This window comes from Phaseolus vulgaris, chromosome 3, assembly GCF_000499845.2.
Source record: "Phaseolus vulgaris cultivar G19833 chromosome 3, P. vulgaris v2.0, whole genome shotgun sequence".
Lineage (NCBI taxonomy): Eukaryota > Viridiplantae > Streptophyta > Magnoliopsida > Fabales > Fabaceae > Phaseolus > Phaseolus vulgaris.
The window spans coordinates 32,989,261-33,102,608 of NC_023757.2; the positions used below are offsets into that span (position 1 = coordinate 32,989,261).

The following is a 113,348-nucleotide window of genomic DNA, read 5'->3' on the forward strand; positions in this document are numbered from 1 at the left end:
TAGATATAAAATCTTTGGCTTTAGATTCACATAAAAGTGGAGTCAATATATTAGCTTCAACTACTAATATCTATTGGTCTAAGGTTCTATTTTCATAAACACTTACAGGATAACAAAATAAGAAGGTAAAATTACTCACAAAATGCAGTCTACTTTTGTACTTAACTTTCATAAAAGCTTTCTCATTTAACTTTTTCAAAAATTGATATCTTTAACCTGATTTTAGTTCATGGGAGAAGTTCTATATATTCTGTCTTATTTTGTTCTTTTATTAGTACTTAAGCAGAAATTTCCAAATAGGAAACAGTAAGTACTGGGTTTCCCCCCTGAAACAGGACTTGTCTTGATTTGCATTAGTTGCGAGTCCAATGTGACTTTCTGATAAGTAGAGTCTAAGATCAAAAAAATATTATGGTGTTTACACTTGTTTTCTGTGTTTACAGTTATCTAAGGAACCTTTTTCTGTTGCCATTTTTATGGCCAGATTCATCCTCACATCTATACTTCGGTACTCGATAGAATCCTATCTGCTTCAACTATTATGCTCTAAGACGGGGCTGGTGGTATGAGCACTGGAGTTGATATACCAGTGGCAGTGACAACTGCAGCTTGCTTACTGGGATTTTATCTATAGAATTTTGTCGGATTGGGAGAGTGTTGAATCTGTTTACAATCGCCATCTCCCCAAAAAAGTAGTACCAACCTCTTATTTAGGTACACTATTCATGCTTGACGAGAATTTTGTTTATTTCATTCATTGATTTGATGATTGTCAAGTAATAGTGTTATTCTGCTCCCGTTTTCAGTCTACTAATGTTTTGTACGCTGCACGGACTACTTTGTGTTGTCGGTAACAAAATTGAAAAGATTAACAGCCCGAGCCTAGGTGTACGGTATAACAGTGACGTAATAGTAGTAGCTACCAAGACTCGACTATCAAAAAAATATTTTAACAATATAATTAATTAAAGTAGTTAATTGATCAAAATAGTTCCAGTAAAATAATGACTGAATCTGAATATTTCTCCACTCACACAATAGATATCTTTTTTTTACCATTCTAATTAACATCTATTTCATGCTTCCAACCAATGTTTGAACTATTATATTTTATTTTTTTGACATTCTCATTAACATTTATTTCATATTTTCATCCAATGTTTGATCTATTTTTTTAAGTATTGCCACTTTTACTTTTAACTTTTAATAGATGAAGATTCACTATGATAGTCTTGAATTTAATCCACTCCCAGACATTTCTTAAAAGACCATAATTTATAAAATGAAATATTTTTAAATTAAAAACAAAATTCAATTGAAAAAAAAAATGTTCACTTGCAGTATGCCAAATTAAAAAAAAAACAATTATAGTTTATAACTTTCTCCCAATCTGCCTAATTTAAATTTTTTATTAAAAAAATCTCAATTATCCCAATCTTTGTAGATGCATCCAATTAAAATTTCTTTTATAGTGTGTTTGGATTGGGGGTGACACTGTAGTTGAGGACAGATGAGAGGGTTACACTGTAATTGAAGACGGATGAGAGGGTGTCATCCTGTTTGGATTAGGACAAAGATAAGGGTGAGGGAGCGGGGGGAAAGAAAGTTTAGTGAGTGAGTGATCTTCTGAAGCTTAAAGAGAAAAAATAGATGAGTGAAGAGAAAGTCATGTCATAGTATGTGAAATACCATTCTGTCCTCCCTTTTCTTCACTCTTTTGAAAGTAAATTGATTTTACATTGCACCAGTGCCATGCTCCACTACCATGCAGGACACCGCAGTTATTCCATTTCAGAGATTACTGACTTTGGCATAAGGAATCTCTTTGACCACCATGAACATGATGAATGCACTGTCTCAGAGTTGTTAGGTCTTAAATAATATTTTTCATTCACGACTTATATAAAATCATGGTTATGGGAAACACACACTGCATTTGAAACAAACATTTCATTTAAACAAACTTCTGCATTGCTTGAGTGGTCTTGGAGAGCTTCGTGAGTTAGTAGAGTGCAAATGCAGTGAGTTTCTTATTGCATTTTCGATCTTAGGTTAGCCATCGTGTGAGTTTTCTACTGATTGATTATATCATTGGAAATAGTTGATAATCGATTAGGTTGACTACATAATCGATTATGTGTTATTTTTTGGGAGCTTAATCGATTATGCTACAACATAATCGTTTATGTTTGTTTTGTAACTGAAGACATAGTCGTTTGTGCTTTTGAAACCTTTGACTAGTCAATTAGGTTGATTTTTTTAAGACATAGGGTAATTGATTATGTTGATACTTTTTTCCTGATTTTTCAATTTGTGTTTTGCGTCATTTTCGCTTTATTTTTTTTAATAAAACATGGATTGTTTTCATGTATAGTTTCTTTTTCCTCCCAATGGTGTTCTTGTTTTGCTCTTGTCCTGATATGTCTTTTTTTTTAAAAAATTATATTTTTGTTTATGTTTTAAATTTGTGGTTAATTTTATATTCTATTTGGATATTTTTGTTATAAATTTAATTTGTTTAATTTATTTTACTGTATTTGTTTATGTGAATAAGTTTGTAATTGACTTAGTTTAAGTTAAATGTGTTTTTAATTGAGATATTTTAGAAATTACTTCATATGTATTTCAATTTTAGATGTAAATATTTTATTTAAAATTTAATAATTATATTAATAAATTAATTATCCCTATGTTCTGTTAAGTTGTTTATGTAATTTATTATTGTATTTTTGGAAAAAATATGATGAAATATAAATTTTTATTTTGTTTGACATTATTTTAAATTACAGATCTGAAATATGTTTTTTAAAATTACTATTATTAATATAAATTAATTGTCTTATTAATCAAAATAAATTAAATACATTAGAAATCAAATTTATGTTATATTATTGATAATTGAATTCATAAATTAAATATATTTATTATTGAGAATTCTTTTGAATAAGTTTTGATACTGTTAATTAAAATCTATTTTAAATATACAGTAAAATTAACATAATTATTGTTTTTTTTATTGATTAGTAAGAATTCATTTTAATATTAATATTAGTAAGACATTTAATTTTCTTTTCTTTTTAACATTTGTTTTTAGATTATTCCTTTATTTTTTAGATTATTTTTTTTTACATAAGTAATTTTTGTTACATTTTATTGTTTAGGAAAGAAAATATTTATTTTATTTAAAAATAATATTTTTGTATAGAATGGAAATATAAATTGCATTTTCCTCTTACCAGTAATGGGGATTCAAGATGTTTTTTATTATTTAAGGTACTTTAGTACAAAATATCATATGGTGGTGTATAAAAAAATGTTTCACGGGCCCCGATGTTATTACCAAAAGTGATGATTTTTATTGCAAATGCACCACGTTGTCAGAAGTAATAATGTGTTTCTAAGAACAGAATCCACAAGGAACGATTGAATATTCATGTAAAAGATTTGTCACAAAGTTGTTGTTTCAATTAGAAAAATAGGAAATGAGTTTCATCTTTCTCACTCTTTTGTATTTTGATTAGCATGGTAAATATTGTGCTCTTTGATTAATATTGATGTCCATATAAAAATCATTTATATCAATTCTTTGCTTATAAAATTCTTAAGGTGTTTCCTAAATATCGATTTCTCGCATATTTATAAGAACAACATAGCTTTATGATTAGACGTTGATAGCAATTAACATTTTAAGTCTATTCCTAACACTCAAATATGTTAAGTATTATTATTTAGGTCAAAGCCATAAAAATACTTTCCAATCAGATTTAAGATTATCAAGAATTAGAAGCAAAACAATAATATCAATAATCAATCAAGAACAAAAGATTATATTCAGATATCACCTCAATACATAAGAGAGTGAACATATTACTCCCAAATCCACAGGGTAGAGTTAGCCACACATCTTCTAACACTTTTTGTTCTTCCAATTGGGTTACAAGTCACCCAATGATGTTTTCCTCTCAATCTTGCCCACTAGGGTTGTGCCTAAAGCCTCCTATTTAACCTAATTTTCTTGGGCTTAAGTGACTTCTCGCTTTGGCGCTAATGGGCTTGCTTGGGCGAATAAAACGTAAAAAGGCCAAACGTTATTGGCGTTATCTCGCTCAAGTAAGATTCTACTCGCTTGAGCGAGATCTACTTGTGGCATCTTGGCTTTTTACAAATTTGGATAACTTTGGTGAGTGTTTATGCATTCCAACTTTCTTTTTTTAGCTTTGTATATTTTCCTTTTACCCAATTATCTCTATTATTGATGGAAGAAGGCCAAGCTCATGCCCAAGTTCAGGCCCAACTACTAGGTCCATGGCAAGGAAGATACAAGAAGACTGAGACTCTGCTATTGATGGCAGAGAAACATTTCTATACATGTTCAAAAATGCCATAAACCTAGTGTAGAATTGTAGAGTAGAATTTAATTTCTTGTCAAAAGTATAATAGGAATTTTACCTGTATTTTTTCTTAATTGTAATTAGGGTTGGATTTAGGCATCTAAAAACCAACCTAGGGTTAAATTAGGGTTTTTAGAAAACTCCTAATTAACCTAGGTCGGTCATTTAGACCTAAATGAGTCACATGGAGCACACCTTGTCATGCTTGCCTTGTGAACTCATTTTAGGCGCCTAATTCAAACATTTTCCATTTGAATTTTCCCACCAATTCTATTGTACAATGGTCGGACCTCTAAGCTATATAAAAGGGGTTCTTGGTTCTTGAATTTTAGAGATTAATGAATGAGTGAATTGCTGCCAAGATTGCATGCTTTCTTACTCTTTTGTCTTGTCTCTCTAGGATAAACACCTTAATCTTTTTTTCACCTTCTCCAAGTGATATGACCCAACCAATCACTCTCCCTACCTATCATGCACCTTCAAGGAAACCATAACTTCATTGGAACCATCCTTGTTCGCCACTTCCATTAAGCTTCCACAATTCACCACAAAAATTCAAACGGAATGAAGGCAATGTTATCAATTCTTCCATAGAATCCTGAAATTAACACAAATTTGGGAATAAATCGTTCTTATTCAAATTAAAATCATAAAATATGTAAAAAGGTATAAATTCATAAATTAGGGGTTATTTTATACTTATTTTAGCAATTAATACTCATACCTGCCTATATTTTAATATGAAATATTACTGAAATTTGGCACTTATCATTCTTCCCAACTTAGAATCTTGTTTGTCCTCAAGCAAAGTAAATGAATATATTTGAATTTAAATATCAAAACAGCTTAATTCACTAAACAAAAGATTAAATTATAAACTTATGATGCTTCCAAATTCAAATATAGAAAAAATAGATACAATCAACTTCTAGGATCAAATCAAAACAATAAAATGACAATTCATTAAGGAATTTATTCTCATATGTTCACAAGTAAGTGTTTCTCTCTATTTTCACTTAATCATAACAAATCACAGTGGCTTTTCATTTCATCTTCCTATCACAAATATATTAGAAACATGAATCTTGAGGTCTTTTCCAAGGTTATAATAAGGTTGGGCTTCCAAAAAGGTATTGATTTTCCAGATAACAAAATGCATGCACATGTTAACGAAGAAGAACACACCTACAATCCAATTATAACACATATGTGTTATGTAATCACCATTTTCTTTTGACTTCACACTTTTCCTCATTTGCTTCCTACTATTCATGATTTTCAAGATGATTTTTTTTCCTTTTTTTTTCATCAATAGGAATAAATTCTTCCTATTTTCCACTTTTTTTGAACTTCCAACTTTTAAAACCAATCATTCACTTTTCTATATTTATTGCATCTATGTTCTCCTTCCTTAAACATGTCAAAGGGTAGGAAAATATATCATTAAAGGTTTAGGGTGCAATAATAACAAATATTTTTGGCTCAAAAGGGATATATATATATATATATATAATGAATTCTAATAAGATAAATGTTGACTATTTGGCCCTGGGTTCCTAATTAACACAAATGCCTCAATCATCTTGATGCTCTTTTATGATGTAACAAAAAATTAAAAATTAAGCAACCACAACTGTCAATTCATCATTAAAACCATGAAAATTGTTTAAGGTTCACACACTCACTTGGTTTAATTGGCCTCATTCCTTTTTATTTTGTCATTCTTTATCCTAATCAATCATCCTATTAAATTTTCATGTATCACAATTTCAACTACATTTGAATAAAGATTCAATCAAATTTTTTTTTCTAACTTGTGTCTAATTAATCTCACTATTTAATATTTAAACACAAAATCTTTTTTTCCACAAATCAAAATTAATATTCTAGTTTTTTTTTATTTGAGAAAAATAAAACTAGAAAACAAATTAAAGTTAAAACTAAAAATAAATCAAGCATATAATTCAAGAATAGCAATTCAAACCAAAATAAAAAAATAAATAAAAACAAAACAAAATAAGAAAATAAACATAAAACAAAACAACCGAATAATAATAATAAGAAAATAAAAAGAAAATTCAAATAACTGAAAAAGAAAAGAAAATTAGAAATATAAAACTATATTTTTGCTCAATCCTTGCTTCCTAAGAAGTTATCCAAGTCCGTGTTAAAATCTTCATTTATAGTTATAGATGACCCTGCTTCATTTGCTGGATCTGTCCCCAGGCCAAAATACATAAGCTCCAAACTGATCTGGAGGTAAATAAGGATTGGGTTGCCTTTGAGGATTTTATTTTTTTTTGCAAAAATTGCTCGCTTGAACAAGAATCCCAGTAGGAAACTCAATTTTTTTGTCGTAGAATTCGCTTGAGCGTGATCTGTCTCGCTTGAGCGAGATTCGTCTCGCTTGAGCGAGATTCGTCTCGCTTGAGCGAGATTCCCTGCAGGAAACTCAAATTTTGCATCATCAAACTCGCTTAAGCGACATTTACCTCGCTTAAGCGGGATGACTCTAGAGAGCACCCCTTTTTTCGTTGTCCAACTCGCCTTAATAAAATGCCTTGTTTTCAATAATTTATTTTAATTAAAATGACGATTTCCTACACATATATCTGGCATTAGGGAATTTAGTTAGATTATTTCTCTAAAAATAAAAACTTCAAAAATTGAAGCTAATTGAATTGGTTTAATTACCTTTTTCGTTCCTATATTTATAGTCAATAGTCAATTTGGTACAGTGGTTTTTAAAAAATTCAATTTGGTCCCTAAGTTTTTTAAAATGTATTCAAAATGGTATTTTCTGTTAAATATCACCAAACAGCGTTAAGTGGTGCTTATGTGGCAGACACGTGTAAGTTACGTGGATGGTGCTTACATTACTTTAGTGAATACTTAATTAGGGTTTAGGTTATTCAAATTGGGGATTTTGAATTTCTGATTTAGGATTTCTAATACGAGGATTGCTCCCCTGGTTGGATTTTGTGGTGCGCTTTCCTGCTTCGATTCCATTCGAAGGTGTGCTCCCCTCATTCGATTCTGTGGTGCGATCGTGAGTTACGATGGTGAGTTGCGTTCCTATGGTCGATTTGGAGGAGCGATTATGTGGTGCGGTCCAGAGGTGGTGAAGGGGCAGCGATTGCGATCCAGACCGTGGTGTCGTTTTTGTGATTGCTTATTTATAAGGTTAGAAATTTTTTACTTAGTTTCAGAGTGGTTCTGTTTTTTATTACTTTTAGAGAACATATACAGAGTTGTTTATGATGTAGGGGATCATAGAATCGGGGAGCACACCTCCGAATGGAATCGAAGCAGGGAAGCGCACCAGCAATCCTCGTATCAGAAACCCTAAATCAGAAATTCGAAATCCCCAATTTGAATAACCTAAACCCTAATTCAGTAATGTAAGCACAATCCATGTAACTTACACGTGTCTGCCATATAAACACCACTTAACGCCGTTTGGTGATATTTAACATAAATGACCATTTTGAATACATTTTAAAAAACTTAGGGACCAAATTGAATTTTTTAAAAACCACTGTACCAAATTGACTATTGGCTATAAATATAGGGACAAAAAAGGTAATTAAACCAATTGAATTTTTAAAATATTTATCTTTTATATTTTTAGTTGTTTTAGGATTTATGTACATTAAAAAATACAATCTATTAAAAAAATATAGTTCATTTAAAAAAATACAAAAATGAAAATAACACAATTTTGAAAATTTCTGAAAGTAATATGATTCCCTGCAAGTATAAAAAATTCTTAAAAGTAACCCCTGAAAGTAATCGGGATTTACAAAATCATCGAAAAATAATCGATTTTTCAGAAATTGATCAAAACTACTGATAATCTGATAACAACGCTGAGTGAATAGAAGAAAACAAACCACGAATAATGAGTTAAAATTTTCGAGAATGACAAAAAATAACTATTGTAGTCCATTTTTTCTGAATTCTAAAACTTCATCGTACGTTATAAATTATAAATTATGTAGGATGCGAAACTTTAACAGAAATATTTGTTGTTTGCTTACTAAAAAGGTATAAAATATACATATAAAATTGAATGTTAATGGAAAATTCATCCCAAATTATTTAATTGAAAAATGATTGTTCTTATATTAATAGGAACGCTGAATATGTTTATGTATATAATTGTTACAAGCAAGTGATGAGAATATTTTTTAGCAAATAAAGGAGTAATATAATTTATCTTTATATATATATGAATTAAAGTCTTAGTAAAATTTGATAAGAAGAAAAATATATAAAAAATACTCACAAATATGATTTTGAGTTAGATATTAAATAAAAAAACACTTAACATGTTAATATCTTAATTATATATATATATATATATATATATATATAAATTCACACTGTACATAAATGAAGCATGTGAGACGTGTATTTCCAGAACTAATCTTTTACAGTTTTATCATTCGTTGATAATTGTTATAGATAACTTAAAATCAAATATCAACACAAGGATAAACTACACCCTTTTGATCTTATCAACCACAACTACACGTTTTTACCAATTTTCATTCACGAGGTCATCTCAACCATCATTAAATACATTCCTTATCTGCATATTTAATTCAATACTTCATAAACACCAATTTATAACAAAACTCTGTAATCACAATAGCCTTTTTTTTTCTTACCAAAATAAATAAACAATTTTTTCTTACCCTAATTATTTTATTTTAGCTTAATGTTAGATAAATAATTCTTAGCTATCAAAACCTCTTCTTCATAAGGGTAAACAAATGTCCTTTTTTTTTCGAAGATAAATTAGTGTAATGACACAATTAATTTATAAACTTCACAACTCATAAATTCAGAAAATATATCATATCATACTCCACAAAAAATAATCACAAATTTTCTGAAATCTCTTTCTCCTTTTCCCATCACAGCAATGCTAATCTCTGTCTAATTATGGCTAACCAAGAATCATCTTCCCCTGCCAGATCAAGTAAAAGTATGAATCACTTATCCTCAACGTTTTACTTTCTTATTACATCACTCTTTCTTTATATCTTTGGATCCTCTCGTATTTATCCTTTGTTTTGAAAAAACAAAGTTAACTTTACTTTTGCATTAAGATTTTTTTTTTCTCATATAAGAAACAAGACCACAACGTAATGATTGGGTACATTGTATGATATTTTGGTCGTAGGTTGTTGTTGTGTTTGTGTAAATTATCTAATTCCCTTCTGCCGACATTTCAGCACTTAGTCTATCTTTGTTTCCAAAGAATAGAGAAACTTTAGTATAGATTCTCTTTTAGATTGTGAAACCTTATCCACAACCAATTCAATTTATTTTTTTACAAGATAACTCAATGAGAAGTGAGAGCGTGGAAAAGGTGGCCTTACCAAACATTAATCTTTCATTATTAAAATAATAAATATCGATATAATCCTATGAGGATAGACTTCATCTTCTTAATATAACATTTCTCTGTCCTTTTTAAGATAAGCTTAATCCACCATAGCCATATATTAATAAATTATACCATGTCTTTCAAGTTTCAACAAAAGTTAATAATAAATTACCATGTGACATCCAATAATTATCCCTTTCATCATTAACCAAGAATAACAAAATTAAAAAACTCCAAAATTTCTGTTCTGAACATTTTCAAACTAAAATCAATAACTATATCTATCTATACTGCAATAATATTAATATAGATATACAAAAGTAAAAGCAAATTTATAGCTGAAGTTATACCTTATATATACTTATAATGTATTATGTTAATTAAATTCTATAATAAATGTAATTATTATATTTACATGTGTAGTCCCTTTCATAAAAGAGTGAACTCCTTATGTGAATGCATATTTATTTTTCATGATAGTCTATTTACATATGGTTACAAAATGCACAGGTAGACTTAAATATTTGTTTGATACAATTTAATTTTTAAAAAATAATTTAATGAAATTTTCATGTATAAACGACCGAATTCATTTATTAAGTGAATAGTGAGAAAATATTACATATTTTAAAATCTTATGTTAAAATAGAGCTTAATTATACATTTTATTAATCAACCTACAGTGTATTTTGGGTGAAGAGTAGAAGATAAATATTGAAAAAGAGAAATATAATAGAAAAGTATAACATTAAATTCAATAAATGTGATAAATAAATAAAATTGAATGTTGGATATTATTTGGTGCAATGAATGATTGTTAAGTAGTGTAGTTAAATTAGTGTCAAAGATTAGTAAGAAACTTGGGATATACTTTTTGGAGGTTTGTCCTGGAAGAACGCGCGGAGTAGAGCGTGGACTTAGTTGTTCGTTGGAGTAGGACACGTGGAGCGCGTGAAGGAGGAGGTGGAACAGGAGCGCGTGAGGAAAGGTGTGAGGAACAGTGAAGGGCGGCTGAGAGGTGAGTGCCGAAGAAGAAGGCCCAAGGCCCAAGGGTTGAGGAAGAGTGTGGGTGGGCCCACTGAGGAAGGAAACATGAGAGTGTGTATTTATGGAGTCTGTGTTCTCTATTCTTCTTCAACAAACAACAAAACCAAGAAAGAAGAGAGAATTGGAGGAGTAAGAGAGAGAGAGAGAGAGGAAGAAGGCCTCAACTGTGGAAGGGTTTCCAGAGAGGAGACATGCCCGATTTCAACCGACAGTTCTATTTCTCTTTGCTTCACCTTACCAGATCCCAAAGGTTCTCTCTCTCTCTCTCTCTCTGCAACTGTTTCTTTCTCTTATTTATTCTGCCTTGTCCTGTCTCCACCAGCCACCTTTTTCATTGCTTGTTTCCTTCTAACATTCCTGTTATGGAATTTACTTTTTTTTTTCTGTGGGGTGTTTCAAATTTGCTGTTTTACTTTTGCATGTGGAGTTTGTTGTTATGGTCACTGCTCAGTGGTCACTAGTTTTTGTGAACTTGATCTTGGCCACAGTTTATGCTGTTTTTACTTCTTTTTTAGCGTTGTGTTTACTGAAAGAGTCAACTGACTCAAAAGAGATGAGCTGTGATGCGGTTTTTGTTTTTTTGTTTTAGTATTGGTCTCTCTGTTGTCTGGATTATACTGTGATCCAGCGATTTTGGACTGTCTGTGTGCTACTGTGATAGAAAAATAGTCTGTTTTTTTATTAATGCATTTGCATGATTTAGGTTCTGATGTGGTATTCCGTACATAGCAAAAATGCCCCTTGCCCAGAGTCTATATATATCATTTGCCTCTCTTTTCTGTAGGGTAGGGTCCTAAACGGGTCAGGTTGGGTCCAGTTTGGCTAATTTCATTACCCAAACTGATCAAAAATACCTGGTTTGGGTGGGTTGGGATTGTTCATTTCTTTTCTGTCAAACCCCAATGGACTCAACTATGTGGATATTGGGTTGTGTTGAATCGGTCTATTATATATATATATATATGTGTGTGTACCCAAACTTAAATATTGTTTTGGATTTAAAATAATAAATAAAGGCCAATATATATAATAATGAAAATTAGATCAACTAGTTTGGTCAATGATGGTCATTCATTGGGTTGACGGGTTAAAAATAAAACCTGTTACCCGAACAAGAAAGGCATTGAGTTTTAATGGATCGGGTTGGATTTGACCCTTCACAACTCTCACACCCAAACCATTTTGTTTGGACCCGGTCGGTTTGGGTGTACAGAGATTACCTTGAGCACTCATACTTTTTAAGTTTCAGAAGGGTATATTTCGTATAATGTACATTGTGTGGGAGTAAACCTCTAATTGTTGTATTTCGTTTCCTCTTTGTACAATATCAAGACTAGGATGTGGAGATTGAAAGTTTTTGAAATTGCTTATGCTATACTACTTAATACTTATATATCCGAGTCATTATATTCTATATGCCTCTGTAAATAAGAATGTTTTTTGAGACTTCTAATTCTTTGCTTAATAAGATATATACTCATTTTGTAGGATATGATTGAAGGTTTTGAGAACTAAGGCTGCAATACTGTATACATTTTTCTCAAGAAATGGTAAGCTATATTTCATACTAGACTACTTTTTGTTTAGAATTATCCATTTTTAAATTGTCTGATATACATTGTAAATCACCTACCATAACCGTTACAGTATTATTAATAAATTTTATTTATGTAAATGTAGGAATAATGTAGTTATGGTAATGGTATAATGTGATAATTTATTAGGGAGTCGGTCACTGTGCTTAGAGGTGTCTGTAGTGCAGTGATGGTAAGAAAATATGGGTGCAATTGATATTTTGTTAGAGACTTGGGGATTTGTAAAAATTACCTTGAAATGTGAATAATCCATGGTAGAGATGGGAGTCCCAACTCGCATTTGTCTTGGGAATCAATCAATCCTTCTGGAAATTGTTTTTCAAATAGATAAAATGGGTACCTTAGATTTATTAGCATAATAAGTTCTAGAAAATACTTTGGCAAATAAAAGATCTCCTAAAATTTTATTATAGTTTGTCTTACTTTGGTTGAAGTAGTGAGTTTTCCATTCAAATGAGTAGAAGTTCTACCTGATAATTGAATATGGAAACATCAAGTTCTATGGCATGTAATATAAGGTTCATTTCATTTGTACTCTGATAACTGGGATTTATAAATCATAAACATATGGCAAGTTACTCTTTTTCTGTTCTTTTTTTGGGGAAACTGGCTGATTTGAGATTAAAATATATTCTTTTTTAATTTGCGACCAAGTGCTGTGTTGATATCTTGCTTTAGAAGTGTAAATATGTTGTTTCCCATGCTTTTGTTCCTCTAATGTGCATCATGCATTATACTTGCACATTCTTTTATAGAATTTGATATTCCTTGCCTTAACCTGTAAACCACCCTAACTTGAAACCATTCCTCTGTCAGGTCAAGATATGGGAACGTAGAAGGTTAAATGAAACCATTCCTCTTGTCGAATCGTCCTGATACCATGTACAATTGTTCACAAGTTGATTTCAGTCATTCAATGGTATGTGAAACTACTGTTTAAGATTTGCTGCTTGAAGTTTCAGTTACTAACAAGCTATCGCTCTCCAATTTTTAGGCCCATACTCCTTATCCTTGTGCTGATCCTTATTTTGCCAGTTCATTAGTTGCTTATGCACCACAGGCTATTGTAAGTTTTCTCAAAGTGCATTTTATAATTAATGATCGTCATTTAGATTAGATTTTAGTGAACTTTTGTTTCATAGCATAATAATTTGATATGATGTAACTGTCTTTTGTATTCATTAGAATCAACCCCAAATGATACCCCAGATGCTGGGATTAGCATCCACCAGAATTGCATTACCAGTTGAGCTTGCAGAAGATGGCCCCATTTATGTCAATGCTAAACAATACCATGGTATACTGAGAAGGCGACAGTCTCGAGCAAAGCTTGAGGCTCAAAACAAACTCATCAAAAGTCGTAAGGTATGCTGCATAAGTAGTTCCACCTCTTTGTGTATATTGCCATATCTTTTTGTGGTTTTTGGAGTTTCCTTTGAAAAGAATGTGGCTCTGGAGGAAGAGTTTTTAATTGAACATTGGATTTTTTACCTGTTTACTTGCATACTCTAATGCATCATGATACACGTCAGTACATCATAGCTTCCATATGTTTTGGTTGTAGAAATAAAAACAAAGGTTTTCATTCTGTATATAGATGTAGACTGTGGAGACATTATGGAGTATTCGTTTGGATACGAAATTAGAATAACCTATAAAGATGAGAATTACATAATCAATCTGAATATGGAACATAGAATGAACCGTGAATCATTAAAATTGCAATTGCATGTTGCGTTATTCTGTAAAGTGTTATTATTCCTTTATGGAGAAAGTCAAGTCATATGGCAAAGCTGTAAAACTTTCTTGAATCTCTTTTGGACTAAAAGAAATGGAGTTACTCCACTGATTTCCCTCCTTTGCCAATGGATTGCAGCCATATCTTCACGAGTCTAGGCACCGTCACGCATTGAAGAGGGTTAGGGGCTCTGGTGGACGCTTTCTCAGTGCCAAACAGTTGCAAGAATCTAACTCTGAACATGTTGAGAATACCCATTCAGGCCCGGGCCCTGTCAAGGTTTATCAAAAGAAAGATGCATCAGAGGTGGAAAGTCATCCCTCAAGGACAGTAGAAAATGCATGTATCACATTTACAGCCATCTCTGGCTTGACAAGCATGTCCAGTAACAGTCTCAATTTCAGGCAGCCCGAACACAACTTCTTGGGGAACTCCTCCAACAAGGGTGGATCATCACAGTGCAGTGGGGGACTCAGTTTTGGTGGTGGAACTCGGCAATGTGCTTCTGTTGGCCGGTGAGAGATGGAACTAATAAAAAAAATGAAGTTCACTGGTCTGGCAAATCATCCTTGGCTTATTTACTTTACTTTCCGAGTTTCATGTGCTTCTGGAACACTCTGCATTAGCATTCAGACCTTTGCTACTGCATTTGCCATGTATTTAAAGTTACTACTGCTTCTCTTTGCTTCTGTTGTTGAACTGGGCCTCAAAGTTTCTGCTTTAAAATATAACTTTTTATCTGTCTCCGTTTATTCCCCAAAATCAAATGACAATGTGGAGAAGAAAATTAAAATGTGCACATTTCTTACTGACATAGGAAAGATCATTTAATTGTTTTAAAAAATGCGTCTTTGGAATTATTCAAATAAATCATAGATGAATTAAGAATTGAGTACGAGAAATTTGGATCATTGATATCATTTGGGTCATTATATTCAAGAAATTATGTTTAAATTGGATTATTTGAAATAATGATTGAAAAACATTTGTCGTAAGATAATGATTAGTAAATGACTAACGGAGGTGTGTGTGTATATATATATATAAGAAATTAAGGTGGTTTGAATAGTCTATATTCAAGTGCATTACAAGAAAACTACACCTGAAAGAATGAATGTATAAAAGTTGAGAGGGATTTGATAAAAGTTTAAACTAGCTTTTGAATTAAAAAGAATGAAAACGAAAGTTGTATAATTTAGGGGCCATTAAAAACAATTGTCAACTGAAAAACATAGCCACAAAGTATGTTAGTTTTATATATTAGTTTTATATATCTTAGAGAAAGGAATAGAAAATTGAAAAAAGAAAACAATTGTTAATCAGTTATATGGAAATTAAATTAAAATCAGTTATATGGAAATTAAATTAAATGAATGAGATTTGAAGTTTAGTTGGAATGAAATTACAATCAATTTTAATGTGATTCGTTCTTTTATGAAATGTGTGCTTCTTTCTTATGTATATAGTTGATTATTGTCATTACATAAAATAAAAAATTACATAAAATAAAAGATTTAGAAATATTAGTATACATAAAATAAAAGATTTAGGAATATTAGTATATAAATCATGGCATAAATATTATAACCAATAAAGTTCACAAGTAAAATTAGTGTTCTATATTATGTCTCCAAAAAGATTTGAACATTGTAGGTTGCTTATCAAAGCTCATCAAACTTCAATCCCAATCCTTTAGCAATCTCACTGCGGATCCTTCCCACATCCGGCAAATTCGTCATTAGTACCAATTCTATGCCTATTTACAGTAAGAATCTCAATTCTCAACTCAAATTTGAAATTTGAAAGCTTTCTTTCAAAGTACAACTCCATCCAAATCAATTTTTCAAAATCGAGGTTCTCGTGCTACTTCGTTTTTCACACTTAAACTATGACTTTATATTTTACAAATTTTACATTGATATTTAATGTTCACATTACTCCAGGAGTAGCTCAAAGTGAGAAAAACTGAAGCATAGTGAAAGCTAAAAAATACCTCAAGAGATTTTCTTATCGCCAAAAAGCACTTTCTTCTACCAAGGATTAAGTTGTTTCTAACATGGTAAAAGCTAAAAAATATTTATCTCAAGTGGAACTCCACGAAATTGTCTTAACCTCAGTTTTCACAATAGAACTTCTCAAGCTTCCTCAACCAAACACAATATTAGAGAATTATTCTGAAATCATTAGAGCTACACCTTCAAAAATAAAATAAAAAAAAAGAAATCAGGGCAAAACTTAGGGTTATTTTTTATGGTTCCAGTCGCGTTCTGTCGTTTTCACTGTCGCACGCATTCTGGCATTCTCACAGTTGCACGCGTTCTGGCGTTCTCACACACTTTTCTCACAGCTCGCACTCAAAATAAGTTTTCATGCGAATGTCTCAACGACTCTGTTAAAAGCTTCAAAAAATTTACTCTTTTCTTCACAACAGTTTTCAAATAAATAAAAACTAATTGTTTGCGTAGGCTTAACCTTCACAAATTTCTTATTTATTTAAATTTAATTTTAAAATAGATAACGTAAATTTAGTCTTCAAATTATTAAATTTTTATTTTTATTTATATTTTTAGTAGTAATCGTTTCCTCATTTTTTAAAGTTTAAGAGAATATAACACACGCTTTCCCATTTTTTTTAAATATCGAAGAATTAGTTCACTAAATTTAGAGTTGACATATCACTCTCGCTTTTTTTTCTTCAGCTAATTCAATTTTTTTGCATAGTGATAAGGGATGTCGTAACAATTATTTAAGTATTGATAGGCAGTGTAAAATATTAAAGGAAACTACATACTATTTGAATATACATGTATTTTTACATTTTTAATTAATAAACACAATCAAAATAACTATAAAACTTAAACACGAAACAAAATAGGGAAGGAACTAGACTTGCCATCCTATTTAATGCAATCCATGCATGATAAACAAAAACAAAATTTATTTAACACATGGTAAAAAAACAACTATTCTATAACTATTTTTTGAATAAAATATTATATTATAATAAAATAATTTTTTTAGGTGTTAAAAAAAATAAAATTGGGTGTACAGTTTCAAGTATCATTATCCTAAAGAAAATGGTAAACTATTGAAGATAACATCAATGTAAAAGGAATTGTACAATAACTAATGAAGATTTAAAGCATCATGCAAAAGCTTAAGAGAATAATTGATTTAAATATGGCTATTATAATGAATAAAATAAACATAACTGGCAGTAAAAAATGCTTATAAAGATGCTTCTCTTGATGCTCTGCTACTCTATCTTTTATTCTCTCCCTGCTTTCTCTTTTTTTTTTCTGCTTATATGAATTGGGTGGAGATGAGGAGAACCAGGGAGGAGAATTGACATACATGCAGAGAATTGATGTTGTGGGAGAGAGAAAAACAGAAAGGTAAGAGAGAGAGAGAGAGTTACATAGTATAATTTTTTTTATTCTTATTAATAAATTATATTTATTGTAAATAAAAAATATTTTAAATTATAGATATTATTTTATTATATATTTTTCTCTTAAATATAATCCAGATAAAATAAATTGCAGCATTTCATTTAATATTTTTAAAGTTTCATCAAATTAAGCAAAAATATATTTGTATTATGAAAAGATATTATTTTTTCTATTTTTAAATTTACCTTTTTAAATATATTTTAGGATCTTTTAAATTTTATCATTTTTTCTAATCAATTGCACTTTATTTTATTCAACAGTTTTAATTACAATTTGAGTATTGATATGTTGTCATCATCAAATTCTACTATCATGTTTCATTCATCATGCATATATTAAAATTATGGTACATGAATATAAATATTTTTAGTCACGCACACCATAACTACATACGGAATATCATTTGATAAATTATGATAAATAAATTTTACCAAAAATTAACACTCCATACATACCAAAATTTTACCAAAAGTTAAGATTTGATGGTAGCATACTACAAAATCATTTGTAGTACACACATATTACTCTATATACATGTGTATAAGTGATCCATGTAGGATCATTGAAGCAAAACATGCATTTCAAAATCAATTATATATATATATATATATATATATATATCCATAACATATATAATTAATCAGATATTTTATGGATCATATTATATGTAAAACATGTATAAAAATATACATTATATATATATAAATATCAAACATGACATAACACCATTTTAACATATCGTCACTTAATTGAACTATTTTTACTTAAGCGACCTCATCATTATACACAAGGTATTATATGTAAAACATGTATAAAAATATACATCATATATATATATATAAATATCAAACATGACATGACACCATTCTAACATATCGTCACTTAATTGAACTATTTTTACTTAAGCGACCTCATCATTATACACAAGGTATAAACCATTTCAGTCGAGTGATGTTTTTGTCACTTGAGAACAACACATTTACAAGGCACTCCACGCTTTAACTACCACCTTGTTTCTTCAATGTAAATCACTTGAGCATTACTACCAACGCTTCAGCGACAACCACTTATTTAAAGAAATCCAACAAGTTCTAGAAACTCTTCAATCATCATAAGGCGTTTGAACATCTAACAAGCGCTCGAGTGTTTATAACATGTGTCACATATCGCCACACATAGTGACATGTGTACACCATCTCACCTCTCACTCAAACTTTTATAAACCATGTTTGAGTCATCAACCATATCGGTTGAGTGTCGTGTCCAATATTATATGCTTTCGGGTGAGAGACAATTACCTTAACATCTCTCTCACTTGAGCTCCAAACCATCGCTTAAGCAACCAACATGACATAAGACAGTTACTGTAACTAATGCACATTGTTTGAGTTTCGTTTAAGGAACGTTATATTACACAAGTAATACTTGACCTGAGAGCAACCTAAACTACCAAAAAACAACATTTTTTCAACTTATCAATTGATTCAAAGACTTTTCCTTTTCCATATTGATAAATTAAATTGTTCTAAAACTTCCAACGGAGAATATATCAATATTACTCCACATATCCATTCAAAAATTCATATATTGCATATACTATTCAATTCACTGCATTTCATATAACAACAACGATCATATTGCAGAAACAATCATATTAATCCTCATTTTTTTTTTCTAAATTGAAGCTTGTTTTATTCAACAAACCCTTCAAAATCACCCCAACAATCTGCATAAGCTTCAAAATCTCAACCCTACCACTAAAAACATCTATTCTTAACTAACTCATCCAAAAACTATTTAGCAAAATTAAGAATGAATTGATTAAAGCAACTCTAATTTCCTTATTTTTTTCAAAAACCTATGAAAAAAAACATTAGAGAAAATGCAAAGAGAAAGAAATTTTTCTAAAAGTGTTTTTTTATATGAACTAATAAATGAACTACTAATGTCTATTTGTAAACATCATACCTAATTTATCCTAAAATTCATTAATAAAATACTGCCAAATCTTAAAAACATATATATATATATAAATATATATTAATATGTTATTTAAAAGCCATTTAAGTACTTAAAATATAAGACAACAGAAAAGGAAAACCTGATTACAATTATGATTCTTTTATATTAAATAGACTAAAGTTAAAAAAAAAATATTAAAGGCTGAAAGTATATTTCAAATTTAAAAAATAGAGGTACAATTGAACCCAAAATTTAAGGTGAAAAACAAAATGAAGTATGATTTTTAAGTGTTAAAAAAGAAGAAAAAACAAGTAATTATATTATTATGCAGAAGGAAAAGGTCAAAGAGAGTGAGAGGATCCATTCCCATAACATACACATAGATGACATGGTATGAAATGGGTAAAAGTGACACTAATGACATGGTATATATGTATGGTGATGGTATGGTATAAATAAGAAATCAATGGGCATGCGATGTTAAAACAAGTCATAGGCATTCTTTAGAATTGGCTCGGCTCAGAGACAGAGAAAAGAGAAAAGAGAAAGGTGCCCCCAATTTTGAAACTCAAATCCCAATCACTCTCACCCTCACTCACTTCAATTCTCTTCTTCTTCTTCTTCTTCTTCTGTGATGCGAGTTCGTGTCAAGAATTGAGGCAAAGCGAAGATCAGAGAGAGTGAGAGAGAATGGTTTCTTATGTGAACATCTTGCTGTACGGCGTGGGAGGGTTGGTGGTAGCGGGGATGGCATTGCTGGTGGCGTTTCAGGAGAAGCTCGTCTATGTTCCGGTGCTCCCTGGTCTCACCAAGTCCTACGCCATCAATCCCTCTCGCCTCAGACTTACCTACGAGGACATCTGGCTCCGCTCCTCCGACGGCGTTCGCCTCCACGCCTGGTTCATCAAGCTCTTCCCCGATTGCCGAGGTCCTCGCAATTCTCTTCTCACCGATTTCATTTTATTTTCATCTTCTACCAACTACTTTGCTGTTACTGTCACTTAATGGTTTGTTACAAGTTTAATTGATTCATTAGTGTGTGGCGTGGAATGGGAAAAACGTAGATCGTAAAGGAAATATGGGAATTGTTTGCTTTCGATTGGATGGAGCTGAATTGTCTTAATGCTGAATGTTGATCCAATTGTCTGTGCTTCTTCTAGATTTTGTTTATCTCGTGTCGCGTTGTGGTTGGAGCAATAACTGTTGTTTAGCTTTGTGAAGTTCTTGTCTTCTCGTGCCCTACCTACCTGCGTTGTTTTAGTTAAAGGGAGGAAAAATTGTTAGGATGTTAAGCGGAATATAGTGGTTTAAACACTAGGATTTCGCTCTTTTTAAGAGATTGGGTACACTTTAGAGGATTGAGTGATACGTCTATTGATTAAAAAAGCATCGGATTGGATTTTAACAAACGGGGAAACATAGATACAGTTGTATAGAATTTTTGGTGGAATTAATCAAAATTAGTTTTATCTTTGTAATCTATGTTGACCTTTGATGCGAACCTTAATTTCACGGTTTGCTTAGGCGGAACACTAATCGTGATTGGAGCATAATACCAAATGTGCCCAAGGAACTATTTAGTAGAAAACTTAAACTGAGACGGGATGCTCACCTATTTAGTCAAACCTCTGAGGGTGATAAGTTCCCATGTTCGAGGGGGTGATACTCCTTGGTGAAGAACAAAAAAAGAAGAACACAGGGAACTACATCTGAGATTTATCCCTGATAAAATAGAAGTACATCACTACTTGCATAGAACTCTTAAGTAAAGTTGTTGCAAATTTGTTGCTGATTTTCTAATTTGAGTATGTAACTGCACATTATTTTTAAAATGCAACCCTCAATTTAAAGAGCCAAATAATGAAAGGTCGTTATTGAGGATTTAGAGTACAATATCTTCATCAAGGTTTCTATGAATAAACTTGCACTCTGACATATGCTCCTTTTTGTATTCAGTGTTTTTCTGTACTCTGATGTTGTTCTGATGCAGTTCTTCTTTCTTATGTTCCATTTACAGGTCCGACCATTTTGTTTTTTCAAGAAAATGCCGGAAGTATCCTTATTGTAGATAGATAATTTGTGATAATTTTCACTAGTTTTACTTGATCAGGTTCAATGTGCTTTTGAAGGCCTTTACTCCTGACCTTTTTAGATATTGCTCATCGTCTTGAGATGGTTCGAATAATGTTGCAGCAGTTACATTGCAATGTTTTCATGCTCTCTTACCGAGGGTATGCATTGGCCATAACTCCATAATCATGATTTTTCCTTGTTACCCTATATTTGCATATTCATCCTTCAAAATGCACATGTCAACTGATTGCATTGGCACTAATGTATGATTCAATTGTATAGTTATGGAGCTAGTGATGGTTATCCTTCTCAGCATGGAATCATAAAGGATGCTCAAGTATGCTTCTTGATTAATATTAATTCCCGTATTTTGGTTGTCAAATTATTTGCTATCTTTTAGTCAATTTTATTACGTTCTTGTGTCCAGGCTGCACTGGACCACCTTTCCCAAAGGTCTGATATTGACACATCTAGAATAGTTGTGTTTGGACGATCACTTGGGGGTGCAGTTGGATCTGTACTAACAAAAAATAACCCTGACAAGGTACCCGGCCTCTGAAAGTGCATATTTTAATGCTCATATTTTTCTTGGTAAATTTTTAAGAGTTTTTAATTCAGTTGTCCCGTAGGTGAATTATATCTTACTATGTTTCAGTTTTCAGCAGATAAATGTTTCTTTAGAGTGTTAATACTATATTTATTACTATGTATTACAGCTTGTTTGATATATAAGGTATATAACACAGCCACAAATAGTTTGCCGAAGTTTCTTTTGTCATGAATAGCTTAATTGGACATTTCATGATTATCAACATTGAGAGAAAATAATATTGAACTTGTTGACTCTATCTTGTTTTAGATGATTAAGTCAGTTTTAATACTCTTCCACGTGGTACACAGAGAAGGAAAAATTGCATGTTACTAATAGGATTGAAAGTTTAAGATTATATTATTGCTTTTCAGCTGCTCCTAAAAGTCATTTCCTTGAATAGGTTTATATAAGTTTAACTTTTTAGTTTACATATAGTAAGCTTCTGCTTATTGTTATTTGTTGTGAAATAATTTATAAATCCCATCCTTCAGTATTTTTTGGAATATTTATCATGATTTACATTTTACTTACCAGCACTATTGGTCCTCAATCACAATAAGATTCTTACAATTGGCTTCAGGGTGCCAGTTGTTGACATTGAGTTTGGCGAGATATCTTTTTTTTAATAAAAATTTAACTTGAATTTTCTTTATGTCCTCAAATAGTTAAGTGAATTTGAAGAGCTGTGAAAATGGTCATTGAACTGTTTTTTCCTTTCAAAATATTACTTGGATTTTTTTATCCATGTATGAAGAATTTCACTTTTATTGCTTTGGTCTGTATTTACTAATTAATTTAATTTCAACCAGAGGCTTTACCCTGCAACATGTTGAATGCTTCTTCTTCAGACATTTCTTTTATGTAGAATGTTTTTTTAAATTACTGGTCTAAAGAAATACTGGCGTAATCTGCTAGTCTTTTATTCTGAAATTTAGCCAGGCATCTCAAGCAAAATTTGTTTGTTCACCCTTAATTTATATTCTTCGTTGACCTTCTTTCTGTGTTTTTAGGTTGCTGCACTAATACTTGAAAATACATTCACGTCTATATTGGATATGGCTGGAGTTTTGTTACCTTTTTTGAAGTGGTTTATTGGAGGAAGCTCTGCAAAAGGTCCTAAAGTGCTCAATTTTCTTGTACGTTCCCCATGGAGTACTATTGATGTTGTTGGCCAGGTGAGGGATGCTGGAAATATAAGTTTTTCCTTTAGAATTAGGCCACTTGGGCATAATGACTTTGTTTTATCACAATTAGATGGAAGTTAATTTTAAACTTCTAAGATCTCTCTGTCTAATGGTGGTGCTTGTGTGTGTCAATATGTGTGGAAATGCAGATTGTATTTTATGGTTGTTACCCATTCTTCTATGTGTTTGGCTGGATTCATGCGTTTATGCATCACCTATTCGTTGCAGATCAAACAACCTATCCTATTTCTCTCTGGATTGCAAGATGAGATGGTCCCGCCATCACATATGCAAATGCTTTATGCTAAGGCAGCTGCTCGTAATAATCAGTGCCTCTTTGTGGAGTTTCCTACTGGCATGCATATGGATACTTGGATGGCAGGTGGTGATCACTACTGGAGAACAATTCAGCAATTTCTTGAACAGCATGCCCCAGTGCAAAAGGAAGACACGCAAAATTCAAATGGTAATTTTTTTTTTCTTCATGCTGTGTTTTAAAGCTAGGCCAGTAGCATGGATGGGTTAACAGCGTGGTATAACTTTTACTTAGTGTGTGTTTGGTTTGCCGTTTACAAGGCACCAAACGTCCTTTCACACTTTCCAAAGCCAAAAATGGAGAAGGAAGTATATTGGTGAATTGGGGAAGACGTGGGCTACGTTCGACCCAACGTTTTCACAAACACTGCATGAAAAATTTACAATTTTGTATTTCAGATGTGGATGTTTTCTTGTTCTTTTTGTCTTTTCCTTTTTCTTAGGCTCTGCATTTGCGATCCGTCCATGTGATTTTGTCTTACTTGATATATCCTTTGTTGCGATCGTTTTTTGTCCCCCTATTAGCACACTGCTGGCAATCTTTTTTTTTGCTCTTGCTTACTTGTTTTAATACTGCTGCCAGATATTGGGGCGAGATGATTGGCTGGCATTAAATTATTTCAATGATACTAATTGGCTAACTAAGGATTCACACAGTTTCTGTCCTTTGAAGTTGCTGCCCGTGAGAGCTCCCTGTGAGAAGACGCTTCCTACCAGGACATGCTGCCCCACGTCAAGGTATATATCATTGAACAATTTTGATTGGGTTTTGGTTTCCAGATCTTGGAAGATGCGCAGACAATTTGTGCTACCCTTTTCCTATACTGTTACGGCATCTACATTTTGGGTGCCTGATCGAATTTGACAAATGACATGTAGAATAATAATTATTTACGTAAGCATATTATATATACATGTAGTGTATGTACTATATACTTTACCTATTTCTTGGTGAATGGGTTCATGTTTTTCACACTAATGTACGCTGAGACCGTGATTGGGGGAAATCTGGCTGTTTATTCCTATTTTATTTAGTGTTATCTTTTATTGATTCTTCTTGTAGAAATTTAAATATCCTATTTAACGCGTGATTATTTTGACGATGATTTGAGCTATACCAGGTGCCTGACATGTTTGAGTTAGGATGATGATTATTCGTGTAAGAGTTTTCATGCATGTTTAAAATCTGAAGTATTCCACCATTTCTTATGGCCCGCGGATAAGGGTTACATGGTAGAGATGATATTTAGTCAGCCATAGAATTTTAATAGATTAGTTTGATGATTACTGGATAATATGCATTGCGCTTTTGATGCATGAGACCCTAGGAAGGAAGTGTGAAGAGGAATTAGTGTTCCGAACTCTTTGAAGGTTGTCTCGTTTACACTCCTGGTAAGGGTAAGTCATATTATTGTAAGTCATATGTACCCATGGGGAAATCAGTGGAAAAAGAAAGACAAAATAGAAGTATTACATCTTTATTATTTTAAGAAAATTCAAATGAAGATTTTTGAGACTTGGACTCTTCTCCCTTAAATTGGTGTGAAATAGAAGTATTACATCTTTATTATTTAAAGAAAATACTCTTTTTTTCATGTTTTTATAAAAAAAAATACTGACACTTGAAAGTAAAAACATTCATTTGAAAACCCATTACAATAATATAATAGTATATATTAATATTTAAATTAAAAAATAAAATAATTATAATTAAAATATTAATTTATTAAGTTGTTAGGTAGATGTATTTTTTTTGAAGTGTCAAAATATCAGCACTTTTTTTTATAAAATGAATGTTTGATCATTTTAATTTTGCAATGTGTTTTTTTATCTTCCTCATCCACATTACTGAAAAAATAATTTATATCCTTATTTTATTTTTCTTTATAATGTATTTTTATTCTCTTTTTTTTGTTTCATTTTTCTGTATATTTTAATTCAAATAAAAGATAAAGCGAGTTTAAAAATAATATTGTTTTGATAAATTTTCGAAATAGGAGTGATAGAAATAATAAAGAGAAATTAATGGAATAAGATATGTTTACGTTTATACTTGTTCATTTTTTTACGATATAAAAAGTAAAAATATATAATTCAAATAGTTTGTTTTAGAATTATAAAGTTGAGAGTTAAAAATAAATAAAAACTGTACACAAGAAGGGAGTTACAAAACATAAACAATCTCTTTCTTAATGGTATAAAAGTACTGTATATTTATCAAGTAAATGTAAAATCTATCAAAATGAATTATTTTTGATAAATTTATGATAAGTATTATATTTAAAGTAGTAGAAGAGAGACGTGTACAATTAATTGGTATATTTTATTATTAACATTTTACTCCATGAGTGAATTTTACTCGAGGAGGGAATCAAATACAGTCATATGAATATACATATAACTTAATAATAAAATTAGTTAATTAATTGATATATGCCGTTGTCCATTCCCGTTCTCTTCCATTGTAGCAAAGACACTCTAATTTAATTATTGCCTCTCGCAAGGATAAAGCCTCTCATAGCAAATGAGTGAATGATATTCGGATTTCTTATATGTTCTACCAATTCCATCTTGTTAGTGTACCATAAATACGAGATGATATGCTCCACAATGAGTCACCCGGTTGCACGTTTGTGGTAGTTATTGGAGCACTAGATTTTGTTACAACATTTGACTTCAGTGCCGGATTCTTAAAGCTCTTCCCCATTCCATTAGCAATCAACCAGCGGGAACCAGATTGTTCTTGTTGTTGTCGTCGTCTCGAAGTGCTCCAAAACTTCCTTTTTTGCAGACCTGCAACATGTACTTCTGTAATTTTGAATTGAGGAATACCCTCATCTTCAGAACTTTTCTCTTCTTTGATGGCCTTCAACTCCACCTTGGCTACTATTTCACACTCATCGTCATTGTTGTTCCCTGCCTCACCCAAGTGCTTATAAATCTCTTGCTTTGGTGGGATGAACACTCTCTCGACTTGTATAAGAGCAAGCATTGGTGTCCCAACAGGCTCATAGTTTCTCAGAGGATCACGAAGCTGCTCCATTAGTGCTACTATGAATTTGTTTCCCAACAAACCACATTTCCTGCCTCTTTTCCTCTCTCCCTTTGAACTCTTCCCACGAATCAAGTCAAAAGAATTAGCATGATGGGCAGCAAGAAGTTTGGAAGTATGCTCACTGATATTGTCTATATCCTCATCAATCTCACCAGAATCCAGCCTCATCCATTCTTCTAGAGTTAATGATAGGGCCATTATGCCGTCAACACCATCATATTCATCACTGCTGCTGTTTTTCATATCCAACAATTGCATGGCAGCAGCTCCATCTAGGCCAAGGGAGCCCCTAATACTAACCCCCTTGCCTTGCAGAGCTGAAATATCCCCATAGGATTGTGCAATGATATTTGATGGTGCATCCTCATTTGACATCCCAGATTGTATTCTCAAACCCTCTAGTGAAAGTGCTTCAATTTTTTCCATAGCTAATAGAGCAAGATCATCCAATGAAACAAACTCTGAGCCTCTCTGGTTGCCATATGAATCTGAACTGAACTTATTAGACATTAGTCCACCATATAGTGTTCCCGTCAAGCCTCTTTGCGCACAAGTAGAATCCTGTCCTGTTACCAAATTATGCTGCAAATGTAATTGCCTGCATACAGCAGAGCAAAGTTCAACCATTCAACCATTTGAAGGAATGAAATATTTAAAAGTTTACTTCCAACACACGAGCTGAAAAAAAGGGATAGACAAACCTGTGTGTTCCCCCCAAGACTTCCCTTGATAATTGTTGCATTGTCTTCCCTGTGATATCTTCTAGAGGCATTAACTTATTTGCCTGCTTGGAAAGTTTTTCAATTCCCACCGAAGCCAAATACTGCAAAATCTCCATTATCCCAGAACCCATTTCAGCGGGCACCACAATTGGGTGGGAAACCTGCATGATTAATGCTCCACCAGTTCTACTATTCCTGAAGAGTGTGGGGTTCATTGACCGTAGAAAGCCCCCATCTTCGGTCTGAAGAAAAGGACCTAACCCCTCTGCTAGAGGAGGTAATGGTAGAGTCTCTTCAGGTAGAAAATATATTGGACTTCCTAAGCCATTATTATAATCTTTTTTAGGAGAATGCTGAAAAGCCTTCTCACTCAAGCCCCATTCACGCATTAAGGCTTCTGTTTCCAAGTCTTCTAGCATCTTGACCTTTTGTTTGTTCCTCACATTCTCAAACTCAATTAGATGCCCTTTATGTACATCTGGCATTGAGGATGCTGGCTTAATAGCCGTGGAGAACTTCCAATGCTCAGATCCAAAAGAAAAACCATTACCACAATCTGCTTCATTATCACTGCCCATGTCAAAATCAAACAAAGAGAAGCCCTCTGAACGAACTTCATTCTCAAATTGTCTTAAAAGGAGCTCTCTTGGAGACTCAGTCTCACCTTCAAAACTCAAACCCCTTGGACTATGGTCTATGCCAAGCTTACTTAAAAACTCACTGGCAACTGATTCTGTAACATCATCCAAGCTTTGTGTCTTTCTCAACTTATATTCAGATTTGGCTTCCATGGTTATAGGAGAATCCATTGCCGCTGTCTCCAACTCTGAGACACTATTTAAAGCTGATTCTAGTTCTTGCAGTAGAAGTTCTTTCGTCGGCAAGTCATCCTTTAGGTTAGAAAAGTCATGTACCACAACACTTTTCTTACAATTATCACTTAGTTCAGCAAGGGAATCCTGATTATCATGGTCTTGAAAAGATACTTGAATACCAGCATTATCAAGGGTCCGAGTACTGTCAACTGTGTAGACATCAATAAAAGCTTTTCCAATACATCCCTCTAGTTTAACATGTTCATCTGATGAAAATTCGATGCCCTTATCAACAACAGAAAATTCATTACCTTCACAGTCTTCGAGATTTTCTACTCCAGAATCAGGTAAAGGATAATCATTTAGCTTAACTGTGTCCAGGTTTTCTTGAAACACAAAAACTTCAGGTTTGTCATGCACTAGACTGCTTGTTTTCCCCTCATTACCTAGATTCTCTTCTGCCTTGTCCTTTTCATCGCCAAATGAAGAACAAACAACTGGATTGGTTGGATCAATATTTTCTTTAATTCCCTCAAGTTTAGGTTTGCCGTGCAGAGGACTACAACTTCTTTCTTCAACAAATTCCTTACATGACATGTATACTGGGCAGGGTCGAGCTGATTTTGATGTTGGCAACACCTCATGAAGATCTTTCACCTCATCTACATTTTGAGATGAATAATAATTACTGGCAAAGTTTGACAAATCTGAAGTACATCTAAGCCTCCTGTCAACCTGACTAGGTTTTATATCTGGTTCCATCAAAGGCATACCCTTTTTCTTGGGGGTGAATAGATTAGGAGTATCACAATGGTTGTCTCCGGTAGCACTAGTATTGTCACCAACAATGACATACCCAAAACTGACATTCATCACTGCACCCTTTGCGGTTCCTGATAATCTAAAACTTGTAGTCCATACCCCTGACCTTTTCTCCTCTTCAAGCTCTTCCAAAGTGAGAGGAAACAAACTTGTGAGGTCCACTCGGTGCTTCCCCAAATCAACTTCTGGGGCACCTGCCTCAGAAGCATAGAGCAGAAAATGCTTGGCTTCATATTTGGCAGAGTTTTGGGGTCCACTCCTACTTCCATTGATACAGCAAGTGTATGTCAAAATGTCTTGAAACTCAGCCACACCTTGAATCACCTTGGCTGGAGGGGTCACCAAAAGCGTATCCCGCCTCTTCCAATACACACAAAGGCAAGAACCATTGAAACTCAAAGGCAACCCTTCAATCACATGGACTTGGACAGAAAAACTACAATTGAACTTCTTACTGCGAGAGAGGGAAAGGGCCTTCAATGGTTTCCAATTCCATACGAACTTCTTATCCTTGCGTAAGTTATCTTCTTTGCTATCTTTAGCCTTTGATTTGGGATCAAGTAACAGGGATTTGGAAGATTTTGAATTCGTGGAAGAGCTTTTCTCTATGCACAGAGCTTTGTCTACGCTTTCAACACCTTTTAATAGCAAATTCTTCTCCTCTTCGCCACTCCTCTTACCACCTTCAACTCTAGACATTATCTTTTGTCCACATACCAACAGAAAGATAAACAAAAGAAGTTCATTCAAATGACAGATAACATGATCCAGAATTTAATTAAAAAAAACGTATTCATGAAACATGAAAAAGAAAATAGAATGAAACAGAACAGACTAATGAATTTCATATATGAAAATGGAACAGGGACATGATGAGTGGATTACCGGGTGGAGTTGAAAAGGATCGAAAACATCACAAGAAGAAGGTGGAAGAAAAATTCAAAATCTGCAACGAAAGAAATAAAATAAGATCCAATTTTGATTCCAAAAAAACAGATATTTAAAGATGGGCACGGGAAGAAAAAACCATATCATAGGCGTTTGTTGTAATGTTATGTTGTCGTTTGTTCCTTCGTTTCTCCAATCCAACGTTTGCCGCTACTTTCAAACGAATATTAACGGACAACATTTCCTTAAAAACAAATACCAAAGTTGGCAACAAAAGTTGGAACCTACTTTTTTTCCAACATTTTATTACTATCAAATAAAAGTTTTTTTTAAAAAAATTTACATAATTATTTATAAAATTTATTAAAGAAATAGAGTGACATGATTCTTAAATTTTAATATATTTCACTCAATGATAAAAAAAAAATATGTTTCAAGCATTTCTAAAATAAAACATTATATCATGTTAAAGGTATAATGTGATGTACTGAAATTTTTCATAGACCATTTCAATAATTTATTTTAAGTTTGTGAAATGAAATTTTCCTTATTTTTTCATTTGGTTAAAAAAAAAAGGAGAGGAAAGGTTTTAATATACAAAAAAAATATTGTTTCGTTAAAAAATAAAAAGAGATAGAGAATAAATAATTTATTTTAAGATATATAAGAAAAATATTTAAATTCTATTTTACTTATGTTAAGTTTCATATTTTTTAATTTTGGAAAGGAGTCAAAATTTGTAGGAAAATGTTTTTACTCTTCTCTTCTCCTTCCCCTTTCTTCTGTTTTCAAAATCGAGAATCAAAAAATATGTATAAAAGCACCTCACTCTCCTAAACTCTAATCATAGTTATATAAAAATTATAAATTTACACTTTGTTTAGTTCAGATCACTTTTATTATTTTCACCTTTAGATGAAATAGGAAGTTCTTAATAATTATTACATGCATGAAGATTTGAATAAAAAGAAAATGTTCTTTTACACATAATAAATATATGAATTACATTGTTCAACAATTGTTTTCTCACATAATTCGAACAGAGAATCTACGATTTAAAAATATTCTACACACGTTCTTATCTCGCAGACTAATTTTGTACGTATATACATATTTTCAAAGATTTATTGTAAAGCTAAGATAAAATAGTGAATGATTAATTAAAAACGTATTGTGTTACACGTCACGCTGAGAAGGCTACGTCTGTTGCAAGGAATAAAAAATCATAAGAAAAAAAGTTTTGGTGTAAATGATTAACCAGAAAGTTCCATTTTTCAGTTAAAAGCTTTGATGCGAGGTTGAATTGCTTGTCGTCTCCAATCACAACACGACACTACCTTTTCTCTGTCTCTCTGCCTTCGCCACTGTCTACTGAAAATTGAAATGTCTGATACCGAAGACCATGCAGATGCATCAGACTGTTCCAATGGCCAATCTCCTCCAAAGCGGCCACAGAGGTTCAGGGACAGATCTAAGGTAAAATACCAACCCATTTTTTTTGTTTCATTTTTTATGCCGCACGAGTTGGTTTTTGCTTTTTACGATGTGGGTTTCATTTTTTTTGTTGTCTCTGCGAAGGAGATGCTGTCCAAACAAGCTGTGCACACCAAGCAAATGCTTTCCAAACAGGCAGTGAAGATTGCCAAACAAGCCGAGGAACATGAAAGGTTCATCAACAAGGTGTTTTTGCGTTTTCCCATTTCACTTTTCGTTTCAAAATGTTTTCTTTTACTGAAGTTGTTTTCTGGGTGTTGAACAAATCAATGGGTTTCTTGTGGGGAGGTTGACCCTTTGCATGGTCAAATATTGAATAACCTGCTTTAATTGTTTATCATTCTTACATTTATGTTCAGGTGACGCATCTCGTGGGGGTCCTCGGTTTTGGGGGGTTTTGTTTCCTTTTAGGGGCGAGTAAGTTGATAACTCTAATTAGTGCATTTGCTTTGTTTTGGAATTTTTTTCTTTGTACACATTCTTAGTTTTTTACCATTTTGTTTTTCTTGCCAGGACCCCAAGACATTCCTTATGTATATTGTCTGTTCTACGTCATCTTTGTCCCTCTTCGTTGGATATACTATAGGTTCAAGAAATGGCATTACTATCTGCTGGTAAGCCAACGTATCTAATTTTTTTTCTGAAGTGCGCTGTACCTTGTGATGTAGAAGAGCACTATTTGATTTTGGAAGCTTATGTTTGCTTTGAGGATGAATTTGAGTTTTGTTGTATAATTGTATTTGTAGTGTCCACGAGCATTTGTGATAAGTGACTGTGATCAATAATCTGTTATTGTCAAAACTTAGAGATGCAAAACTGCCAACGGCAATATTGTGGAGTACGCTTTTAAAGTTGAATGAGGCCATAAGAGTACAATAGCCATCGACACCAAAAAAACATAAGGGTCCAGGTTGAGGTATTAGGCAATTATCTGATTGAATATGTTGTCTTAGACCGGAGGGACATCCTTAGTTATGAATGTGTTACAGTTATTACCAAATAACTAAGATGAAAGAATAGTTGGATTATAAATATTTGCTTATCATGTTATTTTTCTTTCTTATGTGGTATAGGCCAGTTAGCAAGAAGAATGTTTAATTGCGAATTACCAACAACCAACATGGTTGTGATGTGTGATAGAGCATTTAGAAAAGATGGATTTTTGAAAGATTAATCTTATTTGTCTGATATTTTCAACAAGGAAACTCTATTAGTAATGAAAGACAAGGGCTTTGACAATTTAAATTGTGTTTCCTTATGTTAATAATTAAACTCGTTGCAATAGTTTCTCGATTCCCATTAATTACTAACTCACTTTTATGTTGATAGAGTACTAATATTGTTATTGAGTTACATGATTGTTTGTGTTTCAGGATTTTTGCTATTATGCCAATACAATATTCTTGGTCGATCTTCTTTTTTACTCAAAAAATGAGAAGCTTTTCATGGTTTGCTTTTCTTTTTCCGAGGTAAGAACGTTGTTGATGGTAATTTGATTCCTTACTTAAAGAATGATTCATCTGTCAAATCTGTGTCTTATTCAAGAGCTTTTGCAGGGGCCCTTAGCATGGGCTTTGATTGTTTGGCGCTGCAGCTTGGTTTTCAGTTCTGTTGACAAAATTGTCAGTGTTCTTATCCATCTTTTACCTGGTAAATTATACCACCTTCTTATGGTTTCTCTATTTTTTTTTCAGCAAGAAAAAGAAATTCTGGGAAATTGTAGGCTTCTGCTACAATAATTGTTGACTTCTACCTTCAATAGTCAAATATTGGGTGTAAGATTTATCTTCTTTTTATCTGGAAAGGAATGTTTAGTGTTATGTTGTACGAATGTTGTGAGAATATATGAGAAACATGAACCCATATCATATGGCATCCTTCACGCCAAATCTATGTTAATTTCATGCTATTAAATCTATATTCTTTCTTTTCTTCACTACCAAAACTCAGTAATTTTAACATGATATTATTAGAGTGGTTCTATTCTATGCAGTTAGGCCCAGCTGTCTCCAGTCCTAGATTGTGTCTCCATCCCAAATGTAAATGTTTGTCTTCTCTTCCTTGATGTTCAGGCACAGTCTCCACTCTCGAATCTTAGGCCAGTTGACCCTTTCAGTCTGTGTTGCAATCTCACCCCATCTCCTTCTCAAATTTATTTCCAATTTTTTGAGTCTCGTTAGTTTTTCTGCTGTGAAGCTTTCAAACGCTGCTTTTGACAAATTTTTAGGAAAGTTTCAAGTCTTGTTGTTTAATGCTGTTAGCTAAGATATTTCCTTTAATAACCATTCCACCTGCCTTGCTATGCTATATTTCTAACAGGCTTGTCTATCTCATTTCTCCTGCATCCTTGAGTTGCCTCTCTAGCCATTTTTTTTACCCAAATTATACTTTTCATTTGTAACAAACTTAAAACCAATAAGCTTTATCTCAAGGAAGATAACATGAAAATGTCATATCACATCCCATCCTTCACATCATATCAACATCCATTTCAAATTGTTTTTCTCCTTTTTCCCACTTTTGACATTGAGATATTTAGGTTAATGTCCACCATAACATAATTGATAGTGCACCTCATCCCATTTTCTTGATTGGTATCGTATTGTTAAATATAAACAAGCAGTGGGATTTGAACTTGCTGTAGATTTGCTAAATATATATATTTCTTAAAGCGTGTTTGGATACAATTTACAAAGGTAGAAGAACTTTTGAAAACTTTTCTACTGACTAAAACTCTATATTTCTAGTAGAGAAACTCTCAGTCAGAAACATTTCTACCTTGTATCCAAACGGGTCCTTATTGCATCCATTTTAGTACAGTGATGCCTTCAACAAAGTAGTTCTGTTGAACAACACTTATCCAATTGTTAGAGACATGCAATGCAACTAGTAGAACAGAATTGTGATAGAAATGCCAACTTCATGTGTCTTTTTGTTCCATTGTACTTTTATTTGCCTTTAACACACAGTAGTACATTCCAGGATTGGTTTTCTTTACTATTCGATGGTGGAACCCTGCAACCTTTGAAGCCATGCATCCAGAGGGAACAGCTAGAAGACCTACATGGCCTTACATTGAAGATAAATCGTTTCTCTGGACATGGCTGTTTCTGGTACCCTTGGTAGCTTACACCTTGTGGCAGATTCTATATTTCCTCATCGTCAATGTCTTGCGTAGGCAAAGGTTTTTAAGAGATCCGGAAGTGATGACTTCCTACAGGTAACCAGTGAATATAAATGTACTTCCCTATTGAACTTCAGAAGAAAAGTGTTCCAAGTTTAAGATGCTTTTATGTCATATGAATTGGTAGTGAAAAGAGCTTCTCTTTACCTCTCTCATTATTGAGTTGTATTGTTCATAGGGAACTCTCAAAAAAGGCTCAAAAAGCAAACAACATATGGTGGCGCTTAAGTGGGTTGTTAGGGGATCAAAATCGCATGCTTATGTATATTTTTCTTCAAGGCATATTTACAGTGGCAACCATGGCACTGGCTGTGCCCATATTCTTGTCATATGAGTTGCATGTAGTTTTCGAAATACTGAAGGTTTCAGCCTCAATATGGAATGGGGGAAGTTTTCTGTTAGAAGTAATGCCAAGACAGGCAATTCTTAAGGAGAAAAAGAAATCAGAGATGCAACCTGTTGAAGCTCAATCCAATCACCAATAGTGATGTAAAATTTTATCAACTTAAAACACTGAATATTGTTCTCACTTCTCACACCTTACTCCTTACACCACTCTTCAATCCACCTATATTTTTTTTTAAACTTTTAACTGTATTTGTTCATTTCTATTTCGGGTTAGGGGTATATACAACAGACATGAGTTTTTTTATTGAGATTTTCTGTAAGTATGTCTAGAAAAACTACAAAGAAAACAGTAAAATTATTTTTACATACACTGAAATTTTATAACTTTTAGTAGTCTTACTAATTTTAAAATTTTTATTTTACTTTATAACAAGTTAATTTTAGTTTATAAATTTTTATTATTTATTTATTTTAAAGTATTTGTGGAAAAGTTTGTTAATTCGTGTTTGATGTTATTTGAAACGGCTTCTGATTATAAGAATTTTGTAACCTTTTAAAAACATATATAACGACCACACTAAATAGTTTTTGAAAAAGAAGTGATATGTTAGCTAAAAAAAGGACCCTCGACCTAAAGTGGAAGACAGTGCATATATATTACTAAAATTCCTTTTTTACCAAATGAAACTTATTCATATTTTTACTCTTTCAACAATTTCAATTTTATAACTCACCTAATATTCCAAAGTAGGTGATTGATATGTTTTCCCTATTCCAAACTCTAAACTCTGGCCATCCCAACTTCGGCATTTCTTCCTCCACTTCCTATTTTTTCTTACATCTTCATAAATCTTTCGATTTCAATACTATTGGACAAAGTTTGTAAAAAAAATTAATTTTTTAATTATTTAATCTGTATATTTTTTTAATTCTATTTTGAATCTAGAAAATAACTTTTAAATTTTGAAATACAAAATTATATTCAAAATTTTAGAATATAAAAGAGGGAATGAGTGTTAGTGAAAAAATTGATAGAAAAAGGTGAAGTTGTCATTTTATCTCTTCTTAAGAAAGAGAACATGTAGGTGCATGGAGAATTGCCCTTCCAACTTGTGGGCATTATCTTTGCTTATAGTTAAAATATTAGTAACATAACTTTTTTTATATTACAAGTTGTTTTAAAATTTATATAATTTATAAAGTAATAGAGATATAAAATATGAAAAGTTAGCGTTTCATTAAAGATAAAGATGTTTGTATTATATAATTTTGTATGGTATTTCTTAAATTTGTACTCTACCATTTCTCACCTAAATTATCTATTCGTCCAGAAAAAAAGGTTTATCCTTTTGTTATATTTTTCTTCCTGTCCAAATAACATTAAAATATCTTTTATTTACTTATAAAAATATATGTTAATTTTTAGACTTTTAAAAATAAATCCATTTTCTGAAAAAGTTGAGAGTAGCTTTGTTTTATTTATTTTTGCACAATCTTGTTTATTTGAGGCAAGTAGTTGCTAATCACAATTACTAGTTCATTGTGGTCAATACCTTAATACAACTACAAGTAATACTATTCAGTATTATAATCCATATATTATAAAATTTATTTATTCATTCTCAAGTAATCAAAATTTATAACAAGTAAAATCTTTGAATACGAAAACTAACTAATGTGGATTTACAATCAACACTTTAAAATTGAGATATGAAGTTTTTAATTATTACAATTTTCAACAAATTAAAAGAATGAATTTGATGGATTAGGTGATTAAAAAAATTAAATATACAAATAAAGATAAAGGAAAAGTAATTTGATATGATCGTAAAGATTTTATTTTTCTTTACAAATTTCAAGAATGATATGATAAAACGTATAGCTAAATATGTGTTAGGAGAAAAGGAAAACTGAATATATGTGTAATTGTACTGAATGTATACTTGGAGTGCTGAGATACAGGTTTTGTGAAAGCATCCGTGACTTGAAAACGAGCTGGAAGGTGGATCAGCTTGACAAACTGAAGGTCAAGTACAAAGTGTTTTGTGCGAGAGTGCATAATTGGATTTGCTCTAAGTAAGACAACACCTAGGTTATCAGAGAAGAGTTGAGGTTGTCCAATGGATATGCGAAGCTCATGGAGAAGAGAATGAAGTCAAATAACTTCAGTGAGGACAACAGCTATGCTTCGATACTCTGCTTACTTCTTGAAACAACCTTTTGCTTATGAGAGGACCAAGTGATGATGTTGAATCCAAGATAAACACAGTAACCAGTTGTGGATTTGTGATCGTCTACATCACTGCCCCAGTCTGCATCACTAAAGGCAAGTATGTCAGTGGATGGGCTGCGTCTAATAAGTAAATCGTGCGTAGTAGTTCTGACAAGGTATCGGAGAATACGTTTGACTGTTTTCCAGTGGTATTCCTGGGGATTTTGCATGAACTGGCAAACCTTATTAACAGCATAGGAAAGCTCAGGGCGGGTGACTAAAATATATTGTAAAGAACCAACTATAGAGCGATATAAGGTGGGATCTTGAACAACCGGAGAAACATCTTATGACAGACAAAGAGCAGTTTGCATGGGAGTGGGAAGCGAATGAGCTTGGTGCATGTGAGTTTGGTGAAGAAGATCATTGATGTATTTGGTATGAGAGAGAAGAATGCTTCCATCTTTGAGATGCTGAACTTCAATGCCAAGGAAATAATGTAGACATCCCAAGTCTTTTAGAGCAAAGAAGGAGCTAAGGGTGCTTATCAGATCTTGAATGTGAGAAGGTGAGGACCTTGTAATTATAATGTCATCCACATAGATTAGAATAAAATTGGTATAAGATGAATGGAACTTAATAAATAAAGAGGTATCATTAGTAGTAGAATGAAAACCAATGGATTCCAAGGTAGAACGTAACTTTTCAAACCAGAAACGCGACACTTGCTTGAGGTCATAGATGGCTTTCTGAAGCTTGCATACAAGATGAGGAGAGGATGATGGAAAACCAGGGGGCCGCTGCATGTAAACATCCTCTTGAAGATCACCATTCAGAAAAGCATTGTTGACATCAACTTGGTGTATATGCCATGCAGCAGAAATAGCATGGGAAAGAACAACACGAATGGTTGCTGGCTTGACAACAGGACTATAGGTTTCACTGTACTTAGTGCTTGCGGTTTAACTAAAGCCTTTGGCCACGAGACGAGGCTTGTGTCTTTGAAACGAGCCATCAACATTGTACTTGTGTTTTAAGACCCACCTGCAACCAACAACTTTGCAGTCACTGGAAGAGAGGTGAGAATCCAGGTATTGTTGTTTATAAGGGCATCATATTCATCTGTCATAGCTTGAAATCATTGTGGAGAGTGAAGAGCTTCTGTGACAGTAGCAGGTATGGAAGACTGCAAATTAGTGTTAGAAAGAAAAGTTTTGGATTTGAAGATACTTGCTTTTGATCGTGTTATCATGGAATGATTATTGAGATTCGTAGGAGTATGAGAATGGGAAAGAGAGAGATCAGAAGAAGAGGGTTGGATGGTGTCAGAGGAGGGAAGATCAGAAGTATGAGAGAAAACAGGGGAAATAGGCAAAGTAGTAGAAGGAGGAGAAGATGGAGGTTGTGAAATAATCAAGGGAATGGGAACAGGGTTAGAAGGAAGGATTTCTAGAGAAGAATGTGGAATAAAATTGTATTGTGGTATATTATATGGAAAAAGATCTTCTTGAAAAAGAACATGGCGAGATATGTAAACCTTACCAGATGAAGAAAGGCAGATGTAACCACGATTGTGAATGCTATAGCCAAGAAATATGCAACAAGACGAGTGAAAATCAAGTTTGTGTTTGTTATATGGTTGAAGAAGAGGATGACAAACACATCCAAAAGTTCTTAAGGTTGTGTAGTCAGGTGCATGAGGGAAAAGAAGAGCATGAGGAGATTTGTTACCAATAACAAGAGAGGGTAAGAGGTTTATGATGTGAACAACAGTCATGAAAGCCTCAGCCTAGAACTTGAGAGGAAGGGAGGCAACAGAAAGAAGAGTAAGCCCCATGTCGGTGATATGTCTATGCTTTCTTTCGATGGATCCATTTTGCTCATGAGTGTGTGGACATATAAGACGATGATGAATGCCAAAAGTTGTAGTAAATTGTTTAAAGCATAAAAACTCTTTTGGCGGTTTGAATAGCTTTTAGTTTATATCCAGTTTGATTTTCAGCAAATATCTTAAAACGAGTAAAAGCAAGGGTATAACGACTATAGGCATCAAGAAAAGAAATATAATAGCATAACCATTGGATGCACACACAGATGAAGGTCCCCAAATATCAATGAAAACCAATTATAAAGGTGCAGTGTAACTGTTAACAGAAGCATGAAAAGGAAGTTGATGTGCCTTACCAAGCACACATGCATTACAGAATTGTGTCTGAGAGTTATATTGTATATTACAAGAGTTTAAAACACGTTGAACAACGGGAAAGTTGTTATGCCCATGCATGTTATGCCAGAGCTGTAAGAGATTAATATTCGATTTGTATACAACATGATTGGCAGTGTAAGAGAGACAAGCAGGAGAAGCAAGAAAAACATAAACCATCTCTAACTATTCCTTGAATGAGAATATGATGAGTGTCCTGATGTTTAACAAAACAAGAGTGAGGATGGAATTCAAAATACACATTATTGTCTTTAGTAAATTGAGCAACACTAATCAAATTTTTGGTAATATGAGGTACATGCAGCAAATGACGTAGAAGAAATTTTTTGTGTGTATGTGGTGCAACATAGAAAGCAGATCCAGTATGTATAATATTCATACCTTGCTCGTTGCCAACCTTTAAAGATTCAGAACCATGATAGATGGATTTGTTGTGGAAAACAGAAGGATCGTTAGTGACTTGATGGGTAGTGCCACTATCGGGGTACCAAAGAGAATCTTCTATAGTTGACGGAGCACCCAGAATTGATGGAGCAGAATCATCTTCGGCTGAGATGGAAGATTGAGAGATGTTAGCCGTAAAAGAAGAAGTGGTAGGAGGATCATACCTACACCAACAGGTATCAGCATTGTGCCCTTGTTTGTGGCAAATCTAACATTGAGGTTTACTGGAGTTCCAAGGTGTAGGATGACGGAAAGTAGAACGAGAGATAGGTCGCGGTCCAGAAAAGAAAGGCACAGAGGGTGGATACGATGGACGACTCTGATTATGACCACCGCGGTAAGGTTTGGTGTGAAAATTAGGGTGCTTGGTGGGACGAGATGAAAACCATTGCGTGGAAACCTGATTGGCTTGAATGATGGAATTTTGAGTGAGTTTATGTTTCTCAAACATTTCTTCTTGAGCCAGGAGTAAAGATTCCAGTTCGTCAGTCGTGCAGGGATCAGTAGCGAGAGAACGACAGTGATGAAACCGTCGTATTCCTCCGATAGACCATCAAGAATGGCATCTATGTGTTCGGCATTTGAAATGGAAGCATCAATGACAGATAGAGAGTCGACAGTCTTTTTGATATCAAGAAGGTAGTTTGTAACCGTGCGGTCATTCTTGGGTGTGCGAAGAAGAAGACAAAGTTTCTTGATGGTGGCCCTTGTATGGGAGGCGTAATATGTGGATAGTCGTGTCCAGATAGTAGCAGAGGAGTCCAAACCAACCATTTTGATTAAGATGGAGGAGGACATGGAAGCCAACAACCATGCGACGAGAAGCTGGTCTTGCTTATGATAAGGAAGAAAAAGGGGGTTGACGGTGGGTTCTTGATCCTGTTTTGCAAAAGAGAGAAAAACTTAGATGGAACATCAGTGCCATCAAGAAAATGAAGAAGATCAAGCCCACAAAAGTAGCAAGAATTTGCTGTTTCCATATCAGAAAATTTTCATCTGTAAGTTTGAGAGTAATAGGAATAGAAAAATGGTGTAAAGAAGAGGTCATGGAAAAGAGATAGCTCTGATATCATGTTAGGAGAAAAGGGAAACTGAATATGTGTGTAATTGTATTCAATGTATATTTGAAATACAGAGAAATATATATAGCAATTACACTGTAATAACAGAAAGGAAACCAAGTGCCTAATAATATGAGAAAGGAGAAAAAAAATAGTGTTTATTACAGAAAGGAAACTAAGTGCCTAATAATATGAGAAAGGAGAGAAAAAATAGTGTTTAACAGGAGAGTGAGTGTACTATAACTATGGTTTAGCAACACATCACCTTCCCATATACAGGGGTTTCCGTCATAATAACTACTGGACAATGCTTATTCACTTAATTGTTCATTGCTTCTTTCACGTCTTCATGCTTCCCATATAAAATGTGCTTCAAGTACCAGCCAATACTATCAGTTACTTACATGAACCTTGTATAAACATTTTCATGGAGAAGAATGCAGAAAGTGATTACGCTCTTCTAGATATAAATTTCATTTCATTTCAAGGTGAAATCTTTGATATTCAACACAACAGTAGTCCTACAAGTAGCTTTCAACATATTTACGATACAGTTAACTCTTTAAAAAAATGAAACTCAAATAAATGATCTCAAGTCTGTACAAGTGCACTGAGTCATCTTCCATCATAACTCAGTGGCTAAAGAAAACTACCTTAAAAGTTTAAATATTTGAAAAAAGAAAGAAAGAATATTGCACAAGTAAATACAAAAAACAATCTCGTGAAACAAATTCGCCCACCACCTATAAAATACACGGGAGTCACTAATTGCATCCACCTATAACACTTGAAAACCAACCATATGAGAAAAGAACCTTGGCAGGTGTGACAGAATGCCTGGCCACCAGCCTTTAGCTATGACCGCCTTTTGTCACATGACTCGCATCAATAGTGACAATGGCTTCTTAAGAAAATCCCTCGTGTCGATAAAACTTGAGGGATAAAAATGAATTAACCCAGGCAACAAACCAATATTAGAAGCCTGAGTTGGCTAAAATATACTATACATGTAACCACAACGAAATTTTATGCACAGCTTGGCACCTACACCTTGGTGCAATACCCCGGAAATAGCCACGAGACGGAGCATCAGAGGCAATAATCACCAGCTATTTGCATCATTCTGACCTTGCTAGTAAGAACCCAAATCCTGAGTTCTCACGTATAATTGGAGGAGGATCCACGTCTGCTACTTCTACTTGTTGCATTGATTTGGAAATGTCATCCACCGAAAATGGAATGCTGCATCCATATTCAAGATTTAAGTAGAAATGTCACAGTAAAGACTAAGCTGAGTAACGAAACTATAAACTATTTGCTGAAGTTGATAGCATACCTCGAGTCATCATCTAACAGGAAAGAAGTGCTGTGAGCATTATTAGAGTCTTCGGACATCATAGTTCTCATGTTTGTTATAACCTGTATAGAATCAGAGAGATAGTTTGTGATTTATCACACTGCAGGTATTCCACCTTGGGAATTGTAAACATGATGTACATACTCAACCACTAAGCAATGAAAACTTACGTCTGAAGACACACTGTGAGTGCCATATTTGTCATCCCAGTACATTGTACTTATCCTGTATAACTGTTGTATACTGAGAACCTGTATCAAAAGAATATTAGACTTAGTAAGAGAATCAATATCAAGTGAGCTCTAAAATAGTTGACAGAAAGGAAGAAGGCACCCACAGGGCAAAGCTCCTTTGTAATTTCATTCAGGGACTTTTTGGGTTTTTGATGTATCACCTGAGAATGAAAAATGAGTCAGATGTATCAGTATCAATCAATAATGGATTGAATTTGAATTTGTATAGGAGTAACTCTTACCAGGAATCCAACAGCCTGCCTGATATGTTTCAGTTCATCCCAAGCAGAGCCAGTGTACTGTACAAAAAGATTCAGGCTAAGATTTAAAAAAGGAAAAAGTACAGAAAGATCTGATATAGTTGACTGTTTCACACCTCCTCTGTTGCCTCAACGCACCACAGTTCTAATTCAGCAAGACCTGTTTTTACATACTCCCCATTGCTGAACGAACAACACTCCCGACGCAACAGAAGACTGCAGTGGTGATAAATATTAAGTCCACGAAAGAGTCTGATTAAGTACATGATGAAAGAGTCTGGGTTCCACAATATGACATGCAATGCAAGGAGAAAGTGGGATTACCTATTGAATAATTGAACATTGATGAATGAGAATATTTGAGTGAACACTTTTCGGACCAAGAAAGGAGGAGCCTGTTAAACCAGTATTGAAATGGTTAAGATGGCATATCGATGCTCAGACAGTGGAAATACAGAATTTGAAAGTGAGACTCACATAGTTTGCTTTCATTATCTTCAGACAATTATTTAAGCTTTTCACAATACTTTGCCAGTGAGCAATTAAAGCTTGCTGAGCAACTGCATTTGCTTGTGAGCGTCCTTTAACTAAACTCTGCCGTGAGGTTCTTGGAGCCTGCAATTGTTTTTATCAGACAAGATAAATAAACAAATAAAAACACCCAGAGTGTTAACCTTGTTAATTACCCAGTAGATCGACCAAAGGAGTGCACAAAAGTAAACAAGTGATTCATGCCAGTGAACAATTTATTTCATTTGCAATTAACAAAGAAAATTGTTCCTTTCCATGGATTTCCGTCTGATTAATCATATAGAGAGGAAAACGTTTTCTTTAGTAATCAATCTTGAGCATTTACCATAAGCTCGGTGTCTGCATGTCTAGTATAAAAAAATACTTTTTGTTAATTCAAATAGATATTAATTGTTATTCTTCACTTAAAAAATAAAATGTAAACCCAAATGATTTGTTAATTGCTTAAGCCCCTAGACCAATTAGACTTTTACAATTTTTATTTCCACCCTACCAAAAAAATGATATATCACCTGTATACACAGTCCAAGTAATGGAGATATCTCCTTCTTTAGGTTGTCTCTTATCATTCCATATATTTTTTCGAGGAAGGCAGTAAGCTGCTGCTTAAACAGCAGAGCTGGATATTTTGCTTCTACTTGCCGTAAATCATCCAGTCTATTAAGACCTCGACCATTTAGGAATGACAATCCAGCACTTTGGGGAGATGCCCTTAGCCCCTGCAATTACAGAAGGCAACCAAAATTTTAAGATAAATGAAATCCACATAAACTGATAATGTTTTCTACAGAAATGATATGCAGTTGCCTCATACTTGAGACATTCTTCCAAACAGAGAAGACGATGCTGTTCTCCGCCGTTGGGGTGTTAAGCTAGCAGCTCCAGTAGCTTTAAGAGTGCGTTGTAGTAGCAATAACAATGTAGATGTATTCGACAACCAATAAGCCAATACATCTGTATTATCCTGGGCCTTCAATGGTGCAGAATTCACTGTTAGTAACATATTTTTGGTATTTCAGAAATTGACCCAGGTACTTTTAAATGCAAAAGCAATGTGTCGTGAATAACATACAAGTAATCCCAAATATTAAGTTACCTCAACAGCTGAAGCTATTGTTTGAATGATCCGGTCAAATACACTTGTCCTTTCAACTTCAAACGACCTCCAGTGAAGAAGGCATTTATATATGACACATGCAGCCACAGGTTTGCCCCCAGAAAATCCCAAATCTTGAGATATGCACTTGATCAATAAGTCTTGGTTTTCCTGAACAAGAAAGTAAAGTTTTTAAAACAAGTTAACTTGAATGAGGGGGGAGGATTTAAATTTAAAAGTTGACATTAAATATTTGTAACAGATTCAGATTACTCAATGAATATATGTAGCCACTCACTTGCTGCTTCTCATTGAGAGATTTCTGTGGTTTTCCCTCAGATTCAGGCTCACGCACATTAGATACAGCAAGAGCCATATTCTGAAACACGTAGAAGTTTAGAATTCAACAAATTAAAAAAAATCCTCACACCAAAGTTAATGGTTGATATATACTTGTATAAAATAGCAGTGTTCTTACCGATTCAATTTTCGAATCACCATTTAAAGCACTTCCATTTTCAGGTGTCCGCTGCATATTGTGCATGAAATATCATTGTGAATCTCTTTATATGCTATAATGTCAAGTAATGACAATGTATTTTATTCTCTTACCTGAACAATAACTGTCCTTGGTCTTGCAGAAAGAGCTTTTCCAGTTGGTGATACAGCCAGTGCTTGTTGGCGAAGAACTTGATTTTCTGACTCTGCATTGGAAATTTTTTCCTCCAATCTACATAATAGAAATCAAGGTAGTATAGATGGTTATTAATGGGCAAATATAACTGTATAATGCATCCAATGGAAAAAAAAAAAAAACGTTATAGACATGATGCAAGAGAATGGACGATAAACAGTTGAAGATGAAATATGAGGATAGGAGTATTTTGTAGGTGCATTGCAGGGTTGGGAGATAGTTAACTATGATATTCACAATATTTAGACTTCATATCATAAACCAACTATTCAAAAGCTGAAGTTGCTTGTGAAGAAACGAGGATGTAGCTAACAAGCCTCCTCAAAATCTCCTTAGACTCGATGTGTAGATAATGCACAACCTTGCCTATAGGGTCCTTGATTTTTCATTTTTTTTTTTCCTTTTTAAATTTAGAAGAATGAGGGCAGAGAAAGAACATGAATGGCTTTATATCTAACACATAGTTGTTACTTCTTAAATGTGATACACTTGGAATGTCATCAGAAACTGAAAACAATTCATCCATTCTTTTGAAATAATTTTAAACTATGGAACAAGTGTTCATACATGACTATATAGATCTTTTTTTTCTCCTCAAACTGTACTAACCTTTGAACCAATTCTTGAAGTTGATCCGCTTTGCGGTCAGAATCTTCAACCTTTTTAACCATCTCTTTATTTCTAGCTTCAGCCTCAACCTGAGCTTTGCTTGCCTCTTCTTTGGCCCCTTTTTCCAATAGCAGTGATTCCTGTGTCAGAGATTAAATAAGGGTACTCAATACATTTTCAATTATTCATTGTAAATATGTATAGTGCCCCACAACTATTATGTAAAAGGACTCCAATTTAAGTAGAACTCAGATTGTAGGATGAGCAGGGAGAAATTCAGCATATAATATGTAATTACTACGTTCACATTTCATTAATTTGAAAGATGATTGAAGGCCAAGGACTCTATGGAAATTAATTTAAGAGAACCAAGCAGAAACATAGTTAAAGGATAAAAAAAGTGGAGGCATTTGCAACAAAATCCATTGGGCTCTTAAAAAATTGTTACAACATATTTATAAATAATTCATATCAGATCAGAAAATATTATGACTTAAGAAGTTACTGATGTATTGTCATTTGTCAAAATGAAGATCATTTGCCTACCCTCAAACTACTGACTTCAGCCAATAGAGAAGTAATCTTTTCAGTATCTTGAATTAAAACAGGAGTCTCCTTAATAACTGGAGGTGCTTCTTCGATGGCCTTTCTTGCCGCCTCACGCTCTTTGATGACCCTGGCATTTGCTTCTTGGACTTGTATTTGCATTGCATGCAAAGCATCCTGTAACTTGGAAATTTCTTGTGCCTTTTCTTCTTCCAAATCAGTCTAATAAGTTTAAATGAAACAAGTTTATGGTATTAAAAATTGCAACATTAATATCAATAATTAACATGGAAATAAAAATATATGTAAATATATGATAATGAAGTTACTCTCAAACGCTTCTCAATTTGCAAACGCCAAGTAAGTTCTTCAACCCGCTTTTCTAGTTTGTCCTTAGCTTCTTTGAGAGCCCCAGTTTCTCTTGCAGCCTGAATACAATTACACAATATTCCTCCTAAGGCACCTTTTTAAAAGACTCAGTACACCATAACAGAGAAAGTATTATCCATACCATTTTAAGCATTCTAAGTTCCCTTCTAGCAACCCTTCCCCTCCATCCACATTGAGTAACAACTGCAGCCTTTTGCAATTGTTTATAATATGAATATGCAATTAGCCGACGCAAATGAGCCTGCAGAGATTAACAGAAATAATCATTATGGTAAGGCACATAAAAAGGTTGCATGACTTCATTTTTCTTAATAGTCTAACTATGAATAAGATCAACAAGGGCACCTGCACGTAAATTGCAGCTTTTGTTTGCTTTCTAAATCTAAATTCATCACGAGCTTTCATAGCCCTTAGACCTGTCTGTAATACAATTGCAGATGATCGTGCTTTTAAGTATGATTTCCTGGCAATGTATCCTTTGAAGTTCTTCTGCATTTTTACAGCTGCTGCTTCACGCCGCAACTGCTCATATAGTTTCCGGGACAATATTCCTATTTGTTATTGAAAAGCACCATAAGAATTAGAATCAGATTGAGAATTTGAGAGTAAGTTATACAGTACCAAACCATGAAAAAGAAACCTACATTAGGAGAAATCCCAATGATTTAAGGTTGCGTGAATTTTAGAATGCCATGAATAACACAGTATACAAACAGGGGATTTATGGAACATATGCTTAATGAATAAAGAAGCAAGACTTAAATGTTGATAGCAAGCCCAATTGTTAGAATGTCCACGTTTCCCTTTAGCTCTTTCCCAATCCTAACTATTTTTAGAGATAAGATGGACAGTTCTCATATTTGGTGGATTTGGCATTGGCAGACAGACCTAAGACATCACCACTACTATTTATAAACACATACCAATACCAATAGCTTGTTCATACAAGAGATTGTCTCGAAGTATGTTTGAATCAGTTCATCTTGCATGCAAGACAGATTACTATTAAAATGTCGCCAAGAGAACTTTTGAGGGAAAAAAAATATTTTTGTTCTAGAAATTTAGTTCATCCCAAACATACGGTTAAGGTAATGAACTACCAAATAAAGAAGCAATAAAAAACAAAGCAAACATATTCGATAGAACTAAGGAATAAGGATACCTCGCAAATTAGATTGCAGACACATTGCAGCTCGGCGCAATTCAATGAATTCCTTGCGTGCAATATGGGTACGTATTTGCCTCTGGATGACTCTAGCAGCATTTCCAAGAACCTCTGCCCTTCTTGCATCCAATTCAGCCATCTGGCCAGCTCTTAGGAAAACCTTTGTCTTTCCTATCTGGTAAACCATCATAAATCTCATGATTACATAGTATATAAAATTCATTCATACAAAAGGACTTCCATTTAGTTTAAAGTTGAAAGGTCATGAAATAAAAAATAAAGCAATTTTCCAACTAAGAAGATCATAAGTCACTTGAGGTTATAAGAAACTATGAAGAAGTTAGAAACTGGATCGAACAAGCAGATATGCCATTAAGCTTTTACTTCTATTTTGTCTTTAAGTAAAAAAAATCCCTGGAATAGTCTACAGAGAATTAGCATGAAGTTGTTTCAGAAGCTCCATAAGCCTCTTGAGTCTTCAGAGAGTTGGGTATTTTAATACTTCAACATGTCCATGCTAAAAAAACAAATCACATATGCAGGTGACATTTATTTAGAAAAATAGTAGAGCATGGCTCACTGATCGTCTTTCCTAAAACCGACCCTCCCAAACACCTTTGTCAACAGATAAAGTTGTAAAGACAAAGGAGTATCACCTGATAGCCTTTCATACCCATTTTATCCAGGATCATTTGGCATGCAACCTTGACATCATAGCTGAGAAGGAACAAGTAAAAACAATGAACACATAAGTAGAGACAAAAAGCAAAAGGGGATTCAAATACAGAGCCCTTTTCCAATTCAAAGATTAAAACAGCCCAGAAATGAGATAGATTACTTTCCGTCCAGAGCTTCAGGGGCAAGAACACCAAATCGGTTTAGAAATTCATAGAAGGTTCGTCTGGTAGGATATCCAGCACAGCTGATTCTAATTGCCTCAAGAACACCCTGAAGAAAAATGACCATCAGTCAAACAATCACCAAGTGCAAACAGGTGACAGATATTATCCCTTCTATTGTCAATTATATAAAGGCAACAATGAGAAAGAAACAGTGATATACTCACACCGCAACGCAATTGTTGGATAATGTTGAGATTTTCAAAAATAGCAGGCTTGAGAACATTATTTGGCTTCACACATCTGATATAGTGAGGTTCTGTTGAATTCAGGGTCTCCATCAAAGATTGAAGTTGCAGCTGCATGTTCCAGAAATGTGTCATTTACTACATGCATAACAAGAAAACAAAATTCCATATATCTGATACAGGATGTCAAAGACTGATAACAAAGTATAAGAGAATTAAGGAAGAGTAGTAAAAAATAATAATACTTTGAAGCGAGATCCTATTGAAGAGAACTTTGATGATTTTGAAGACTCTTCTGGAGAAGGGGGGAATAGACCAGCCACAAATGAGCATTTTGAGGCTATGAGCAAATCCTGATGTTCTGCCACTACATAATCCTTGTTTTTGTCAAGAAACATATCAGCTAGATACGTCACCTGGACAAAGGAAAAAACGTCAAAAAGAAGGAAGAAATACATTCAAGCAACAAAAAATATTAGAAAGTAATAAAAGGGAACATGTAATGAAAAAAATACCAAATATATTTACCTCCCCTGCATAATGGGATATGGTAAAACTAGTCCGAGAAAGTTTAGGTTTGATGAACCGCTTGTTGTTTTTGAATGTCTGATACAATTTCTGAGCAAATGTTTCATGTGTAGACTTTGGAAACATACTGTATTACAGGGAGGTAGTGAGTCCAAGCAAATTAGAGAGTTTATGCAATGTCTGATATTAAATATTATTATATATTATTTCCTACTCTAAACAGATTGGAAATAGCATACAGGTATGAAAATGAGAAAGTAAGAGAAGGTAACTTCAGAAAAGGTAATGCATGTAGCTTCTATTTATCTGAAAAACAATATTAGATTAACAATGAAGTCATTCCCAGCTGCATACCAGGCTTCATCAAGAAGGGCAATTATTCCTCCAGGTTTCTGCAAAAGATTGAATATTAAAATCATCACTACCTGAATTTATTGAGTGGGAAAATAAAGAGTATAAATTGGTCACAAGGCAGCAACAGTAAAATACCTTCTCTATTAAATCCAAAACATCTTGGTTGTCAACAAATTCTATGTAACTCCAATTAATCTCTTCCTTGGTGTATTCTTCTTGTTCCATTTTAAAGACATGCTGCAACCATTTGGGATTAAAAAACACTCAGTCTCCAAAGGGAAAAAATTATAGAATATATACCACAAATTTGAACCAGAAATAACCAAACCTGATTAAAATGTTGTTGCAGCTTCTCGTTTGTAAAATTAATACAGAACTGCTCAAAACTAAGTAAAAGAAATTTGTTAGATACAAGGCTAAATACAAAACCGTAAGTGCTAGACGAAATCATTAGCTTACCTATTGAATTTAAAGCTTTCAAACCCATAGATATCAAGAACTCCGATAATAGATTTTGAATTTGGATCTTGTCCAATCGAATTGTTAATCTTCTCCACAAGCCTGGAAGCAATTATGACAGAGTATGACACCATAAAAAAGAAATCTAGAACAAATTTGGTCTAATCACACATGTCGTCAACGACAAATTATTCCAGAATGTTAATGCATGGTTATTTCAACTATAAATGTGATTACCATAATTCTAAAGTAATTTAAAACAGGCAACTAAAATTCCCAATTGATATTCAAATTAAATGTGTCAAACATAAAGGTAAATAAACAGTCCTTTGGTAAGAATAAAATTGTTTAGGTTCTTTTACATAATAGATTTTAGTTTTAGACCTTTTCAATAATTTCTTTCCTCCAACATATCAATGAAAGAGAGGATCTATTTTGTAAATTACAGCAGTGATAAAGGTTCATTACCAATCAAACAAACGAGAATAAACGGTTTTAGCTAATGCATCCCTGCTACCAAGAGCTGCAACAGGATCAAGGGTTCTTGTAATAATCTCCTCGGGCGTTACCATCACACGCTTGATAAGTGCATCTTCCAAGCTCTTACAATCACACCTACAATAATGCTATGTTAAAATGTATACTACATTGATAAAATGATAATGCAGTAATGCATAAAAGGATGATGTTGGCCATACTTTAGAAGTTCAGCGGTAACATTAAGATGGAACCTAGACTTCTCATCCTTAATGACAGAAGAGTCAATCTCCTCTCCTTTTGCAAATTCAATGTTTCCAAGATGCAAAACTGCTGCAATAACTCTAAAAATAGCCTCCTGCAATACAGGGCCATATCATTAAAGCAATCATAAAAAATCTCACTTTATTAAGAACTAGGATTCAGAAAGACTAACCTGCTCCTCCTCACTTATTCCAACAACATCCATTGCCCTTCGAGTTGCAAGATATTCCTCAGCATCATCCACTCCATCCAGCGAATAGCAGTTGGATTGATTTAAGTAATGAAAGGAGCTAGGACTTCCCAGTTTATATTTCTCTTTTTCCTATAAAATAATGTCGCAATGATTAAATATGAATATAATAACAATTTAATATAGGAGCGAATCTTTGTGATAGAGATAAGGAAACATTACAACATCAAAGAAGAACATTTTACCTCAGCTGGTGCTGCACATAGAAGGTAAAAGCAATGGTAATTTCTTTCAGGATCTGAAAGTTGACAGACACGGGACCTTTCAAGCAAATATGTCCGTATAGCTGCCCCGGAGATTCTTCCCTTGTTGTCAAATTGTATCTCGACAAATTTACCAAAACGACTGCATCTCAATCAGGGGGGGATATCATGATGTAATATGTCTTGAACAAGAAAAAAATATGTAATATGTCTTCTTTTACTACTCAGTTCAACATATAGCAGACAAACACACAATTCTAAGAGTAAATAGAATTTAGCGAATGACAAATCAAACTGATCTATCACACTTTCTTCTCCCTCACTCTATATATGAAGTAACATAATCACAATCACTTTGCCTAACCAATGTATGATCAATTTCATTTTACTTTATATACCATGTGGCTGTCAACACTCACCTTGAGTTGTTGTTTCTAACAGTTTTGGCATTGCCAAATGCTTCAAGAACTGGATTAGACTGCAAAGTAATTAATACAGAAGCAAGTATGAGGAAACCATTTCCACACCTTTTTAACACCCTACATACCTAACAAATCTATCTAGAACAAAATGAAATAATATAAAGGAGCTAAAAGTAAGTGTAAGGCTAAAAAAATATGAGGAGGACAAAACAAGAAAAATGCAACTATATATACTTCTAGAACTTGTTGTTCTACTGTACGCCCTTCTACTCCAGATCGACCCCCAAGATACGCAAGATACCGCATAAGCATCTTTGTTGTCTCTGTCTTTCCAGCCCCACTCTCACCACTAACCAGAATTGAGTTGCTTTTCCCCTCGTTAATCATTGCCCTGATGAATACAAACAATGGACATTAATAAACCATACAAAAACAATAAAACAGAAAATGAAAGGCATCTATCAGTCACCTGTACGCAACATCTGCAACTGCAAAAACATGGGGACTCAATTCTCCAAAAGCAGCTCCTTTGTATTGTTCCATCATGTGAGTATCATATAGATGTGGTAACCTTTGAAAAGGATTTATAGCAATCAGGATATTTCCAGTATATGTCTGCAATGATGATGGAGGAGTAGCATGATTGTACCATTCATATGTTTCAATACTTATGTAACATAAACAATCTCAGTAACAAATGAAATAATAGATATTTTACAATCTTACATAGATTTCATTGAGTTCATATCTAGCTGCCAAATTGTGCAGAACACCTGGTTCATGCAAGTAAGACAATTTTGTCATGTCATCTACACCTCCAGGAGGGGCCTCATTATCCTTGGGAAGAACCTTTGAGATATTTTTTACAACCTGCAACCAGATTTCCAGACTTAACCAATCATGATAGTAAGGCCTAGTATAACTCGTTTTATTACAGGTCAAACATATAGGACATAGATAATTCTGTAAATTAATATATAGTAAATGAAAAATAAATATTTAATATCTGAAAGTGATTTAACACAGTAAAAATGACACAGGAGTACTACAAAAACAATTGCAAACAATCTCACAAATACACAGTACAGACAGTTTGACTCACAATTTTCCCAGCTGTGGTGCGAACATGGACTTCTTCACCATTGATTTTAGAAACTTCTCCATCAACCCATGCATGTGCTGGATCTTCAATCCAGACATGAGAACCTACAATAATATTCACTGGTGCAGACTGCAAAGACAAATGTATTAAACATCCACAGCAAAATATATATATATATACACACATATATGTGTGTGTGTGTTATTTGCTAAAAGTTATATAATTTCTCATTGAAGCAAATATTCCCACAAGGCATGCACAAAAATTAAAGATAGTTATCCAAAGTAACCAAGTTGTTGAAGTAAGTAGCTAATATGTAACCAAGTTGTTGAAGAGAAAAGGAATGAAAGCAAATGTGCTCTGGTCATAAATGGCATTGCCAACCCTCTGGATTGAGTTTACAGAAACATGCATACCACAGTTAACTCCATTAGTTCATTTTATTTCAACAACAAGAATAATAATTAACAATGGAAATATAATGACCAAAATAAAAAAATATCGTAACAAAATGTTAGATACATAAATAAATAAATATTGGGAAATGATCATTGCAAGCAATTTCATAATTTCAGGAAGATTATGTGCAAATTATGGATCAAAATGCTAACATCATAGATAGAGTTGTAAGCTGTGAACCAGGGACTTCAACATGAAAAGTGGACGCAACATAGATAGATACACACTACGCACAGCTTACATACATGCATACACACTACACACAGCTTACATACATGCATACACACACAATTCTTGTTGTCACGGTAAATGATAACTAAAAAATTGGGTCATACAACAATACCTCAATAGTGAAGAGTAAAAGTTAATTAGTAGTCACATAGCCAATTAAAAATGTCATGTACATTTTTCTTTTCATATATACCAATCAAATATGATCTAATGGTCTTTTTTTAATTGTTTTCATTTCTCACAACAAGAAAAGTTCTCATTTGATATGTTTGATATACATATATACATACACACACGCACACACACATATATATAGTGAGAAGAAGATTCCTTATGAGAGTGAAAATAGTAAATCTAGGTCATACAGCTATACATGAATGACAAAGATTAAAAGTTTTAAAAAGTCATGCGATCCTTAAAAAGGTCGCATAACTTATTATGTGTATTAATCGTGACCATTTACAACAAAATGTAATGGTCAATATTTATTCCTCTCACTATCATATAAAAATGGCTCTTTCTATCTCTCTATATATATATACATACATACATACATACATACATACATACATATATATATATACATATATAAAGCAACATAACAAAAGATTTAAAATAATAATCAAGATTTGTATATTTTGATTGTGGTATAAGCAGCTTGCTGTGATAATGACCCTCACAAAAAACATACAAACAAACATTGTTTTTAATATCTTATACAAATTTTTAACTGACATGTTTTAAAAAAATTTAAAAATTACATATAAATATATTATTGTTATACTCATGTCCTTGAATATCCATCGCCATTTTTTCAAGTAGAAGCCGAATAAAGAGAGTTTAGGGTTTCGTATAGGGTTTAGTTATAGGTTTCATTGTCTGAAACATGTCCAACATTCCAGAACCTAAAACAAGAAGAACGTTTCTGCTTCAGGTGCCCTAAGTATGTGTTTAAAAATTAATAGACCTAAGTTCCACATTGAGTAATATCGAAATGTGCAGTTGAGTGCTTGAGTGGATTGCTTCTCCCCCTTTGACAGCTAGCTTTTAAGGAAGGTTTCTAATAAATTGCTATCAGAATTTGTTTCTAATAAATGTTATACTCATGTCATGCCCTTGAATATCCATCCCCATTTTTTCAAGTGGAAGCCGAATAAAGAGGGTTTAGTTATAGGTTTCAGTGCCTGAAACATGTCCAACATTCCAGAACCTAAAACAAGAAGAACGTTTCTGCTTCAGGTGCTCTAAGTATGAGTTTAAAAATTAATAGACCTAGTTCCACATTGAGTAATATCAAAATGTGCAGTTGAGTTGAGTGGATTGCTTCTCCCCCTTTGACAGCTAGCTTTTAAGGAAGGTTTCTAATAAATTGGCATCAGAATTTGTTTCAAGTATCTCAGAAAAGACTTATCTATGGAGGGGGCTGACCATAAAGCCAGTGTAGAGCATCATAAAATGTAGCTGCAGCCAAGACATTGACTCTTACGGGCAGTGAGGCGATATGATAGGGAAGGAGGGGCTCGGGTGGTTATCATTTGATACAATTTTCTTTGAAAAACTTTAAAGTATTATGTAAATATTACTTAGATGTTTATCTATCTTATGATGATTAGTATTAATGTAATGGTTAATGGGATGTTAGACAAGTAGTTAATGATAAACTTGTATGTAAATTTATCATGTATAAAGTTCAAAGTAAATTAATAAGTGTGATATTTAAATATGTAGTAAAATTTAGAATTTAATTTAAATACATAAATAATGTGAAATAATTCTATATCGTTGTCTGAATGTATGGACTATAATTTAATTAAAAGTGGTAAATTTGGTATTTATTTAAAAATGTATATAAAAATTATTTGGTATTTGATATTTTCTTTTCAGTCAACAAGTACTGTGTGAAAAGAAAAGCAAAAATGTTGGCATTCACCTAAGTTGTTGCCATACTTAAATCATAGACCACCATGCAGCTGTGAACTATAAGAATCGTTGATAGTCAAGCAATAGTCAAGAGCCAAAGTGATGCCTTCAGAGATGACTCAATGTTTAGTCAATATATTTTCAATTTCTTGAAGTGCCACAAATGAATGATCAAATTCTTGCAAATATATTCAACAATTTCAAGTTAAAAAGACAGTATATCAAAAGTGTTTTACTTGAGTAGGATGGGTTTATTTCTATTGTTTTTTCCTTGATACCAAATCATCGTAGCTAAGCTAGCTATTTATCTATATATATTCGATGGCACTTGCAGGAAAAGAAATCTCACTTATAACATAGCTCAAGGCACTTTTTACAAGCTTTGGAGATACCATAATCTCATACCACCCTTCTTCTCCCTCAAAACGGCCATGATAATCAGTATTGAATCAATACCAGGTAATTCTCTTTTTAAACAAACATGTAAATCTTACGACCTTCACCTCATTTATTTTAATTTCCGTCCAAGTATTCATAGGGAAATATGCTGAATAAAGAGTCCCTTCATTTTTCTTATTATTCAACTTCCCTCCAACAACCAATCTAACATTCGTAAGACTCTGATCAAATTATTTCCAAGCAATTAACCATCAAATAACGTACAAACACTGCCTGCCCACAATTTCCCCAATCTTATTCATCAACCCTTCATATTCCCCGAACTCCATTTCACAAGATCTTCTAGTAGTAATGCGTGGATCGACTAACATATCTCTCACCACAATAAATAAAAATATTTATCCGAATCATCCAAACGCCGAAAAAAAAAAATAGACTATAAACAATAAAATCCGCCAAACAAATCATAGTCACACGCAAGAATTTAAAAAAAAAATAAAAAATCAAAGTCGCGCAGATTCAACGAAGCAGCTGAAGGAGTCAAAGGAAAAGCAAGGAGACGATGGCGAGAGAGAATATAGAGAGATTAATCGGAATTTACCATGGCGATTAGTGCGGCGCGATCTCCCTGTCAACTCATCCGAGTGGAGCAGAGAAAGGAACTCAGTGAGTCAGATCGGACAGCAGAGAACGTTAGCTTTGAAGTTTGAACGACAATTGTGAGAGAGAAGAGGCTAAAATTAGAAGCTGGAGAAAACGATAAAGAAGAACAAAACAAAGGTATATGGAGCAACTTCACTCTGCTTTCTCTCTCTTCTCGAGCTTTCTCTCTCTTCTCAAAGACTTTTCAAGAAATGCTGTAATAAGAGGACAGCCACTGTACACAATTATTCATTATATATTTATTCATAATATTTAATTATACAGAAAACAAGTTTTAGCTTCTCTTTCCTTCACAGAGTTGCTGCGTCTCTCTCTGTCTTTTATTTATATTTATTTTAATATTCAAACAAATTTAAAATATTGAGGTTTCTTGTTGGGCGAAAGAGCGATGTGGGACCAGTGAAGCTGGACATTTTCGTGGCCTGCACTATGCCATTTCTAGGTCCTTGGTGAGGAATTGGAAATAAAATGTAACAAATCATTTCTTTTTAATTAGTGTTTCTACGAAATTCTAAGAATACCAATATGTTTTCTAATGGACATTGTAAATTTATACTATTATATTAAGATTTTTTTTAATTTTTAAATTGAAATTTCAATAATAAATAACGTCAATTTTTTTTTACAATAATAAAATTTCAAACACTATGAGAATTAAATTTCACTTCTTCCGTCCAATAAAATGCAATATAAGGTTTTTTCTTATAAATTAAGAATGACAGTAAAGATATTACTTATTCAAGTAAATTATTAAAATAATCTTACTTATTAAATAAGTACCTTCTTTTCACGTTGTGAATATATTAATATTAATTTAAATTATTTGAAAATAAATAAGAAGAAGAAGAAGAATATTTCATCAAAATCTGAAAACATCATTCATAATAAAATTTAAAACAAAAACAGCGGTTATTTTCAAATAAAAATAATGATTAATTTATTATATGATGTTAATATATAAATAATTGGTTTTTATTGATTTGGGAAAATAATATCAGCTCTTCAAATATAAGGTAATAAAATAAATATTTATGTTTCTAATTGTGTTACAACATTAAAATACTCATCAACTCGTTTATAGTGAACCTGCACTAAATCCAGTAGAGCATTTTAGTGTAAGTTCTTTTCTTTAATATATTTTTTATTTAAAAAATTCAAACATTAAATTTTGTTTAAAATTTTGAACTTAATTTTTTTTATAATCAGGTCTTTTTTCAGTGTTAGATTCTTTATTATAAGAATTTTAAATCTATGATATAACGTGTTCTCATGTAAGAATTGAAGATTCGGATAACTATTGAGAGAATTCGTCTCATTTTTTCTTCTTGGTTGATTGTACTCCCTTGTTTGTTCCTACCTATCCTTCCTAGTATCGGTTCTTGGTCCTCTAGTGATTTTTGAATGAGGGTATCTGCAGAAGACATTTCAACGCTCAAGTCAACAAAATGGTTTGGCACTTGTTTGTTTAACATACCTATTTCTTGGAATATGCGCTATTTATATTACCTGTAATGGGCTTTTCTTATTGGATCAAGTTTAAAGGGTTGGAGCGTGTTTAGGGCCGAATTATCTAGTTCCTAAACACATATTAGCTCTGCTGACCTTGATTGAGCGTAATTAAACTTGAACTATCAGGCGGCCCGACAAACGTGTGCCTATACTACATTCGATCGGTACACCGTTGAGATCTGAAATGTTATATCGATTATGTGGTCCTTAACAAGTATAGAATATAAGAGAGATGTAAAAAATTATTTAAGGTTAAAGTTATTGTTTGATATTAGATGATTTAAGTAATATATATCATTGTATTTTACTTTATAATCTTTTATATAGAAATTAATACAAATAATCTTTTAAGTTGTTACTTGAGGTTTCTCAAAATCTCTACCACCAATCTCATAATGGTGTGCACCACAATTTTATTCAAATTGTAGTTGGTATGAATTGAAGCAATTTATATATTTTTTTTTTTAAAAATCAATGAATGGAGTATCTATGTGCACATATATAATTTCATGGTAATTGTTGAAAAATAGTTACCATAATTTTTCAAATTGTATAAAATAATTAATAATACAATGGTTATTTTAAAAAATAATAATCATAAATTATTATCTGAAAAGATTCTTAATCAAATACATAGATACGTATTTTTTATCATTACCGTCACAGTTATGAAATCATACACCCTGTCACATGATCAAATAAAATTTATTCATTTTACATGTTTAATATTTTTTTTCAATATTCACTTTTGAAATATGAATGGAGTTTTTTTTTCAAAAGGGAAAACACAATTAAACTTTTACTGTGTTTTAAACAAATTGGTCCCTTAAAACATTCATTTCAGTTTTATTAATTCTTAAATTTATGGCACTGTTGCAGTAAACCATTTCATGTGTATTTACAGATATTCAGTTGCATAAATGTAACGTGTGCCATGAATAAGTACAACTTGTTTTTCCTGTGTATGGGTGAAGCAAGATAATTCTTATCGTTTTCATTTTTAGTTTTCAAATTTTAATAATATTAATAATAAAACAGTCACAATCCTAATTATAATATACTAATTCGCTTTAATACGTCTCATAAAAGCTTTACCAAATCATTTAAATAGAGTAAATCGTAATCATGCAATCTTTTGGTCTTTTGGTCATGTAAAGTTGTAGCCGTCATAGACTCGAGTATTTTTCTATAATAACTTTTGGGTTTAGTAGCTTATAAAATCTTTAGTATTTTTAATTAAAAATTTATATTTTTTAATTGAATATTTAAATTTTTTATATCTTTTAATTAAATAAAATAAAGGAATTTGAGGGTTAGAAATGTAGAAATTGATTAATTTTGTAACAAGAAAGACATTTACAATTACAGGCATTTTTTATTTAAAATTTTGGTGAGACAGAGAATTATTTTGGGACAAACCAATGAAATGTTGGACTATTGTTCGCTGGCACCAAAATAATTTATTAAGAAAATGGCACTTTGGAGAAGAAGAGAAGCTTTTAATAGAGACATTATGGTTGGCCTATATAACTTCGTATGGAGATCACGTTCAAACCAAAAATGTTCAACCTCAAGTACTTAGGGTTTCTTTGGAGTCTAACATTCAAATTAACCAACTTTCACTTTTATCTAATATTTATATTAATATATTTTATTTTTTGGGTTAAGAAGATTTTTTTTCTTCTAAAAAACATTTATAGAAGTTTATCTAAATAAACGTTATAGTACGTTTTAAGTTTATTTTATAAACAAGTTAAATATGTACTTGCATTTTTAGGGAGATAAAAATTATAGATGTAGCCAAATGAGATTTCAAATGATTTGTTATAAAAAAATATTATGATATCAAATCAAGGTTTCTAAACACTGTTTTTTATGATATCTAATCAAAGTTGTCATAATTTCTTTAAAGAACTAATAATAAAATAAAGTGGTAATGACTTGAAATTTGAAAAGATTAAAAAATTATCCAATATCTACAATCATACAAAATTTAAGTAATGAATTGTTTTTTAAATTATTTTTTGTGTGTTTTTTTATTTATTGATATCCTTCTCATGAAAAAATTATTAAAATGCATAGAATTTGTATACTTTTATTTGAACTTTTTATTTATTTATAAAAGTTCATGTTAGGCATCATTATGCAACTTGACATCTTAGTTATGTTGACACCTCAAGTAACAACAATCATTTGTCATCACATGAAAAAAGTATTATTAAAAAATACAAAAATATGGGGGATTAAACCAAAACTCATATATTAACAAAAACGATACATAGGTAGACTATACATATTCATAAAAAATTATAATAATAGACTAAATGGAAGCCTATTATACCAATGAAATGATTCAAGTATTTCATCGATTACGAAGCATCCACGGAACATTAGTCCTAACAGTAAACGCAACACAAACCAAGACAGTCAATGAAAAAATGTGAAGCAATCAATCATCACTACATCCACCATGGAGGCTGAATTTGTGGCATGCTTTGAGGCCACAGACTAATTGGTTGCGGAATTTTATTTCAGGTTTTAAAAATTGTTAACAGTATTGTCAAGCTACTGAGAATTTATTGTGATATTTTCGCAGTTGTCTTCTTTTCTAAAAACGACAAGTATTCGAAAGATGCTAAACATATGAAATTGAAAATTGAAATATTTTGTCGTTAAAGAGAGAGTTCAGAAACATAGAGTGTCAATAGAACATATTAACACTGATCTTATTCTTATTGCCCCTCTAACAAAAGGGTTATGGTCCATTTACGACTCATGTTGAGAATATGAGCATTATGTCTACTAGATAATGATGAATGTTGTTATTAATGTTTTATTTGACACTTTGAGCTCATTGATATATAAAAGTTTCTGAATCTATGTTTTCTACTTTATGTATATGCATGCAAATTATGGTGTGGAAAACAAGTATGTTCCTGATGATGAAAATGACATTATGTTTGAACCAATTATGGACTTCTCATTATAAAATCATATTAGGGAGAAAAAAGGATGATATAGTAGTATAGGGAATGAAACATGTTGATTAAATGACATGTAATCGTCATGACTCTTATTATTTATGTATCCTTAATTTTGATGGATGATAGAACCATTTTATGCAAAGCCTTTCAATGTGCATTATAATTTATGTAATTATTAAATCATATGAGTCAAGTGCGAGAATGTTAGAAAATTATGTAAATTAATAATGTGACTCGTATGAAATAGATTTTGGACTTTGGTCTAAATATGATTTAATAAAATAAAATGTTTATTGATTAATGTGAGAAGTTATATATATATATATATATATATTAATATCTAATGAAAAACTAATCTGATGGAGATTGAAAAAAATAGACAATTAAATTGAAAAGTAACAAAATCATGGATAATAATTAAGGAACAATATTGTCTAAAAAATTTACGGGTTAAATTTTTTTAAAAAGAAACACACAAATTGTATAACCAAAATTACAAATATTTTTTAAAGTCGAGAATAAAGTGAAAAAAAAAGGAGAAGTTGTATTTAGAGTTTTGGATTAGAACCAGAATTTTGCAACCATTCATAACTATGAAAGAAAGCAATGGCAAAGTGCAAAGTGGTAACACTCCAAATTACATCACATGGTTGGGTCTCCTTCAAGGTAACACCTTTCTTTTTCTCTTTTCCCCATATGCCCCATGTGTTTGATTAATTGCCTTAAACTTTCCAACTCTGCATTAAGCTTTCTTCACCTATCTTCTTTATAACTATTTTTTTAGGAACAAAAATATAATAATTTTAATGCTATACATAATCAATTCACAAAATTCAAAAAATGTACAACTAGAATAAACATATATCAGATTGATGATATTGTTCTCATAAAAAAAAGTTAGACATATGATTAGGTTTTTTATTCCTGCCCTCGTAAATTTTAAAATATCATCTTACTTTTTAAAAAAAATATTTTTTAAATTTATTATCTTATAATTTTTTATAATAATTTTTTCATAACAGAATTTTTGGCAAAATTTCATTTCTCAAATAAGATGTTCACAATAAACTTTCTAAAACAAATTAAATTCTTTTTGGAATGAACTTTCTGTAATGTGTTTTATGGACACATGAACGGAGCTTTCAAGATTATTATTCAAGTGTGAAATTTTTTTGAATGTGTATTTGGTGTTATCTTGGGCCAGGATGAGATTTTATAATTGCACCCCTATGTTGGGTCAAATTCTCCCTACATTATATTAATTTGAACATGCACTGTAAAAAAAAAATTTAAAAATGTTACCACTACAATAAATTAATTATTTACATACTAATTATTACATATCCATATGAATTTGTATGTAAATTGAATATTATATGTGAATATTTACATACGAATTTAATTTAATATGTAAATACACATTATATACGAATTTTTTCATATGTAAACTAAAAACAATTACATACGGACATAATCCGTATGTAATTTTGGTATCATAAAGTAAGAATAATTACATACAGATCACATCCGTATATACAACATTACATTTTTAATTAAAAAAAATAAGTTGTTACATACGAATTTTATTTGTATATAACGTATTACATATTTAATTAAAAAATAGAAATAGTTACATATGGATTTTATCCGTAAATAAGATATTACATATTTAATTAAAAAAACTAAAATATTTATATATAGATTATATTCATATGTTACGTACGGATTTTAAAAAAGCAAAAATAGTTACGACTACCATTTTATAAATAGATTATTTTTTTCTCCTGCCCATGTTTTGATTGCCTCCATAAGTTCTTTTTTCGTAAATTCTGAAAGTGAAAACCTAAATTTTATTTTCCAAACAAAATCTCTGAAACCTTTGAATTTCTCATTTCTTTCTTTGAATTTCTCTTTGAACCCTCGCTTCTCTATTCCAATTTCTCTTTGAATCCCCTTTGTGTATCACCATTTTCTCCTCCGCATCCACCGACTACGTGTGATTCAAGATCTCGTCATCCTTCTCGAAGTCGACAGGTGTGATTCAATTTCTCACTCCACCAACACGCTCCATGATTCTTTCTTCGTATTATGCTTTTCACACTCCTAAACTCTTGTTTCGTTGTTTTAGGGTTCTTACAGACGCGCACAACATAGAAAATTGTATTGTCAAATGTTGGACTGATTTAGGGTTTTTCTGGGTCCTCTATTCCTTGTGGAAAGCACACTAATTCGATCATCGGGTTCCATTTGATTTCGCATTTTTCCACTAATATACATAACTTTCAATTTCTTGATGTTAAACCCTAGTATGCAGGACGACACAACCACACTACTCTACTCCTCCGGCACCATGGGACCCAGCAAGGGTGTGCTTTCCTCCCACCATAACCTCATATCCTGGTCCAAATCATCCTCGGTCTCTTCCACGTCGAAGACAACGAAAACTTCATCTGCACAGGCCCCATGTTTTACATATACGGTCTCGTCGCCTTTGCCACTTGACCTCCTCTCATTTGCATAGGATTTCTGCCTACTTTGAGAAGCTTTCATTTTGTCTTGTATCTTCTTCACCTTCTCAGTGGTCTGTTGAATTAACTCTGACCCAACTAAAATTATTTCACCATCATGATACCAACATAAAGGAGTTTTGCATTTCATTTCATACAAAGCTTCATAAGGTGTCATTCCAATACTAGCATGATAACTATTATTATAAGTGAACTCCACCAGAGGCAACATGATGTGAGTTGATTTTAGATTGCATATTTTAAAGGTTTTGCTTTTGTTTAGATTTTGGATTTTAACAATTTAAAGGTGAGAACCCTAAGAAGATCCCCACTAGACACGAACTTAACCAAGTGGTTAAATAAGTGTGAAGGTTCACTTCATAAGACAAAAGAGAAAAACACAATAATATGGTGACAATGATGCAAAGGTGCGAAATTGAAGAGAACATAAAAGAGGAAACAAAACAAGACTAAAATGATAAAGAATGATCGAATGGAAAGAACATTAAAGAACATGAAATGGAAATGGATAATGGTGCAGATAAAGAAGGAAAAAGATTAAGAGATGAAAATAACTTATGGATTATAAAGGGAATTCACGCCATTTGGAGCAGAGGGACTCCAAGACGAGTGATGCAAAAGTCGCTACTTGAGATGTCACTCACTCAAGATAAGACCCAGAGTCACCACTTAGGATACTACCCACCCAAGATAAGACCTAGATAAAAAGTAGTACTCAAACTCTTAATTCACTCAAGCAAAGTTTCTTTACTTAAAATTTCAATGTGTCAATACATGGAGGAAGACACCCTTTATATAGGAAGGAGTGACTTGGAGGGCAAGATGAGTGAGGGGTAGAAAAGAAAAGGGAGAGGGGTTGCCTAGGGTGTTGAACATGGTCAAAACCATCCCTTAGGCATAGCTTCTAGAAGTTAGGGCTACATTCTAACCCTAATGGACTATGCACAAGCTAAAATGATAAATACACCCCCTATTATGCTAAATGAACCTACTACAGTCTATTCTACTATTTGGAACCCCAAAGTGAGCCCAAATTATTTACAACATGTTTTTATTTTTAAGAATACCAGAATAAAGAAAAGTTGATGTTCTGGTGTATGCCCCGTTCCTTTTCTGGTAAGGTCTGTCGGATATTTGGTGGGGCCTTAACTTGATTGTTGAGATGACTCCTCACCGTGTAAATTGTCTCTTGAGTCCTTGATCATCTGTTTGTCTTCTTGGATTGTATCTTGCCCCCAAGTTGGAGAGAATTCGACTTCGAATTTAGAACTTTTGCAAATAACATAGTCAGTTTGTTCACATATAAGATATTGCAAATTGTGGTATGTGAAGTAAACTGATGTTCCTGAAGCGTGGGGTGTTCAAAAGGGGAAGTTTTAGATACAAGCCATGTTGGGAAAGAATATTTGGGGATGAAAGAACTTTTTGATGAAAATCCTCTTAGAAGGTGAGAACTTTTAGGAGGGATTTGAATTTCATCCCAAAACTTCAATGTCCTAGATGTCAAGTATTTATATTTATTGCTCAAGATAAATATTTTTAACTCAATCAAACATTTTTAAAATTTGTGAAGTTGTTTTCCATGCCATTTTTTTGTTCAAGCAGGAGTTTTCTACTCTAGTGAAATTTTGTTGTTCAAGAGAAATTTAAAATGGAAAAATTGAGTTGGTTTTAGAAAATTTTCACCCCAAGAGAAAAAAGAACTTCTTTGGTTTTAAAATATTTATAAATAAATAAAAAGGTTATATATGTATTAAGTGATGAGGATCGAATGTAAGAATCGAATGATCCAATCTAAGGTATGAAAAAGAATTATAATTGATAGGTTATAAGAATTTACTCTGTCACTTGTCTGTGAGACAATTTAATTAAGGTAGTGTGACAAGTGTATGCCTCTAAGTCTAGTTTTAAACACATATATTCATTCTTCCTAAAGTAGAGTGAAGTGTCTTTAATGTTTATGTTGATTAATTTATTGATGATAATATAAGAGGTAGTCAATTGGACTAAGAGTTAGACATTTCATTTTCATACATACTTAATGTTCCTGTCGGTTGACCAAAAACGTCTTTGTGCGTCTTCGTCACTCTCACGCCCAAGTATCCTTACGTTTGCACGTGCTTTCCCTTCCGTTTGAATGCCTGAAAACACAAAAGACAAAGGGTGCCCTAGAGGTCGTTTGCACTCCGCGCTCAAGTCAATCTTAGGGCTAGGAAACACCAAAATTGTTTAACGTAAGCGACGCGAATGAATAGCGTACCTTACTAAGTTTGTTACTTCCCTTTATATAGGTTGAAACTAGGGTTTCCACTTTACCCAAAATGGGCTTTCTGAGGGGGTGGGCCCAACACTACTGTTACCCACTCTTATTCCCTTACTGGAGTGCAACCTCTGACGGGACGATCACCTGGATGCCTCCTCGTGCACCTGATCTCTTGGGTCGCCCGTCCTGGGAACGCCCTAGCTGTCCGCGCGCCATGCATGCAACTCGACCCCTAAAATGTGACCCTCACTGGTCGTATCTTTCCAATGGCTTTATACTTGTGTTACGCCTGAACACGTCATCCACTCCACACGCATGGACTCTCGTGACCTAGGCTTCTCCATTACTAATAATTGGTACGTAGCTTGGGATCCACCTCTCGAGGCCCAGCTCTGCTGTTTGAGTCCCAATGCCTGACCCCTCCACACTACTATGTGGTACGTCGGTACATCCTAGTGACCGATATCTGACCACTCTTTGGTTGCTTAGCGCACGTGCCTCGCGAGACACTGACCCACGCTGCTCGTGGGACCCCGCTTACGTGGTCGCAACATCACTAGCGGTCAACGACACCCGAGAACTTATCGGTACACTTAATGAATTTATAAAATGTGTATATTAATAATAAATGAATAAGTTTTGAATGAGTTATATAAATTATGAAAATATAAGTATGTGAATTTAATATACACATATGGCTCAAATTTTAAAACACACCTACACCTACCATGTTTTGTGTATGTATTTTTTTTTTCTATGATAGTGTGTTATTAGAAAGGTAGGTGATATTGAAAAAAAAAAGAGTCTTAAGTAAAAAGGTTAAATGTTTTGTGTATGTATTTTTTTTTTCTATGATAGTGTGTTATTAGAAAGGTAGGTGATATTGAAAAAAAAAGTCCTAAAAAGGTTAAAGAGAAGGCTAATATATATATATATATATATATATAATATTTATATAAGGAGGGGGAATTTATTTCAGAAAAACTTTAAAGTATTACTTAAACCCTAAATCATACACCATATGTGAAATAATTCAACCTCATTGTTCGAATGTATGAATTATAATATTTAATTAAAAATGGTAAATTTGGTATGTAATTAAAATTGTATATAAAAATTAAATTATTTTTATTAATATATTAGCATTATTATGTCATTTAATCGTATGCCGCTTACAACATTTTCATATTTATCTTTAAAATATCTCAATTACTAATTTGATTTCTCACGATATTTAATGCTTCAACATCAATTTTCTGAAGTATTATTTACAAAATACTTTATATAATTATTATTGTTTGTCTTTATATTTGTGCTAAAAACAACGTTATTTATTATTTACATATTTGTAATCCTAGAACTTTAATTGTTTATGTACTGGTATGGTCCGTACGATCGATAACGTGTCGCTGAATCGACTGAGTCCCTATGGCCTGCATCTATAAGGTCGACCAACACCATGAATCCAATTATGTTCAAGCAAGATCAGCAAGACTAACCCAATGATTAGGAGTTAGGTAATGCAACACTAATCGCGGTCCAACTTCTTAATCCAGCCCAATAAGAAAAACTCATTAAGGTAATATACACAGACACAAAATCCAAGAACCAAGTACATCATTATTTACAATGTTCTAGCTACCGAGTGTCGAACCCCTTTGTTGACTTGAGCGTCGGAGTGCCTTTTGCAGGTCCCCCCTCAGTCGGTGCTCACGAGACGAACGAGAGTCGAGACTAAGAAGGAAAGGCGAGGAATGAGCAAGGAAGGAGGTGGAAGTGCAGCGTAACCGACCGGCAAGGAGGAAGAAAACAAGTCCTCTCAATAATTCTCTAGGTCCCATTCCAAACGAGAATAGTTTAATTATAAACGTGAATGGTTAATTGTTTATTCATTATTTAAAATACCAACCACCTCATAATAAAAACAATTTAAATTTAAATATGAATTATATAAATAATAGGTAGTTTATCAAGATAATGTTAATAAAATTAATAGAAATAGACTTATGTTATGAGTTTTATTTGTTATTTAAAATATAAACTTTAAAATAATTTGTAAGGATAAAGAGTTTAATTTTAAAGTATAAATTAATAAACCATATTAGTTATATAATTAAAAATAAATAAATCTATCGCATTATGGATTCATATGACCACTAATTCAATTTTTAGTAAGCAAATAAATATAGACAAATTTTTGGGGTCCCTTCCTTCTTACCTACTTTATTTTCAACTAGAATTAAAACGTCTATAACACAATACTTTTTAAATCAAATTCACTTTTATACAAAAATCTCATATAAAATTTTTTTTTGTTGAAAAGTCTCGTCGAAGTCTTTCTCATGTTGCATAAGAAGGATGCTCTTAAACTCGTAAAGACTTCTTGGCCTTCTCTCAAACTACCATATTGTTTTAGGAGTTAAAGTCACATTGGTCGATTTTTTTCCAAAAACACCTAACTCAACTTTATGTTTTTTATCTTATTTTTTTTTATTGTAGATATTGGATCTTCCATAAGGATATAGTGACTCATAACTTTGCCATTCTTAGCTTGAAAGCCTTTTATTTTATTTTTCATAAAGGAGTTTATCTCCAATGCTTCTTTCAATGAACTTCAATAGTTGACCATTTTTACTTCAAAATTTCCAATTCGCCTAAGGTCCCACCCCACACCAACTTGAATCTCATTTGGAAGCCAAACACCAAAGATAGAGTTTATAGTTCCATGAAGGAACTTAACAAATCATTCAGCATCACACCCTTCATGAAATAATTTCATGATATGTTTAAATCGAACCCTATGTGAAAGTCTCAACCAAGAAAGGATGCTTTGTTGGAGAACGACTGGACAATGATCTCTCTGCTTGGTGCCTCTAAGATTTGACTTTGTCTTTGTTGCATTGGGTTTCTCTTCAAACGTCTTGTCTTTCTTAGTCATAATCAAGCCCTCCACCTCAATTGCTTCAATAAGTTCTCATTGGAGATGTTCACAATATCTTAAAGGAAGAATAAACATTGAACAAAGTTAACATTTAGAAGATAAAGTAAAAACAAGGAAAACAATGCATATTGTCTATCTCCATGACGATAAAGAGACATATACACACCAATGATACTTTGGGTGAAAGCTTATGAGATTTTTTTTTTCAACATTCCCAAATATAAGGGGCAAAAAGAAATGTCATAAGTTGCAAGGAAAACCACCTTACTAGGTTTTGATAGGGTACTATATAAGTGAATGAAAACTTGATGGAAAAGATATAAGAAAGGGCCTTGCAAATTACTTAAAATGTTTGAAGAAAACTCAAATACTTAGAAAAGTAGGTGGATGTCATGTTCAGAACTCACACACACACACTGTGAACTCATCAAATGAGAAACATACATGTATATCCCTAATCAAACAAACATACATGTAAAAGAAGTTAACTAAGATCCCTCTCGACCATGACACACGTTGTGAATAGCATAATAACAAACAACTAATAAGATGTCATTCTCAGTTGGGGTCTCTAACATGGAGACACTTTTTTGCGAAAGAGCGAATGAGAAATGATCACATATACTTAGAAAAATACTCCATCAACATCGAATCCACCTCACTTATAGTTCACACATAACAGAAGATCATTCTTGACCTATTTTAGGAATTCACTCTTGGTCATAACCCTAGGATCCACTCAACTAAGTTATCATTAATGGTTAACAATGATCTAGCACCATAGTCACCCTTAAAACCAAATCATGATAGCAAATCCATCTCTTTGAAAATCACCTCCACATGGTATCTTCCTGAACCACGTTGATAAAAACATTACTCACCTAAATGCTTGAATATGAGTGCAAGTAGTCTCCCACACAAGTGTTCCATTACATACTTATAACAGTCAATGGGAGGACAACCCAACATCCACAACATATTCCATTTGTCAAATCTTTCAAATATGATGGTTTGAGTAGAGATGTTCACACCCCTGACACAATCATGTTTGTCTTGTAATCAATGTGTTGCCACTAAAAGACATAAATTGATTCTTGCTCATGTTTTCACCAACATGTCACCTCGACTTGAGGCACAGGACAATGGGTACACAAATAGTCACCTAATGATTTTTGTTATACATACAAAAGTGATTCTTTTTAAAATGTCTTTTGAACATGAATTGTTCAAATGTCAAATTGATATTATTCTTGTTTTAACACACTATTACCTAGATATTTAACTTTACAAGACAAGAGTTTACCGAATCTAAGAGGTCATTGTACCAATAAAGGCTAATATCATTCTAACCTAAAAAGGATTAACATCTTGACCCACTAAAATGATTATTATTAGCGGGTACTTTCATGTGTAAGGCATTAAGCACCCAACTTAATCAAGATTCATTTTAAAAAAAAAAAAAACATTAAGATACTATAAATACAATAAATATAATGTAGATGTTTATTAATTGCACATGTACACAAAAATATCAACTAACTTAAAGTGTCTTTTCACAAACATACACACCTTCAAATAAGTGTTGAAGGAAAACATCTTGATCTAATTTGAAAAGGAATATTTTAGATAAATACACAATGCCATCATCTAATAACAAATAAAAACGAGAAGATGTTATTTCTACCTTTATAAAACGAATAAATAATTATATAATTTTTAAATAATAAAGAGTTTATCACTATAATATTGTCAAATTTGAATTGCAAACTTATGTTATAAAATTTACTTTAAAATAAAAAATTTAAAGTAATTTGTAATGATAAAAAAAATAATTCTAAAATATAAATAAATTAATCTACATTAAGTATTATTAAACGCCGATAAAAAAATAAAAAAGTATCATCAAACATAAGTAATATAATTTAAACAAGTGTTGAAAGAAAACATCTCACTCAAAGAATATCAAATGAACATCTCATTTAAAGTACATAAAAAATTTAATCTTAAAATATAAACTATTTAAATTATATTAGTAATTAAAAATAAACGAATACTGATTTAAGAAACAATGCATCAACTTGACCAGTAACCCACCCGGTATCTTGATTCTTATCATTATCATCAACTATACTACAATTTTGATGATTATAATTATTTATAGGTTTAATTAAGTTTTATTTCTGTGATAAATTTAAGTATCATTTACTAAATTTCTATTGATTTTTTTTTTGTCTTTTCAATTGAATTTTTGTAATTTATTTTTTTATTAGGTTATGTGATTGTTATCTTCTATCGTCATAAAAAAAATTATTAGATAACAATAAATTCTTACTATCACCTATGTCACAATAAAAAAAAATTATTAGATAACAAGAAATTCTTACTATTACCTATGTCACGATGACAGATGATATGATTGATGACATGGAAATAATTGACCACAAAAATTAAAAAAATTATGTTATTTATATTAATCTTGACATATTTTTTTATTAACCACAAAATTTAATATTTCTTAACACCTAACAAAAATTTAATATAAGATATACTTAATTAAAAATATAAAAACTTAAAAGATTCAATCGAGTAAAAAAATTTAATAAATACTTAATTAAATTCACCCATAACATTCTTAGTTTGAAGGCCTTTTATTTTATTTTTCACAATGGAGTTTATCTCTAAAGCTTCTTTCAATGAACTTCAATAGTTGACATTTTTGCTTCAAAATTTCCAATTTGCCCAAGGTCCCATCCCACACCAACTTGAATCTCATTTTGCAGCCAAAAGGAACATAACAAATCATTCCATGATATGTTTAAATTGGACCCTATGTGAAAGTCTCAACCAAGAAAGGATGTTTTGTTGGAGAACGTCTGGACAATGATCTCTCTGCTTGGTGCCTCGAAGATTTGACTTTGCTTTCGTTGCATTGGGTTTCTCTTCAAACGCCTTGTCTTTCTTAGTCATAATCAAGCCCTTCACCTCAATTGCTTTAACAAATTCTCGTTGGAGATGTTCACAATATCTTAAAGAAAGAATAAACATTCAACAAAGTTAATATTTAGAAGATAAAGTAAAAATAAGGAAAAAATGCATATTGTCTATCTCCATGACGATAAAGAGACATATACACACCAATGATACTTTGGGTGAAGCTTATGAGATTTTTTTCAACATTCCCAATTTAAGGGGCAAAAAGAAATGTCATAAGTTGCAAGGAAAGCCACCTTACTAGGTCCTTTGATAGGGAAATATATAAGAAAGGGCCTTGCAAATTACAAATGTTTGAAGAAAACTTAAATATTTAGAAAAGTAGGTGGGTGTCATGTTCACAACTCTCAGTACACACACTGTAATCTCATCAAATGAGAAGCATACATGTATATCCATAATCAAACAAACATACATGTAAAAGAAGTTAACTAAGATCCCTCTTAACCATGTCACACATTGTGAATAGCATAATAACAAACAACTAATAAGATGTCATCCTCAGTTGAGCTCTCTAACATGCAGACACTTTTTGCGAAAAAAGCGAATAAGAAATGATCACATATACTTAGAGAAATACTCCATTAACATCGAATCCACCTCACTTACGGTTCACACATAACAAGAGATCATTCTTGACCTATTTTAAGAATTCACTCTTGGTCATAACCCTAGGATCCACTCTGCTAAGTTATTGTTGATGGTTAACAATGACTTAGCACCATAGTCACCCTTAGAACAAAATCATGATGGCAAATCCATCTCTTTGAAAATCACCTCCATGTGGTATCTTCTTAAACCACTTTGACAAAAACATTACTCACCTAAATGTTTGAATATGAGTGCAAGTAGTCTCCCGCACAAGTATTCCATTACATACTTATAACAGTCGATGGGAAGACAACCCAACATCCACAACATATTCCATTTGTCAGATCTTTCAAATATGATGGTTTGAAATAGAGATGTTCACACCCCAACACAATCATGTTTGTCTTATAATAATTATATTGCCACCAAAAGACATAAATTGATTCTTGCTCATGTTTTCACCAATATGTCACCTCGACATGAGGCACGGGACAATGGATACAGAAATAGTCACCTAAATGATTTTGGTTATACATACAAAAGTGATTCTTTTAAAAATGTCTTTTGAAGAGGAATTGTTCGAATATCGAATTGATATTATTCTTGTTTTAACATATCATTACCTAGACATTTAACTTTATGAGACAAGAGTTTACCAAATCTAGGAGGTCAGTGTACAAATAAAGACCAATATCATTATAACCTAACAATGATTAACATTTCGACCCACTAAAATGATTATAACTAGCGGATGCTTTCATGTGTAAGGCATTAATCACCCAATAAGGTTATTAAGACACTTAATAAAGATTCATTTAAAAAAAATCATTAAGATACTATAAATACAATACATATAATGCAGATGTTTATTAATTACACATGTAAAAAATATATCAACTAACTTAAAGTGTCTTTTCAGAAACATACTCACCTTCAAATAAATGTTGAAGGAAAACATCTTGATTTAATTTGAAAGAGAACATTTTAGATAAATATACAACGTCATCATCTAATAACATATAAAAGTGAGAACATCTTATCTCTATCTTTATAGGACGAATAAATAATTATATAATTTTTAAATAATAAACAGTTTATCATTATAATATTATCAAATTTGAATTACAAACTTATGTTATAAAATTTACTTTAAAATATAAAATTTAAAGTAATTTGTAATGATAAAGAAGTAATTTTAAAATTTAAATAAATTAAACTACATTAAGTATTATTAAACATAAGTAATATAATTTAAACAAGTGTTGAAAGAGAACATCTCACTCAAATGAATATCAAATGAACATCTCACTTAAAGTACATAAAAAATTTAATCTTAAAATATAAACTATTTAAATTATATTAGTAATTAAAAATAAAAAAATACTGATTTAAGAAACAATACATCAACTTGACCAGTAACCCATCCGGGTATCTTGATTCTTACCATTATCATCAACTATACTCCAATTTTGATCATTATAATTATTTAGAGGTTTAATTAAGTTTTATTTCTGTGATAAATTATTCAATTTCTATTGATTTTTTTTTTGTCTTTTCAATTGAATTTCTGTAATTTTTTTATTAGGTTATGTGATTGTTATCTAATATCGTCATAAAAAAAAACTATTAGATAACAAGAAATCTTACTATCACCTATGTCACAATAAAAAAAAAATTATTAGATAACAAAAAATTCTTACTATTACCTATGTCACGATGACGATGACGATATGATTGATGACATGGAAATAATTGACCACAAAATAAAAAATTATGTTATTTATATTAATCTTAACATATTTTTTTATTAACCACAAAATTTAATATTTCTTAACACCTAACAAAAATGTAAAATAAGATATACTTAATTAAAAATATAAAATTTAATTAGAAGTAATTATTTATATCACCCGCTATGATAAGATCTGTAACGATGAACATGTTGGATTAGGAAGAATCCGAAACAAGAGTTTAGTGATATGATGTGATTCCTTTTTCTTGATCCCAATTTCTTGATCCCAAGTTGATGAATACGTGTTTGTTCTCAGAACGAAAGCAGTGGAAAAAAATTCCTTAAAAAGCGATGCCAAAGCAATTGTTTGATGAAGATTCTGTCTAACTACAGAATCAGCAGAGAAAGAATCCAAATGATATTGTTTTATTATTACTATTGACTATTATGAGTCACTAAGACACAATTATGACGATAGAGAGCATAAATTACACGTGCAGATGAAGGTGGGTGGTGGAATAACATTCTCCTTCAAACCCTTTTCTTTTTCTTTGAGAAAATAGAAAAAAAAAGAGAAACATAAGAACCATTCATATTTCATCACTGAATTCACTTAAGTGCTTCCGTTTCTGATCTCAGAAAAAGAAGGATAATAAGGAAAATGATGTCGTCTCTGTTCAAACCTTCCTTCTCCACTCTCCCAAACCATTCCGTTTCAATCCCTAACAATAAAAACCGCTGCGCCTCCACGCTAGTGTCATGCACCTCCTCCACATTCGATCCCTCCTCCTCCCACCTCACCACCAACAACCACTCCCCTCCTTCGCCTCCGCCGCCGAACATCAAGGACGAGGCGCGCCGCCACCGCGCCGCCGACGCGCACGACTTCACGGCGAAGTATGTTCCCTTCAACGCGGGCTTCGACTCCACGGAGTCCTACTCGCTCGACGAAATCGTGTATCGTAGCCGCTCCGGGGGACTCCTGGACGTGCACCACGACATGGAGGCGCTGAAGAGGTTCGACGGCGCGTACTGGCGGACGCTCTTTGACTCGCGCGTGGGGAAGACGACGTGGCCGTACGGGTCCGGTGTGTGGAGCAAGAAGGAGTGGGTTCTACCGGAAATCGACCCCGACGACATCGTGAGTGCCTTCGAAGGCAACTCGAACCTCTTCTGGGCGGAGCGGTTCGGGAAACAGTTCGTCGGAATGAACGATTTGTGGGTGAAGCACTGCGGAATCAGCCACACCGGAAGCTTCAAGGATCTCGGCATGACGGTGCTCGTCAGCCAGGTCAACCGTCTACGCAAGATGAACCGACCGGTGATCGGCGTGGGATGCGCCTCCACCGGCGACACCTCGGCCGCGCTCTCGGCGTACTGCGCGTCGGCGGGAATCCCCTCCATCGTGTTCCTACCGGCGAACAAGATCTCGACCGCGCAGCTAATCCAGCCGGTTTCGAACGGCGCTCTGGTGCTGAGCATTGACAGCGATTTCGACGGGTGCATGAAGCTGATTCGCGAGATAACCGCGGAATTGCCGATTTATTTGGCGAATTCGTTGAACAGTTTGCGGCTGGAGGGGCAGAAAACCGCGGCGATTGAGATTCTGCAGCAGTTCAACTGGGAGGTTCCGGATTGGGTGATTGTTCCCGGTGGCAATCTGGGAAACATTTATGCGTTCTACAAGGGATTCAAGATGTGCAAGGATTTGGGGCTTGTGGAGAAGGTTCCGAGGCTTGTGTGCGCTCAGGCTGCGAATGCGAACCCTTTGTATTTGTACTACAAGAATGGGTGGAATGACTTTAAGGCTGTCAAGGCCAACACTACGTTTGCTTCTGCGATTCAGATCGGTGACCCTGTCTCCATCGACAGGGCGGTGTATGCTCTGAGGAATTCGGAGGGGATTGTGGAGGAGGCCACGGAGGAGGAGCTTATGGATGCCATGGCGCAGGCTGATTCTACTGGCATGTTTATATGTCCGCACACTGGGGTCGCTCTCACGGCTCTCATCAAGCTCAGGAATGCGGGCATTATCGGAGCTGGGGAGAGGGTTGTGGTGGTCAGCACTGCGCATGGCTTGAAGTTTGCGCAGAGTAAGATTGATTATCACTCTGGGGCCATTCCTGGGATGGGGCGTTTTGCCAACCCTCCCGTTTCTGTTAAGGCGGATTTTGGGTCTGTCATGGATGTGCTCAAGGATTTCTTGCATGCCAAATCCCCCAACTATAACAACTCTTAACCCACTCCTGCTGCCAAGTAAGTGAAGCTTGGTTCGGCTTTCTCTGCTTACGCTGTTTTACCATCTTTCTGTTCTTCTCTTTTGATCCTTGTTGAATTTCTAAGATTAAGATTTCGTTCAAGTATATTCCAGGGCTTTCATTTCATCAATATGCTTCTGAGTTCCTGTCTCACACATTGCATATTTGCATGCACAGTGAAGACCAGGGCAAGTGAAGAATAGGAAAAATAGTACTCTCCCCTGTGTATAGTAGCAGTTGCTTGTTACTTTTACTAGAGACTTTAGATGTTTGTTGCAACTGTAATCACATCAAATGGATCTTGAATTTAAGCTATTGATAGTAGCTTAGCTGTTGAGTTTTAGATTTTGTACAATGGATTTTGCCTTTATATGTATGGATAGTTTTGTTGTTGTTTTTTTTTTTGTATTTTGCCAGAAACAATATCCCCTGAAAAGCCTAGTTCCTTTTCCTCTTTAGCCCACACACCACGACGCTGCACTGCTAATATTGGTATCTTTTTATTTGCAAAAAAGCTTGATTATTTTAGTCAAACACGATTACGTCCTTAATAATATATTTGACTAAAAAACGAAAATAAAAGGTCGCGGAAGATTTCATGTTTGGGTTTTTTCTGGATACCAACTATTGATTTAAATTCTTGAATGTAGACTAGTTTTCGACTTAGCTTATTTTTATACAAGTTAGTGGTTATCCTCCGTGTGACCAATTTTGTAATGATCACGCAAACAACTTCTCATCCTGACAATCAGCAGAAGATATGATCCCATACGGCTTTATAAGTATTGTTCCATCAACATACTTATACCAAAAATTAAGTACTGCATTTAAATAATCTTGCTGTCTTTCAGCTTAAAAAAATTGGTGAAAAAGAAAAGGAAATCCCCGTGACTTGTGAGAATAAATTTCTTTTAACTTTCTTAGTTCCAAATAATTTCATAGTATAATTCAAACAAAACATATGGGGTGACGTGAAAGCATAATCTCCCAAGTCAAGCATTCAAGATGCAAGATTTGTTTTTGTCTGGATAAAAAATAATTTTATTTTAGTATCACCATAAATTAATCTCTAACTTCAGAAACAACCTAGGAATATCCAAGTTTAACTAAAAATAAATAAAAATATCTTGCTCCATATTATACAACCTTTCGGACTGAGCAGACTGGTTTTGTTTCGAGATGAACTAGGTCGGAACATCTATTTTTGCTTGTTATGGAACAAGCAATAAAAATTAAGACGGGAAACAAAAGATGAAAAAAAGGATACAGCATGTACAACCATGCATTTCCTACAATTGAAAATCAATTTAATGACAAAGCAATAATGAGATAACAAGCTTCCACAGAGAGTACAAATACAGCGTGCAATATCTAAATCAGGAATAATCATACAGGGAAATGCTCTTGTCATCAGATACACTAGCAAGACGACCACCTCGCGCATCACTCCCTCCAGGTGGTCTAAAAGCCACACCCCATACCTGGTCTGTATGGTTGCTCATCGTCTGCACAGATGCCCTCATGCTAAGATCCCACAGCCTTACAGATCTATCACTTGAACCTGTGGCAATGGCCGCCCCATCTGGGCTCACATCCACACACAATACCCAACTAGAGTGACCTGACATGGTCCCAACTAAAGCTTTACCCTCTGCATCATACATGTGGATGTTACCATCGTCCGAAGCTGTAAACAGTACCCTTGGATCATAAGGAGAATAAACCAGAGACCGCACAGCCATGAAGTGACCTTCAAGGTGATGTAAAAATTTGGCACGTGGAACATCAAAAACAGAAATTGTGCCATCCATTGAACCACAGGCAAGTCGTTTCCCATCAGGACTCCATGCAACTGACAGCACAAATTTCTTGCTGCCACTCTTGTCTGTGGGCTTGGGTCCTTCTGGACGGGGAATTGATAAGGTGGCAACAAGTTCCCATGTAGAAGTGTCCCAAAGCTTGACTGATGCACTACCCCCACCGGCAACCGCTAGAATGGCACCCTGAAGGTAGGAAACTATGGATGATTAAACAATTATTGTTTGGTAAAAAGGATAATTTTTTAGACTTGGGATGAAATGCCCATTTTCGTTATCACTAGGCAATGAATGATTTCTGCTTTATTGCAAATCCAAATTCATAGTGGAATGGTTACAATTTCCATAGAAGGGGAAGGGAACATGCTACAGAGAATAAACAGCACAAACCACAGATAATCTTAGTAGTATAAATTGGGGAGTTGAACTAGTCCCTTTATGTAATACTGGACTATTTGGGGATTGAGATTTCATGCTTATAATAATTTCATACATCCTTCAAGAATGCTGACCAAAATTAGGTGGATTATTTTTCTCATAAATGTTCCACATAAAACTGATCCTAGAGTTTCTCACCTCATTTTAACTTTAACAACTAACAAATGACCCTAGGGAGACAGTATACGTTGAAAAACATTTACCATGACTGCAGAATCAAACATGTGCAAACTTCAAAATAATCAAGATCGTCCATGTGACAAACTTCGTAACATTGAACATGATAGTAGTCTTACACAGAAATAAAAAACCAAGAGAAATGAAAATATAATTATATAACATGCAGTTAGTACAATTATAAGTTGATGAATAAAATCATGTCAAGTAGAAATTAAGTATGCAAAAATTGCCAATGCACTAGTACTGACTAAAATAATACAAGAGTCCATTTTAACACGCATGCAACAATTGGGAAACCTAGCTATCATGGTAGTTGAATCCAGATAAAGTATCGGAGAGGCTATTTTTTCAATTAGTAAATTGTTAACAATAAGAAACATAACATATACTTTAATATAAGACATATAAACATGCAAAGATGCAATTAATGACAGCTACATAATAAAAAAGAGTGGCTGTACGTGCATTTATGCTGTGCATAATTTCAGCAAACACAACCACCAAAAAAACACTGTGGTTGCTACATAAAATTCCTATAACAATGGATATGCTACTAAACAAATTTTGCATTATAGTCCTCAAAAAAACAAGTGTTGTTGCTGCTACTGCATAATTTAAGGGACCATCAACATTTATAGTTTATTAAGTAGACATGAGGAAAAGACAGAGATAAGTGAGTGACCAGTGGAGAAGAGAGATTATGGATGAGTGGGGTGAAGAGAAGGTAAAATAATAAGCGGACATGCCCGGAGGAAAAAGAATGACCATTTTGCCTCTCTGCTCAGATTGACGCAAAGAAATCCAGTAGATTGATTCATGAGATTCTGATTGTGACTAGAACAATACAGGATCTATTCAGGAGCGAAAAAAGTTGTTGCAGCGATTCATGTCACGGGATAGAGAATCGCATCATATTATACGATATCGCAAGAAAAGGAGAAAACACAATAGAGCCAAAAGCCATTATTAAATAAAACATGAAGAGTTTTCATTGGAAGTGAAATTTTTCTACTTCAGCCAGCAACTTTATTCTAATATAATCATGTAAAAGGGGAAGTTTCTACTTGTTTTGGGCCATTCCCACGAAATATCTTTAAAAAGAGACTGGGTAGGATAAAAACCTTCTCTCCAAAAAGCCTGTTTTGACATTTTTTTGTATAAATTTCTTTGAACTAAATTTTTTGTATGATCCCATTCTCATCGAATATCTTAAAAAGTGGAAGGGTAGTATGCAAGACCTTCTCTCCAAATAAACAGTTTTATCGCTTTTAGTGTAAATTTTGCACTAAATAGCTCTTATGTAAGGAAAATTAATATAACACGGGCAGTTTCTACTCTTTTTTTTTATAGATTTAATAAGCCCATTCCAACAAAATATCTTAAAAAAGTGGCTGGGTAGGAAATAAAACCCCGGCTCCAGAAAACTTTTAAGAATGCAAAATGTTGATTAAGAACATTCCACCACATCTTGATCATAAGTTTCAACAATCATCAGTAACAAACATGTATAAGTCAATACGAGAATCATTTCGAATGTAAATATAATTCGAGCCCAGACCTAACATACAGATTTGTTTTACTTAGGGTTCATAAAGCACGTGCCATCAGAATTAAAACAATAATTAATCACAAATCCCAGTTCTCTATGATATTTCAACATCAGAACTAATCAAGAGTCTTCATGAAAGACAAACCAGTATAGCATTTTCACACACAACAGGTTCTCTTCTCAGTTGATGAATTTTCCGTTGTTCAGTGTTTTAGGTTTAAACAATAACGAGAGGTCAGGCGTAACGAATAAGGCACGGGCTAGTTTGAGATAATTGCATAAGGTCAAGAGAAAGAAAATACTATACCTTGGGATCGAAGCGCATTTGCCAGACTTCGGAGGGAGGGGCCTCGAGGGTGGCGACGGTGGCGTTGGAATCGACATCGAAGACGCGGACGAAGCTGTCGAGGGAAGAGGAGGCGGCGAGGGAGCCTAGGGGGTGGGCGGCGACGGAGGCGACGCCGAGGCAGTGGCCGGTGTTGGTGCGGTCCAAAAGGAGGTCATCGGATCGCCAGAGCCTGACGGTCTCATCGAGGGAACCGGTTAGGAGGAGCGGTGGGCGGTTGGCGGTTGCGGGTACCCATGTGACCGCCCAGACGGAATCATCGTGCGCGTTCTCCACCGATTTGATTCCACCCAGCTTCATCCTAATTTTCTGCTAAACTCAACTGAACTCAATTCTACTCTCTGCTCTGCTATTCTCTGTTACGCTTATGCTTTTCTCTTTTCTCACTTCACATCTGCTGTGGACTTTACTTCAACTCTGCTTGACTCTCATGGGCCTTCTCTTGTTAGTCATGGGCCCAATTTCATAACCTTTATTGCTTACTGCCTCTTTTTGTTGATTCTTTTTGCATTCGTGATGCTCATTGCTACTCACACTTTCGGTTCACCACTTTTTTTATTCATTAAAATAATTAATTTTAGAAATAAGATCCAACAAAATGAATTATTTTGAATAAATTTAACTTAATCGCACAAAAAAATGTTAGAAAAACAGGGTCGATACTCTGTGGTCACTATTATTCTCGTTATCTTAACCATTTTTCCGGTATCTTTTGCATTACAATCAATTTTGTTTTTGGCAAAAAAAAATTAACCTTAATTGGTGATTATATGCATTTCTTAATTAAGGCTTCATTGTTTTCAACTATTATTATTAACAAAACGGTCTATTCAATCGGTATTTAATATCGAATAACTATTTATTGAGCAATGAATGACAATCATATGGTTAACCTAAAGGTAACCACCTAAGATATCATAAATATCTATTATTCAGAAACTATGATATATCTTATCTCATACTCTCAACTGCCTTATTGTTAAGAACTTATCATTTTTGTGCTCCTAGTGACTTAGCATCGGAGAGTATTTTTCAGGTGGATCTTCCCTCTTATCGGTGACCAACGGAAAGTTTGTTACTTGAGGAACACCCTGTCCTCGTTGAGTTACACTTCCCAAGTTCATTTTCGGTAGGAACAATCTAAATATATGTTATTTGTGGCTTGAAAGTATATCACTTTGGCAATTAGGTAAAAGTTAATTGCCTATGAAAGCTAATTGTTTAATATTCCACACTCTCTGCATGATGATAATACCATATGTTGGATCTTATTTATGAAAAAAACAAATTCTCCCCTTCTTACTATAACCTCTTTTTCATTTTGTTTTAACTCTTTTATAAAAAAAATTAATAATTTGTCTTAATAAAGTTTAGGCATCCCTAATTCAAATTAGAGTTAGTATTTCATTTGTGAATCAAATATGGATTATATAAAGTATGATACTAAGAAGGTTGTATAGACAATAATAATTTGAGTTTTTGAAAAAAAAGAAGATTATTTGATTTAACAAGGTTAAAGAAGGTTTTTATAGAAAAAGAAAATCTACTATATTGACTAAAGAAGAGAAAGAATAATGTTCTTCACAAAGCTTATGGTGCTTTGTTTTGGTCTCTTGGTAACAAGGTTTCGATGAAAGTCTAAAAGGGAGAAAATTGATGTTACTATTAGATTCAAATTAGACAGTTCCTATATATGATAAAATCATTGGTCAATTATATTTGAAAAAAAAATTGTGATTGTAAAAGATAATGAAAAGCATTAAAGTATAGTTAGATGATTTCAACAAAATTCATCAAAGAATATTGAATAAGGATGTTGGTGAAGGTCAAACATTATTGTTGATAAAGTCATTACCGAGTGAATTTGATAACTTTGGAGACACACTCATCTATTGCAAAGATTCATAGTCATTGGATGTGTTGGTTTTTTTTGGAAATTGAAGAAAAGGTTTGAGGAGATTAAACAAGTGACAGGCTGTACCATATATAAGAAAAGATAAAATTCAAGAACAACAAGAGATTGAGATCATAATTTAAGAAATACAAGAAAATAAGTGTTTTGTTTGTGGGAGTGAAGAACATTTCAAGAAATGAGGTTTTGAATACAAAAGAAAATAAATAATAAGAACAAGGGAATAAAAAAGGTGATGTAGGTTCAATTTCAAAAGGATACGAAAGTGTTGAAGTTGTGTGTGATAAGAAGAAAAGACCAATTTAAAATGAGTTTTTACTTTAAATGTTTATTCCAAGCGTGCCTTAATTAAAAATAGTTTATCTCTTACATTGAAAACCATGGAGGGCATATGCTATTAAGAGCTAACAAAACATGTAGAGTGATTGGAATAGGTGTCATGAAGTTAAAACTTGCACATGGAAGAAATTAAGACGTTGTAAGAAGTAAGACATACACTTGAAGTTAAGATAAATTCAATTTATCTTAGCATGTTTGATGCACAAGGCTATGAGTATATGACTAAAAGTGGAGTTTTAAATGTCAACAAGGGCTTAATAGTAATGATGAAGGAAAAAATGATATATAGTTTGTTTTTACTTCAAGGAATTACTCTATGTAAAAAATTGTAGTTTCTAAAGTGTTTGAATCTCAAAGTCTTTGTCATGAATTTCTTGTATCAATAAAAAGGAGTTTAAGACAATTGTGGAGTAGAAGTTGTTGGAAAAGAACAACATTATAATTTTATAATTTTATTATTTCTCACTACTCTTCATCATATAAAAAGTATTATTGATTACATTCAAATTATTTTATGAACCATAAAAGTTAATAAATTTTCAAAAAGTTGTGAGTTTACATTGTTAAGAATAACGACAAGTCATTCGAAAAGTTTAGATAATGAAAGACTTTAATTAAGATTCAAATGAGTAAAAAGATAAAAGACTCATACATGTGAATTACTCAAAGTTGAATAATTACCAATCATTGATCATATAATATTTGATTGAGAAGAAACGTGTGACAATATTTCAGTGTCGCAACAATTAAAAATGTATTTATCCATAGATTCGCAATTTAAATTAAAATGACTTAAGAAAAAATTAAAATGACTTAGGGAAAATATGTTGTCACTTGGTGACGAACTAGTGAAAGAATGATTACAAACCCATTGTGGGATGTACATCCCATATTTGATTAAAGGAGTATTGATGCTTGTAAAACAAACATAAAAATTTATCATGTGTACTTACCCATTTTGACTAACATCGCATAAGCATGCACTGCAACTGGAATTTTTTCTACTTGTTAACTACATTGTACAAGGAATTGTGAAGAAAAATAAATGTCAAAGCAAAAACAACAATGTGATTGTGCATCACTATTATAACTGTGGGCAGGTATCAAATGTCACACATGACACCTATTTCTATTCCCAATCCCAAATTTTCGTATCCCTAGTGTGTGAATGGAGTAACATAAAAGTTAAAGAATAGCTTTAATTTCTATTTTTTTAACTTACATATTAAGTTTTGTAACAAACATCAATTTATTGTAGGTTTTGTGGAATGAGTGATAATACTATACAATCATGCACCAAATTATAATTGGGAGGAGAAACAACTTCTTGTTAAAATGAAATGAAATAATTTTAAAATTGTATTCGTTATATCACCATTATAAACTAGTGTATTTCAATCGTCTCCATGTGAAATAACATACCCTCTCCAAAACTAACTTATTTATTGTCTATTTTGTTTACATACGATATTACAACATTACTTTAATTAATGCAATATATTCCAGTTACACAATCAACAATAAAGTCAACAATTCATTTACTTATAAATCCCTTCACTTCTTCAAAATTTTTGTTTTTCACTTATACTTTCAAATCACTTAACTGTCATATAAATCAACACGTATTTTTACATCATTGAATTAAGTTATACAAAAGTAATTAAAAATACGCACTTTCAATTAATAAAATATTTTTTTATTAATAATCATTACAAAAAATATTTCAACTTAATACTAATTATCACCATATCAATTTATTTTATACAAATTTTTATGTAAATAATTATTTAAATACTAGTTTGCATCATAACTATAATTTAAAATATGTTATATTAATTTATATGATATTTTATATTTTATTTTTAAACTTAATTTTAGTTGTTACTACTAATGTGCATAATGTTTAACTTTTTTTCCTAATCCCACACTTTCTTAAAATTTTATTAATTTAAACTGTTACTATATCATTTAAATATTTTATATAAAATTTATTAAAATTATTTTTGTTTTAATATTACTAAATTATTTCAATTCATATAAATCTATTAATTAAAATTTTATCGTTAAATAATTTAGTTAATAAATATTATTTTTAATTACTCTTCTAATATAATTTTTTATTCATTATATTTTTTTTTCTTATTCGAACTATTTTAAATATAATTCAATATTAAACAACCGAAAACAAAATATAAATATGAATTTTAATTTTAAGCTACTCTTTAATTTTGTAAGGTTTTTCTACTCTCTATTTCATTTAAAAATAAAATAAAAATATTAATTTTAAATTTACATGATAAATAATCATAAATATAATTTTTACATTTTTATTTGTTTTATTAAATTTTAATATCACTTATTTATAATAATATCTAAATTAAACAAAATCAATCAATATTTTTTTTATGGAATTGTTTTTATTTTACTATTTAAATTATTATTTTTATTTAATTCATTATTTAAAAGTCATAAAACTAAACATAAGCATAATTTTACTGTTAATTATTTTATTTTTATTAATAATTTTAAACTCTTATTTTTAATTTTTAGAAAAAAGATAATTACTAGGAATTTAGTTTTTGAAAAACTAAATTCGAATTGATCTTTCAACCCTGATAGTTGACACTAGACAAGTTTGGTAAATAAAGTTGGCTTTAATTTATTTTGACTTTTTTTTTAAAAGGGTTTAATTGAAAGAAAATCTTATAAATACGAGATAACCATGGTTAAGAAGCCTATAAAGAAAATCATGGTTAAGATTTTTTTTTTCGAAGTACACAATTTGTTTTTTCAATTTCTCATTTTGAAGGTGGTAAATAAAATAATAAACATAAACTATTTGGAAGTAGGGCACAGAAAAAGGGTACATTTATAATTGGAGCCACAGGGAGAACCCTAGCCTGTTCTTAAACCCCAGAAATTGCAGAACAGAACCAACATCCTCGCCTGTTCTTGGTACCAAAGCATCGCAACCCTTAAAGTTAAATCTCAGATATGGTTTGGTTTCAATGCGAAGATTGTGGAGACAACCTCAAAAAACCCAAGTTGTCGGGTCACTTTCGGACTTGCTCTGCTTACAAAGTTCTCATTCAATCCCACTTTTCATGAATTTCCCTTCACAATGTGTTGCGATTTGTAATGCTCATTCTTTTTCTGTTGAATTTTTGTGTGTTATGCAGTTGTCGTGCATTGACTGTGGGGAAATATTTGGGCGTGACACCGTTCAGGATCACACACAGTGCATTACAGAAGCTGTGAGTCTCTCATTTGTTTTCACTTTCTTCTTAATGGATCGTCCCCCTGTCTCGTTTTTGTTCAATATGATTTGTGAACATGATGCATGAGTCACGTGCGTACTTTTTTTTTTTTTTTTTCAATCAGTAAATGGATTTTTGTTGTTGTTTAATCTGGCTAGAGAAGCTTCTTGAAAGTTTCCTCTCACTGATGATTTTCAAACATTTCTATCATTGTTGTGATGGTCTTGGAATCAGAATTTTAATCTAAAGGGAGGGGGGGCTTTTATGCACTTTCCTTCAGAGGAGTCAAATTTGTATTCATGTTGTTTAGATATTTTGGTAGCATATGGATTTTCATTTGTCTTGAAAATATATATCTTATTTTCTATACACCTTCTACTTTTACTTTGATTTCCAGGAAAAGTATGGTCCAAAAGGCCAAGGAAAAACTTTGAGTGCTGCAACTGCCACGCCTAACAAGGATAACAAACAAAGGCCTGAAGTTGATATTAATGTGGGGTTATCTGAGCGGCCTCCTTGGTTTTGTAGGTATGTAATCTAATGGGTTCCTAGTACCATGGTAGTAGTCTGTGTGTTTACATTACAGAGTCAGTGTCAATCAAGATTCTGCTTACACATTTTATAAAGTTATGAGATTCAGACTTCTATGTTCTTACTCCTTGCCGTCTAGTTTCTGTATCATGTCTTACGGGTTTCCTAGATCATAAAGGTTGTGGTTTATCTTTTTGTAGTGTAAATAATGTCTGTAAAATGGCACTGAGTTCAATGTGCATGATATGCCTTTTATTACTGAAGTATACAAGGGTAAGAATGACAATGAGTAGGGTACTACAATACCCAAGTCCCTACTTGTGCAGGTAGCAACTTCAATAACGTACCATTTTCTATTGGGGTTTTATATACCGTTCCAATCCAAATTCCAATACATATATTTGGTTAACTCGAATCCTTTAATGTTTTTATTTTGACAAACTAATCAAACATATCTATCATAGTACTAACATTAATGATGAGAAGTCAATATGAAAGAGTATTAACCAAGAGTTAAGTACACGGATCAACTCAAAGATGATCTAACTCTTAATAATAAAACATTTAAAATGAAGTTATTTGTTAAAAAGTGTAATACCTTCATATCCTACTTACAAGATATTGCATTGCAGATATATTATGTTGGTTTGGGCAGGATTGAATTTTAAAATACATGCAGACAGTTTTATGGGTTTATCCATAACATATATATTGTGGGTAATGCTTGTGGATACCTATTGAGTCTGAATTTGTCATCCTTATGCAAGAGGGAGAGTTCAGTGTATAAGTTTAACGTAGGATTATAATCCTATCTATTAAGATATCTTCAGGAATACTGATGTTAGTGTTGATTGACTTTTAGCCTGCAAGGCAAGTCTGTGTTGATATAAATCTTGTGAAAATGTATGCTAGTAAAGTTCAGAACATCTTTGTTCTTTTGGTTGGTGTTGTCTACTTGATGTGAATATGCTGCACTGCCTGTACATTGTTCACTCCCCCTTCCCTTCTTTTAAACGTATATGTTAGAATCTGGTACATATGATAGAATCGTATTGATATAGTAATTGCTGATATTAGGATCAATTATATTGATTCTATATTTTATGTTATCAGCTTAAAATAGGGTAACTGAATATTTTGTAACCATGTTAGCTTGGCTGTGGTCTAAGTAAACCTGAAGTTCTTCATATGCTTTCTCGGTTTCTCCATTCTCAATAGTGTAGATTGTGAACATAAAAAAATAGTCAACTGCCAAAAATGGCTTATTATCTGAGAGTCTGAGACATTCTTTATAAAACTATATTATAGTAATGAGTTGTGCCTGGCTGTTGTATCGAGAATCTTCAAGAATTTTTTTTTCTTATACTCTGCAGTCTTTGCAATACAAAAGCTACAAGTAAGCAAGCACTTCTTCTCCATGCTGATGGAAAGAAGCACAGGGCAAAGGCGAGAGCATTCCATGCTTCAAAGCAGCAACCAATCCAGGAAGATAAATATGCCACTGATGATGCTAAGGCTGTTGTGGAGACTGGTCCTAATGATGAGGCGAGAGATGACAAAAATGTCGAGCTGCCAAAATTGCAGAAGTCTTCTACAGAAAATGATTCAAGACCAGGGAATGAAATTTCTTCAGCAAAGAAAAAGAGGAAACTTGAAGCATTGGAGGATGACCTTGTTAAAAAAAGCAAAAATAACACTTTAGTTGATATGGGAAATGGAGAAGTAATTCAGGGTGAAAAAGCAACAGGAGAGAGCAATTTGAAGAAAGAAGGGATGTTAAAACCTCACTGTACAAGTGCTGTCAAGAATAAAATAAAGTGGAAGAAATTTATTAAATCAGCCTTGAAATCTGTACGTATTTTGAATTTCAGAATGGCATCCTTTCTTGTATTGTGCTTTGATTTATGTGAGGTTATATTTTTGTACACTGTGAGCATAAGATGGATAAAATAGATGAGAGTTTTAGACGGATTTAATTAGAGCTGCTATGGCATTGCCATCTATAATGATTTTACTCAAAATTTGTATTTTTGAATATTGGTCTATACGTCTAATTTCCTTAGTGTACTTAAATGTGCTTATTTTTATGTTTGTGGCAGCATCCTGATGGAATTTTGAAGATGAAGAAACTTAGAAAAGTTGTCCTCAAAGCACTCCAGGAATCTGGCATTGCAGTGGATGAAACTGAATTGAGTGAGGAGCTTGAGAAGAAGGTAAGCCGATAAAATGGTTATGTTTTGGTTAACTAATCCTTTAAAAATAATAAATATTGGTTTTCTCATGAAAAAAATTGTGGACAGATCAATTCCAGCTCCAGATTTGCGGTCGAGAACAAGTATGTGCGATTGATGGCCAAAGATTGACCACTCTAGTTAGGGTTCTTCTTATGACTAGGAGTCCTGCAATTTTTCGTAATTCTCTTGCTGCTTGGTAGACATTCATTCATGAAGATCTCCATATAGAAAAATTTTGTGAACAAGTACATTGTTGTTGCTTTATGCAAATATTCAATTATTAGCTTGTAGAAAATCCAAAGAAAATATCAAGGCTGAGATTTTTTTTGGTTTGTTGAATTACAAGCAATTAGTTGTAGAATCTGGAAAACGTAATTATATATTATCCTATAAGAATTCTTTTCAAGACGAGTTTAATAATCAAGTTTTACTTTTCAATATGTACTCTTTAATTGAAGGAAGCAAGTTTCATTTAGATTAAGTGTGTTTATACTTGTAGACTGCGAATATTCAGTACCTAGATCTTCCTTGGTTTGAGAATTTTATTTACACTCTATCTTATATATTGTTACGATTGAACATACTTTATTTTTGAATTTTTAGAATTTGTACGTGTTTTTTCTTATGTTTAAGAACAAATTCCCATAACATTCTTGTAAATAAGGTAGCAAGAGTTGTCGTAAGAGGTTGTCTTATATTTAAAGGCTTCTTCTTCCTGCACCCCCACGTTTTTCTTCCTGCACCCCCACAATTTTGTAAATCCCAAAACTGACCTTCACCTTGTTTCGAAAGCAACTTATTGATTTTCGGATTGCTGAATCTGGAAGTCTAATTTTTGTTACGGATTGATGGATCCGGAAGATTACCGGATTCATCAATCCAAAATATTTATGGATTTTCCAATCTGGAATGCAAAAAAATAAATGCGGATTTCTCATTCTGTAAAATTACCGAATTGCATTGTCCGGAAGAAGAAAGAGCAGTGTGGATTTTATGTGTATTTTGGGGTTTTTAAAAAATAGAAGGGATATTATTGTCTTTGCATTACATTGTGGGGGTGCAGGAAGAAAAATGTAGGGGTGCAGGAAGAAACTGCCATATTTAAAATAAGTAGAATCTAAATGTAGTAGAATAATTATATTTAGTACTGCTCTTTTGCCAGCATCTATTAAGATCTTGTTTGATGTACAAATAATTCGTAATTAGTTTTTAAGAGTGGCAACTTCTCCACCTTCCCACTGAATGAAATGGTATGCTGATTTCTTGCTAGTGGTTTTGAAGCTAGCTACCACTCTTTATTGTCAAAATTGCACTTGATCTTGTTAACTGGAGATTCTTCTTTTATTTTCCTAACAAACAGTCACTAATTTTAACCTATTTAATATCTATAAAAAATGAATACAATTTTTTTACATGAAAAGATATGTTTAATTTTTAAACGGGAGGATGTATTTCCATGTTTATTTTTGCTTAATTTAAAAGAAATATATATTTTTAATTCTTTTGAGATGCTGAGCAAAGAAAATATATATTTCGTTAACAGAAGTTATAGACCCAAAAGTTTCCATGTTTTACTGTTCAACATGACAGTAAAGCCTAAAAATGTATCAGCGATCTTGAGTTAGTTTTCTACCTGTGGCAGCCTTGCACTTTTCTTATCTAGAACATATACAACACTTCTGCATCCCAAAGGTTAAAAAATAAATTAAAATTAATAAGGATTTTGGAATATTCATAAACACTCGTCAAAATATTTCTTTTGAAGTATAAATCAATTCGAAAAATAATGAAATAAGGGATGACACATCCTCTTTTCTCAACTTATGGTATAACTGACAGATTTGTTGCTGTGAATTACTTCACAAACAACAAGCAGGCTTTTTTGCATCTTTTGAAGTTCTTATATATACATCATATGTCCAATTGTTTCTAATATCACGCCAGAATTGCTTCCAAATGCTTTTGCTTCTCTATTTCTCACCTTCGCATGTGAATTATAAATACAGGAACCGTAATTTAAACACAAGAATTACTCCAAAAATTATCAGCAACAGTACAGAGCACACCAATGCCTGCAAGTTGATCACCACGCCAATTAGACAACAATCAAGCATAGTAAAAGCAATAATACATAATATCTGCAATGCAGAAAACGAACTTACATGGCAAAAGAACAACTACAATCATATTGAAGAGCAATCCTCAATTTTATAACTGGTACAGCTCATTATGCACGATCAAGTTATAGTTTGATTGGTTTACATTTCCATTACGATGGCATATATCACAAGTTACAATTATTGGTTGTGGCACGTATTGAAAAAACATTCAATGAAATGAAATATTTTGAGCTGTTACTAGATGCCGGTAGCATTGAAAGATATCTTCAAACGATTGAATGAACTTAATCCATGTTACTCGGTTTGTTTACTTCTATAATTCAATTTCAAGAAAAGTGTTTTATCCAAGTAAACTGGAGTTTCTAGAGGTTTCTTTTATTTCAGCTTGATCCAAGTTGAGTCAGGTATGTAACTACCATTCCCAAACCAATCCTTTATGACAGAGTGACTTTATTCCAGTGCACAACATTGTGATTAACATAAGCAACTTTATGCATGAACAAGAGACAAATATACACCAATAGTAGAGAGGAAGGGAGAATATTACAGCAATTGCGGAGGCTCCCAGCCCTGCTCGTTCCCTGGGATCCTTTCTGTAGTGATTTCCAAAATAGAGAATTGTAGCGTAGAACCACATAGGAGGGCATAGAAACCCAAAAAGAAATCTGCCATTTTTTAACAAGCAAAGCCATGAGACAAGCCAAGGAAATTGGGAAAGAAAGTTGATTAAAATTACTTACGAGAACCATCCGATTCCACATCCATAAAATGGAAGGGGCTTATCATAAATTCCAGTTTGAAAGTCCTCTGGGTCTCTAATTAAGGCATACTTTCCCTTTCCATGGCCACCTGCATCAGTTGCTTGTCCTGCCATGCCCATAAAATTTGTTAATATTTCAGGAGAAGAAAATTGCGTATGAGATCAAGAGACAACTATGAAAAAGAAACTTCGATTTGTGCAGTTGTCTTTATTTAGCTAATACAGAACATTATCACTGAACTTGTCATCCCTGAACCGGTTTGATATGATTCATGTGGAGGAGACCCAAGAAGGCACAGATTCAATCCATGAAGAAGATGAACAGTACCATAGCAAACAAGGTCATGAGAAGCCCAATTGGATGGAAGATTATGTTATTAATGAGGATAAGCGTAAGGATAAAATGGGCTTTTTCTTCTTTCTATTAGGCTTCTCATAACCTTGTTTGTTATGGTACTGTTCATCTTCTTCATGGATTGAATCCGTGCCTCCTTGGGTCTCTTCCACATGAATCATATCACTGTTATTGACCTTCTTTCTTAAAGAAGATTAGATGCTTGGCCAAAATTTATACATAGTTCTCTAAACTCTAGTAAAGGGTAAGGTTCAGAAGGAAATTATAATAATTCTATATAGATCTAATAGAAATAAAAATCAAAAGTCACTGGAAACAGAATGCAGAAAAAACGGACAGTTTCATTCATCAATTATGTAAAGAGGAGCTGATATGTAACTGTTGCAAGGGAAAAGGGAAAAGGGAAAAGGGAAAAGACAAACAATTTATTTTTCCCAAATTGGTTACATTTAGAACAATAGATGTGCTAGAGTAAGATATGTTATTCAGCAACATATATCCCTAGCCGTATCCCATCCCAATTAAAAAATAAATGGAAAATTATAGAAGGCATTGGTGCCATCATCATATACTAATCCATGTGTTCTAGCAGATCCTATTTGATAATTAGTTTTTATAAAATAAAATTATGAAAAATAAAATTATAATAGAAAAATTGGAAACAAGTAGAAGAATTATATGTTTTTTGCCTTCCAATATATAGACATGATTAATAATTTTACCTCTTGAATAGTTCCGAGCAGATGGCCTTAAAAGATCATGGTGCTTATTATCAGAGACTGATCTCACTAACTCCACATTGGTTCGCAAATCAACAGTCTCTTCCGCCCTAGCATCTGCAACAACAACAAAAATCTCGTTTCATGGCAAGCAAGTGCATTGACTCTTCCTGAGTTTCAAATTACCCTATTTACATCATAAATGCAGTTATATTCTACAAACATATTAACATGCAAAGTGGAGGTAGCAAAGTTTGTTCCTATGGAAAACCATGCTTTCCTTGATAATTTGATTTAGGTTTAAACGAGATTTTGAACCCTATAGTTTTCATTCATTTAGCTCTTAGTCCTTGTATATAATTGACTAGGCTGTATGGTTAGGGGTTATGAATCAACTTGCTATATAAAGCAAGGTTGATTCCTCTGTTTGGGTAGAACAGAACATATACTTTTTAACATTCTTGTATTCCTCTCTTAATCTCAATCTTGCTGAAGTCCTACTGTTCAGGCTTCCTTTTTTTGTATCTTCGTGCTATGTGCCTATATTTCTTCTTTCGCCATTGTTTCATCACGGTAGAAGCTCAGTTTCATGTTAGACGAACCATAGTTGTCGCTCGTGCTAGACGATTCATGGTAAACGCTCCATCATAGGCAATCATTCACGCTAGACAATCGGTCTGGTGTTAGATGATATTTCTTGCAGTACAAGATCGCTGGCATTGCATCAGACGATCTTGATAACGTTCTATAAGCATTACCATAACAATATATTCTTTATGGGGATATTGTCTTTATATTCAACCACAAAGGTTTTGGTACCTTAGAGGCCGGTACCATAATTAGGGTTTTAAATAGCGCTATAGCAGTATGAAGTCCTTTCACAGGGTTGTTGTAGCAGAACAGTTTAGTGCAGCAAATGTGAAATTTATAGATGTAATAATAATGATGAAGACTTGGATTAGAAGATGATTATTGTTAATTCCTATCTAAGAAACTAGTATTTTTCCATTTTGTTGGTATTTACTTGTATTAATACATAACTAAAGGGTCTAAAATCCAAATGAGTTTAAAATATAGGAACCAAGATGTTAATTGCAATAACTAAAAACCCAAATAAGTGAACTCATAGGAGCTAGAACCTAAAAGGAAGACTGTTATGAATGAAACCCAAACGAATGAAAACTGAGTGACTACGATCTACCTTAAAAACCTATGTTGGTGCATGATGACAGAATGCATGTTGCCTTTCCATGAAAATTATTAGATGGAAATTCATTCTCACAATCTGGCCATAAGAAACAAAATATATAATGAAACTCTTCCATGCTTTTGGTAGTTTTTTCATAGCTAGATGTCAAACATAATGATAATGTAATTCTAACTCTGACATTTAGAATCCAAAAACCTAATAGTTCAATTATCAAAACAATGATAAACTATGTGGCGAGGCCGTAAATCAAGCTGAGCAGATATTAAAAATTGTAATCCTGCCATTCACACCGGAGCTAACACAAGTATTGTTCAGTAAAAGTTGTTTGCACAAGTTCTCGTGGCAATGTATGTATGTGATAACAAGGATCAGTGTGTATGTCAGAATAGACAAGTCAAGGTAAGATGTACTGCTTGGGCATATTGAAAGGAAGAGATAAATAATTCACTTTAAAACATTTTCAATTCTACTTATACCATTGATGTTAGTTGGTTGATAACGGCAAAAACATTAGGTACCTTTATCCATCGGTTGTGGAGATAATTTGCACTCTCAGGCCTCCAGAAATTCAGATAACACTCAAAATCCCTGTTCGGTAAAATGTAGCATGTTAGATAAAAAGAAGTGAGTTGTGAAACCAGCATGTTTTCACTAAAAAAAAAGTAAATCTTTCACAATAAGAGCATATTGGTTTGACAACTTTGAAGCTCAGGAAGTCTTCAGAATATTTCAACAAACCTGCCACTCACAAATCAGAATAGGGAAGCGAGGTCTCCCATATTCTGAGAAATATCTGATGTTTTTCACAAAATCCATACATAATCTTCAGCTTTTTTTCCAGTAATTCGGAGAAACTGGGAAATTATACTTATGTCACGAAAACAACCTTTGTTCTTGGTTCCGAGTAGAACCATGTATGAGACCTAAGCAATATTCGAATCAACAAAACTGTTCGTCTAAAACCACAAACTTCTTAATTAAAAAACAATACACCGCAATTGAAATCCACCGCAATTCAGAGTTGCAGCTTGCATAACATAAAATATTGAATTTTTAATTCATACAAGAAACACATGTAAAGAACATGCCAACAAAGATAATGGGCAGCGACCAAAAGAAAGGAAAATCCCTGAATCTACCAAACCATCGAGAAAGAATAAAATTGGATCAAGGACAAAAACCCAAAAAAAAAAAAACTTTTTTTCTGCATCAGAGGGAAAACTGGAACACCCTTTAAAAAATGAAAGAGAGAATTAAAGAAAAAGGAGAAAATTAAAGTGATACTGGCCTTTGAAGAGAGGCAAGGAATGGTAGTGGTGAGAAGGAAGAAAGGAACAGAAAATAATTAAGAAAGAGAGTGTGCTTGCATTTGACAGGTGTTGAACAAGAAAAGTTGCTGCTGCTTCTTTCCTAATTCATGCCTTCTTGGCTCAACACCTTCCTTCCACATTCAACCATTCAAAGCTTAATAAGATTGACTATGCTGCGTACTAGTGTTTCTATGGCCTTCAACTTAATATGAATAAAACCACAATAAATTTTATAGATGGAAAGAGAGAGAAAGATGTCTTTATAATCATCCTACATCGACTTCTTTATTCATAAAACTATTGTTGTAGTATAAATTTAATAAACATAAATTCTTCAAATTTAAAGAAAGTGATTTATATAATTTTTTTTATCTTTAAAAAACCTATATTTATATGAACAACAACAAACTTTTTACATAAAATAATTGAACTTATTTTAACAAAAAAAAATTATCAGAAAAGAAAGATTTAAACATATTTATAATTAAAAATTACAAGAAAATGACGAGGTTTCAGTTATTTTTCCAGATTCCTTGGCGGCTTTCGCGTGTTTTACTCTTGCCCCTACACTGTCTTGTTTTTATAGTATTTAATAATGCTTTTATTTTTAAATGAACTTAAACTATATTGTAACTGAGGTTAGGAGAAGTTTCATTAAAGATAATTCAGATTGTTTTAAAAAAATATTAAGATAACTGATTTGTATTAATAATATGGTATAAAATGTTTATTTGTTTTGTCTTATATATTAATATTTATATTAAAAAATGTTTAAAAAATAAAGTTTAACTTTTATTATTATTTTTTTATATAAAACAATTGAACAGATAAGATTGACCAATAAGGCATTGACTTAAGTCGGTTTTTGTGTATAATGAATACTGTCTTTTTATTTTTGTTGTTTTGGTATATTTTAGTGGTTGTGACATCATAAATGTGGACTTACGTCTCATACTTTTCTACAGATTTAAATTTATAAATAAAATATATTCTTTGGAGGAAAAAATAATATAAATGGTCCATTACAATTACTGCATTTGGACAAAATGGCCGAAATAAATAAGAGAATTTCAAAATGAAAAAGTTTGTTTTCGAAAATAAACTGCGAAGTCAGCATTATTTAATCTAATATTTTTCTTAATCTTATATTTAATTGATGTTTAATTATTATGGAGAGGTCTCGATCCTAGATATAATAATGCTATAGTATTTGATATGATACCTACTTATTTGATATTGTTATCTTGTTTATTTTTTTTATTAAAAGAAGTGTAAAAAAACAAAGTAATTAATACATTTTAATTATATCAGTTACTATTAATCAGTACAGAAGGTCCAAAATAACTAATTTAAAAAATTCATTTTCTATTAGTGACCACTTAGCATTATTCATTGTAATTAAAAAAATTGATATACTAACTCTTATAATAAACAATGAATGTATCTTCTATAATTACTATAAAAAGAAAATCTATCAGATTAGATGGTTATACATGAAAGACAACAATAATTTGTTATTAACAATTTGTTATCTTTGTTTAGGGTTTAGGGTTTGTTATTTTTTTTTCTATTTCTATTTTTGTCCGTATCACTTATGTTATGTTTAAATTGAGGAGAGAGATTATGTGAAGGAATGAAGTGAAGAGAGAAGAATGTGTGAGGTTGTTTAGATTTACGAATGATGGAGTGAATTTGTGAGGATGATTTATTGAAATTTGGGAGTGATATGATAGCTGGGAGAAAATTTAAAAATTATTTTAAAGGTGTAAAAGAAGTTTATAATTTTACCTTTGTTATTAAAAATATTTAAATAATGAATTATGATTTTTTTTAAGATTTGAGTTAATTAAATTTTTTTAATATATAGTATCCATAATTACTTATATTTTTAATAAAAAATAAATTTGTGTTAAATTAAAATAAATACATTAAATATATTAAAATTTATGAAAATAATATTTATTATTATATACATTTATTATTTTATATAACTATATATATTTTTGTTGATATTATATTTTTATTTTATTATTTTTATTTTTTGTAATTATATGTTATTATTAATAGTATAATTAAATATTTTTGAAATTGTTAAATAAATTTATCTAATATTTAATTGTGTATATTGTATATATATAATTATATTAATAATTATAACAGTAATAAAATAATTAATATTATTAATAGTTGAATAATTTATATATTTTAAAAATAATGTATGTAAGGATTGAGAAAAATAACTTTAGAGTAGAAGTTGTATAGTTAAATTTAAAAGAGCATATAAATAGAAATTCAGTTATTCCGGTTTCATTTTGAAAAAACCATCATCTCTCTACAAACTCCATTTTATTTTCCTACGTCTTCTCTCTAAGATTCTGACCTCCCCGCTCATTAGTTTAATAGAGTACACCATTAAACACTTGGTAGTGAAGACTACAAGACTGTCCCGATCAGAATATCTGACAGAGTAAGTTCATTTTTGTTCTTTTTTCCTTTCCTCTCCCTTCCCTCTAAGATTTTAGTTTCATGATCAGAATCTACCATTGGACTCTTGGCAGTGAACTCTACAAGATTGCCTGATCAAAATCTCAGATAAAGTAAGTTCATTCTTGGCTCCTTTTTCTTTGAGTTAGTTTTGATCTGGTTAGGTTTGTCTTTAGTGTAAGCTTGCATTTGATGCTTTTATCTTTAGAAGTAGTCTCTGTTAGCTCAGGGTCCTAGTGGTATAGTTAGATTTTTTTATCAAGACTTTGTGGTGCAGCTTAGGCTACCCTTGAACTTTTGGTAGTTTGAAGCTCTTAGGGAGCATTTACTCAAGTTCATGTAAAGGAAGTTAGTTTAAATTGCCAATAGAACCCTAGACTAGAAGATATGGATGTGGGGCTGACGTGGTCACCAATCTCAAATTTTCTTGCAGGATTTCTTGTTTATGGGTAGATTGAGATTTGTTTGAGATTGAAATGTGAAAGTGGATATAATAGATGTCGTAGAGTATATATGAGTTTTGGAATTGAATGCACTATTGAATGTATTTGAATAGTTTGTTGAATTAATTTAAATGAAATGTTTGATGAGAATTGGTTGTTTGATTTTAAATGATTTTGGTTTAGAAATCATATATATGTATAGATTAACATAATAGCTAATTGACTCAATGAAAGTGCTTGTATAATGCTGAACAGGAACTGTCAATGTAATGTGTAGTTTTATAAAATTATGAGCTAAATGAAATTCTAAGTTTTGGTATGATTTAATTGTGTGATTTTGGATATTGTGAGATGTGGAATATGAATTTTAATCAAGACATAGTATTTTCAGGAAAGAAAATATTATGTTAAGATTGTTTAGGATGTGCATTGACTACGAATTCGTCTAGAAGGAGATATCACGACTCTTCTAAGATAATGAAATCATATAGATGAAGTTATTCAGGTGGTGAGAGTCGAAGGAGGTTCATATTAATGAGTAAGTTGTTTGAAAGATAACTAATTTGACCTGTTATATGAGTTAACCCTGTCATACTAAGAGAGATGATATTGAGATTATTTATGTGCATAACTGTGTGAATTTCACAGTGAGATAGTATGACAGGTGCAGATTTTTGAGTCTAAGTCAACACACGAGTCTTCCGGAAGTAGAGTCAAGTGTTTATGTGTTGTGAGTCAGTAGAAATCTGACATTTGAAAGATGAATTTATGAATTTTAATAGACACTTGATGGTTTGAGAAATTATATGAGACTTGATGAATTGTGTTTATTAATTTGAAATTGAAATTATATAGAAATATTTATATAGCTAGCTTACCCTGTTCTTTGTTTGTGTTTGTTTCTTTATCTGTGATGATCCTATTTTACACGGGAGCAGATGAGGTTGCGGGTAATAGAGTTCCTTAGTGAACAACTGGAGGATGAGATAACCTTCATTTGAATGTTTTGTTTTGTTTTGAAAACTTTTGGTGTATATATTAAAATCCCTATGAAAAGGGATATCTTTTTGAGATAGTTGTACATATTCATATGTTAATTACATACTGTTTGTTTTACTTTTATTTTATTATATATGGGTAAAAATTAGGGATGTTACAATGTACAATTTAAATACAGTGATACGATAAAATTTGTATTTTAACTAACAACACGAAAAATTTGTATTTTATTTTATTTTAGATATATTATTTTTATTTCAATTTGTATCCAATAAAACAAATAAAATAAAATAACAACATTCACTTATCATTAATAAACATCGGATGAATATGGAGTAGTTTGTGACTACAATACACAATAGATGAAGTCATTACGTTAGAATCCCAAATGGCGTTAAAATACAATCAACGTTCTTCATTACCTTAAAGCTGATCAAGTTTATCTTCGATTCGGTCAAAATGTGTGTTGATAGTGCTGATATCCAACCTCATGCTTGACATACTTTCCTATATATTTTGAATTCCTCCCAATTTTGTGTTAACATCGTCGAATCATGAAGGATTTCGGGTTGAAGATGATTGCCTGCAACATGTTTTTGTGGTAATGGCATGTCTTTGTATTGTTGTTCATGTTCGTGGTCAGGCCTTCCAAATTATCACACACCATTGACCTTAAAGATATTCATTTTCTTTATGTTTTTTTTTTCCAAGAAGTTATTTCACCCTAATGTGATTGATGACTCTTCCATTAAGTTCATGTCATACAACAACATAAGGTGTGTGATTAAACAGTCATACAAAAGAGGCTTATCATTGTCACGACATTTTATCATGTGTTGCATGGTATAATGAGGTCAATTAATCATTTCATTACTTTTAAGGCATCATAATATGAAAACATCTTCATGAACCAGCTGCAAGAAGTTGCTCCCCGAGGACCTACACATGATTAATAGGGTCTATTAACGATCAAAATGTATGTCCTCAGTGATGGTACCAGGAGTTAATAGCATACCATCATGAAAAATCAAAATATAAATATAAAATTAAAAACAGTAAACACATAAAAAAAGTGTAAATACATTTTTAAAAATTAAAAACACAATAAGCACAATAGTAAACACATAAAAATAAACAAAACAATAAACACCTAAAAACATGTAAATAGAATTATTAAAATTATAAACATTAATCACATAAAAAAAATAATAAACACACAATATTAAAAAAATGTAAAAACAGTAAACACATAAAATATAAAAAAAAATAAACAATAACACATAATAATAAAAGATGTAAAAACAATAAACACATAATAATAAAAAAATGTAAATACATTTATAAAAATTAAAAACACTAAACACATAAAAAAAACTAAACAGGAAACACATAAAAAAATGAAAATACATTTATTAAAAATAAAAAAGTAAACATATAAAAAAAATTGTAAATACATTTTTATAAATAAAAAAGAGTGAACTTACTTGAAGAGCACTGAAAAAGAAAAAGAAAAAGAAGAAGATCACAGTATGATCAACACAACCACAAAATCACAGTTGAATACGACAAAAGATTATCCAACCACCGGAACACCTAAGATCCAATATGAAAAAAAAAACACAACAAAAATTATTATAAGGTCACAAAATCGATTCCGGTTGTACTTATAGGAAAACCAAAATCAATTACAGCATCTTTGCCACACGACGAGAATGGATTCTCGTTCTAGTTTTAAAAACTATAGAATCGATTCTACAAAACCAACCTGCAACATTTGGAATAATTGGAATCGATTCTCCTTGTTTAAAACAAGCATCAAAATTGATTTTGTTGTTTACGTGAAATTTTTAAAATGATTTCCCCTTCCCATAATGTACAACGAAATTGATTCTAATAAAAAAAATAATAGAGACTTATTGCATCAAGTGATTTTACCATTTTTTTTCTTTGTTGCTATTCCTCATGCAGAGAAAACTAAACAACTCTCTCACCCTAACCCTAACAACAAACCAATTCTCACAATACAAGGTTCACTCTCTCTTAGCACAACAAGCATAACTCTTGCAAAATCTAATTATATTTATACACTAACAAGGTTCTTATTGATGGGAAAAATGCACGCGGAAGCAATACACACAATCACGAATCAACTGCAGAAAAATAAACAACACAAGATTTAACGTAGTTCGGTCGCCAACAGCAACCTACATCCACACGGACAACTATTAGGTTTACATTATATCCTATTGCACACCAATTACAAGTACAATGATCTCTTTAAATAGAGATAAATAGAGATAATAAAGGGACACAATGATTAAGCCCACTCACTAAAACATGGTGTCTACTCAGCCCAACCCAATTGGTCCTGGCTTCATACCCAACAATCTCCCACTTGAAGTCACAGAACAATGTTCACCTGCGCTTCAACTGTGTACATGGTGTCTTGTCAGCCCAACCCAATTGATCTTGACTTCATACCCAACAATTTCCCACTTGAAGTCACGGAACAATGTTCACCTGCGCTTCAACTGTGTACATGTACTTTTGTAATCTGTCGACGAAACTCAATGTTCCACCACTAGTTGCCACCAGCCTTCTTAATCATTTTGAAGACTTCGTTAAAACTCCCATGAGTTTCAACACGTCAGTCACTGACCCGTTCTCTGTTCCTATCGACTCCCACTTACAGGAACTGTCGGATCCTGAAACAACCTGAGAACAAACACTCTCCATATACCCGTTCTCTGTTCCTACCGACTCCCACTTACAGGAACTGTCGGATCCTGGAATAACCTGAGAACAAACACTCTCCATATTCAACAAGAAATTTTCTGGAGAAGTTTCAACCGCTGGAATACTGGTTCTCCTAACCCACTGTTGTCTAGGAACCTCAGCTGAAGCACAACCCGTGCTCCCACTACCACAAGTACCTCTGACTGGTCTACCTGAACCTTTCCATTCTCGTTCATCCTGAATCTGACCTGTGGCTCTAGGTTTTTCTCTTGTAAAGACAACCCTCTTCTGCCCACGAGATTCTGTGAACCGGACTTTGTTTATCTTCTGAACTGGGATGGTTACTCCCTCAGACACGGTAATCTGACTATATACAACGAACCTCTCTTTCTTCCGCAGACCATGACAAGATTTCCCTTGACGACCTTCCACTATTGATTTTCGAACTTCACTTCATGTCCCTGTTTGTCCAACTGCCTAACAACAATCAAACTTTTCGTCAAGCTTGGAACAACTCTGACATCCTTCAAAGTCCAAAAATCAACTGGTGTCTTCAACACTATGTCACCCATGCCCGTAACATCAAGAGCTCTGTTATCTGCTAGTTTTACCTTTCCAAAGTCTCCAATAACTAGATTCTGCAATGCTTCAGAATCCATGACCCAAGAATCCACACTACTATCCGCGCAACAGACTAAAATGTCCTCGTTCGCGAAGTCTTCTGCAATGTTGACTTATTTATCATTTGGACATTGATTCCTGAAATGCCCCACGTCCTTACAGTTCCAACATGTTACACTTGAGCAATCCCGAGTCTTTGACTGACTCCTTCTTTTGTTCTTGCTCCCACTATCTCTGATATTTTTCTTACATCTAATGACATATAGCGATTCACTAGATAATTCCCCAGAACTCCTTCTTCGGACATCCTCGCCAAGAATGAGATCACGAATTTTCTCAAAAGTGAATCCATCGGATCCCGCTGAACTGGTAACTGTTGTAACCGTTTCGGACCAATTGTCAAGCAAAGACAATAACAGTAGTAAAGCTTGAACTTCATCATCGAACTTAATGCCCACTGACATAAGTCTGACTAAGATCGAATATTGATGTGCTCTGTAACTGAACTCGCAAATCCTCAATTTGCATTTTCCACTAACTGAAATTTGTACCATCGAATTTTTAATTCGGAACTTCCCTTCTTCTGCCATCTCAAATGACTAGATGAGATACTCGGTACAACTAATTTCAGATCTTGGCAATCCTTTTTTTTTTTAAATCAAGACCACAAAAATTGCACCACCAAAAATCACTCACCAACAGACCTGGTCGCAGTCCCCACTGCACTGGCGCTCCGCACCACCACCGTTGCTGGTCACCACTGTTGTGAAGCAGATCTGGGAGCCTCTCCTTGCACCGCTGTGAAACCCTAAGCTTCGGGACGCTGCTGCAGCCCCTGCGAAACCCTGGCTTTGGGATGCTGCTGCCGCCTCTGCGAAACCCTAGCTTTGGAACACTGTTGCTGCCTCTGCAAAACCCTAACTTTGGGACGCTACTTCAAACGCAATTTTAACGTCTCGTCGATTAATTTCTGCTGATCGGATCTCTAGTGTGTAAACGAACCAAAGCTCTTGATACCACTTGATGGGAAAAATGCACGCGGAAGCAATACACACAATCACGAATCAAGTGCAGAAAAATAAACAACACAAGATTTAACGTGGTTCGGTCGCCAACTGCAACCTACATCCACACGGACAACTATTAGGTTTACATTATATCCTGTTGTACACCAATTACAAGTACAATGATCTCTTTAAATAGAGATAAATAGAGATAATAAAGGGACACAATGATTAAGCCCACTCACTAAAACATGGTGTCTACTCAGCCCAACCCAATTGGTCCTGACTTCATACCCAACACTTATTAGTTCACAGGTCTGGAACTTTTGAAAAAAAATTGGTCAAGATTCTCTTTTGCCACTGCAACCAAGCATTGTAACCATTGTTGCCAATGAACCTCATTCAAAACTGGCACCATCGTGTTCTGAATGCATACATAACGACCCACCAATGCATTTACTGTTTTAATATATTCAGAATGCATGCAAAGGTATCAAAGTAAAATGCATTGTGCCTATGTGAAATCAACATAAATCTCTTCATTTGTGTGAAGAGTCAAGTAACGCTTTCACCCGCTCCCCCATCCGTTTGGGCAACATAAAAAACACCGAGCCAAACACGAGCTCCACCTACTTGCCCTCCTATAAATAAACAAAGTGTTAATCTTGTGTATTTTTTTTTAAAGGTGGCTTTTTTTATATTTTAATTGATTGTTGACTTAACTACGAACATGCTTGATCATTTTGTGTCTATTATTGCTTCTTCCAAATCTTCTCAACATTTTTGGGGTTTGGAGGGTAGAGTTTTTCAACATGTGATTGATGTTGGCTAATTTCTTATTATTTTGGATTATTTAAGCTCTTGTATGCCGATAAAAAAAAAAGAAGGTAATCTCTTGTATACGAGTTTACCTTTGGTATGACAATCATCAAAGATGTTCTTTAATAAAATTTTACACAATGGTACACAGTCAATTTAATTCCATGGTTAAACAGTTCAAATTGAAGTATAATCAAAATAGCAAACTGTTTCTATAATGTAAAACCAATTAATTTTATTATAATAGAATATTAAATATTATGGACACGTCAATGATTAAAATTATTTTTCTATATAAATTTCATAATAGTTATAATCACTAAATTAAAAAATCTTTTATACAATATAAACAATTATATTTTAAAAAATATTATTTAAATATAAACATAATAAATAATTGTAAAATATTTGATTAGATCCATTACTTTATTATTATATTCGAATGTAATTTTAATATAAGTATAAATATAAATAAAATAAGCTATTGCTATTTTAAATACAAAACAAATGAATGTCTTTTTAAAATGAACTGCGGCGTCATTTTGTTTTTTTGTGTTATGCCATATTTTCTCACTAATCTCTGTAGAGAACACTCTTATTACAATACTCCACGTCACATCAAAAAACAGAATCAAACCATAAAAATAAATCATTAAATTTTTTCTAACTTTTATATTTAAAATGTTAAATTTTAATGAATGAATTGCTTTTTAAATAAAGTAAAAGAGCAAATGACATTTTATTAAAAATATAAAAGGGTATTTATGAAAATATAAAAAATAAACATTTATTTAACAACTAAAATGGGATTGCAATTTAGTATACTTTCAAATAGATAAATAAAATTTTCGGAAAAATAGTTTTAATTAAATGTAATCTCTATTGTTAAATTACTTTTCCCCACGTTTTAATCTTTCACAGAATACAAAACAATGTTTGAAATTAGGTTGTCTGTCTCTGTCACGACAAAGTTTTACACAACTGGCTAAACAAAAATCCCAACAAATTAGGTTCTTCATTGTATATATAGAAAAATATTTAAATAGAAGAGTAAAGTGCTTTTAATAATCTGTGTATCTCAAATACATTTTATCAAAATTATGAAAATGTCCACGTCTCCATTATGAACTTACTCAATATACTTGTATCCATTACTCACTCTATCTTCCTATTTCCTTCCACATACTAAAACTTCATTGTTTATATCACTGTCATTACTATGTATTTATATTTAAAAAACTTGCATGTACTTTTAAAACGATAATATTCTTTTAATGGATCAATTTATATAAATATAAAACAAGTGTTTTTGAAATAAATAATCATAAAAAATAGATTAGGCAAACACACAAAATTATAAATTTGCTTAATATGTTATTATTTTTATAACAAACAGAAACTAACAAGTCCAATAACCACCGGGCTTTTTCTTCTTGCACCCTATAATTTCTAAGCACATTTTATATTTTTTAAAATGATATTTTACCTTTTATAAAATGCATATTCTTAAACAAACTTTTCAAATTTTTGAAATATGGTTTAAAAATTTCATAATGGATTTTTGGAATAAGTTTTCAACATGAAATACATTTCGAAACGATGAATGAGTTTTTTTTAAAAAAAAACATATATAATACTTTTTAGAATAAAATTTTCATAATAAATTTTTTGAAACACATGAAATGCATTCTATAACGAGTTTTTCAAAATAAAATTTATGAACTAAGCTTTTCAAAACGTAATTAATAATTTTTAGAACATAACTGATAATTTCCAGAATAACTCTTTTTTTTCTCTCTAAGAGTAAAATACGTGATGAAGAAGGGAGGTGTAGATGGTGGCGGTGAGATGGTACACGAGGGAGGATATTTTAGACCTTTTCTCTTAGTACGGAATGTAGTTAGATATTATGAGGGTGCAAAAAACAAAAAGCTAACCATTGAAATATTCAGACATAACTAGGTTGACAAGGCTCAAGCCCATGAGTATTGCACTGGAACGACCATAAAGAGCATCAAATTAAATTCTCAATGTTCCAGGAGAAGAAAATAAAAATAGAAATTAATTTAAATTTAAACTTTTCATGAATTATTCATACTGGGTTGTTAATTACTGTTTGAAGTTCGTGAAGTTAAATAAATAAATTCATTTTTTCTATTAAACTCAATATTTAAATGAGTTGAATTTAAACTTTAATAACTTTAGAGATTTATGTATAGTTTATTTACCTTATATATATATATATAAATTAATTAAAAAGATCCATGAAGGGTAAGGATACAAGTTAATAATAATAATTAATATTGTCTTGAATTATGAAAATGAAAGGTAATAAAATATTTTAAAAAAATGTTATATTCAATAAAAACAGATAAAATATTAAATTTCCATAAAATTAAAAGAACAACATATATCTCTTATGTATAGAAATATATTATATATTATTGGTCTTCAAAGTTTACTCTATGTCTATATTTATTGTTGGACCAACATGTTTGTTAATCTTATTAAATGAAGTTGATGGACGCTAATTTTTAACCATTAATTACTTACCAGTGCATTACTTAAATATCTTTCAATATCATCTATCTCTAATTCGTGTTTTATTTTCTATTGTGTAATAATATTTTGTCACGTTGATTAATATTGTAAATTTAATTTAATAATCATATTATATTAATTGTGTTGGAAAAATATTAATAAAAAAACTAAAACTAAAGAATAAAATAAAAATAATAATTATTAAGAAATACATTTTAAAACTAAATAATTTTACAAAATCAATTCATAAAAAATAGATTGTTCTCTCCAATATATACCAATAACCCATGTGTTTCTATAGTCACCACATCAACCATACCTCAACTTGATATTCATTAACCAATTATTATGCAATTAGTTGGTGGTTGAAACATTCTGATTCTATTTGAGTTTAGATTCTTAATTGAATTTGTGGTGTTTTTTTCTCTCTACTGTATTTTTAAAATACATTAATTTTGATATATTATATATTTTTAATATATTTAAAAATATTAAAATAAAAATATATGCAGTGAGAAAGTTGATAGCTAAGCCAGCAAGAAAGGTTGGATAGTAGTAGTGAGTGGAGGGGACCTCTGGGTGATGCAGTAGCACACATATATTATCTTAAACAATCTTATTGAAATTAAATAATTTAATTAATAAATATAATATAAAATAAAATGTAAACTTGATTTTAGTTTTGTGAATTAAGTCAAATATAAATGAATTAATTATAAAGATTATAATGAATTGAATGCAGCAGGAGCATTATAGATCCAGGTAGAGATGAATGAATAATGATTGAAGAGCAATTATGATTATCACAATTGAGCAAAAAGTCTTTCAACACATTATATAATATTATTCATCACCTTTTCAAAAAAAAAAAAAATTCCAACTAAGTTTTTCTAAGTTCCTTCGTTGCAAGGTTTTTCTTTCTTTCTTTCTATATTCTCTTTTGAACGTCAATTATTGTTCCTTTCCTCTCTTCTCTTTTTTTATTATTGGGTCACTAGGTAGTCACAAAATTTGACAAAAAAATCCCATTTGTTCAATATTATTGACTCAACAACAGGTTTCAAACATCTTTTTTTATTCTGTCTTCTTATTATAATTTATTATACCCATTCTTATTTATAAATAGCCAAAAATCGCAGTTTTTTTCTTTCTATATTTTATAAGAACAATGGTTGCAGCATTTTTTGTTTTATGATAAAAATATTTTACGAATAATATTAGAATATTAAAAAAATAATACGGTTAATTTGAGTTTATTTTTATAAATGAGAATACAGGTAAATAATAGTTGGTTCAGTTGGGTGGAGAATTCATGGTTTTCTAATGATGGCATTAACTTTTTCTCGTGCATTTAATTATGTCATTAATTGAAGGTTAAGAAGAAGAATGAAGGCAGGGTGTGGTTGGAATTTGTTAATGCAGAAATAAATAAAATAAATAAATAAAAGTTGAACGTTGGTAGGGTGATTCAATCTTAAATTAGCATGTTGAATAGACAACTTTATTGTTATATTAAATGATAGTTTAGTTAGAAAAGAAAACAATATACGTCACCCATTCTTGAAGAATGACGTATTCAAACATGGTGAGCAACTCTTTCTATTCCAAATCAATTTCAAAACATTATCAAAAATATAAAACAGATATTTATCTTTTCTAACCAATTAAAATAATAAATTTAATATTTCTAATATTATCAGTTACTGACCATAAATACACGTTTAAACAAAATTGTATTTTGTCATTAATAAAATTATCATTATAGGTCAAACAATTTGTTAATTATAACATCAAAGATGGTCTGTTACGGGATACGTATTAGTGAAGTGTCTAACTTAAAAAATAATTATTGGATTTATGATAATTATAGTACGATTCTAACACAATCTTAAAAATGAGAAATACATTAATTTTTTAAAAATTTAAATTTATTGTATAAATTTTTAATATAATTATAAAAATAAGGAACAAATTCTTTTAAACAAGTCATGAGAAATATGTTTTTGCTAAAAACACTGATACATATCTGTGCACACAAATTTTTTATTATTAATTTATATAATTCATAATTATATAATATATAGATTTGTGTTATCGTGTTCTACATCTTAGAGATAATGTATATCTATGTTCGTATTCGTATAGTATTATTATCTCTATGCTACATATTAATTTTGATTACGGTTATTTAAAAAATTATATTAAACATATATATTTAATTGATTACTATTGTAAATTAATTGATATTAACAATGAAAATTTATTATGTTTATTCGTTTAATCTATATATAAGCAACATATTTCATTGTTAAACATTACACATATACATATAAAAAAAATCATTTTTATAAGCAGGACTCTAGTTTTGGTTCTCATTAAAAGTGGTTTTTTTTAAACATGACTTTCTTATGGATAAGAACGTCTTTATGAAAATGATTTTTGCCATTAGGGATTGTAAGGCAGTATTTTTGCCTAGGAATAACTATAGTTTTTCCATAGCTGAAAAAACAAACAAACAAATATGACTTTAGAATCTTATATACGTGCCAAACTAATTTTATAAAGTCTTATAAGTAATTGTTATACATCAAATCATATTACACTTATGAAGAAGTTATTTAAAACTTAGAAATGTTAACATATACTCTCTTGAAGTCTTCAATCAAATTTATATCAACTATTGCATCATCACACTCTCGTCTCAAGTGTTGCATGTGCATAGCCTTTTGTGTATAATATTGCTTTTAGTTTTTTAATTACAAGATAAGCCATACTGCAAAAAATATATGTTGATATATTTTTTTTCCACTTTTATGTTGTACAAATGTATTGATATTGAATTTTTAATTTATAATCTAACTTTAAATAATGAAATATTGCTTGTAATAGATGAAATTTATGGCTATTTTGTTATTTATACATGAAAAAATTTCATTGGGAGATAGTAAGGTGCACTAATTACGATAATGGTGTCAATGGAGAATTAAAGTTACTTTCAATAAAGTCTGACATCATTAGAGGATTAAAAAAAACTGAAGTACCTCATACATGTTTGTCAATCGTTATCTCCTAATATCACTAAAATCTAGATTCTGCCCAAAATTGCTACAATTGTGCTCATTTCAATAAAAATAGGTCCTTTAATTCCTATTAAAAATTTAATAGCATAAGATCAAAAGTCAACATGGTTATTGAGTGATATATAGAAAATCATGATCTGTAAAACAAAAAGCTTCGACCATGGAATTCGGTGATTGGAAGGATGGCTACAAGTTGTACAATAAAGTCTTCATGGAACAATTGTACAATACATAATGTGTTCTCCTTATATTGTCGACGGTGTACAAGACACTTTATTTTTATCATGGAATGCATGTTTTGGGTGTTCAAACCATGCATTGAAAGATTTATTTATTCCAAACCAGCTAGCTGTTTAGGTGGACGGGACTGAAAAATATTGATAAGTGTCATAATTCAATAACAATTCAGTAATAATTCATACAAAAAGATAGACACTTATGGACTTTAATTGATAAAATAGTTATAATTCAATCTCTAATTTAGGAATTTTAACATTTTTATATATTTTTGGATTATAAGATGAATATGAAAGATTTATTCTTAAATTTGTGCTAATTTCAAGAATCTAGAGGGATATGGAGGTAAAAGGGTTAAAGGAGAATGGACAAGTAAAAGACAAAATGAAAAGACAAAATTGTAACATTGAAAACTCGCCCAAACTTGCTCAAGCAAGATTGTTCCAGAGGAACTCGCCCAAGACTCATACAAGGCTCACTTAAGCGAGTTCACTCCAGTGAAATTGAACTTTTTCTCGTAAAATTCGTTTAAGCAAGTAATATCTCACTTAAGCAAGATGTCACTTAGGCCAAGCCCAATTAGGTTAAATAGAAGGGTGAGGCATAACCCTAGACATCATTGAGGGAACCAAATGAAATGAAGGAAACCCTAAAGGAGACAGTCATCAAAGAGAAACGCTTTGTTTCTTCTTTTCTTGTTGTGCATGCTCGTAATAGCCACCACGAGTGCAAAAAATTTTCGTTTGGGATTGAGTAATTTGTTCAAACTCTTATGTATTGAGGTGATATTTATCTATAATATTCAATTCTTGATTGATGATTGGTATTATCATTTTATTCTCAAAGTTTGAAACTATTTATGATTTTGATCTTTAGATTTGACTGGAAAGTACTCTTAAGAATCTGACCTAAATGATAATGTTTAACATATTTGAGTGTTAGAAATATATTTGAAATATTAATTGCTTTATAACATATGTTCGTAATGATAAGGAGTTTTTATAAATATGCGAGGAATCGATATTTAGGATACTCTCTTAATAATTTTGTATGCGAGGAATCAATATGAATGATTTTTATATGTACATCAATATTAATCAAGATGAAATGTTATATGTTTAAAACTACATATGAGTGAGAAGGATTAATCTCATTATCAATTTTCTTAATTGAATTATTTTACTCATTTACTTTGCTTTTATTTAATTTTCATGCCAAGTATTGTGAATATCAAATGAAATCAAGTTATTGTACACATTCTTATACTTAGTGAATGCTACTATTAGAATTTTAAATAACTGTTCCTTATGAATTTGATATTTGTCATTAAGAACAAATTATTACTTTTGACTCGATACACTTGCCGTAAAAAAGAGTCATCAAATATCGTGCTACTTTATTTATTGTAATCGCTCAGGATGATAATAAAAACACACACTATAAGAAAATCATGAAATAGAAACCAAGTTTAGAGACAAAAAATAATTAGTTGCTATAGTGACTAAATTAGAGACCATTTTAGATACTAAAAAAAAATTTTGGTTTCTAAATTAGTTTTTATTATTGTTAAATAGTTTCTAAATTGGTATCTAATTAGTTACCAAGGTTTTAACTACCAATTATTTAGATTCTAAATTTGGTAGTAAAAACCTTGGTAGCTAATTAGATACCAATTTAGAAACCATTTAACAATAATAGAAACTAATTTAGAAACCAAAAGTTTTTTTACTTTCTAACATGGTCTCTAATCTAGTCACTATAACAACTAATTATTTTTTGTCTCTAAAATTAATTTTTATTTCATGATTTTTTTTGTAGTGATATTTCTTCTAGAATTTGCATTTGTTGAAGGTAAACAAAGGAAACTTTGATTTGGTTTTTCCATTTATTGCGCATATACATCACACCACAATCGAACTTATGCATGATAATAGATAGAGGATCAATTATCTTGTCAGCTTTATAATATGAAGAAGTCGAATGGGAGGAGCAAGACCTACACTCAGTGTATTGCATACGACATATTGCATCCATCTTCAACAAGAAATTCAAAATTTCAAAGTTGAAGAGACAATTGATTAACATGGCTATTAAAATTTCTTAACTAACATGGGTATTATTACTTCTTAATTTATGGCAAAAATTTACATAATTTACTTGACTATATTGTTCCAAGTTATGAAAGGAAACAATTCACTGTTCAATCTAAGTTATCACCTACGAGGACAAAGTTTCATCAGACAATTCCATGGATATGTCAAATATCACTAGAGAAGAGGACTTAAGCATTTGATTGATGCAAGAGGTATGAACATATGACAACCAACATGACTGAATGCATGAACTCTATTTTAAAGAGAACACGATAGTTACCAATTTCAGTTTTTGTTAAAGCAACATTTGAAATAATAGATTCATGGCTTATTGAGAGAGCGATGAAGACAAGGTACATGTTACGAGCAGGACATGAATACCCACAAGATATCACAACCTTACTCAGGATAAATGAATAAAGATCGACCATGTCATGTCCAACTCTATAATTAGCAAAATGCAGAGTTTGATGTTCATGACACAGCGAGTTCTTAACTTGGTCGATGACCAATGTCCTACACAGTTAAATTAAATGATTGATGATGTGATTGTAAGACATTTCAAGTTTTTTTGAATGTCTTGTCCTAATATAATTGTGTGCATTCAAGAAACTCTGAAGGCGCCTAGAGCATTTGTGGCAGATCACCTGGTTCTTCAGATAAGCAAGTCGACGAAGAAAGCGGCGAGGAGTCACAGGTCTT

At 32.3% G+C, this 113,348-nt stretch overlaps 9 protein-coding genes, 1 long non-coding RNA gene and 1 pseudogene across 15 annotated transcripts in view; 7 read left to right on the top strand and 4 right to left on the bottom strand.

Moving 5' to 3' along the window:
- Window positions 1–823, top strand: part of LOC137807190 (phospholipid:diacylglycerol acyltransferase 1-like) — a 6,350-nt gene extending 5,527 nt beyond the window's left edge. The window contains exon 7 of the mRNA XM_068607682.1: window positions 444–823. The gene's annotated coding sequence lies outside the window, so the exon portion shown is untranslated. The remainder of the gene's footprint in view (window positions 1–443) is intronic.
- Window positions 824–10,908: 10,085 nt separating this feature from the next.
- On the top strand, window positions 10,909–14,915 carry LOC137807191 (nuclear transcription factor Y subunit A-7-like; annotated as a pseudogene).
- Window positions 14,916–19,931: 5,016 nt separating this feature from the next.
- LOC137807192 (alpha/beta hydrolase domain-containing protein WAV2) lies at window positions 19,932–24,754 on the top strand. 3 transcript variants are annotated; one of them, XM_068607686.1, is made up of 8 exons: window positions 19,932–20,511; window positions 21,601–21,636; window positions 21,736–21,814; window positions 21,939–21,993; window positions 22,084–22,200; window positions 23,259–23,423; window positions 23,661–23,898; window positions 24,331–24,754. In XM_068607686.1, the coding sequence occupies exons 1-8, from the start codon at window positions 20,274–20,276 to the stop codon at window positions 24,345–24,347; spliced, it is 945 nt and encodes a 314-aa protein (XP_068463787.1). In that variant the 5' UTR covers window positions 19,932–20,273; the 3' UTR covers window positions 24,348–24,754. The 3 variants fall into 3 exon arrangements, with proteins under 3 accessions (XP_068463787.1, XP_068463788.1, XP_068463785.1); XM_068607687.1 differs by having other exon boundaries at window positions 20,066–20,511; window positions 24,405–24,754; XM_068607684.1 differs by having other exon boundaries at window positions 20,066–20,511; window positions 24,421–24,754.
- Window positions 24,755–26,052: 1,298 nt separating this feature from the next.
- On the bottom strand, window positions 26,053–30,240 carry LOC137807194 (protein PLASTID MOVEMENT IMPAIRED 1-RELATED 1-like). Its single transcript, XM_068607688.1, has 3 exons — window positions 30,047–30,240; window positions 27,504–29,863; window positions 26,053–27,400 (listed from the first exon to the last, which is right to left on the bottom strand). Exons 2-3 carry the CDS (start codon window positions 29,858–29,860, stop codon window positions 26,305–26,307), a joined length of 3,453 nt encoding a protein of 1,150 aa, XP_068463789.1. The 5' UTR covers window positions 29,861–29,863; window positions 30,047–30,240; the 3' UTR covers window positions 26,053–26,304.
- Window positions 30,241–31,289: 1,049 nt separating this feature from the next.
- On the top strand, window positions 31,290–35,319 carry LOC137807195 (glycerophosphocholine acyltransferase 1). The gene is made up of 8 exons (XM_068607689.1): window positions 31,290–31,525; window positions 31,628–31,729; window positions 31,903–31,960; window positions 32,057–32,157; window positions 32,917–33,012; window positions 33,100–33,193; window positions 34,526–34,763; window positions 34,906–35,319. Exons 1-8 carry the CDS (start codon window positions 31,433–31,435, stop codon window positions 35,210–35,212), a joined length of 1,089 nt encoding a protein of 362 aa, XP_068463790.1. The 5' UTR covers window positions 31,290–31,432; the 3' UTR covers window positions 35,213–35,319.
- A 6,258-nt stretch (window positions 35,320–41,577) lies between these two features.
- LOC137807196 (myosin-17-like) lies at window positions 41,578–56,962 on the bottom strand. The gene is made up of 39 exons (XM_068607691.1): window positions 56,654–56,962; window positions 53,044–53,172; window positions 52,668–52,811; window positions 52,411–52,556; window positions 52,176–52,332; window positions 51,939–51,997; window positions 51,502–51,661; window positions 51,239–51,388; window positions 51,024–51,160; window positions 50,794–50,940; window positions 50,326–50,427; window positions 50,195–50,252; window positions 50,002–50,103; window positions 49,867–49,904; window positions 49,513–49,639; window positions 49,230–49,400; window positions 48,964–49,095; window positions 48,736–48,845; window positions 48,554–48,614; window positions 47,895–48,072; window positions 47,078–47,283; window positions 46,854–46,973; window positions 46,672–46,770; window positions 46,343–46,564; window positions 45,797–45,936; window positions 45,106–45,223; window positions 44,972–45,022; window positions 44,792–44,872; window positions 44,494–44,664; window positions 44,212–44,367; window positions 43,910–44,116; window positions 43,344–43,481; window positions 43,191–43,261; window positions 42,983–43,082; window positions 42,849–42,905; window positions 42,711–42,767; window positions 42,544–42,624; window positions 42,353–42,435; window positions 41,578–42,258 (listed from the first exon to the last, which is right to left on the bottom strand). The coding sequence occupies exons 1-39, from the start codon at window positions 56,654–56,656 to the stop codon at window positions 42,135–42,137; spliced, it is 4,593 nt and encodes a 1,530-aa protein (XP_068463792.1). The 5' UTR covers window positions 56,657–56,962; the 3' UTR covers window positions 41,578–42,134.
- Window positions 56,963–62,979: 6,017 nt separating this feature from the next.
- On the top strand, window positions 62,980–63,865 carry LOC137805877 (uncharacterized). The gene is made up of 2 exons (XR_011080264.1): window positions 62,980–63,242; window positions 63,337–63,865. It is a non-coding gene; the product is annotated as an uncharacterized lncRNA (long non-coding RNA).
- Window positions 63,866–74,451: 10,586 nt separating this feature from the next.
- LOC137807197 (threonine synthase 1, chloroplastic-like) lies at window positions 74,452–81,375 on the top strand. Of its 2 annotated transcripts, none has more exons than XM_068607693.1 (2): window positions 74,452–76,510; window positions 76,626–76,910. In XM_068607693.1, the coding sequence occupies exon 1, from the start codon at window positions 74,916–74,918 to the stop codon at window positions 76,491–76,493; it is 1,578 nt and encodes a 525-aa protein (XP_068463794.1). In that variant the 5' UTR covers window positions 74,452–74,915; the 3' UTR covers window positions 76,494–76,510; window positions 76,626–76,910. The 2 variants fall into 2 exon arrangements, with proteins under 2 accessions (XP_068463794.1, XP_068463793.1); XM_068607692.1 differs by lacking the exon at window positions 76,626–76,910 and adding an exon at window positions 80,704–81,375 and having other exon boundaries at window positions 74,631–76,510.
- On the bottom strand, window positions 77,765–81,142 carry LOC137807198 (WD repeat-containing protein VIP3). Its single transcript, XM_068607694.1, has 2 exons — window positions 80,804–81,142; window positions 77,765–78,515 (listed from the first exon to the last, which is right to left on the bottom strand). The coding sequence occupies exons 1-2, from the start codon at window positions 81,140–81,142 to the stop codon at window positions 77,889–77,891; spliced, it is 966 nt and encodes a 321-aa protein (XP_068463795.1). The 3' UTR covers window positions 77,765–77,888.
- Window positions 81,376–85,925: 4,550 nt separating the features above from the next.
- Window positions 85,926–89,555, top strand: LOC137807199 (UBP1-associated proteins 1C). Its single transcript, XM_068607695.1, has 6 exons — window positions 85,926–86,174; window positions 86,273–86,347; window positions 86,748–86,878; window positions 88,255–88,732; window positions 88,981–89,094; window positions 89,182–89,555. The coding sequence occupies exons 1-6, from the start codon at window positions 86,088–86,090 to the stop codon at window positions 89,242–89,244; spliced, it is 948 nt and encodes a 315-aa protein (XP_068463796.1). The 5' UTR covers window positions 85,926–86,087; the 3' UTR covers window positions 89,245–89,555.
- A 1,244-nt stretch (window positions 89,556–90,799) lies between these two features.
- Window positions 90,800–95,888, bottom strand: LOC137807200 (uncharacterized). Of its 3 annotated transcripts, none has more exons than XM_068607696.1 (6): window positions 95,568–95,888; window positions 94,798–94,867; window positions 93,073–93,186; window positions 91,976–92,102; window positions 91,783–91,900; window positions 90,800–91,187 (listed from the first exon to the last, which is right to left on the bottom strand). In XM_068607696.1, exons 2-6 carry the CDS (start codon window positions 94,805–94,807, stop codon window positions 91,110–91,112), a joined length of 447 nt encoding a protein of 148 aa, XP_068463797.1. In that variant the 5' UTR covers window positions 94,808–94,867; window positions 95,568–95,888; the 3' UTR covers window positions 90,800–91,109. The 3 variants fall into 3 exon arrangements, with proteins under 3 accessions (XP_068463797.1, XP_068463799.1, XP_068463798.1); XM_068607698.1 differs by having other exon boundaries at window positions 95,647–95,794; XM_068607697.1 differs by having other exon boundaries at window positions 95,018–95,771.
- Between the last annotated feature and the right edge of the window lie 17,460 nt (window positions 95,889–113,348).

What these genes read in the sequence shown, in the direction of transcription:
- LOC137807199 (XM_068607695.1), top strand. Translation starts at nt 86,088, where the DNA reads ATGGTTTGGTTTCAATGCGAAGATTGTGGAGACAACCTCAAAAAACCC. An exon ending in CACAGTGCATTACAGAAGCT is followed by an intron (nt 86,348 to 86,747) that starts GTGAGTCTCTCA and finishes TTTGATTTCCAG; the next exon opens with GAAAAGTATGGTCCAAAAGG. An exon ending in CGGCCTCCTTGGTTTTGTAG is followed by an intron (nt 86,879 to 88,254) that starts GTATGTAATCTA and finishes TATACTCTGCAG; the next exon opens with TCTTTGCAATACAAAAGCTA.
- LOC137807198 (XM_068607694.1), bottom strand. Translation starts at nt 81,142, where the DNA reads ATGAAGCTGGGTGGAATCAAATCGGTGGAGAACGCGCACGATGATTCC. An exon ending in AAATGCGCTTCGATCCCAAG is followed by an intron (nt 78,516 to 80,803) that starts GTATAGTATTTT and finishes TCCTACCTTCAG; the next exon opens with GGTGCCATTCTAGCGGTTGC.
- LOC137807195 (XM_068607689.1), top strand. Translation starts at nt 31,433, where the DNA reads ATGTCTGATACCGAAGACCATGCAGATGCATCAGACTGTTCCAATGGC. An exon ending in TTGTTTCCTTTTAGGGGCGA is followed by an intron (nt 31,961 to 32,056) that starts GTAAGTTGATAA and finishes TTTTCTTGCCAG; the next exon opens with GACCCCAAGACATTCCTTAT. An exon ending in TCTTATCCATCTTTTACCTG is followed by an intron (nt 33,194 to 34,525) that starts GTAAATTATACC and finishes AGTACATTCCAG; the next exon opens with GATTGGTTTTCTTTACTATT.
- LOC137807196 (XM_068607691.1), bottom strand. An exon ending in TATGTGCAGCACCAGCTGAG is followed by an intron (nt 51,389 to 51,501) that starts GTAAAATGTTCT and finishes ATTATTTTATAG; the next exon opens with GAAAAAGAGAAATATAAACT. An exon ending in CTCTCAATGAGAAGCAGCAA is followed by an intron (nt 44,665 to 44,791) that starts GTGAGTGGCTAC and finishes TTTCTTGTTCAG; the next exon opens with GAAAACCAAGACTTATTGAT.
- LOC137807192 (XM_068607684.1), top strand. Translation starts at nt 20,274, where the DNA reads ATGGTTTCTTATGTGAACATCTTGCTGTACGGCGTGGGAGGGTTGGTG. An exon ending in TTTTCAAGAAAATGCCGGAA is followed by an intron (nt 21,637 to 21,735) that starts GTATCCTTATTG and finishes TGACCTTTTTAG; the next exon opens with ATATTGCTCATCGTCTTGAG. An exon ending in GAATCATAAAGGATGCTCAA is followed by an intron (nt 21,994 to 22,083) that starts GTATGCTTCTTG and finishes TCTTGTGTCCAG; the next exon opens with GCTGCACTGGACCACCTTTC.
- LOC137807200 (XM_068607696.1), bottom strand. An exon ending in TGCTCGGAACTATTCAAGAG is followed by an intron (nt 92,103 to 93,072) that starts GTAAAATTATTA and finishes TGGGCATGGCAG; the next exon opens with GACAAGCAACTGATGCAGGT. An exon ending in TGTGGAATCGGATGGTTCTC is followed by an intron (nt 91,901 to 91,975) that starts GTAAGTAATTTT and finishes AAAAAATGGCAG; the next exon opens with ATTTCTTTTTGGGTTTCTAT.
- LOC137807194 (XM_068607688.1), bottom strand. Translation starts at nt 29,860, where the DNA reads ATGTCTAGAGTTGAAGGTGGTAAGAGGAGTGGCGAAGAGGAGAAGAAT. An exon ending in GTCTTGGGGGGAACACACAG is followed by an intron (nt 27,401 to 27,503) that starts GTTTGTCTATCC and finishes TGCTGTATGCAG; the next exon opens with GCAATTACATTTGCAGCATA.
- LOC137807197 (XM_068607693.1), top strand. Translation starts at nt 74,916, where the DNA reads ATGATGTCGTCTCTGTTCAAACCTTCCTTCTCCACTCTCCCAAACCAT.